General features: G+C 47.4%; 4 protein-coding genes and 2 pseudogenes across 10 annotated transcripts in view; 2 read left to right on the forward strand and 4 right to left on the reverse strand.

Annotated features, from left to right (window-relative positions):
* NPEPPS (aminopeptidase puromycin sensitive) overlaps positions 1-8,592 on the reverse strand; it is a 68,250-nt gene extending 59,658 nt beyond the window's left edge. Inside the window, exon 1 of the mRNA XM_037033185.1 lies at positions 8,177-8,592. Coding sequence (XP_036889080.1) covers positions 8,177-8,437 — 261 coding nt within the window. The 5' untranslated portion in view covers positions 8,438-8,592. The remainder of the gene's footprint in view (positions 1-8,176) is intronic.
* Positions 8,593-19,401: 10,809 nt separating this feature from the next.
* LOC118978000 (40S ribosomal protein S8-like) lies at positions 19,402-23,949 on the reverse strand (annotated as a pseudogene).
* A 15,666-nt stretch (positions 23,950-39,615) lies between these two features.
* On the forward strand, positions 39,616-53,638 carry MRPL45 (mitochondrial ribosomal protein L45). Its single transcript, XM_037033448.1, has 8 exons — positions 39,616-39,755; positions 40,652-40,829; positions 41,238-41,355; positions 42,332-42,430; positions 50,430-50,478; positions 51,547-51,696; positions 52,337-52,510; positions 52,927-53,638. Exons 1-8 carry the CDS (start codon positions 39,690-39,692, stop codon positions 53,011-53,013), a joined length of 921 nt encoding a protein of 306 aa, XP_036889343.1. The 5' UTR covers positions 39,616-39,689; the 3' UTR covers positions 53,014-53,638.
* Positions 53,639-56,428: 2,790 nt separating this feature from the next.
* Positions 56,429-72,200, reverse strand: GPR179 (G protein-coupled receptor 179). 5 transcript variants are annotated; one of them, XM_037033419.1, is made up of 11 exons: positions 71,072-72,200; positions 69,652-69,760; positions 67,905-67,992; positions 67,038-67,267; positions 66,166-66,234; positions 65,453-65,562; positions 64,909-65,147; positions 64,591-64,729; positions 63,881-63,986; positions 63,227-63,373; positions 56,429-61,979 (listed from the first exon to the last, which is right to left on the reverse strand). In XM_037033419.1, the coding sequence occupies exons 1-11, from the start codon at positions 71,863-71,865 to the stop codon at positions 56,928-56,930; spliced, it is 7,083 nt and encodes a 2,360-aa protein (XP_036889314.1). In that variant the 5' UTR covers positions 71,866-72,200; the 3' UTR covers positions 56,429-56,927. The 5 variants fall into 5 exon arrangements, with proteins under 5 accessions (XP_036889314.1, XP_036889315.1, XP_036889316.1 ...); XM_037033420.1 differs by having other exon boundaries at positions 65,453-65,541; positions 67,038-67,273; XM_037033421.1 differs by having other exon boundaries at positions 63,881-63,920; positions 67,038-67,273.
* A 4,958-nt stretch (positions 72,201-77,158) lies between these two features.
* Positions 77,159-78,533, reverse strand: LOC118978001 (40S ribosomal protein S14-like; annotated as a pseudogene).
* Positions 78,534-78,627: 94 nt separating this feature from the next.
* SOCS7 (suppressor of cytokine signaling 7) lies at positions 78,628-111,950 on the forward strand. Of its 3 annotated transcripts, XM_037033603.1 has the most exons (10): positions 78,628-79,669; positions 86,223-86,287; positions 88,592-88,696; positions 89,156-89,257; positions 90,127-90,257; positions 90,752-90,920; positions 96,134-96,262; positions 102,821-102,956; positions 103,355-103,504; positions 106,324-111,950. In XM_037033603.1, exons 1-9 carry the CDS (start codon positions 78,708-78,710, stop codon positions 103,473-103,475), a joined length of 1,920 nt encoding a protein of 639 aa, XP_036889498.1. In that variant the 5' UTR covers positions 78,628-78,707; the 3' UTR covers positions 103,476-103,504; positions 106,324-111,950. The 3 variants fall into 3 exon arrangements, with proteins under 3 accessions (XP_036889498.1, XP_036889499.1, XP_036889500.1); XM_037033604.1 differs by lacking the exon at positions 89,156-89,257; XM_037033605.1 differs by lacking the exons at positions 88,592-88,696; positions 89,156-89,257.
* The last annotated feature ends 2,303 nt before the right edge of the window (positions 111,951-114,253 follow it).

Below are 114,253 nucleotides of genomic sequence, written 5' to 3' on the forward strand. Positions count from 1 at the left end.
AATGAACCAAAACCTTTCATAGTTTGAAGCTTATGCCAACAGAATAGTAACTGGTTTAGTTATGCATCTTAATCTTTATCTAGGCAACCATATTTTCATCCATCAGCATGTAGAGTGAATTCAATGGTAGCCAAGCAATTAATCTATCAATGTCAAGATACCTATACGACACTGCATATGCCAATGATATTATGTTTATCTCACTACTATTACAACATTCTGAAGGAAAATACATTTTGGAAAGACACAGTGCACTCACATTGATGTTTCTCTCCCTCTCTTTCTCTAACCTTTTACCTCTCTCTAAAATAAATAAATAAAATCTTAAAAAAAAAAAAAGCCCAGGCTGGTGTGGCTCAATGGACTGGGCACTAGCCTTCAAACCAAAGGGTCGCAGGTTCGATTGCCAGTCAGGGCATATATATATGCCTGAGTTGCGGGCCAGGTCCCCAGTCGGGGGCATGTGAGAGGCAACCAAACATCAGTTTCTCTCCCTGTCTTTCTCCCTTCCCCTCCGTCTAAAAATAAATAAATAAATCTTTTTAAAAAAAGAACTTGCCCTGGCTAGTGTGGCTCAATGGATTGAGTGCCGGCCTGGGAACCTGAAGGTTGCCAGTTGATTCCAAGTCAGGGCACATGCCTGGGTTGCAGGCCCAGTGCCCAGTTAAGAGTTATGTGAGAGGCAACTGATCCATGTATTTCTCCCACATCAATGTTTTTCTCCTTTTCTCTCTCTCCCTCCCTTCCCTTCTCTCTAAAAATAAATAAATAAAATCTTTAAAAAATCTCCACTCAAATTTTAAAAATCAGACAGTATAGTCATCTTAGAGATGCATTTTAAACAACACGATAATCCATAGAAAGTGACTGGTGTAGCACTTAGTGCCTGATACACAGTAATCACTTAACAGACATTAAGGCACATACACAAAGACCAAGATTAAATATGCTCTAATCATAAAGATGTTACTTTGAATATCACCTAACAGTGTTCACCTAACAAGTATGTAAGTGCCTGATCAGAATGATGTAAAATTTATGAACTATGTCCTATAATAATACAAAGCACTTTGGATATCGACATATATACTGCCCAAGGAAGGTAATTTAAAATATCCGTGTAGACTTCAGCGTATGCTTGTCTGACTACTACACTGTAACACTGCTCTTTTTGATGCTTTCCCAACAATAGCACTGACCTGATGATTGTGTATGTGATTTCTCACATATTAACATCATCATGTTCATGCACATTACCTGTATGTTCCACTATCAAAAATATAGGTAATAATGCAAAGGAACTTTAGCATTAAGATCTTAAATTTCCAAGCTCCAAAGAGTGCAAAATATTAAAGCAGGCATACAGAATTGTGTTAATAACAAGTGCATTGTCAACTTTTCCATTTGATGCTATTAAAGAATGGAACACTAACCCTGGTTGGTGTGGCTCAGTGGACTGAGTGCCAGCATGCAAATCAAAGGGTTGCTGGTTTGATTCCCAGTCTGGGGCACATGCCTGGGTTGCAGGCCAGGTCCCCAGTAGGGGGCGCATGAGAGGCAACCACACTTCAAAGTTTCTCTCTCTTTCTCCCTCCCTTTCCCTCTCTAAAAATAAAAAAGAAGCCCTGGCTGGTGTAGCTCAGTGGATTGAGCACGGGCCTGTGAAGCAAGGGGTTGCCGGTTCAATTCCCAGTCAGGGCACATGCCTGGGCTGCAGGCCAGGTCCCCAGCAGGGGACACATGAGGGGCAACCACACATTGATATTTCTCTCCCATTCTCTCCTCCCCTTCCCTTCTCTCTAAAAATAAATAAATAAAATATTTTTTAAAAAGGAAAAGAAATGAATGGCACATTAGTGTATTCTTTGCTTCAAATCCAAGGTTAAGTCGTTTTGGAGTTTCACCAGGCTGCACTTCAACAGAACCAAAGCTAAGTAACAGTTCTGCTGAAGAGGCAGCTTGACCATTTTTTTGTAAGAACTTTGCAGAAGTTCGCTAAGAGCTAGGAAGGCAGAAATCTGAGCCAATTTTTTTTCCTGAATGAGTCTTTACTACAACCACTCAGAAATACATCTTACATGTATTACGGTAAGACTCAAGAGGGTTTTTTTTTCCCTGATTGCCAAAGTCCTGATATTGTAGTAAAAGGAAATCTCCAGTGTGACAATTCCAAATACCAGTCGTCCTGAAGCTTGAGTCACTTGGCCTAACAAGTATTTCCATCGTTAAAATTTTGTGATAACTGTTGTCTTTGTAGAACAGGGCAATAATTTCTAATTTGCTCCTTAAAGATAATAAGGAGGAAATAATTGGTAAACACAAGTTGAGCCAAGTTTTGTAACAAAAGAGACATTGAAAAGAGCAAGTTGCAGAAAGTCACAACTACCATTAATGTAAAAATGTTAAACATACAGAATATTGCTATTTATTGTCTGTGGTTACTTACATACACAGCAAAACTTTTAAACTATGTATAGGAATAATACTTATCTACCTAAAGAGAGCAGTTACCATGGGGGTGTGAGCGGGAAGAGATGGAAGTGAGCTTTAGTGACCTGTGACATTTCATTTCCCCCATAAAATCATGCACAGTCTGATGCAAGTGGGGCAAAATACCAGTATCTGCTAAATCCAGGTGGTAGGTTACTTTTCCGGATTTCTACAATATGTCCTAATTTAAAATGAAATTTTAAAGTGATCACAACTGGCGAAATAAACTGAGAACCACATGCTTGTATGATATTTGAGATGAAGTCTCCAAGGTCTAGAGAACTAATCTCAGTTAACAACAAAACAGCTACAAGAAGACTCAGCCCTTTGCCACTGACTCACATATAAATTAGAATAAAACTTACTTTACAATAACAGTAGGCTCATTTATGTAGCAAAGTTCAGAAAAGTTCCATAGATAATTTACTACTTAAGACTACATTTATCCAGGTTGTATTGGGCAGTATTGATTATCCAGAAGCAGGAAGTTAAAAAAAAAAGCCTGTATGAAAAGCCAGAATAGATGATACAAAGTCCATACAATTAAGCTCATACCCTTCATTCAAAAGAGAATCCACCAAACCTTCACTTAGAAATTTCTTTTTAAATTCAAACAAACTTATTTTAGCTGGTTACTTAGATAGACTCTTTAGATCAAGTTCAGTAAAACAGATGAGGGAAGAAAATTTCACAATAGGCAGCAATAAGGCACAATAAGCAGCAAAAAATAATAACTTGAGAGTAAGGAAAACAAATAAAAAACTTTAAAGAACAGATATGAAATTAATAAATCATAGTACATAGTTTTGGGTAATCTATGGCTCTAAGTATCAATGACAGATGTTAAGAATGATGTCCAGTATTTTTTTTTAAATATTTTATTTATTTATTTATCTTTAGAGGGGAAGGAGAGGGAGAGAAACATCAATGTATGGTTGCCTTTTGTGCATCCCCTGCTGGGAGTTGGCCTGCAGGGAACCAGCCTGCAACCCAGGCATGTGCCCTGACTGGGAATCGAACTGCGATCCTCTGGTTCGCAGGCCCGTGCTCAATCCACTGAGCTACACCAGCCAGGGCCTAAGAATGATGTCCAGTATTTTAAAAAAGAAAAGAAACAAACCTAGATCATGAAGAATTATAGAATGTTTTAAAATATATTTTAGGAATATTTCCATGCAAATCAGTAAATATTTTTAAAATTCTAAATGACTCAAAGAATAAACTTCATTTATCTGGAAAATTCACTGCAGAATTCACTGCCAGATGTATTAGATGAAGCTTCAAATAGAAAAGTTTCTTAGGGCCCTGGTTGGTATAGCTCAGTGGACTGAGCTCTAGCCTACAAACCAAAGAGTGAGTGGGTCAATTCTCTGTCAGAGCACATGCCTGAGTTATGGACCAGGTCTCCAGTAGGGGGTGTGAGAGAGGCAACCATCTGATGCTTCTCTCCCTCCCTTCCTCTCTCTCTGGGAATAGATAAGGGAAATCTTAAAAAAAAAAAAAGTTTTAGGTGTTTCTTCATAAATGTATTTTAAGAAACAGAATAGCAAATCTGAACAAATTCAATACGTTATCAGCGACTTTCAAATTTAATGTCTTAGACCATTTAGTGATCTAACACAATGCTGGACAAATTATTCTACCATTTTGTAAAGTACCAAAAAAAACTACCAAAATAACTATACAAAATATGCAAAATTTGGGCAGCAAATTCCATAACACAGGGTTGACAATAACATCCATTTAGATGCCAAGTTTTAGTCTGCCAAGCAAACTACTCTATCTGTAACTCTCCTGTAAGTGCCAATTTAGTCATCAGGAACACAAATATTTTGTTGGTAGAGGCCAGGGACTGTCTAGTATATTGTGACTTCTGGCCTTAAGGGATGAAGTTACTTTCTCCGGCACAGATGAAACATTTCCAGAAGGGAAAAAAAAAACAATTACCATATAAACCACTATACAATCATCACAAAAAATTGTGGCCACTCACATGAACTGGTAATCTATTTTTAAATTATCCACAAAGCAAGAATGTCAGAATTTTAAATAGCTACAAAAACCTATTGCTCTCAAATACCCTAATGTAAAGGGAGGAAATAGGAAATATCCCATTTCTCTAGGCCAGTGATTTTCGACCTTTTTCATCTCATGGCACACATAAATTACTAAAATTCTGTGGTACACCAAAGAATATTCTGCTGGTCTGACAAAAAAAACAGGTACAATTTTGATTCATTCACACTGGACGGCTATTGTTGTATTGACTGTTGTCATTTTTTAATTTGATAATCTCTAAGAAAAGAGGTCAGTGCCCCTGACTATATAGTCAAGTATTGCACGTTTTAAAAATTCATGCAACACCCCAGTGTGTCTGCCATGGCACAGCCATTAAAAATCACTGCTCTAGGCCCATGATAATACTTTCTCAAAACTTGTTGAATCAAACCACATCCACCTGTGTGAAAGACTACTATTTATTTATTTATTTTTTAAGATTTTATTTATTTTTAAAGAGAGAAGAAGGGAAAGAGAAAGAGAGGGAGAGAAGTATCAATGTGTGGTTGCCTCTCGTGTGGTCCCCATTGAGGACCTGGCCCACAACCCAGGCATGTGCCCTGACCAGGAATCGAACAACTGACCCTTTGCTTTGCAGTCTGGTGCTCAATCCACTGAGCCACACCAGCCAGGGCAACAACTACTTTTTAAATTAGTGTACACTAATTTCTTCACTTTCCCCAGAAGTCCACACCCCAGGTCAGGTTAAAAATCCACTAAGTTTCTAATACGTAACCTGTACAAATACTCTGGGCTTATCATAAAATTCTGCAACTAAAGCAACCAGGCAACTTGCATACTTTGTGTAATGTGATTCCAACTATTAGAAAACTGAGCCAGTACCAGTAATAAATCTGGGTTTCTAGCAGTGTAATTTTGTCCCCATTTTCAGATTTCCCCTATAAGATACCACCTAAAGCCACAACTTATTGTTCCAGTGCATGGATATCAAAAATGTTAACATTTGCTTTTTACTAGTAATGTTGACTTTTTACTAATGTTAATTCCTCTTTATACTTCCAAAGGTGGCAATTCAAATAATTAAAGAGTCCAACTGTCCTTTAATTATACCTGTTAGAATTCACTATAATGTCACCTTTTATTTGTGCTGCCACCTAGCCTGAAAAGGATTTCTGAAAAGAAATGCTTTGAAAAATTCATATTACTAAAAAAGATTCATTTATTTCCTTGTATCAAATCAACAAGTCCCTGCTAATACAGAACACATTACCACGTGTCCCCTCAATGCCCCAAACCAGTCTTTAAGGATTTCTCATCTCTTTGGAAAAGCAAGCAGAAAAGGGATAAGGAGAAGTACTGGGCTGGTCAAAAGGTCATTTAGTTTTTTCCGTAAAATAAGAGACACATTTTTCATTTACACCAGTAACCTTACTGATTTGGGTATTCTGAGTGTATCAGCTTTCTCCTGTATTGACTTCTAGTGGGTAGAGGCCGAGGGTGCTGCTAAATATCTTCCAAAGTGTAAGACAGCCCCACAGCAAAGAATCATTTGGCCAGAATGTCAATAGCACCAAGAAACTTCACAAACCATTTTTGCCACGTTCGATCAGTCACAGCACCTTCTCCATACACTGTACAATCTTTTTGTGGTTCAGTTGCATTTTTACCTTTCTTAAAACAATAAAGCATAGTACGCCAAAAATGTTGCATATCTTCTTCCATCTTCAATATTAAATGGCTGCACAAAAACTCACCAATTTTGATTAAGTTTTTTTTCATGTACGCTGATATGACAGCTGTCACAATACATTCTAACAAAATTGCTTAGCATAAAGTTAAAGACAACTAAGCACTACTAGAGCTATCGTATGAAAAAAACTAAACAACTTTTTGGCCAGCGCAATACATTACTGCTTGCTGTTCCATCCCAACACTTAAATAAAACTGTCACTTCCTCATAAAATAATCATTGAAAAATCTTTACTGACCATTTTTTCTGAAAATTTTCCTTAAATATATATTTCTCTCAGAATTCTGAACATATTGTGCCAAAACATGAGGTAAAGAAACAAATGATTTTTTAAAATGTTAGTCTTTTCACATAATGCGAACTCATTCACCACTAGGTCCTTCTTCCTTTGCCAAGTCACAAGACACACTACTGTTTACAATCCCTCCCATCTGCCCCCTGCCAATATATACCAAACACTCTAGTCACTTGGCTTAAACAAACACTGTCTCCCAAATAACCCTCTGAAATCCTAATTTAGACCTCAGATGCATTCATCCTGATTCATAAATTTTAGTGGAAAAATTCTAAATCACCTGACTTTCACAGGGTTACGTTTTGCCTTTTGATGAGGCCAGACCCTAGAGCCCTCATGCTTTCACACAAGTGCCCCAAATCTGACAGCATACTTTTTAATTCTGTACTTTCAGACATATTTTTAACGTGAGTGCTCGGTTTTCAAAGACAACTACCAACTTTCAATTCATTCAAACAGCAGTCTACATTTCTTTCATTTCACTGCTACATACACACCCTGTTCTTTTAGGTTGAGGCCTACTGATTTTTCCTCCTGCCTGCAGTGGAAAGAAAAATGAAACAAAATGTTTCTAGCATCATTCTTTTCCCAGATAACTGCTAAACAGTTCCCATTTTTTCATTACAAATCTCACATAATATATAATATGGTATCACAAATGTCTACTATTCAGGACCTTTGTAGGGCACCAATATTAATGGTCTCCAAAATCAAGCAGTACTTCAGATAACGGGGTGAGGGGAGGTGGGGAGAGCATGATTCACCGAAAACTGCAATGAAGAGTAATGGAATATTTTCACCAGTGGTATGCTAAAACTAATAGCTTCTTTCAGGGGAGGGTACTGCTAAGCAACCATCGCTATAGCAATAAATCCACCTGCTTCAAAGGCTGCAAAACTGGAAGGAAAAGCGGAGATGGGGTCCTCCCTGTGCTTCTCTAGGGGTTAGCAGAGAATCAAGTCACTGCTGCACTGTCACTTGAGGAGAAGGGGAGGGGGGAGGGGCGGATCATCTTGGAAACCCAGCCCCTGGGCCGGAGCAGGCGGGGAGAACTCTGCCAGGCTGCCCGGGATTAACATTCTCCTCACCCTCTCCCCCCTTCTAGAATCTGCCCTCCTCGCTAAAGCCCGGCGGCCAGAGGAGTCCCAGATGACCGCCCCTTCCAATGTGTCCTCCGTGGGGCGTAGGTTGAACCACAGAACAGAACGGAGTCAGGAGGCTGAGACAGAGCGTGGACTCCGATGACCCCTCTGGCCTCTCCCAACATGCTCCAGACTCTCCCAAAACACTACCAAGCCCGGAAGGGCCAGGGGTCAGTGGAAGTGCCCTGCACAGGTGTGCCTGCCCCGGAGGGGCGCCAGGTCCCGGCCTGCGGGCTTCCGCAGCGCTCCCCGCAGCGCGGCCCACGTCCCAGCCCAGCACAGCAGAGCACACCAGCCCCGGAGCCCCGCGGCTGCCCCAGAGGGGCGCGCCCGTCCCGGAGCCAGCCTCCCCAGTCCCAGGCCCACAGCGCCCAGGCCCTCCCGCCAGCCCGCCCTGCCCACGGGCCCCCAGCCTAGCCCGCGGGCGCGGCCTAACTGCTTGCTCCGCAGCTCGCCCCCGGCGCCCGAGGGTCGCCGTACCTGGGCGGCGGCCTCCAGCTTGCCCTCGAAGGTGAAGTCCAGCAAGTCAGGTTTGAGGCAAAGACTGTAGTTGATGGGGGAGACATCAGTAGGCAGCCTCTCGAAGGGCCTCTTCTCTGGCATCGCGGCGAGGCCCAGGCTGTGGAGGCGGCGGCGGCGGCGAGAGGAGCGGCTGAGGAGGAGAAGGAGGAGGGGAGGAGGCGGAGGGCCGAGAAAGAGCAGGCGGCGAGCGAGAGAGGGGGCGGCGGCTGCCAGCCACATCCACCGAGCGCGGGCGACTGTCTGAGGAGAGCGTCCAGGGAGTCCGGGGGGGCTGGGGAGAGACCCAGCCCGAACGCCAGGGGCCAGGAGGGAGTCAATGCGGGCGGGTTGACTGCCTACGGGGAAGGGGGCGGAGGGGAGGGCAGGGGAGGAGGGCCTGGAGGGAGGGAGCGAGGGAGGGAGGCGGTGGCAGCGGCGGCAGCGGCAGCTGCGTGCGCGGCCCCGCTGGCCGGGCGCGCCCCCGCTGGTGTGTGCGCGCGCCGGGGCAGGGGCGGAGCGGCGAAGCCGCGGCCCGCCGGCTCGACAGAAGGGCGCAGGTTCGCGGGCGCGAGCTGTGGGCTGGACGCGCTGGTTGACGCTGCACCTGTCGGCGTCGCTGGGGAGAGCGGAAAGCCTTCTAGAAGGAAGCGGCGGGGAAGGATTTGAGAGGGATTTGAGGAGCAGAAAGGTGGAAGCCCTGGAGCAGGGAAAGGTGTGAGGCCCCCCGCCCCAGCTGTCTTTGGAAATTGAAGCCAAGGTAGTTGGTCACCTCAGACAAGGTTAAATGTTAAAATATCAACTCAGAGCAAAACCATAAAATAGATTTTTACCTCCACATCAGTGGAAGGCCATAACCAGAGGCTCTTTAGCCATAATTATTCCTATTATAAGTAGCAACTTCCAAGGGATGACGTGAAAAAATTAGAAAACCTTTAGTAATCAACATTACTTAAACCAGTGCTATTAGGACCTTTGAGGGAGTGATTTCAAAAGTTAGACTTTTGTTTCTATGTTTTAATGTTAAAAATGAGATATGTTTTATATTTTTCCATTTTCGTTTTTGGTTTTTTTAAAATTCTTTACCAATTGTGGCCTCTCAAAAGGTAAACTAGCTGTGGCTCCCTTAGCTATCTTGCAGATTGAGGTATATACATATTTTTAAATAAAGATATATGTTAATTATATACAAATAAGTATATATCTTAAAATATTTTAAAGTATTAAGAGCAAGGAGATTTATCTATAATCCTAATATTCCTTTGTAGAACTTTCTCATGTAGAACCCCTTAATTTCCAAACTCAGTAACGAATGTACTGAACCAGCACTGTTCAATAGAAATATAATATGAGCCAACTAGCTTTAAATTTTATAGTAGCCACATCAAAAATCTAAAAGGAGGAAATAGGAAACAGATGACATTGATATATCTTGTTTAACCTGACATATCCAAAATACTATCATTTCAACATGCAGTCAATGTAAAGATATTAACAATTTTTTTCTGTACTAAGGCTTTGAAATCCAGTGCATTTACATTTACAACACATCTCAATTCCAACTAGCCACATTTTGGATGTTCAATAGCCCCGTGTGACTAGTGGCTATTGTATTAGCACAGTCTGGGACACAGGGCTTGCTTGCCCTCTTCATCCTCTGAATCCTACATACCTTTTTCTTTAAAAGATTTTATTTATTTATTTTTAGAGAGGGGGAGGGAGAAAGAAAGGTTTTGAAACATCCATGTGAGAGAGAAACAGTGATTGGTTGCCTCTCTTGTATAGACCAAACCCACAACCCAGTTATATGTCTTGACTGGGAATTGAATCAGCGACCTTTTGCTTTGTGGGATGATGCCCAACTAACTGAGCCATGCCAGCTAAGGTACTACGTAACTTTTTTTAAAAAGATTTTATTTATTTATCTTTAGAGGGAAAGGGAAGGAGAGAAGGAGAGAAATATCAATGTATGGTTGCCTCTTGTGAGTCCCCTGCCAGGAACTGGCCTGCAACCCAGGCATGTACCCTGACTGGGAATCGAACTGCGATCGTGTGGTTCTCAGGCCCGCGCTCAGTCCACTGAGCTATTCCAGCCAGGGCCCTGCATAACTTTTAAGACAAACTGAAAACCTACAGTCCTCGACTTCCAGTTAAGATGGAGGCTGTAGGTAGACATACTGTGCCTCCTTGAACAACCAAAATAAGGACAACAACAATTTAAAAACAAAAAAACACCCAGTGCTGACAGAAAATTGAACTGCATTGAAGTCCGACAACCATGGAGTTAAAGTAGACACATTCATCCAGACCAGTAGGAGGGGCGGAGTAGGGGAGCCAGGGCAGAGAGGGCTCACGGCAGGGGCAGGGCGGCTGGTGGACCCCAAGCACACAAAGCAGAAGTTGGCCAACCCAGTGAGGCAGCAGATTGTAGAGGGGCGAGGTGATCCGGTCCCACATTCACATGCAGATAAACCAGGGGCAACTGGGGAGTGAGATAGACCACACAACCCAGGGTCCCTGTGTGGGGAAATAAAGCCTCAAAACTCTGATTGAAAACACCTGTGGGAGTTGAGGTGCCAGGAGAGACTCCCAGTCTCACAGGAGAGTTCGTTGGAGAGACCCACAGGGTCCTAGAACAAACACAAGCCTACCCACCCAGGAACCAGCACCAGAAGGGCCCAGTTGGCTTGTGGGAAGTGGAGGAAGTGACTGAAACCCGACAGAGAGTGGAGCAAGCACCATTGTTCCCTCTCAGACCTCTGACCCACATACAGTGTCACAACCCAGTGACTGTGTTGCCCCGCCCTGGTAAACACATAAGGCTCTGCCTCTCACTACCTAACAGGCACATCAAGACAAAAAAGAATGGCTCAAATGAAAGAACAGATTAAAGCTCCAGAAAAAATACAACTAAGCAAAGAAGACATAGCTAACCTACCAGATGCACAGTTCAGAACACTGGTAACCAGGATGCCCATAGAATTGGTTGAATTTGGTTGCAAATTAGAGGGAAAAATGAAGGTTACACTAAGTGAAATAAAGGAAGATGCACAGGGAACAATAGTGATGGGAAGGAAACTGGGACTAAAATCAATAGAGTGGACCAGAAGGAAGAAAGAAACAACCAACCAGAACAGAATGAAGAAACAAGAATTCAAAAAAATGAGGAGAGGCTTAGGAACCTCCAGGATATCTTTAAATGTTCCAACCTCTGAATTATAGGGGTACCAGAAGGAGAAGAAGAAGAGCAACAGGCGGAAAAGTTATTTGAACAAATTTAAAGGAGAACTTCCCCACTCTGGCAAAGGAAATAGACTTCCAGGAAGTCCAGGAAGCTCAGAGAATCCCAAAGAACTTGGACCCAAGGAGGAACACACCAAGGCACATCATAATTACATTAGCCAAGATTAAAGATAAGGAGAGAATCTCAAAAGCAGCAAGACAAAATGAGAGAGTAACCTACAAAGGAGCTCCCATAAGACTGTCAGATGACTTCTCAAAAGAGACCTTACAGGCAAGAAGGGGCTGAAAAGAAGTATTCCAAGTCCTGAAAGGCAAGGACCTAGATCCAAGATTGCTCTATCCAGCAAAGCTTTCATTTGGAATGGAAGGACAGATAAAGTGCTTCTCAGATAAGGTCAGGTTAAAGGAGATCATCATCACCAAGCCCTTATTATATGAATTGTTAAAGGGACTTATCAAGGAAAAAGAAGATAAAAAACACACACAGTAAAATGACAGCAAACTTACAATAATTAACAACTACACCTAAAACAAAAATGACAACAAACTAAGAAACAGCTAGAACAGGAACAGAATCACAGAAATGGAGATCATATGGAGAGTTATCAACAGGGGAGTAGGAGGGGGAGAGAGGGGGAAAAGGTACAGAGAATAAGTAGCATAGATGCTAGGTAGAAAACCGACAGGGGGAGGATAAGAATAGTATGGGAAATGTAGAAGCCAAGAACTTACAAATATGACACATGGACATGAACTAAAGGTGGGGAATGTGGGTAGGAGAGAGTGTGCAGGGTGGAGGGGAGTGAAAGGGGGACATGGGACAACTGTAATAGCATAATCAATAAAATATATTTATCTAAAAGCCTGCAGTCCTTTCATACTAACATATGAGGTGGGGCCTTTTTTTAAATGGGTACATTTCTATGACTGCTTCTTGGTCATAGAAATAGTAATAGAGTAATAGTATAGTTAAAATAATTGAATAATAATGTATTGAGTGTTTGCTAAAAACTTTTCAAGTATTAAATCATTTAACCCTTTCAACAACTCTAGTGACTGGATACCATTGTTCCCATTTTACAGATGACAAAACAGGCAAACAGATTTAGTGATTTGCCCAAGGCCATAGCTAATAATTAGGATCCAGCCTTTCCCTCACCCCTCTCCTGGAAAAATTTGCAACAGTTTTTCTATTTTTCTAAGTCTCTAGTTTTGTTTTATTCTTTTTTTTAAAGATTTTATTTACTTATTTTTTATTTTTATTTTATTTTTTGATAGTAGAAACTATTTTTTCTTTTTAAAGATTTTATTTATTTATCTTTAGAGAGGAAGGGAAGAAGAGAAGGAGAGAAATATCAGTGTATGGTTGCCTCTCATGGGTCCCCCTGCTGGGAACTGGCCTGCAACCCAGGCATGTGCCCTGACTGGGAATCAAACCACGATCCCTTGGTTCGCAGGCCCACACACAATCCACTGAACTACACCAGCCAGGGCTATTTACTTATTTTTAGAGAGAGGGGAAGGGAGGGAGAAAGAGTGGGAGAGAAACATCAATGTGTGGTTGCCTCTCGTGTGTCCCCCAACCAGGAACTGGCCTGCAACCCAGGCATGTGCCCTGACTGAGAATTGAATCGCGATCATCTGGTTCACAGGCCTGCGCTCAATCCACTGAGCTACACCAGCCAGGGCTGTACCTCAGTCTCCTTTAAAAGTTTTCTTTTGAAAAAAAAAAGATTTTATTTCTTTATTTTTAGAAAGAGGGGATGGGAGAGAGAGAGAAAGAGAGAAACATCGATGTGCAGGAAATACATCAATTGGTTGCCTCTTGAACACCCCCAACTGGAGACCTGGCCTGGAACTGAGACATGTACCCTAACCAGGAGTCAAACCCACAACCTTTCAGTTTGCAGGCCAGCACTCAATCCACTGAGCCACACCAGCCAGGGTAAAAAGTTACTTTTATTATGCAAGAACCCATAAGGCTCTCTTTTGTCTGTTAAAGAAAATTCAATTTGCCCTGGCTGGAGTAGCTCAGTGGATTGAGTGCGAGCCTGCGAAGCAAAAGATCAAGGTTCGATTCCCAGTCAGGGCACATGCCTGGGTTGCAGGCCACTTCCCCACAGGGGACGCACGAGAGGCAACCACACATTGGTATTTCTCCCCCTCTCTCTTTCCCTTCCTCTCTAAAAATAAATAAGTAAATAATCTTTTAAAAAAAGAGAAAATTCAATTTATAACCACTTAAGGCTGTCCATGAACTATCCTTACCATTTTTCTCAGATTTGTTTCTTCTTGTCCTGTAGTATAGATTCTCCAGTCTTAGGAAGCTAATGTGTTTACCATTTGGCCTTTATTGCTTGTCCATTCTCTCTTTTCTACCATTGCTTCATGCATTGCTGGAAAGACCTGATCCTGTCAGCAAACCATGCCCCTCCCTTCCTTGAAAACTCAGTTTTTTCCAGGTAGTCTTCACTGACTAACTCCACCCAACCCTTCCCCATCAGCTCCCAAGTACTGGCTTTTGCTGATTCATTTGTCCTTGTTTCTTTTGTTCTGTAGTTGTATTTTTAATTTGTTCTTATGTGGCTATCTTTTCAAGATGTACCGCTAGCAAGAGATTGATTTCTAATTATTTTACAACTGTCAAGATGGAACCCTGTACAAAGTACAACTCGGTTGTTATTGACCTAACTGTCCAATTGACGAGGACAGAATGTCTTACCGGTTTGTAGCCTTTCCTGCATGTAGATGTACGCCCCACTGTGTGAACCTAAGACTAGAGGCAACCTTCTTTTATAAAATGACAGAAAGTGACTTTAAGACCAGAGCCAAAAATCCTTCAGAGCCATAGACTTCGTGGCAGCAGTACTTGCGACCGGCTGAGGAAAAAGAGAAGCTAAATTGGCCCCATCCCTAGTCTCGTGACCCAAGAGGTTCCAACGCAGCAAGTTAAGAGTAAAGTGAGCCTACTGCCCTTAGGCTGGATGTAGGGAATTTTAGTTCTCATACAGTCCCATAAGCAAAGACTAGCTAACAGTCTCCTGTATGCTCAAGGCAGGCTTCCGTGGAATAATTGAAATGAAGAACACAAGTACTCCTGGAAATTCATTTCCCTCAGAGGGGAGGGACTGTTGGGAGATGGGGTGGAAAAAGGTGAAAGGATTGCGCTGGCCCGTGTGACTAAGTTGTTTGGAATGTGTCCTGTAAACCGAAAGTGAACCGGTTGGATTCCTGGTCAAGGCGCATGCCTAGTTGCGGTTCAGTCAACTTTGATGATGTTTCTCTCCCTCTCTCCGTCCTTCCCCCTCTCCAAAATCAAAAAGCACGTCCTCCGGTGAGGATTTAAAAAAAAAAAAGGTGAAAAGACTAAGAAGTATGAACTGATCGTTACAAAATAGCCATGGGTCTGTAAAGCACAGCATATGGAATATAATCAATAATATTGTAATAACTATGTGTGGTGCCAGGTGAGTATTGAAAATATTAGGGGAATCGCTTTGTAAACTATATGATTGTCTAACTACTGTGCTGAACATCTGATACAAATATGAAATAATACTGAATGTAAATTGTAATTGAACCACCCCCTCAAAATAGCAAGGTTGAACCATGACTGGTGTGGTGCAGTGGACTGGGTGTCATCCTGCAAACCAAAAGATCACCAGTTCGATTCCCAGTCAGGGCACATAATTGAGCTATCAGCCAGGTCCCCAGCTGGGGGCTTGCAAGAGGCAACCAAATGATGTTTCTCTGGTAAGTTGATGTTTCCTTCCCTCTCTTTCTCCCTTCCTTCCCCTCTCTTTAAAAATAAATAAAATCTTTTTTAAATAAATAAATTTTAAAAAAAGAACTAGGGTTGAACTTGTTCTATACTTAGACTGTGGTGGTTGATGTACAGCTCTGTGAATATGCCCCAAACCAAACATCACATGGGAGAATTTCACGGTATGTGAATTTTGTTTCAATCAACATTTTTGAAAAATAAAATAAAATTGTGACGGATACCCAATACCATGATATGATAATATTAGGTCCAATATACAGTCTTTGACTTAAAAAAAAACATTTCATCTCCCTCCAGGGCACTTCAGAAGGAGTGGGGAAGTCAGTAGCAGATCAAAGTCATTAGCTCTGCCTCTAAGAGATGTCTAGGCTTCTCTATGCAAGCTGAGAAACCTACACAGGTTGTACACTTCAATAACAAGTTAAGAAAAAAAGTGAATCAGTCATTCTACTCTTAGGCACTTTTGTCTTTAGTTTTCCAGCGCTAGTCTGAGTCTGATCATATAGTCCCAATTTTATCACCTTGTCGTGCATGACCTAGAGCAAGTCTTACTAGTTTCTCTGCTTCACTCTCCCCATTTGTAGAACAGGTAAGGCACATAATGCACAATTTTCTTTTTTAAAAAAAGTATTATTATACCTGTCGTTTGGGGATTTCTATAAGAAGGGGGGCTATCATGTCCTGAATGTCAGAATGGCCTTTGTAGCAAGAGTGGTAGGTAAAGAGTTGCTGTAAAGGATATACAAAGCAAATTATTGAAAGAGAGATTTCAAAGCAAAGAGAATATAAAGCAGTTAGCTTAGGGAGCCACAACATTCAGGCAGGAGGGGAAGACACACTGGCTGTGAGACACTAAAAAGGGAAGGTAAAGATGTAGAGGAGTTTGGAAGACCGCTATAAAACCCACCACATTCGATGGAATAAAGCATCACTGCTACCTCTGTGACTCAGAAATTGTCTCCAGTGTCAGTTGCAAGAGTGGACATTATAACTCTACTTTCACTAATACAAATCTTACATGCAGAAGATGGCAAAAAGGTTCCAAAAGCCAGCAACGCAGAAAGTTGGAGAGCAATCCATAGGAAGCTGACGCCCCAAGATCCCAACCTCGACTCTTTTCTGTGACTTCCAACGGCTGCTGGGATGACCGTTGGAAATGTGGGGAGTAGGTGGAATGTTGCCTACCCACCCTGTGTTCTTTGTGAAAGGGAGGTAGATTGATTCCATGTGCTTTAAAATGTATTCTCTCCTGGAAAATTACTGTGATATAGCAGGTGATATATATGTGTGTGTGTGTGTGTGTATCTATGTGTATATATATGTATATAAATATATATTTTTGAAGTTGGCAATATGACACTATATGCATCCAAATATGGCCAAAGAAAGGTCCTCAGGGTTGAAGGAGTTTTATTTCTTTTGGTATCTTTCCATCAGGAAGTTGAAAAAGTCAGACATTTCCACCTGTCTTACTTCCTTTCTAGCTTTTTTGCCCCTCCCTTTTAATTTCAGTACTTTTGCTTCCTTTTTTATAACCACTGCCCCAAGATTATGTACAATAGCACAACCCCAGATGACAGGCAACAACATGACTAAACCCAGGTCCATTGCTGGTGACCTTGAAATTGAGACAAACCTGTCTGGCTATACCCTCTCATGAAGGTTTAGCCACCAGAGTCTTGCAGAACGTGAGTTAGGGAGTAAAGCCAACACCCCCTGCTACCGGCGAGAATGCGTGTGTCTGTGTCTGACGCGCGGGTCTCTGGAATACTGCTACATTCCTTCTGGAAACCCCAGTCTTTAAAGGTTTGCATTCTGAAATTGACTTAGCAATGATGTTGCCTTGACTTCAAATAAAAAAGAAAGAAAAGTGAGGGGCTGAACCAGACCAGTAGAGTAGCCAAGAGGATCAGAAATCTCAGAAGCTTGTCAACAATCAAATGGCCTCAGTCTCCCCACTCTTGGCTCTATTTCTGTTTGCTACTTAAATCCTTGACAAGAAGAATTTATACCAGAAATAGTTCTCACTGAATCAATACCTGATCCCAAGCCTCGTGATAATTTTCAACCTCTGTCCAACCCTAGGTTAAGGGTCAGGTGAAGAAAGAGACCGAAGACATCAAGCCCTGCCAACTTGGTGAAGTCACATCTTACAGGGTGTTATTTTATGAAAGCTATTTGCGTTGGAGTTCAAGCCACATATCTTAAATAACAGTGGATGAAAATTTTTCCACTGCCAACCTCCCTCATTTGCATAGGAGTTCAGATTAATAAACACTTAAAAAGCGTAGGAGAAGCTAGAAATTGGCTTGCAGCCTGCTTCTGCACAGGGCTGAACTGAAAGTCATCTCATCCCCAATAAACAAATAATGCTGGAGCTGAAGAGAGACTGTAAGGTAATCATCAAGGGCCATTCCCTTTGCAGATATTCCACATTTTCTAGGGAACGGTCTCAGTATGGAGGCTGGCCCTTGGGATCTGGTGCCCTGTTTTTAAATGAAACTTAGATGGTAACATCTCCGTTTTGCAAATTGACTCAAGAAAAAAACCACAGAGACTAAAAGCAATTCAAACTGCTTAGATTCTTTAGTCCTGGGAAGCTGTACCCTCAGACTTCTAGACATGGTCTATTTTAGTTCAAAGTGGGATCACACTGTATAAAATATACATTCACTGAGAATGAAGTACATAGCACAGACATCCTAGGGAGCAGACATCAGGAATTAGGGCATGAAAAAAAAAGGACAAAACTCTTTAGGCAAACAGGCACAATTCAAACATTCAAAGAGATACTTTTCTTCCCCCAAACTTACACGAAGTGGGTGGGAGCCACAGTTTTAGGAATTCTGTGTTACAGATCCCTGAACTCTTACTGGGCCCTATCCTAATGTGTCTTAGTGCCAAGAGATGCCAAAATAGGACAGCTTTCTTTAAAATATTTTATGTATTTATTTTTAGAGATAGAGGAAGGGAGGGAGAAAGAAAGGGAGAGAGACACTGAGGTGTGAGACAAAAATAGATCAGTTGCCTCCCACACACCCCTGACCAGGGACCTGGCCTGCGACCCAGGCGTGTGCTCTGACCAGGAATCAAACTGGCAACCTTTTGGTTTGCAGGCTGGCACTCAATCCATGGAGCCACACCAGCCAGGGCTAAGATATGACATCTTGCTTTAGCCCTATGTTATTCATTACTGTCTCATCTCAATGTAAGAGGATGTCAATATGTGGAAAGGAGGGTGACAGGTTCAAAGGAGTCGAAGAGGTGTAGTGGAGAAAAAGTCACTATTTTACAGAAAGTGTCATTGTTACTGTCTGATGGGGTCAATCAGTTTCTTTAGTTCGTGAGCCCCTTTTATTTTTTCTAAGAATGAGAACACTATAGTTCTACCCTGGTTGGGTTCAGACTTGAATTTTACAAATTGAAGTCTTCAAAGCAGACACATTTCATCCTCCTAGTCAAGGAATTAGATAGTAATTTCTTTTAAGACCTATGTTTTCCGTAATTGCCCCCCCTCCCCTTGGTAAAGGGACAGAGAAACCCAATATGCCATGTTACAAACACTAGGGTTCAAACTTAAATGTTGAGATTAGGCATAGTAAACTTAAATGAGTCCCTTTTGCTTTGTTCTTTTTGATTATTGCAACAAGGGGCTTCAAATAAAAAAGGATCAGGGACTGACACAGGGCAGAGTTAGAAGCAGTTATTTGCCCAAGGTTAACTAAAAAACAGTGTCTAGAGCCACGATGAGAAGGGTTTCTAACTCCAAGTCCTGTCTCTTCTCCAGATATCCTTGCAGTTGGAGGTAACTGTCAGAGGACAGGTGTTGAAATATTAGGGGGACTACTTGTCCTAGGTTTCACCAGACAGTCCTGGTCTCACATTACTCCCCCAGTGTTGTCATAGCTATGTACCTGTCCTGGAAATGCCAATATCCCAACTTTTGAGTGTCAAGAAAATGAAAGAAGAATTGTGTGCCCGAGAGTCAAAGCAAAGAAGGCACATGAGAGCCAGCGCCAGGGCCCAATCACAGGAAGGAGACAGAAAGATCCGATTGCTAGAACGACCAGGCGGCTCAGGTGAGGGTAATAGAATCCCACGCTGCAGAACATCAGCCGAAGCTGAAAAGAATGCGCTCTCCATGAGCGCTAGAAACAGACTCCAAGCAGTACTGCTGCTTTCAACCCGCCTCTGGAGCTTCCGTCTGACGCAGGCTTCCTTCCATCTTGGAGATCTGCCACAGCGTGGCAGGTCCTATAAAACAGAACCGTGGGGGTAAACAACGCTTTAGTGAAAGGGATGGAGAAGAACTTCATTAGAACAAAACACATTTTCGTGTATTTTGAAGTCCTCAAATGGCTTTACAAAATCAGGTCTGTTCATTCCTAAGAATAGCAAACCTAGCCAGAGAAACGAGTTCTCTAGGTTCACCAATCCATACGGTTAATCCTGGGCTCTTAGCCCGTATGCAAATAAACCTTAGAGATTGGATTGAAGTGTCCTCTTTATTTAGTACAAGCAATCCATTGTGACTCTAAAATGGAAATATGTGTAGATGTTTCCCAAGTATTTTTCAGTGTGAAAGGGAGAGTGGAAATCCATGGAGCAGAAGAAAATTTCAAGTCTTCTCCTTGTATGATGACCATTGCTAACCTTGTAATTCCATGTTGGTAACCCTAGATAAATACGCATTCTCATCAGCCAGGCAGGGCCTCTTGTTCTACAAAGCAGGCCAAGTAATTCTCCCCTAGAGTTGCCAGATAAAGTACAGAACACTTAGTTGTATTTGATTTTCAGGGAAACAGTAAATACTGTTTTAGCATAAATATGTCTCAAATATTTCATGGGACATGCTTGTACTAAAAATATGCAATATTTGGAGAGGAATCCTTATAGTAAAAATTATTTGTTGCTTATCTAAAATTCAAAATTTTTATTAGCTAAGTCTGCCCAGCCCACCAGTAGGGTGCTTTCCGGTTTTGAAGATGGCAACCAGTGAATTTTGAACTGTTTGATTATAGAAAAAAGAATTTTAAATAGCTCCGTGTGTTTGCAAAACTCTTCTTCTTGAGTGTGGGTTGGCACTCTGTCCTGCTTAGTTTTTTAGGCTATGGAAACCCCTAAAGGACCCCCTTTGTTTCTGATTTTTGTATATCCCAGGGTGTTAACTTTAGTGGAAAACAGAATAGTTTAATATCAACTGGCTCCATAAAATAATCAACTTGTCACTTCAGATAGTTCAAATGCTTTAAATACCTTTTCTGAGATGAAATACCCAGGTCCAAACCAGGGTGGAGACTGTGCCACGTGTTATAAGAGACATCGCTTTGAGAGTAATGTTGGCCATATTGTGTGGGGTAGCAGCCAAAGGCTGATCTGCCACACAGGGCAACCAATGGTGGTTTTTCTTTCTTTCTTTCTTTCACCTCTGTTACTATATTAATATAGTTTTAGCGTTTCCACTCACTGGCAACTGATGCAGTTAGGCATTACAGACCTGATTCTGCAGCTCCTGTACCTACCAAATCGTAACCATTTTATTGGGGGAGGAAAAGAAACTACTGTGAAGAATAACTATTCACAGGATTTTCATCAAGGAGTGTCTCGAGAGAATCTCACATTTTAACATAACTCAGGGGAGGATTATTTCCATAATTATTAATAATCTGGTCCTTTAGAAAAACCATCTCTTCTTACTTGTTTCTTAAACACTTATTGAGTGCTGCTAGTGTGCACTACTCATTGTGTGTATTCTTTATACAACATAATGTTTTTGATCTACACATGTTATGAATATCAGTAGTTCATTCTTTTACATCGCTGAGCAGTGTTTTTAGGACTATACGGTAGTTTTTAAAAGAACAATAAACAGCTTTATTGCATGAGCTAAGGTTAGGAGGGAGGAGAATTATTTGCCTTCCTGGACCTTTTTTTTTTCTTTTGAGAGAGAGAGATAAACATCGATTGCCTCTCACACGCCCCCAACTGGGTGCCTGGCGCACAACCCAGGCATGCACCCTGACTGGCAATCAAAACGGTGGCCACCTTTCGGTTTGCGGTACAACACTCAACCCACTGACCTACACCAGTCAGGGTGCCTTCCCGGGCCTTGATTTTTTTCAGGTAGAACCCCAGCTCCTTACCCTCTGTGTAGCCTTCTGCTTGGCCACACTGGGCTGGTCTTGGAGCCACGCAAGCAAGAACCTTGTGCTGCTGGATGCCCTCCTACAGAAGACTGCTGAGTTTTGGCACTTTTTTCTTTTATCATATATCTACTGAATGTTTAAAAAGATTTTATTTATTCACTTTTAGAGAGAGGGGAAGGAATGGAGAAAGAGAGGGAGAGAAACATCGATGTGTGAGAGATACACCAATTGGTGGCCTTTCAAACGCATCCAGCTGGGGACCTGGCCCACAACCCAGGCATGTGCCCTGACCGGGAATCAAACCGGCAACCTTTTGATTTGCAGGACGGTGCTCAATCCACTGAGCCACACCAGCCAAGTCTATTTCTTCTGAAAATTTTTTATCGTTTTTGTTTGCTTATTTGTTTGTTTCTTTGTTTGTTGAAGATCTCAGTCTCCTCGGGAATCAGCTTGGACCCCTTCCTGCGGCCCAGGGGCGGTGCCTAGTGGGTCTCACTCCACTTCGCAGCAGTACGATGTGCCGGCAATAGGATGAGGCAGTTCTTTGCTAGGGCCTTGGTGAGCACCAGCTCATTGTCGGACACGTGTAGACATCCCATCCTCGGTTTGCGTGTGTAACACTCAGAGCCACAGGAGAAGTTGCCTACGTTCAGCCTCAAGGCGCAACAGCTCTTCTCGCTGCCTCCTGGCATGAATGCTGCGTGAATGTGGTGGGGGCCAATCGTAGTGTTGGCAGCGGGGTCAACACTAAGCTCCTATTTTCCCGTCTTGTGGCAGGGTTTTCTCTTGCCCCCGTTTTTGCGGAACTTGTGCCAGTTGTCCCAAGAGATGCCCACAGCTTAGCGGCGACTGGAGAGAAGACTATACTGCAATTTATTCATTTCCTTATTGATGATCATTTATGTTATTTCCAGTTTGGGAGTATAATAACTAAGGCTATCTATGAGCATTCTTGTACAATGTTATGGATATAAAATTTCTCGTTTTCTCAGGCACAAGAAGAAATGAAAGTGTCTTTGGACATACTTAAGAATGGAATTGCTGGATCATAGGCTAAATTGACATTTGCCCTTGTTAAAAACTGCCAAACACGTCTCCAACATGGTTCTCCCACTTGACACTCCCACCAGCAACCTACGAGAGTTCCATTTTATTCCCACCTTCATCAACACATGGCGTTGTTAGCCCTTCGTAGCCATTCCAGTGGGTGTGAAATAGCATTTCCTTGTGGTTTTATTTATCTATCTCTTATCCTCACCTGAGGACATTTTTTCATTGTTTTTAGAGAGAGGGGATGGGAAAGAGGGAGAGAGAGGAACATTGACATGAGAAAGAAACATGGATGGGTTGCCTTCCATATGCACCCAGACCAGGGATGGAAACCAAAACCTAAGTATTTGCCTTGACCGGGAATTTGACCAGCAACCTTTCAGTTATGGGACTAGCTACAGTTCCTTATGGTTTCAATTTGCATTTCCCTGATGGTTACAGATGTTGAGCATTGCCACAGGTTGGGTTCCTTTGGAAGCTAACTCTGAGAAGATTAGTTGGCAGGAGGTTTTCTAGGGAGTGAGCTTTGGCTCATATACCCTTTTATACCTTATAAAAGCAGAGACCGAACCACATCGGGCAGAGGCGGAAGATAAATTGCGATACAGTCTCAAAGGTCTCAGCTGACCCTATAAAGAGCACTGAAACTGGGTGATCATTTAAAGAAAAAAGAAGTCTGCTTTGGCTGGTGTGGCTCAGTGGATTGAGCACCAGCTTGCAAACTGGAAGATCGTATGTTCGATTCCCAGTCAAAGCACATGCCTGGATTGTGAGTCAGGTCCCCAGTTGGGGGTGTGTGAGAGGCAACTGACTAATGTTTCTTTCCTTTTTTTCTCCTTCCTTTTCCATTTTGCTAAAAATAAATAAAGACTTTTTAAAATAAATTATTTTAAAAAGGAAATCTTCACTCTCTCAAGATGAAAGCAAAGGATGATTATAATAATAAGACAGCAAATCTTCTCAAAACACTCTCTTCTCCATCTTTCTCAGGGGTCAATGCTTCCCACACAGGACGATTATTTGAAGCTCCTCTCCTCACCAGCCCCTTTTCTCCTGTTTCCTCCCTTCCTTCCTTTGCCCATCATCTCTTTCTCCCTCATCCCCAAATATTCTGATAAAATTCTTCTCACTTTCCTATAAATATCTGTCTTTTTCAATGTAAATTGAATTAAAGCTGTATTTCATTTTCCCCAGGAGCCAATGCCCTCATTTTATTGATCTAGCAGCAAAACATTTTTCTTGCCTTCTGGAAGAGAGAAAGGTCATGAAAACTCATACTCACTCTATTTCCTCCCATCATATCAAGAACTAACTTTAGACAGATAGATAGATCTCCCCTCTACCCCCCACACCCCCCGCATTAGACTGTTTCCATAGGCTGAATATCTAGAAGTAAAGCTCTGGATCAAAGATGGACATTTTTAAAGGTTTTTAATACACATTGACAAACTGACCTCCAGAAATGTACCAGTTTACAAGGTACACTCCTTTCAGCGATGTAGGAAGATACCTGCCTTCACACCCTCCAACATTACTAGCTTTGTTTTCTTTTCATCTTGATTCGGTAGGTAAAAGTGGTACTTCATTGCTATTTATTTTCCATTTCTTTGATTTCTCATTAGGAAGAATTTTTTTCTCTGTGGCCGTATCTATCGCTTTGGTGAACTAGTGTACACTTTACACTAAGCATTCTTTCACTTATTCCCCCAAGAACTACATGGGATAGATATTACTTTCATTTTGGAAAACTGAGCAATGTGTGAGTTAAATGACCTGCCTGGGATCTCAGTGCCAGAACCCAGGCCAGCCTGACTCAGAACAGGCACTGTCTCCCTTCTCAACACTTGGTCTTCCCATGATCTCGTTCTGTGAACTCCAGAGCTGATATGATGTAACCCAAAGAATGGAAGAAGACAAGGAGGAATAGAGCTTGAGTTTCTGTTCAGCTCACCCCTAACAGGTGGTGCTAACATGGCCCACTAAAGAGCAGATGAGTTTCCATCGCCTGTTTCATTTAAACATTAAGAACTATTAAAAGACATTTTTTCTTGATGATCCTCAGAATTTCCTGATTTTCCAATAGTGCCGCCCAAATCCTGCATCTATCTCTAGAAACTTCAGGTGTTGGAGTAAGGTATATAAATGTCAAATTACTATGATGTACACCTGAAACTAAAGTAATATAGTATGTCTACTATGATAGAAAAATACATTTTAAAAGGGAAAATTAGATGTATTAGATAATCTTTTAAGAAATCATTTCAAATTATGTTTAGTTTATTTATTTCTCCAGAGATGGAAAGGAATGGAGAAAGAGAGGGAGGGAAACCTCAATGTGCAGTTGCCTCTTGAATGCCCCCCCCCCCACCAACACACACTCAGGGGACCTGGCCTGCAACCCAGGCATGTGCCCCGATGGCGAATTGAACTAGCAACACTTTGGTCTGCAGGCTACTGCTCAATCCACTGAACCACACCAGCCAGGGCTGTTTTCAGATTTTATGGCCATAAATACGAACTTAGAGTTCATCAGTGGATTTTTGTCCTTTTTTCTTTCTCTTCATGTTATATGTATTTCTTATTTTTTGTTTCTTTTTAAAATATTTTATTGATTATGCTATTACAGTTGTCCCATTTTACCCTCTTTATTCCCCTCCACCCTGCACACCCCCTCCCACCTGCATCTTCCACCTTTAGTTCATGTCCATGTGTCATACATATAAGTTCTTTGGCTTCTACATTTCCTATGCTATTCCTGGAAGTCTATTTTCTTTGCCAGACCAAGGAAGTTCTCCATTATGTTTTCAAATAAGTTTTCAATTTCTTCCTCTCCCTCTTCTCCTTCTTTTATGTTTTTTAAACTGGATGCTGAGAGTTGCTAAGGGGCCTCTCTCTTTTATTTTATTTTACTCTTTTTAGATAGAGAGGGAGAGAGAGAAGAAGGAGGAGGAGGAAGAGGAGGAGAAAGAAAAAGGAGAAGATGTTGATTTGGATGTTGGAATGTTTAAAGATAGATGTTCTGGAGGTTCCTAAGCCTCTCCTCATTTTTTTGAATTCTTGTTTTTTCATTCTGTTCTGGTGAGTGTTTTCTTTTTTCTTCCTGGTCCAACCCATTGATCTGAGTCTCCATTTCCTTCCTGTCACTGTTGGTTCCCTGTACATTTTCCTTTTATTTCATTTAGCGAAGCCTTCATTTTTTCCTCTAATTTGCAACCATATTCAACCAACTCTGTGAGCATCCTGATTACCAGTGTTTTGAACTGTACATCTGATAGGTTGGCTATCTCTTCATCACTTATTTGTATTTTTTCTGGAGTTCTGATCTGTTCTTTCATTTGGGCCATTCTTTTTTATCTTGACACGCCTGTTACATAGTGAGGGGCGGAGCCTTAGGTGTATGTTGGGGAGGGGTGTAAGAGGGAACAATGGTGCTTGTTCCGCTCCCTGCTGGATTTCAGCCACTTCCCTCACTACCCATAATCAAAATGGGCCCTTCTGGTGCTGGTTCCCAGGTGGGTGGGCTTGTGTACCTTTTAGGACCCTGTGAGTCTCTCCAACAAACTCTCCTGTGAGGCTGGGAGTCTCTCCCACTGCCACGACAACCCCACAGCTGTTTTCATTCAGAGGTTTTTGAGGCTTTATTTCTCTGCACTGGAGCCCTGGGTTGCGTGATCTCTCTCCCTCCCCAGATGTTCCTCCTGATTTATCTGCCCGCGAATATGGGACCTCCTGGTCTGCAATCCGCTGTCTTGCCTGTCCCACCTCTCCAGCCATGGCTTTGCCCCGAGACCTCTCTGCCCAGCTGGGTGAATGTTTCTTCTTTAACTCCTTGGTTGTTGGACTTCCATACAATTCTAGTTTCTGCCAGTTCTGGTTGTTTTTTATTTTTAAATTTGTTGTTATCCTTCTTTTGGTTGTGCAAGGAGGCAGTGTGTCTCCCTATGCCTCCATCTTGGCTGAAAGTGTGTATTTCTTACTAAGCATGCTCTTCATTAGAACTGGCCCATATCTGAATAATTTAGCTTTTTAAAATTATATCTGTCCCAATTTTTCCCCTTTTACTACCCTCCACCCAGCACCCCCCACTCCCTCAGACAATCCCCACAGCATTGTACACGTCCTCAGGTCATGGCGTATAATTTCTTTGGCTACTCCATTTCCTATACTGTACTTTACATCCCCGTGGCTATTTTGTAACTACCCATTTGTACTTCTTAATCCCCTCACCTCTTCGCCCATTCCTCTACAAAGTAAAACCAAATGTTTAAGTAGAATCTATTGAGGACCAGAAATTGTAGAACAGTTAAGTTCTATTTTGGCCCTTCTGTGTCTATCAATGTCCAGAATTTCTGTCCCCATTAAGAGGAGGAAGTTAGTGAAGAGAGGCCCTGGCCCTGACTGCCCAGCTCGGTTGGTTGCATCGTCCCACTACACCAAATTTGCAGGTTCAATCTCTGGTCAGGGCACATATAAGGATCAACTAATGAATGCATAAGTAAGTGGAACAGCAAACTGATGTTTCTCTCTTTTCTCCTTCTTCTTTTTCTTTCTCCTTCTCCTCTTCCTCCTCCTCCTTCTTCTCTCTCTCTCTCCCTCTCGATCTAAAAAAAGTACAATAAAATAAAGGAGAGAGGCCCCCTAGCAACTCTCAGCATCCAGTCTAAAAAACACATCAGCCATGGCCTTTTTACTTTTCTGGAACAGTCTGAGAAATTATCAAAGACAATAAAATATATCTCTACAAAGCACTATTTCCTGAGCCATTAAATGTATATTTCTTATGTCTTTCTTTTCTTCTTCACAATATTGAGAGACAAGAATTTATGATTCCCATAGCACAAATGAAGAAGTGGATGTACAGGTAGGCTGTGAATTTCCAAAGCTCACAGTAAGTTGGACCAGATCTGAAGCCAGAAACTGGGTCTCTCTGCTGCCGAGTCTGTTGTCCATGGCTTTTTATCCTACAAGAAGCTGCCTGGTTAATGTAGAGGATGTGGCTTGCTTACTCATTGCTCTTGGAAAATGAACCTCTATCTTCCTCTCTTCCTTCCTCCCTACCTCCTACCTCCAACACACACACACACACACACTAATAACCTCACTTTATTAAGTGAGCAAGACAAAAAAAATAAAAAACCATAACAGCCTGCCATCTGGAATGGCTCAGGTGATAGCCAGCCACCTAAAAGCAGGGAAATGGCTGTGGTCACTGGTGATTTCAGTGATTTCTTTCCCACCACCAGCTGTCATCACAATTTCCAGAAAAGCTGCCAAGAAAAAGCAGTAATTAGCATTTCACAGAACCCTCACCCCACACACTGTTATGAATCTTGGAACTTTTTCTGACTGCTTTTTGCCCGCATACCTTCCTTCCTTCACCATTTTAGATAAAGAGGCAAGGTACTTGACCTCACCTGCAGTTAAAGAACTCAGTACTCGTGGGGGAAAAAAAAGAACTCAGGACTCGTGAAGGTGCATCCCTTCTGCCAGAAATCCTTACTAAAACTGAATCATTACTCCTTTCCCTAATCTCGGTTGTTTCCTTCAAATCCTAACCCCTAGGAATAAACACCTTATTCCTACTTTCCTTCCCCCCTTTTTCCCCTTCAGCTCTCTCACTCCAAACACTACACTCAGACCTCCAGCTCCTGAGGCACTGATCACACTGTAGGTAACTGGCAATTGAAGTGCTTATCTTCACTTCTCAGGAATGCGACTTCTGTGTGTTGTATTCTAACCCAGCAGGATGCCTGGACCACTGTGGAGCCTCAGTCAACCTTTGTTGAATAGAACTTGCCTACATTAGCCTCAGGCACCTTCTAAATTTCAGTGTGCTGAATTCCAAGGAAAGCGAGATTGAATAAGCCAACTGCTCCCTTCTAGTCCAAGGAGACCCACCCAAAGACCAGAACAGGAAGGCCACAGCTCTACAGATGCCCCCCTCTGCGTAGGATCCTACCCCACACTTTCCCCTCTGCCACAGACTAAGGAAGGCAGTCCTCGAACTTGTTCCTTCCTACACTTTGGTAGAGGCACAGCTGCCAATAGAACAGGCTGTGGACTAGGCAGGGATCTAGGTAGAGGCCAGAGCCTGAACTATATTACAGAAATCACTAAGAAAGTTAGGTTAGAATTTGATAGCGACTGAGCTATTGTACTAGACTCTTCTCCCAAGGGAGGTCTCTGTCTGTTGGAGGGGGTTAAAAGTGCCATCTCCAGAGACCTGCCCTCTAGGTTCAAATAGTATTTGTACAATTTTTAAACTGTGTAACCTTGGACAAGCTACTTCATCTATACCTCAATTTCCTCACCCACGAAGTAAGGATAATAATGGGACCTGTGTCATAAGGTTGTTGGAGGGTTAACTAGACTATTACACATCAGAGCTCAGTGTTGTTATTACTAAGGAGAATGGCTCTGGATGGCAGCAAGTTTGCTATGTGGAAGATTTCATGTTGAAAGGCAAGACTGAGGCAGAATTAAGGAGTAGGGTCTGGAGGTAGCAGAATTTCTCTGCATAAACAAGTGCAAAGAATTTGGAGTTTACAATGGGGGAACAATCAGAGAAGAGAGGAAAGAAGAGAAATAGGGACAAGGGAAAACATTAAAAGTAATTTCAAATTTCCAATAGTACAACAGCAAGATATCTTCTAAGAGCAGGTATATTTCATTTGAAATTATTTATGTTGCTGAGATCTAAACCACCACAAAGGCAAACTACATTGGAGAGCAACTCGGCACTATCAAAACCAAAAGGCACATATTTTTGACCCTTCGATTCTATTTCCAGGAATTTATCCTACCTTAGTGCTTGCAAACGGACTCACGGTCTCTTGGTAAAACCAAAAGTTTGGGAACCACCTAAATGTCCATCAGCAATAGTACATCTATGCAGTGGAATACTATGTGACCATCAAAAATTGTGAGGCAAGGTTTTACATATCATAGCCAAGCTAAAGGAGAGAGTTGTGCCTTACGCCAAGGGGGAGCACCAACAGCCAATAGAAGAAGTTATGCCAAAGCCCAAGCCAGACTGTAAACACCTGGAAGATTTTAGAGACCTCGCATTTGGAGTGGCTGGTGGGGGTAAGGAGGGATGGCCATCACAAAGCCTCCCCCAGGGTTGTCTGGAGGGAAGATCAGCGCCATAGCAGGTGGGGAATTATTGAGGGAGAGAGTTTTTTGATAGTTCCTTTAAAAACAGCTGGTGTTTGTAGGTCCCATACAGAAATCTGCAGTTGCAAGGTTCCTGGGTGGGTCTGACTGGCTTACTGGCCCAGGGGCAGATTGGAGAAAGGTAGTAGTAATGGAGCAGGAATATGGGGCCAGGAAAATGAGGCCGGGGGCTGGGGGAGGATAATCATGGTTATGTAAATTTTTAACTAGCTTTTCAACTGAGCTCAAAGAATGTTGATTATCAGATTGATATCAACAGAGAGAGGGGCCTCCCTGTTTTACTAAAAAATTTTTAATCAATAACTTAGATCAGTGATTTCTAACCTCTTTTATCACATGGCACACAACTAATTACTAAAATTTTGTGGCACACTAAAAAATATTTTTTGCCAAGCTGACAAAATAGTACATACAGTTTTGATTCATTCACACCAGACAGCTATTGTTGTGTTGGCTCTTGTCATTTTTTTATTTGACAAAACTATGGGGAAAAGAGGTCAGTGCCCATGACTAAACAGGCAGGTATTGCATGTTTTAAAAATTCTATAGCACACCGGTTGAAAATTGCTGGCTTAGATGGTGACCTAGCTGGGAAAGATAATTAATAGAATGGATGATAGAAGCAAGATTTAAAATAATCTTGACAGCCCTGGCTGGTGTAGCTCAGTGGATTGAGCACAGGCTGCAAACCAAAGGGTCATGGTTCAATTCCCAGTCAGGACATATGCTGGGTTGTCTGCCCAGCCCCAGTGGGGGCCATGTGAGAGGCAACCACACATTGATGTTTCTCTCCCTCTCTTTCTCCTTCCCTTCTCCTCTCTCTAAAAATAAAAAAAGAAATAAAATATTTTAAAAAATCATTTTGACAGATTAAAACAAAGTGCCAAAGTCAACAAGAAATTTGACAAGGATAAGGTAAAGACCTACATTTAGGTTTTAAAAAAAATTAGTTGTACAGAAAAGAGCGGGACCAGCTTGACAGCATTTGAAGTGAAAAAGGTTTTGGTTTCACTAAATCCAGTGCAGCGCAGTCTCATGAGAAGACACGATGTCAGCTCAGGAGAGATAACAGCCTCCCCACGTTGTGAACCGACCAGTTCTGGCTGCCCCATATTGCAGAAGGTACTGACGAACGAGTGCACACCCAGCGAGAGATCAGGTTGGGAAAACATCCAGGTGAGGAAGAACGGGTCAAGTTTAGAGAAGTTAAATATGGGGATGAGAAGACTAAGATGGATACATAATAGCTGTCCTCAAATAGCTAATTTTGACAAATATACGGCTAACACCATGAAATTGCTGATATTCAACCATTTCGATCTCTAAAATGGCCATTTCATTTGGTTTAACCTAGTAGAAGAGGATGTGGACTCTGTAGTGCTGCAGGAGACACCAGGTGAAGGAGGGAGGCAAAGACTCCATCAGCACTGGAAGGAGTTTTTCACCATCGGGCGCTCCGGAGCACACTGAGCTGCCTTACAGAGTCCTGGGTTCCTCGTCCCTGAGAGGCCGGGGCAGAGCTGGGTGACAATTCAGGAAGATATTTAGAATTTTCTGCATTCAGTAGGAGAGTCTTTACGATCCACCCTGAGTCTCTAGCCTCTCCAGCTGAACCCCACAATACAGAGACAACACATTGGACTGCTGAGAATGCACTGGCCTTCCTGTGTTGCCTGACTCGGCTGTGTGTTTGTGCACATGAGTCCTAGAATTTCACATGTCCTTACTGTGCACCCTGCTAACTCCTAGTCACCTCTCCAAACGCAACTCAACTCAAGGGTAGGCCCATCTGGATTCCCCAAATGGCCTGCCAAACTCCCCGCTGCACCTCGTACCTTGTGCTCACTTCTGTAGCAGCACTTAATATTCTTTTGTAATTTTTTGTGGACTCATCTCTTTTACTAAATGTGAGCTGCTTGTGGGTCATAAATATGTCTTTTCCATCTTTAAAATGTATTACATATGCACTTAAATAAAATACCAGTTAATTAATTAATCAAAACAAATGACCTTACTATGTGTGATAGACCATGATATTTTCTTTTTTTTTTAAGATTTTATTTATTTATTTATCTTTAGAGGGGAAGGAGAGAGGGAGAGAAACATCAATGTGTGGTTGCCTTTTGAGCGTCCCCTGCTGGGAGTTGGCCTGCAGGGAACCAGCCTGCAACCCAGGCATGTGCCCTGACTGGGAATCGAACCGCGATCCTCTGGTTCCCAGGCCCACGCTCAATCCACTGAGCTACACCAGCCAGGGCAGACCATGATATTTTCTATTCTATTTTTTCACTTTAAAAAAATGGAAGTCATGCCCTGGCTAGATAGCTCAGTTGGTTGGAGCATCATCCCAATGCGCCACGGTTGCTAGTCTGATCCCTGGTCAGGGCACATACAAGAATCAACAGGTGCATGCATAAATTGGTGGAACAATGGACCTATGTTTCTCTCTCCTTCTCTCTCTCTCTGTGACTCTCCCTCTCTCTCACTCTCAAATCAATAAATTAAAAACATGTAATAGAAGTTATGATCTGGGTTTCAAAATTAATGTAGGTTTCCAGCCTTATTCTGGGTTGACCCCAGAATAAGTATTGGTGAACCCCAGTACTGAGCTGCATGGTGAAGAGCAGGGATTTGAATGGAACGTATAAGACCCTGATGGAAGCTGTGGGACTTCTCACCAGAAACAGGCATGTGTGCGCTAAATTGACATTCCATTTCAGAGGCTCCCTGTACCCACTGAAGTCCTTCTGTATATCATGGTTATGAGAAAGTTCCTTATGACTCCTGTTTTTCCAAGAAGCACTTTTGAAGTAGTCTAGGAAAGTCTAAGAGCCACCCATAGAGAGAGCACAAAATTGGAAGGGAAGTGAATGAAGAACATAGGGGGACAATTCTGAGGCGTGGCAGGAAAGACAGTGAAGTACTTGCGAAAGACAAAGGAATGGGGAGCCAAGCAAATCCTGGCTAAGGGTTAGAAGGAAGGAAAGGTGTAGGGCTCCTGGGCCAGGACATTAGAATTGCTTATCTGATACTCTTTTCAAATTGCGGAGCTTGGTGTTTCAGTCCTGTAGCTTTCCTCTCCCCTCCCTATGGCTCACTTTCCCTTCCTCCCCTTTAGGCAGCTTTTATGGAAACTCTGAAACTCTTTTTCTCTTTTCTTCCAGATGGGGAGCTCTGGCAGGGGAAAAAAAATGTTCTGGCCTATGTGCAATGACGCCGTTCTCTCTGCCAAGGGATAAAGTTAGAATCTGCTTTCCTGGAAATCAGCTAATGTCTTTAGGAAGCATGACCCTCATTAGGGAGAGATTGGGGCCTTCAAATAGAGGAGGGAGAGGAAAATAATTGTTGGCATCCACTGGTATAGCAACTCACAAGGACAGAATGCAAACACCAATAAATGGTTAAAAAATGCAATCTCCTGTTTCTGAAATCTAACCTCAGGATCACAGACTACTGTATGAGTCTTCCTTGAATCTTAGCTAACTCTAAAGTCTTTTCAACAACATGCCAAGTAGGCAACAAACATACACCTTACCTTTCCACAGGGTGAAAGGGACATAGGTGTAACACAATTGGTTTCCTAGTGACCCTCAGGAATTTGGGGGTTTTAAGAACTTGTGCAAAGTCCAGAAAGCCCAGAACATTATTATAGCCCATAATTAACAGGGCCCAGTGAAAGAGAATGGAATTTGGGGTGGGGTTGGAAACCTGAGTTATGTGCCTGGATAGGCCCTGACTCACTCTGTGATAATGGCCAGTCGCTTCCTGGCTCAGTGTTCCAGCCCCAGTCCCCCTCTCCCCAGCCCCTTCCTCTGCCCGAGTAAAATAATTTTTTTTTTCTTTCTTGACAAAGTTAACCTTGATTGTTTCTATAAATCACTCTGGAAAATAGCCAGTCTCTGAGTGTAGCAATGTGAAATGATTTCGTTCATTTTATAACCAGTGTCCTGGGTGGTACCTAAAACCATGAGGTCTATCTAAACTTATTTGAGATTGGAGTCTTCAGACAGGGAGGAAATACATAGGTGGTCCACTTTTCTCTTCTGTCTCTTCTTTCTGGGATGACACTGTTGAGTTACTACCAAAGGTAACACCCAGCTAGGTCAGGGAATGAGTCAGGGCTCAAGGACTCGATACCAACCTCTCCCACTCCTGCCAAAACCTCTTGGGGTGAGAGGAGATAAGAACTATCGAGGGGAGGGGCGGGCCTCATAGCTGCTGGCCCAGGGGCCTCTGGCCTGCAGTTTCACCCCTGTTTGCCCTGCAGCTGTACTGCGTCTGCTGACAAGCAAGCCCTGACACGCTCTCGCTCCCCCCCGCTGAACTTCTGCTCAGTCCCAGAAACAGATGGCGCATTCCACCCCAGAAGTGACTGCAGGAAAGATGAGAGGAAAAGGGAAGAACTGAACCAGGTGGAGAAGTGTCGCTTCAGAAAACAAAGGGCAAAATGCAGAGATGTTTTGTCTAGGAGGCGAGTGGGAAGTAGAAACTAAATTCCCTTCTGAGTAATCAGGGTAAGTAAAGAACACAAGAGCATCATGGCCAGGCTGACACGGATGACAGAACAGGGTTGAGGGCTCAGGGTGAGGGGCACCAAAGCAGTCGCCAGGAAACCTGCAAGGCAGAAGAGCAAAATGGCAAAAGTCACCTTTTTTAAAATAAATTTGGTAAAGATTTTATTTATTTATCCTTAGAAGGGAAGGGAAGGAGAGAGGGAGAGAAATATTAACGTATGGTTGCCTCTCGTGAGTTCCCCGCTGGGAACTGGCCCGTAACCCAGGCATGTGCCCTGATTCTGGGAATCAAACCGCGATTGTGTGGTTTGCAGGCCCATGCTCAATCCACTGAGCTACACCAGCCAGGGCCAAAAGTCACCTTTCTTGTTTGGAGGTCCTCGGCTCTCCCAAATCCATCTCTCTTTAGTCAACACCATTCCCAGTTTGTGGCAATTCTTAGAACTCCCTTTCAGGGGAAGACAGACAGACAAACAGTTTTAGGCACCTGAAGTCTTCCAGAAAGCCTACCAGAAACACGTTTTCATACATGATTTCGGTAGGTGTTCACAACAGCCCTGTGAGGTAAGTTTTATTATCCCCACTTCACAGAGGGGTTCACTGACACTTAGAGGATTTAAGTGATTTGTTCATAGGGTTTGGAAGTAGTGGGGTCTGTATTAATTGCCAGAGTCCCCATAGATTTCTCTATATCAAGCTGCCTTGGATTGGAAGCCAAATCAAATCAAAATGATGTCAAAATAGTAGGGATTTCTTAAGCCATCCAAGGAGCGGTAAGGAGCAGACCAAGCAAAGAGCAATCTCTAAATCTCTCAAGGCAGGTATTTAAAAATACTGGAATCGTCGGGTTTGCATAGGCCTCCCTGCAGTTGGAGATCCCAGTGCAGCCTTGGTACCCTCTAGTGGAAGTTTTCTGCATTCGCACAGATTCCCTTCCACCCCGAAAAGCTCCAGGGCGTCCCAAAAGAATGGTCAGCTGGAAGGTACGTGTTTCTACGTCAGGGTCCGCAGCGGGTAGACAAAAGAACGCAGACTAGAGTGAAGGTGTGCCCAATGCTTGATTCACAAGGGCCCCCAAAGGGCGTCCTTTTTAGTGTATTATACGTGAGCTCAGGCCTTTGTGCATTATTGATAAGAGCTCAATACACACTGCTTGGGACTGTGGGCTTTTAGGGCTCTAGAGAGTGACTTTCTTTTTCAAAAGGAAAATTAGTGATCAGAGATGTGAAGTGACTTGTCGTAAGGCAGGGTAAGTCAACATCAGCAATGGTCGTACTAGAACCCCTGTCTCCTGCCTTGAAACCCAGAGCCCTTCCCACTGTATCTTAGTTTTCTATTGGTTGGTAGATCAAATTTGGACAAAATGCACAGTGGTGTGCACATAAGGACATGTGTATAACATTATACACAGGTTGTAGTGTATAATCAGGAAATTGTTTTTGCCTTCATCTGAATCAGAATGTATACATTTTTCAATCTTTCATTCAATACATTTATAGAGTGCCTCATTCCCAAACTTTACTCTAAAAATTGGTTTTACAGGGTACCCTAGCACGAGAACAAGGCCCCAGGCGCCTGAACTATACAACCCTCCTGGCATTCCTGGAGCTTCTTCCCCATTCCCAGTGCAAAGGTGTCAGATTTCTTTGTCTCCCTCCCCCTCCAGAAGTAATCCCCTGGAACGGAAGTGGGTTAGAAACAGATTACTCTGATCTAGAGGCTTTGCTCTCTCTGTAAATGTGGTAGTTGGAGGGGGGGGAGGGGGACTGACGGGGAGTCACAAATAGCCTGAAATTCCCTTTTAGGATTATTGCTTGATTTAGCCAGCTGGGGTGAAAGTGGAGCAAGAAGAGGCGAGGGATTAATTCTAGACTTAGTTTGAACAGCGGGTGGCAGGGACTTCTCTTCTGGCTGAGCTGGAATGAGCAGTATCTCTTCCTAAACATACCTTTAGAGATAAGGAGTCTAAGGGAGGTAGAAAATGGTAAAGGAAGAGGTCTTTGTCCTCAGCAGCAGGAATGAGTGGGAGGACAGATGAGAAAGAAGGAGGAGAAAGCCATGACCCACAGAAATAAGAAATCACTTTTGGGCTTGAAAACAAACCTGCCTTTGGGTGGTGTTAGTTTTCACGGAGGTGAGAACTTCTCCCGATGGGGAAGACAGCTAACATACAGGGCTTCCTGCAGATTTCCAGTTCATATCTGGGTTAGGAGCTCTCTTGCTTTAAGGGCACTGCACTGGGGTGGACTCTGGGGCTAGAAATGTTCTCTCTGTCCAGCACAAAGAGCAGTTACCCTAACCAGGTCTCTGCTAGGCTCTGCATATCCTTTCCAGGGTCATGAGCTTGAAAGCCAGTGGCCATAGCTGACCAGAGAGGGAACACGTATCAACTCATTTAATGAGTTAATAACAATTCTTTGCGTTAGGTACTTATTTACCCCCTTCCTGTAGGTGAGGAAAAGAGGTGGTGCTAAGATATAAACAGGCACTATCGCATCCTTAACCATTACGTGAAGACTCACAGCCAACTCTCAAAGTGACGGAAAGGCTCTGCTGACATCGTTAGTTAAAAAGCTCTTGGGAACATTTCTTGGAAGTCAGAATTGTTGGTTTCTTCCATGTCACCTCATCTGGGAGAACTCACTTCATGTTCTCAAGGGAAGGAAGTACAACACAAACATACGGCAAACCTATGCCTTGCATTGTAATCAGACATTTTCCAATCCTCCAGAAGGATTTTCCTTCTTCAAATCAACTGTGCTTCTCCTGAAATGTAGGTTACTAGGCAGAACTTCCAGAATTTCTCTCTCAGATTCTGACACCTGCCATGGGGAGGAAAAATAAATGCAAGTGCTCCTCCCACTGCACATGGGATGTCCCATTCGCTTCAGCTCCGTTTAGAAATTTCAACAGGGCAGCAGGGGTTTCTAGGAATTCCCTGCGTTTGGAGAAGTAAGAAGTCAACTTTGCCCTCTGCTTCATCATATTTTATCTGGGATCCTATTCATTTATTTTTTCAAAATTTAAAGAGGATCTCATTCTTATTTATTTTTAGAGAGAGGAGAAGAGAGGGAGAAAGAGAAACATCAATGGGATGTCCCCAACTGGGGACCTGGCTTGCAACCCAGGCATGTGCACTCATGGGGAATCAAAGCAGTGACCTTTTGATTCACAGGCTGGAGCTCAGTCCACTGAGCTACATCAGCTGGGACTGGGGTTCTATCCATTTATTGAATAAATAAATAAATACTTGATTGTCTAGTATGTGCAAGACTGTCCTTTGTGAGGCTGAGGGCCTAATCACTTTATTCCTACCTCTTATTGCACAATGAGTTCCCTTCTTTTGCTGTTATCTTGCTTTTTCCGAAATGTAAATTACTAAGGTTGTAGAATTAAGAAACACTTCCCCAGCAGACAGCTCCCAATTTTCCATGGAGTTAATGAGGTAGGAAGATAATATGAATTTTCCAAAAGAGCAAGTAGTAAAAAAAAGACCCGGTTTATAACTCATCTCAGAATGAATTAAATGAGGCACTGGCTGGGTAGCTCAGTTAGCGCATCATTCTAAGGTTACAGGTTTGATACCCGGTCTGGGCACATACAAGAATCAACAATGAATGCATAAATGAGTGGAAGAACAAACTGACGTTTCTCTCTCTTTTTTCCTCCCCCTATCTAAAATAAATAAAGTCTATTTTTAAAAAAAATAATGAATTAAATGATATTGCCACCCTTTATTATTTCACCTAGGCTAATATGAAACAAAATTTCATTCCCTGAGGAACTTACCAGAAGGCAAGCAAAGGATGATCTGGGATGTATTGGCTACCATGTATGGCCAACATAAAAATCAGCAGTGGACAATCCCAAATAGACTATATCAATGTTCTGTATTAATCAATGACCAGTCAGTGGAGTGGGATTTTTCCACTTCATTGGGAAGACTAGTGAAAAAAAAAATCATGGTTTATTTTCTAGGGACAGGAGTCTGTTAAGAAGTAACTAGATAACTAATAATATATGTTCTTTTTTTAAAGATTTTATTTATTTATCTTTACAGGGAAAGGGAGGGGGAGGAGAGAAATATCAATGTACAGTTGCCTTTCGTGGGCCCCCTGCTGGGAACTAGCCTGCAACCCAGGCATGTGCCCTGACTGGGAATTGAACCTCAACCCCTTGGTTCGCAGCACCGTGCTCAATCCACTGAGCTACACAAGTCAGGGCTAGTAATATATATTCTTTAATTAACACATACAGTGGCACCTAGTTTCATGTCACTATTGTGCAATGCTACAGGTTTAATGCCTAAGACTGGTTGGGGAATTCTTACCCTTGAAGAATTTGCAGTACACTTGAGACTCCAAGAATTAAGGCAATGCATCTGATCCCCAGACCCAAAAGTAATCTTTCCTTTGATAGTCCTTAGCATTTTACCTGGCACTTTGTAGCAATTCTGTTCCAACGTGTAAGCTCTTATATGTGCATACCAAAGCTCCTAACTCATTGCAGAATACTGTAGGCGCCTGAATAATAAGTCTTCAATAAATGCTAATCATTGGAATAAGATAAGAACCTATGGGTAAGTGTGGAAAGTGTTTGCCATTCAGGAATGATTTACAGCACTGGATTTTGCGGATAATCCTAATCATGTAACTTTCAACAACTGAATATGAAGCAGTGCAGCACAGTAGTTAGTGTGCATGGCTTCTGGAATTATACTGCTGGGATAGATTCCAATGCTGCCAGGTATCAGCCATCGGACCTTAACTAAAACTTGTAATTTCTCTGCAACCCAACCCAACCCAACCCAAATGTAAAAGGAGAATATTATTCGTTTGCGGTGAGAAGCAATTTAATTAATATATGCAAATGCTTCGAAAATTGCCTGGCACCCGGTAAACATTCCTTAGTGTAAACTATTGTTTGTTAATACTAGTCTACTGTGCTTCTTACCTAATTGACAAATAAGTTTTTGTCTATCCGCGGACAAAAAACACAATGACTAATAAACGTAGTAATTATGTTTGTTAAATAAGCATAGTACTCATTAATTCCCTTTATTTGAAATTAAGAAAAAAAATTTTCACACAGTACAGGTTGGGAAAACTAGGAATCAAGTTTAAAGTTACAGAGCCTATTAGGGTCAGCTATAGACCAAGACACTATTAGTTACTGCCCTTTTTGGGATCAAAAGTAGGCATTGGAAAAACAAACAAGCCACTTGTCTCAGAAGAGCCGCACCTTTTCATTACTCTCCGAATAAGATGCAGCAACGCCCCGATCACACAGAAAAGCAGTGATTCCTGGCCGCCTGAAAGAAGTTTGCGCAGGCGCAGCTCTCACTCCAGCGTGTTCGGTCGGCGCGTGACAACCGTGCGTTCCACCCTACCCCCAACACGGTCTTAGTGCGCACGCGCAACTCTACTCCCCGCGCACGTGCGCGTTCGCGCTGCTCATACTTCGTCGGTGGGCGCGCGCCCTGGAAAATTCCGCAACCGAGCAAGCTCCACCCTATGCGCCTTCTTGCATTCTCCAGTCTTTTCACCCTTAGTCCCCGTCCCAGCAGCCTTTGAGTGAACAAAATGGCTGCTCCCATGCCACGGGGGTTGTTTTGCTTATCCAGGGCTTTAGGATGGTGGTCTCAGCAGGTGGGTAAGAACCAGGCGAGTAGGACTGTAGGGGCTGGAGAAGGACAGAGTAGAGGGAAACAGTCCCTTCGCAGTTGCTCGTGGTGATCTTTGATGATACGAATCATACCAAGGCTAGGGAAGAGTTTAAGGCAGATGGGATCCAGCTACTGAGCTAAGTGATCGAGTCGTGAAAACCTGGGTAGGGCCATGAGGGCGAGCAAGTTCTCGGAAGCTACATTTGTCCTGTTTCGTTTGGGTGTGTTTGGCAGGAAGGTTTTAAAGGGGAAAGACGTAATGGTTTGGAAGATGGGCTCGCTTCCCACTGATTGTAAATATCCTAAATGAAACAGTGGCTGGAAAGGAAGGAATCCAGTGTTGACATTGTAGCTGCGTGAGCAAACCTTGTCAGAGAGTAAAGAGACCTGGCCTTTAGAGAGCTTGTTAATCGGTTGGAAGCTAGAACGACTGAAGTTTACAGTAAGGATACCAATAGAATGAGCGGAATGTAATCTCAGTAAAAATAGAAATGCCAAGAGGCTTTTCTTAAACTTTAATAAGAGTATTCTGTTCATTTCAGCATTGGGTCGGTGTTTATGTTCCCCATTACACTGAAGGTTCTTTAGAAACCGCAAGCCTTGTTTTAATCAGTATCCCTAGGAGTTGCCCAGTACTATGGGTAGTACTAAAGGAAAACCTTTAACAAATGTTCAGTGGGGTTAGTAAATGTTGCTTACTAGCTTCTACTAAGAAACACCCGAAAGTGTTAAAGTAGTAATGCATTTTCCCCATGATATGTGGTTTTATCATTGTTCCTAATTCATTCTTTGGATGTGCTTTTTCCACGTTTGTTTAGAGTTTTTTCCAGAACTCATTTTTTCCAGGTTACCTATATCGTAATCTTTCCTACCTTCCAGCCACTTCTGGTGACTCAGTCCATAGCTGTAGTTCCAGTGAGAACTAAAAAACGGTTCACGCCTCCTACTTATGATCCCAAATACAAATCAGAAAAGGAGTTTATACAACATGCCCGGAAAGCAGGAGTGGTCATTCCTCCAGAACGTTTGGAGCGTCCCATACATTTGGCCTGTACAGGTGAAGCATGATATTTCCTAGACCTTAATTCAGTCTCCTGTCAGAGATAATCTGGAAAGCGGAATGATTGGAAAATGATTGACAGTATTTAACCACAAAAATCAGTTGAGCCTCAATAATGATTTACTTTGTACACATTGTATTTCATGAGATCATCCTTGGTCTTGTTTTTATACTTCCTAAAAGGCAAAGGTGAAATCCCTCATTTTGTACAAGATGAAACTGAGGCTCAGAGAAGACTTAAAGGATCTCATTCTACTTTTTTCTCATGTAACACGATTCCCTCTGTGTGGAAGTTTAATTCACTAACCTACTTTATCTAGGTTCTTTCCCAATTTTATATGACCTGAGGATGCCTTTTTCTCAGTCTTGCAGTGCTTTCTTAGTTTTCTCCTTCTCTCATTACAGCTGGTATCTTTGAGGCCTATGTTCCTCCAGAGGGTGATGCTCGCATGTCATCTATTTCAAAGGAAGGACTGGCACAGAAAACTGAGCGATTGAAGAAGAATGTGGCATCGCAGTTGTCGTAGGTGTCAGACAACTGGGAGTCAATATGAGGATAAACATTTCTTGTTACTATTTCGTTCCAGAAAGACCATCTTGGGTTACTTGGATCGGATATAACTCTCGTAACAACTCTGTAGTATTTTCGTTCTTTGTAAGAGAGTCTGTAGTCAATGTAGAATGATATGGGCATTCTGATGCTTAGCATCTCAACATTTATTGGTTGTTAGAGAGCTGACTGTGAAGTTTGTAGGACTTTTTGATCACCTATTTTAAAATTTAAAGTAATGATAAAAAAGGGTATGTGAGAAGCATATATTAGAATTTAAATTCCAGAGAGTAAGAAGAGTCAAAAGCAAGAATGCAGACCTGTTCTTGGAGCTCACTGGGCCTTAGTTAAGGAGCAAAAGCAAAAACCTTCTGAGGCCCTCTTTTAGTTGAAAGGACAGAAACATGGAGGATTTGTCATTCTAAGGTTCCTCAGGGTCATTTATAGGTTTCTTTGCACAAGTATATTGAATTGGTGTTAATTCTTCACGTGGCCATCATTTGTTTCTCTAAACACAGATCTTATCATGTCACCTTTCCTGCTTAAAATTCTTCTCTGTTTTCTTATTGAAGAATAAAATCCAAATTTCTTCAGTGGTATTCACGGCTTGTTATAACTTCACTGGTATCTTCTCTCCATCATTTTCTCCTTATTCCATTTTTTTCATCCTGAACTTCAGCATGTCCAAACTAATTGCTGATTTCTTGACAGTATTGTGGAATGCCTCCATGTCTTTGAATATCTTTTTTAATATTTAAAAAACATATAGATTTTTTTTAGAGAGAGGAAGGGAGAGAGACAGTGAGAAAGAAACAGTCAATCTCTGGTCCCACTTATTTATGCATTCATTGGTTGATTCTTGTATGTGCCCTGACCAGAGGTTAATGTGAGCTGTGATTATAGAATTGAATGAAGTCTTAAAAAATGATTCTTTTGCTTAACTTCACAGAATACGGAAAATAAAAGAATATGACGCTAATTTTAAAATAAAGGACTTCCCTGAAAAAGCTAAGGATATCTTCGTTGAAGCTCACCTTTGTCTAAACAAGTAAGTGCACTCCCTGTCTTAAGCCCAAGATGTTCTCCTTTTGTAGGAGAACTTCTATGCGGGAAATAATTGGGCCCTGTAGCCTTCCTTGGCGTCCCTGTAGGCATTCTCCCTGCTGCTGGGGTTTTCACTCTTTGGTCTGGTTCATCTCTACCTAAAAATGTTCGGAGACCCTGCTGAACAGCTGCTGTTATCACCCCTCCTGGTTCCTAATTCTTCCTGACCCTTTCTGTGTATTTGTCTTGTGTATGTATGTTTCCCTTTCCTTTGTTATTTGGTATAAGTTTCTTTTGAAAAATTTCAAGATTTTATATATTTTTAGAGAGAGGGGAAAGGAGGGAGAAAGAGAAGGAAACAACGACCACCTGCCTCTCCACACCCCTAACCAGAGACTTGGCCCGCAACCCAGGCACGTGTCCTGACCGGAAATTGAACCAGCGACCTTTTGGTTTTTGGGCTGGTGCGGAAGCCGCTGAGCTGCACAAGTCAGGGCTCTTTTGAAATTTTTTAATGTTTTATTCATTCAACCAAGGAAAAGTCAAGGCTGCTAGGGAGATGAAAACCACTCAGGGACCTGGAATAATTTTAAGTCCCAGTCTCTGGACTATTGCTGACAGTCTTGAGCTCAGGCTGTTAGGTCTAGGCTTCAGGTAGGACCTCATATCTGTGCTCTGAGATCCATTTATTGTTTAAATTGTTTTATAAATTACAAAATAGTTAAAACATATAAAAAAGTAGCATTTGTGTTAATAGATGTTTACATTTATATTTGCTTTGGAATCTCTAATTGGGAAAGGGGGCAGGGATAAAACATTACAGATATAGCTGAAGTCTCATATCCTTGTTCTTTTTCTTCCTCCAGGTAACCGATATCTTATGTATAATTCCCATGTATATTTTATTTTTATACGCTTCACTAAGTGTACATGTGTAAATAATGTAAACAATTAAAATTTTGCATGCATGGTATCATTGTATGTATCTTGTTGAAACCTACTATTTTTATTGTTCAACAGTGGTGTTTATATTTTTGATATTTTTCTACCACATTATTTTGTGTGTTGTATTTGCCATGATTTTTCTTTGCTTCTTTTTCTCTTTTCATTTATTAGATTGATATAATTTCCTTCTTCCTTTTTTATTCCTTCCCTTCCACTTGATTAGAAGTATTACATACTATTTATCTTCTTTTAGAAGTTATTGTTAAAATGTTTCACATGTATTCTTTTTTTTCTTTTTTTATTGATTTACAGAGAGAGAGAAACACTGATTTGTTGTTCTACTTATTTACGCATTCATTGGCTGATCCTTGTGTGTGCCCTGACCGGGGAATCCAGCCTCCAACCTTGGCCTATTGGTATAAACCTCCAGCCAACTGAGCTACCTGCTCAGGGCGTGTGTTCTTGACTTCATATTATAAGAACCTTAGAACAATTTCATTCCAATCATCACCTCATTCATCTTCTATGTTATTGTCATCTCGTTCTTTAGTTCTGCATTTCAAGAATTTCACCTTTATTTCTTTGGGGTTTGTTTGTTTTTCACTTCATTTTTAAAGGATGCTTTTTTTAGGTCAAGAGTCTCAGGTTGGTAGTTATTTCCTGTTAGCATTTTGAAGATGTCATCTTTTGGCTCCTGTTGTTGCTATTGAAAAGTTAGCTATTTTTTGTTGTTGCTTCTTTTGAAGTTTCTTTTTTCCTCTTTTAAGATTTTTTCCCTCTGCCTTTAGTATTCAGCAGTTTACTGTGATGTACCTGTGTGTGTGTTTATGTGGGTGTCTTTGTCCTGCTCTCCGTTTCTATTGCTTCTTAAATCTTTGGTGCATTTTTTGTTAGTGTTGGAAAATACTTAGAACATCTTTTCAAATGTTGCCTGTGTTCCACTTTCCCGTCTCCTTTTGTGCCTCTGAATCCATATGTGTTTGGTCTTCTCACTATGTGCCAGTGTGTGTTAGGCTTTTTTCCATATTTTCTGATCTCCATGCCACCCCCCTTCAGTCTGGATGTCTTCTGACCTTCCTGCCCCCTTTTCCATTACGTCTAACACTGTTAACCCAGCTGTTGAATTCCTTAACTTCATACTCGCTTTCTGTTTTCACTTCTAGAATTTTTTTAAAGTATATTTTACTGATGATGCTGTTACAGTTGTCCCAGTTTTTTTTCTTTTTTCCTTCCCTCCGGCAATCCAGACCCTTAGTTCAGGTCCATGGGTCATGCATAGAAGTTCTTTGTCTTCTCTATTTCCTATGCTATTCTTATCACCCCCCTGTCCACTTCACTTCTTAATCCCTGTACCTTTTCCCCCCATTCTTGCCCTTTCCCTTCCCCACTGATAACCCTCCATGTGATCTCCATTTCTATGATTCTGTTCCTGTTCTAGTTTTTTGCTTAGTTTGTTTTTGCTTTTTTAGATTCAGTAGTTGATAGTTGTGAGTTTGTTGTCATTTTACTGTTCATAGTTTTGATCTTATTTTTCTTAAAAAAGTCCCTTTAGGCCCTGGCTGGTGTAGCTCAGTGGATTGAGCGTGGGCCTGTGAACCAGAGGATCGCGGTTCGATTCCCAGTCAGGGCACATGCCTGGGTTGTAGTCCAGTTCCCTGCAGGCCAACTCCCAGCAGGGGACGCACAGGAGGCAACCATACATTGATGTTTCTCTCCCTCTCTCCTTCCCCTCTAAAGATAAATAAATAAAAAATTTAAAAAAAAAAGTCCCTTTAACATTTCATATAATACGGGCTTGGTGCTGATGAACTCTTTTAACTTTACCTTATCTAGGAAACACTTTATCTGCCCTTCCATTCTAAATGATAGCTTTGCTGGACAGAACAGTCTAGGTTGTGGGTCCTTGCTTTTCATCACCTTGAGTACTTCTTGCCCGTCCCTTCATGCCTGCAAAGTTTCTTTTGAGAAATCAGCTGATAGTCTTATTGGAAGTCCTTTGTAGATAACTCTCTTCTTTTCTCTTCCTTTTTTTTTTTTTTTTTGTAAAGATTTTGTTTGTTTATTTTTAGAGAAGGGAAGGGAGGGAGAGAGGGTGAGAAACATCAATGTGTGGCCGCCTCTCTTACGCTCCCTCCTGAGGACCTGGCCCACAACCCAGGCACGTGCCCTGACTGAGAATCAAGCCAGCAACCCTTTGGTTTGCAGGCTGACACTCAATTCACTGAGCTACACCAGCCAGGGCTTCTCTTACTTATTTTAAGATTCTCTCTATCTTTAACTTCAGGCATTTTAATCATGATGTGTCTTGGTGTGGCCCTCTTGGGGTCCAACTTCTTTGGGACTCTCTGTGCTTCCTAGTCTTGTATGTCTTTCCTTCACCAAATTAGGGAAATTTTCTTTCATTAATTTTTCAAATAAGTTTCAATTTCTTGCTCTTCCTCTCCTCCTTTTGGCTTCCCTGTGATTCGAATGTTGGCACATTTGGAGATGTCCCAAAGTCTTTTTATTCTCTCCTCATGTTTTTTGAATTTTTGTTTCTCCATTTTGTACTGGTTGGCTGTTTATTTTTTCCTCATGTTCCAAATTGATGATTTGAACCCTGACTTCCTTCCCTTCACTATTGGTTCCCTGTGGATTTTTCTTGATATCATCACTAAGTGTAGCCTTCATTTCTTCCCCTATGTGTTTGCCAAACTCAGTGAGTTCTCTGAGCGTCCTTATTACCAGTGTTTTGAACTCTGTATCTGATAGATTGGCTGTCTCTGTTTGGTTTAGTTCTTTTTCTGGAGTTTCGTTCTGTTCTTTCATTTGGGCCGTATTTCTTTGTCCCCTCAATTTGGCAGCCTCCCTGTGTTTGTTTCTGTGTATTAGGTAGAGCTGCTTTGACTCTGTCTTGGCGTACCTGTTACATTATAAGGGATGGAGCCTTAGGGATTTGCCAGGACGGGGCAACCCCCTCCACTGCTTTGTGATGCTATAGGTGGGGGAGGGGTCAGAGAGGGAACAATGCCACTTGCTGGGCTTTCCCCCGTTTCCAGTCACTTCCCCCACTTCCTAAGTGCCAGTGGTGCCCTTCTAGCTGCTGTGCTGGTGCTGAATCCCAGAGTGGGTGAGTTTATATATGTTTTAGGACCATGTAGGTCCTTTAAATGGACTCTTCTGAGAGACTAGCAGTTTCTTCTGCCACCCCAACCCCCACTGGTGTTTACAGCCAAAAGCTATGAGGCTTTGTTTTCCTGGCACTGGAACCCTGGGCTGTGAGCTATGGCCCGGGGCTGTCCCTGGGTGTCCTTCCTGGTTTTTATCTGCCACACATGACTGTGGGACCACTTGGTCTGGGGCATCACCACCACCACACTGCATCCTCTCTGCCCCGGCTCCCTGTCTCTGCCTCTCCTGACAACAAATCCTTGGTTGTCAGACTTGCATACAGTTTGATTTTCTGGCAGCTCTGGTGGTTTTTTGTTTTGAGGCTGTGATCCTTCTTATGGTTGCATGAGGAGGTGATGACGCGTGCACCGGCCTGCAGTGCCCGCAGCGTCATGGATGAGATACGAGACAAATTCACACGGACTACCGAGTCCTGTGGAGGAAAAGGGGCCACATGGCTACTCCCTCAAGGAGGGAGCACGTCAGAGCGGCTTGGCCACCCTCTTAAGGGGAGAGAGCCTCAGAGTGGCCTGGCAACTCTCTCTCAAGGGGAGAGCACGCTGACCCTTGCCTAGACAGAGTTTTATTGGGTTTAATTTGTGCAGGAATACAAGCAAAGTTCATTAAACATTGTCAGGCAGTAAGGATCAAATAATAGCATACAAAGAACTATGAGGGCCTATTCTGGTTCAGGGTCTGTTAGCTAAAGAGCTACAAAACTTTGGGAAACAAATTCATTTCCTGCTCAGACCCTTATCATTTAATTGAGAGCATTCTTAACAAAGCAGGTTTCACAGGATTTTAAGTATTCTTTCTCAGGCCTGATCACCTGGGGAACCCGCCCTTTTCAGCACAGGGCTGCACTGCTCTCTGGCATTGTTTCAGGCTTAAGTCAGGCAGAGGAGGCAGATAGTTAAGGAATTTAGGAGACTTCTCGCAGACAGACTGACGACTCAGGCTTCCTCAAAGCCGAGGGGTGAGGTCCATCACCCCCTTTCTCCATAGCCCCCCAAGTCCTTCCCTGGGGTCTCCATGTGATCATGCCTGTCTTAGGTCGTTCCCCCCTTGGGGAATTTTACCTGTCATTGGCTAACTGATTAAGCACTGGGGGCCAGTTATAACAAAAGGAGCAGAAGCGTCGCTCCTGCCAGGGAGATAAGCTTTGTATCCTTAGTGGCTTATGGTCTGAAGGTCGCTTACTCAGCTTTAACCGTGGGGGGGGTTACAGCTCCTGAAACCAGGCAGGGTGGTTCCCAAGAAGGTGAAGTGTGTTTACATATGCCTCCATCTTGGCCAGAAGTCCACTTTTAGAATTTTTATTTTTGTGTGTATGTGTGTCAGGTTCTTTACTAAATTCTCCATTCTGTCATCTGATTCCTTGGACATACCAATTATACTTATTTTAAAGTCTGTGTCTGGCTGTAGCTCAGTTGGTTGGAGCATCATCTCCATACCCCAGGGTTGCAGGTTTGAATCCCTGTCAATCAACCAATGAATGCAAAAATAAGTAGAACAGCAAAAATCAATGTCTCTCTCTGTCCCCCCTCACCCTCTCTCTAAAAATCAGTTAAAATTTTTTTTGAGTTTTTTAAAAAATTTTATTTACTTATCTTTAGAAAGAAAGGGAAGGAGAGGAGAGAAACATCAATGTATGGTTGCGTCTCATGCATCCCCTGCTGGGAACTGGCCTGCAACCCAGGCATGTGCCCTGACTGGGAATCGAACTGCGATCTTTTGGTTCTCAGGCCCGTGCTCAACCCACTGAGCTACACCAGCCAGGGCCAGTTAAAATATTTTTTAAAGTTAAAAATTTTTTATTCCAAAATTTTAGTTTATTGGAATGGTTCTCTATTCATCGTTCTTCCAGAGAAGTTTTGTGTGTGTAGCTGTCAGATACCCAGGGATATCATTGGCTACATAATCAGTTTTTATGTTAATTTCTTAGCTTAGGGATTCTCTCATCATACCGGTACCATACATTCTGTATCCACATTTGCATATAAAGTGGGCTCAGGGCTTTAATTTTTCAGTTTTCTTTTGATGTTTTTATTTTACTTTTCTCACGTAGAGCCCGAGTCAGAGAGAAGCTTTGTCTCCAGGTTGGCGGGCTGTTTTCTAGTCTCCCCTTCCTGCAGGTGCAGGGCCTTTTGTGGTCATCGCCTTATTCCTGGGTTTGAGTTCCAGCTCCCAGAGGGTTCGAGGTCTCAGGAAGAGCCCAGCTCCGGGCTCTGAGATCCTGTTTCTGGATCCCTTCGTCATCCCTTATGTTTGCTGTTGTATAGGTTGGGTTCCTTCCATCTGGTTTTAGTTTCTTCCCCCTTTCTGGCATCTAGGGATTTATCTTTCTTTCTGGTGAACTAGGATAACGTATGTAAAAGTGTGTGTGTGTGTGTGTGTGTGTGTATTACATTCTGTCCAACACTTCTAGATGTGTGTAGTGGGAGTGGTTTGACATCAGCTCTGTCCATCGCATTACCGAAAGCAGATGTCTTCTTTTGATTTTTCAGTGTAAGTTGTGTTGCAAAATAGTAAGTGGACTCATAGGAAAGGGATGTTATTTTTCCTGAAGATTTCAGGCTGGAAGCGTGAGGAGGAAGTGCATTTGGAGGTGCCAGGCCTGGTGGCCGTGGCAGCTGTCCCCACGACTCGTCTAGTCTAGGCCAGAGCTGCAGGGGAAGCAGTGCATTGGGATCTTTTCTGTTAGGGAAAGAGGAGCAGATGGGACTAACCCCTCACCTGTTCTAGGACTAGAGACAAAAGTTTGAAGGGGACAAAGGCTTCAACTGCCTAGGAATTATTAGGCTGTGGGAGAAAGTCATGAATGCGTGTGTGCTCTTAGGGTGATTTGAAACTCCTTGGGTGGGAATCTCCCTAAGATTGTGTATGTACAGGGGCCAGGGCTTGTTCATCTATTTTCTCACTCTTGCTGCCTGGAATCAGCATAACTAGCTCGCTGCGGCAGTAACAAAGATGGATGTGGGGGAGGGGAGGACGGGCCAGAAAAGACAGGTGATTATTTTGGCTGGGTTCAAAGATGACAGTGTTGCCCTGGCTGGTGTGGCTCAGTGGACTGAGTGCCAGCCTGCAAACCAAAGGGCCACTGGTTCAGTTCTCAGTTAGCACATGTGCCTGGGTTGCAGGCCAGGTCCCCAGTGAAGGACGTGTGAGACACTACCACACACTGACGTTTCTCTCTCTCTTTTTCTCCCTCCCTTCCCCGTTTTTCCTGTTGCAGCTTAGAGCAAAAACCAGTCCCCATGACTCAGTAAGGGTCTCTTGCCCATCTTCAGGATGTATAATAATTTCACAGAAATTTCTTTCTACTCCTGAGATTCAGACCTAACTTTACTCTGCTGTGAAGCTCACAATTTTCTGGTAAATCATGTTATTCATCTTTGTGTCACCAGGACTTAGCATATTACCCAGCTTATATCAATAGAAGGAGTGAAGCTCTGGCTGGTGTGGCTCAGTGGATTGAGCACTGGCCTGCAAACCAAAAGGTCTCTGGTTCGATTCCCCTTTGGGGCACATGCCCGAGTTGCAGGCTAAGTCACCTGGGTTGCGGGCCAGGTCCCTGGTTGGGAGCATGTGAAAGGCAACTGTTTCTCTCTCACACAATGATATTTCTCTCTCTCTGTCTCTTTCTCTTCCTCTCTCTCTAAAAATAAATAACATCTTTTAAATTTTAAAAAATGGTAGGAATGAAGAAAATGTTTATAAAAATGAGTTATTTTCCGTTTTCCAAATCCTTTTCAACTTTCATTCAGCGTATCTTAAAAACAAGAGTCAGGTGGGTGGGCTGGGATGGGAGTAAAAGAAAACTGTACTTGAACAATAATTAAAATGAAATTAAAAAAAACACAGGAGTCAATTATATACATATATATATATATATCTTTCTTTTTTAGCTCAGACTATGACCGACTTCATACCTTGGCAACTGAAAACTGTTTTCCGGTAGGTTCCCACCCTTAGAATTGTAGGATGCTGAATGGGCATATTGCAGACGTCTCCTTTGGTTTTCTTAAGAAGGATCAGTTTGGGAAGTGCAGGAAGTTTAAAGGAAAAGCTGAAGTTCCCCTGTTTTTGCCTGAATGGTAATGACTTGACGTGGATGCTGCAAAGGGCCATGCAGGTGAGGAAAGAGGAGGTCCCTCAGCAAGCAGTGCTGTGACCTCGGGCACGGACCCTGAGGTCCCCACTGGGCCAGCCCGCACTTGCCTGCACTGTAATAGAGGATTTAACAAGAACTCCCAAGCCTCATGTCGTATGGTAACAGGTGCTGGGGACTTTGGGAGACCCTCCGGGAGGGAGACTTTGTGATTTAAGAATAAGAACTTCAGTTTCTGGCAGTTCAGCCTTATCTCCCTAGGGACAGGGAGAGCTAACCTTGTCTTAGTAGTTTAGCCCTTTATATCCCTGTAAAATCCCAACCTTCTCTGCTAAAAGGTGGGGGAGGGGCAACATATATGCAGTCAGCAAAAATACATGTAATAATTACCAGGGTATGAAGATGTATGGGAGGGGTAAGGGTGTATTAGGTAAGTTGGCAGTTTAGAGTGTGGTTTTCGTTGGTTTGGAGAAGAGTCCTTGAGGAGGTAGGTTGGTCTTGAGTTGTGATGTAAATGAAAGAGTTGTTGTGAGGTGGGCTTGAGCAATAGCTTAATCAAAATTTGATTAAGAATGAGCCCTGGCTGGTGTAGCTCAGTGGATTGAGTACAGACCTGTGAACCAGACAACTGTAGTTCAATTCCCAGTCAGGGCACATGCCTGGGTTGCAGGCCAGTTCCCGGTGGGGGATGCATGAGAGGCAACCATACATTGATGTTTCTTTCCCTCTCTCCTTCCCTTCCCCTCCAAAGATTTAAAAAAACCTTAGAATGGTGCAGAAGTTGTCACAAGAAAGCGTTGGGTGGAAATGTTGCATTTTGGCCGTAGTACTACAAGAAGTGAGCGGGTGTGGAAGCACCAGCTTCTCTAGAGGGAGGAAGAAACTCGGTAGAACTTGTTTTCCTCTACTCTCAGGACATGGTCTGGGACATCCAATATAAGACCGTCCGCTGGAGCTTCGTAGAATCTCTAGAGCCACCCCAGGTGGTTCAGGTTCGCTGTTCAAGTATGCTGAACCAGGGCAACATGTATGGCCAGATCACCGTCCGCATGCATACCCGTCAGGTAGAGGCACCAGTCTGCTTTTCCTCTGTTCGTCACTCTCAGGGTGGGCACCTATCTCTGGGATTCTGGCCGCAGCTGCCCAGGACTGGGTTCACCGGGGTCTTCCTTGCTCTGTCACTACGCCCCTCCCACTGCTAGAAGTCAGCTCTACTAAGACCGGTACAAGCATATTCTTCCCCACCCTTCCTGGCATCGACTTCCTCCTTCCTCCCATCCCCAGTCCAAAAAAAAAACACCTCTAAGAGTATCAGTAATTGGTTAGTCTAGATTCAGAATGCAGAGATGATTTGTTTCTACCTGTTAAAATATTTTGTTATGGCCCTTGTAAAAATGTTCGTGTGCAGAGAAACAAAAACTGGCCCTGGCTCAGTTAGTTGCAGCGTCACCCTTTACAACAGCAGAAAGGTGGTGGGTTTGATCCCCGGTCAGGGCACATACCCAGGTCACAGGTTCAGTCCCCGGTTGGGGTGTGTACAGGAGGTAACCAATCGATGTTTCTCTTTCTGTCTCTCCCTCCTTCCCTCCCCCTTCTCTCTCAAATCAGTAAACATATCCTTGGGTGAGGATTAAACAAAACAAAACACACAGAAACAAAACAACTCTGAGGACTAACAGGCCAGACATGCTCTCCCCCTTGCAGACTTTGGCCATCTATGACCGGTTTGGCAGACTGATGTATGGACAGGAAGATGTGCCCAAGGATGTCCTGGAGTATGTTGTTTTTGAAAAGCACCTGACAAACCCCTATGGGAGCTGGAGAATGCATGGCAAGATCGTCCCTCCGTGGGCACCCCCTAAGCAGCCCATCCTTAAGGTGAGGGAGCTTGCCTGGTTTGGGAGCTCTGAGGCCTGCCGTGCCTGGTGTGGCTGAGTGGGTTGGGCATCCTGCAGACTAGAAGGTCCCCAGTTTGGTTCCTGGTCAGGGCACATGCGTGGGTTGCGGGCCAGGTCCCTGGTTGGGTTATGGGCCTTCAAGCAACAACCGATTGATGTTTCTCTCCCCCTCTTCCTCCCTTCCCCTCTCTCTAAAGTGTAGATAAATAAAATCCTTAAAGAAGAGAGAGGGGTGGCTCTACTAGTGGCATCTTAAGCCAGTTGTGTTGGGCGCCACCTAGTGGAGAGAGGTGGTGACTCAGCATCACGGGAGGGGAATCCTATTAGGGTTGGACATGAAGGTGAGGGTAATTTTTTCTGCATGATGAAAGATAACTCAGCTTCCTGTTCTTTCAGACGGTGATGATCCCTGGCCCCCAGCTGAAACCGTGGGAAGACTATGAAGAACTGCAAGGAGAGGCCCATAAGCCTCAGCTGGCGTGATGACAAAAGTGATTCCTGGGGTGAAGTGTGGGTGATGAGGTGGCTGGGATCTGTGAAGTCAAGCATCTCCATCATGCTGTCGAAAGAATCACCTTTGTTCTCTCCTCTCGTGCTGGGGTCTTTCCAGCAGTCTCATCCTTGATACCCACAGCTGAGGGCGAGGCCCAGGTTGGGGGGCTGCTCTGCACAGCCCTGGACCCAGTTACTCTTTTTTAAGTTTTATATCTACCTTCTGGGCCTAGATGAAAGACACTTTGTTGCAGAGAACGTCTGACACCTGTCTTTCCCATAGCAGGGCCTGTCAGGAGCAAACTGGTAGAATTTTCTTACCACAGGACAAGCATCAAAGTTTGAAATAAAACAATCTCAGTGTTTTGGATCAGTTGTGGTGGGTTCTGTCCATATTCCCTGGTTCAGGTTAGAAGTAGACCAGCCTTCAAATGGCAGAAATGGGAGACAGGCTTAGTTGTGAGTGGTGTGGCTTCCAGCAAATGGAGACTTTGGAAAAATGGTGTTTATAAGAGATGGTATAATTTAAGAGGGTCTTTTGTCGTACATTGACTCACTGAATCAGCATTTGTATTTCACAGAAGAATGTAAATACAAAGAAACCGTTTATCCCCCAGCCTTTGGATTGTGTTCTTAATTATCAGCTGCATCCCCGGGTGATCCTGGGAAGCCTGGGGGAAGGAAGGGGCCATGGAGACGTTCGTGCATTTGGGTGATCCACTGTAAGAGTTGATTCCCTGACTTCTAGCACCTTTTGGAGACGGCGACCATTCAACCCAGCACTGGAAAGACACAGATGCCACACTCTGGACCTGCGCAGAGTGAAACAGCCCGGCCCCTTTCTGTTCCTTAGTTCCAGCTAGGCTGTCAGGAGGAGCACGTGGAACTTCACAGGCCCACGTGGGCTGGGTCATCCGAAGTAATGACAAAGGAAATCACTATCCCAGCAGCAAGCTTGGCTTACAGTACTGTTGCTTTTGTCAGCCCAGTGTGGCCTCCCCTTGAGAAATAGGATCTTAATTCTCATATTTTCTACTTTTCAAGTCTAGAGTGTCATTTAAGGAGTCTGTAAGTTAGGTTAAGGATTAATCTGTTCTGACCTTGTGCTGAAAGAAGAGTCTAAAGAACCAGAATCAGGTGGAGACTAAGCTAACTTCTCAGTCTCTCGCAAGCTGCCGTCCCAGCAAAGCCGTGAGCAGACCAGGCCTCACCCGGGAGAAGGGCTGTCTGGACAACGGCTGCTGAGCGCTGACTGTGGAGACGAGAGGCACATGCCCAGGAAAGAGGCCGCGCTGGCGGGCCATCCAAAGCAGCCAATCATCATGATGCTTAGTTTCAGCCCCTTAGGCTTAAAGTGTACCTCATTTTACGGCCCAAGTGGATTGGGTCGTATCCTATCTGTGTGAGTGCTGGATTAAGGCAAAATGAGATGGCAAAAAAGTGTTTTGAGCAGGATCCATAGCCATAAAGAGGAAAGGTAGGTAATCCAGGCTGGGTAGGGAAGCAGAGCAACAAAGCACACTTGCTGGACAAGTGATATATTGATTGCTCTGAGTATGTGGAAACAGCGCGTTAAATAAGTGGTTTCACCCCACTCCCCCAGATCTGTCTCCTGGGTCTCTAGGTAATCCTAAATAGCAGCTAAGCAATAGCTGCTGCTGGGAGCCAGAGGATAAGTGCAATTTCCATTTCCCCGGGGAATCAAATCGAGCTGAGTGAAGGGCCCCGACAGAGGATTGGCTACAAGGACCAGGCAAGTGATCATCCGCAGTGCCAGCCACGGAGCTGGAGTCCGGAAGGCTGCAGTGCTGTGACCTGGGCTTTGGAGCAGGCATTGTTTTTCTTCTTGTTCATGTTTAAAAACATTGAAAAAAAGAAAATCACTATAACGAATATGCTAGAACCAACTCCCGAGAAAATGCATTATTTTTCCCCCAAGGTTTACTTCACAGCGGTGGGTATAAGGACAGCATTTTTGTTCCCAGCTAGACCAGACCCAATGGGATCATTATGAGGTGCCTGTTCGTGAAATTTGCATTGGCCCAGAAGCTGTGGGGTTAGCCAGCCAGAGCCCAGAGCAACAACACACTTCTTCCTTCTCTGAAAGGCCAGGGCAAGGGACCTGGGTAAGTGGAAGGGCCTCACTGTGGGAACAAGGGTGCCAGTCCCTGAAAAAGCGGGTCGCTCCATTGTTTTTCCTCCTCTTTGGGGCTGGAACCGCGCTACTTTCTCTGTGACTTGCTGTATCTGCCCGCAGTGTTCACATGCAGACTTGTTTCTTCGCCACTGGGCATTTGATCTGCGTGGCCTTTCCTTCTCACCAATGGCATCAGTGTCTGTCCAGTCAGCAGGCGGGTTTACTGCCATCGTGGGTGCCCCTGCCCAGGTCTGCCACATTTCGCCTGCTTGTCCACACCCCCACTCACCCCTACCAATCCTGGAACTTCCTTGACCAATGTTTTTCTCCTTCATTTCCCTCTGGTAGTATCTAATTCCAGCGCTCTGTTATCTGGGATTGCTTAGGTAGGGGTAGCCTGAACTGACTTGAGAGAACAGAGCCAAGCTGAGACCAAGGGAGAGCTCCCTGAGAAGGAGGCTTTGTGCTTAGGTGATGCCCTTTCCCGGGCCCTCAGGCCTCCGACCTGCCCTGCAGCGCCGCTCGGCTCCAGTGCTGGCTGTGAACAGGACTGCCTTTCTTTCTCGGACTTCTCCGGAAGGAGACTGATGTGGGCCTCGTTACCGAGCAGGTGATTTGGACTGGTTCTCATATCAGAACCAGAGATTCCTCCTGGCTCCAGTTGCATTGACAGTAGAGAGGGGCGCCTCTAATAACAACACTGGAATACTAGGAGGGGGAGAATGAGCCAGTGAGATGAACTCTGGAGACTGGCGAAGACGGGAGCAGGAAGAAGAGGAGGCCATCTGAAAAAGCAAGAGGCAGGCCACTTAACCTGGGAGACAGGGTGTCTGGAAGGGAGAGCTCGACCTTGGCCAGCACAGGGTGGGCCTGGAGTGACTGCCTTTCCTTCTCCGCACGTCTGATAACGGCCTTGGGTGCCAGATGATGGGGATGTAAGAGCATTTGACTGGCTCTGCTTCAGTAGCCGGGCAGGGCGGGTGAGGATCAATTAAGCAGACACTGGAGAGCCAAAGGCAAAATGACAAGATCTCTAAGGCATTTCAGGTATGACTTTTGAGCTATTTATTTAAGATTTTACTTATTTTTAGAGAAGGAGAAAGAGGAATAGAAACAGATCAGTTGCCTTACACACACCCCCAACAGGGGACCTGGTCCAAAACCCAGGCACGTGCCCTGACTGGGAACTGAACCACCGACCTTTCACTTCCCAGGCCAGCAATCTACTGAGTCACACCAGCCACACCTTTTGAGTCTTTTAGGTTTTTCCTTTTATTTATCTTTGAACTCGAATTAAGTGGTTTCATAAGCTTCCTATGGTGACTCTAACCTGTGGACCTCACTTCCTGTGTAGCCCTTACCTTGCATGATTTTATGACTGAAGAGAACAGTAGGCTCTCCCCATAAGAAAATGTGGTCGGGGCACTGCTGACCTCTTTTCCCCAACTCGGTCCAGGTGAGTGTCTAGACACGGATGGAGCACTTGTGTTGAGTGCCCCAGCTGGATGGGAGGGCTCCCTAGAAGCCGAGGGCCTAGGCTTTGCTCCCTACAGCAGGAAGAACTGGAAGTGAGAGGGTGCAACTTTCTGTCGGGGGTCGAGCTGCACCCTTCTGTGTCATTTGTCTCCAAGTGAATTGACTTCTGGCCCTCCAGGAGACCAGAAGTGGCCAGGTGTCTTTGTTTCAGCCCTAGGACTTGGAAAGGACCTTGGCTGTTGAAAGCCAGCCCCCCTGTGTTTGACCTCATCCCAGTTTAAACTGGGAACTGTTATTCCCAGTCCCAAGGATAGACAGTTGGAGGGATGAGTTCTTCATGTGGCCCTTCAGAAGCCACTTCTCCTTGGTCTTCAGTTAGGGAAGAAGAATTCTGAGCCTCAGCTTCTCGGAGACTTGGCCCTGGGGTTAAACTGGTCCTTGGCCCAAGTCCTGAAGGTCCTTGGAATTCTCTGGAATCTCCCAGAATAAAAGAACTGGTTGGCTTGCTCACCTTGGGGCACAGGCTTTTGCTTTCTGGAAGGAAGCAACCCAGAGGTCTTTGGACCGAAAGGCATGGCAGATTCTCAAGGTCACCGGGGAGACATATTTTGGTCCGGGTTGCTGTTAAAGCCAGGAGGCCAGGTTCCTCAGATGGGGCTCCAGCTCCCTCCCAAGGACAGATGTCTGCCATGGTGCCCTTTATTCTATTTCCCTCGGGATCTGTGACTTCCCACTGGCACAACTCTGCCATCCTGCTCCCCATACTACTTGCCCCATGGGCACTCACTGTGTCTTGGTCTGCATCCAGAGCATCTGGCTGGGGGAAGAGCCCCCCCAGACCCATGCCCTCTCTCCCCTGCTCCCCGCTGCCCTTTGCCGCTGCTTTTGAGAAGTGTTCTTCAGTCCCCCCAGACCCTGCCTTTTGAAGGAGCAGCTCTCCCTGCCCTTGGGGCTTTCTCGCCACCGCCTGTTCTGGGCCGCCTTCCTCCACTTTGGCTTCACTCATCTCCCCAGGGCAGGTTTCCGCTGTCTTGGCTGAGGGCCCCTCTACTGCTTCCCATGGACACACTTCTGCTACCCTGGCCTCCACGTTGCCTGTTGCATCCGAAGTGACTTTGCTTCTGTCAGAAGCTCGCGGGGCTAGCTGTGGAGACAGACCTCCGCCATCCTGACTGTCCCAGGGACACACAGCCTCCGGTTTCCCGTCTGCCCTCTCTGGCTTTTTCTGAACTGCCCCAACTAGGGGCTCCGGTTTGTCTGAGGCTTTCCCCTCGCCCCCTTTCCCGTTCTGTATCGACACTTCTTCTGCAGGGATTCTTTCAGTTACCTCCCAAGGACAGACCTCCGCTTTGGTGCTGCCATCAGGCCAATGAGCAGCTGGGGCCGGAGCGTCCCATGGGCACAGCTCAGCATGCCTGCCCCCCACGCCGACCAGTTGGCTAGGGCAGTGACTTCCGGGGTGGGAGGGAGGGATCGCAGGGGCCCTGCTCTCCCGTGGACACACAGACTGTAGCTCTTTTTCTACTTTTTCCTCATCTTCAGTAGGGCCTCCTGCTTCTGAAGATGGAGCTCTTTCTTGGGTTATGTGTTCTTGGAGGGAACCCATTTTGGGGTCTTGTATCAGGTCCCCTTTCCCTGCCACCTCGTCAATGACTTCCGAGGACCACTCCGCCACCACTTGGCTCCTCATGCTGCCAGATGAGCCTGAGATCTCGCAGGCCCGAGCACAGGGTCCCCTCGAGTCCTCCTCCCAAGGACACACAGCTTCCTGCTGCTGACTCAGTTTTGTCTCTCCTCTTGATATGCCTTCTTTCAGGGAGCTGAGTGTCCCCCTGTCTGGACTTTGCTCCCTCTGCTCTGCTGAATCATTCCCCGTCTGTTTGAGTCCCTTCCCAGGAGCTCCTTCATTCACCTCCCAGGGACAGATCTGGGCCCGTTCACTGGCAGGTGCGTCCTCCACTTCCCAGGGGCAGACCTCAGCTGGCCTGCGCCCTGCAAGGCCCAGTTCCTGGAATCCGGCCTTCGTTCTGCCAGTGTCCACAGTGCCTAAGTGCTGAGGGTTGTCCCCCAGATCCACGGTCTCCCCGGGACAGGCCACCTCCCGCTCCCGGGCCGGCCTCCCTGGCTTCTTTGGAGCAGTAACAGTTATGCACGCAGGTCCAGAGTCTGCAGAATCCTTTTCTGTGACATTGGGTGATTTCCTCACGGCCTCGCGTCCCGAAGCGCGTCCCTCCCCTGCTCCAGCAGTCGCCTCCCAGGGACATAGCTCTGCCTTCTCAGCAGACAGCCTGTCCTCCACGTCCCACGGACAGATGGCAGCAGTTTGGCTTCCCACCCCACCTGACACCTGAAGACTGGCCTCGGGTCTATCTATGTGTTGAGGCTGTGGGGGGAAGTTGCCAGGGTCCACACTCTCCCAAGAACAGGCAACTTCCTGCTTTTGGAGCTGTCCCTCAGACTTTTCCCAAGCTGCTACATCTTTGATTCCTGTTGCTTCAGGCATTTCCTCCTTGTCCTTTTGAGGTTCTTCTCCTGTGGTCACCTGTCGCGGCATCCGGTCCTCTGATCTTTCGTTTACCTCCCGGGGACTGATTTCTGCTTTGGCAGGTATGGCTGCCTTTGACTCTGGCCTGAGGTCTTCCTGTGGATGTGCCTGCGTGGCTCTGTTTCCTCCATTGCTGAGGAGCTGGCCACCAGCTCTGGGTGAGGAGTCATCCACACATGGGCTGGAGGGCCCACCGGCTGTGCCCTCCCAGGGACACACTGACCCCTCCTGTGGACGGGGTGTCTGCACTGCCTTCCCAGTTTGTTCCCCCATCTCTCCAAAGAGCCCCTTCCCAGGGGCTTGTCCCTCTCCCTGGAGAGATTCTCCCCCCATCCCCTGAGCCTGCATTTCCTTTCTCACTACCTCAGCACCCAGCTCCCAGGGACAAACCTCTGCTTTCCTGAAGGCAGGAGCCTCTTCCGCGTCCCAGGGACACACCTCCGCAGGGCTCCTTGAGCCCTCGGGGGCTCCTGGGGCCCTAGTAGAGATTGCTAAGGGACCACGGAAATCCGTGCTCTCCCATGAACAAAGAGATTCCAAGTCCCTGCCAGGTTTCTGTCCTTTCCAGAAGGTCGCTTTCTTGGGGGTTTTCTGCTTTTCCTGGGAGAGTTCCTTCACTCCCTCGTGGGACAGCTTCTCATTCTCTCCTTCACTTGCCTCCCAAGGACAGACCTCTGCCTTGGTGAAGTCGGGTGTACAAGCTTTCGGGCTTGTGACTTTCTGCGGACATCTCTCCACCTCTCTGACCTGCATACTGCCCCCTGCCTCCCACCTGCCCTTGGTTAGCTCAGAGCCCTGAGGGGCTGGCTGAGGGGACATACCCCTGGGATCGGCACTCTCCCAGGGACACACTGCCTCCTGCCCCCTGACCAGCCTCTCTGGCTTTTTCTGAGCCATGGCAGCCACACCTTTGGGCTCTGATTCTTCTGGGGCTTTCCTTCTCTCTTCTTGGGAGTCATCTTGATCTTGTCTCAGTGGCCCCCTCCCGGGGCCTCCTTCACTCACCTCCCAGGGGCAGATTTCAGCCTTGCTACTGTCAGGCAGACACGTCTCCGACGCGGCAGCTTCCCAGGGGCACACCTCTGCCACCCCGCAGCCAGCACTGCCCGCGGGCTGCAGGCCAGCCCTGAGCCGTTCCTGCCTCCCTCCCGGGGCCGCTTTTGCTTGTTCAGCATTTTTGTCCCCAACTGCGCCCTGCCTGACTTGCCTCAGTGTGGCAGGCTCTGTTTTAGCTGCTCTCTCAACACCGCCCTCCCCTTGACCCTGGGATGTCCTCCTGCCTCCGTCATCTTGCTCCTGGCTGGCCTCCTGCTGACAGATGTGGAGCATCCTGCTGGTGTAAGCATTCTGCTGGTTCTGGAGGGACTCCTCATCTTCACACGGGGCGAGGGCCGCCTGCTTGCTCATCACCTTGCGCCCGCCTAGCCTGGGGGATCTGGGGCACGCACCCACTCCCTCTCCTGTAGCTCTGCCCTTCTCCCCCTCAGCACTCCCCTCCCCGCTCTCCTTTTCCCTGTGCGAGCTCCGAGACCGGGTCAAAGCTTTGATGGCCAGACCCAGGCTGCGCACAGAGCCCTGCTGAACAGGGGTCTTGAGGCTGTGCGATTTAGAGAAGATCTTGGACCTGTCCTCCTCCACGTCATCAGTTTCCCCCTGGAGATGCCTGTCCTCTGTGTCCACCCCATTGTCCCCAGCACGCTTTTTCTCTACTGCAACGGAGAGCGCCCTCCAGAGCCTGGCCCTAGCTGGGGCAGGGGAGTGGCTGCCTTGCTCTGGCCCTGATGAGCCTTCTTGTGCCACATTTTCTTTCTTGATGGGCAGTTCCGCATTCTCCCAGGGGCAGATGAAGGTGAGAAAGCTGGGACTTTGGGGGGTTACTGGGACTTGTGCTAGGGCTGGGACTGGGGCCAGAACTGGGGCTGAAGCTGGTATCAGAGCTGGAGCCAAGGTGGGGGTGGGAGAAAGCATCCTTGGTTCCCCCAGGCAAGCCCCGGACAGGGCTTTGGTGGGTGTGGAGACCTGGTGCTGGATGGGTGGGGGAGGCGGCCTTCCCCCGGCCACCTCCGGAAGCCGCCCAGAGGTACAGGAGCTGTCCCTGCTGCTGCTCTTGGCGGGGGAAGGTGGGGCTGACAGAGGTGCTCCTCGAGCGCGCTCCAGCCTCCTGGCTGATAGCCTGTGAGCTGGGCTCGCCAAGGCCGCCTCTGCCTTTCTTCTCTCCTCTTGCTCCTTTGCCTGCCGATAGGTCTCCTCCAGGTAGGCCTGGCTGGCCATGAGCAGCGCCTTTTCACTGGAGCCAGCCATGACGCTGAGAGACTTCTGCAGGGAGGCGGGCCGGGCTCGGGGGAGCCTCTCTCCCACTGTCAGGTTGTGGGCGCTGGCTGACCTAAAGCCCAGGGCAGGCGGCCCCTCCGCTGACTCCCGGCTCTCTGCCCGGGAGGCCCTCTTGGCCAGCTTCCTCCTGGGTAGCGAGTCGAGGAGAGGGGCGTCCTGCGCCCTGCGGGGGCTGCGGTCATAGGTGCTGTGGGCCTTGCGCAGGGCTGGCGGCCCCTCGGGCTCCTGGAGGCTGGAGCTGAGGAGCCTGCGGCGGGAGGAGCCGGGCAGGCTGCGGAGGGTGGGGGAGCCCGGGTCCCGAGAGTGCTGCCGAGCCAGGGCCTCGGGGAACTCAGCCAGGCACCTCACCAAGGAGCGGCCCAGGCCCTGGCGCCAGCTCCCCGGCTTCTTGGGCAGGTGGGGGTTGTTAGCAGCCATTTCCTTGGTCTTGTGGACCTCTAGCTGGGCATAGAGTTTCTTCAACTCGTCCTGGGGGCCGGGAGGAACAAGAAGAGCTGACATTGGGATGAATGGGCTAGACGCCACCCTCTGGCTGCACCACCTCCCCTCTTGGCCCTCATTAAGGCCATTTTCTCTGTTTCCCACCAAGCAGTGCCCTTCCTTGCCTTTAACCCTCCCAGAATTCACCTGGTTCCCGGCCTGACCCACTCAACTCTGAGGACGAAGCTTGGGATTCCCTCTCTGGGGCACTGTGGCCTGCCAGGCAGTCACCAACTTGGGGGGCGGGAGACCTGAGTTTGAGGCTGCTGACCCCTCATGTGCTTCGAGGCTATTTTCTCCACCTCCCTGAGCCTCTGTTTCTATGAAAGAGCAGTGACTGGCTGCCTGGAGTTAGCTTTCTGACGGGGATTGTAGAAAATTCATGGGACTCGTGGGCATAAGTGCCACATTCAGGTGTGAATGATACAGTGGGGATTTGAAAACCTTTTAAACTTTGGATTTCTCCCCAGGGCCAACACAGAGAGAGTGGACTGGGGTGGTGTGGCAGTGGTCCGCACACTCTCGGGGTCCCTGCTGAATTGGGGTTTCGGTTCAGCCTACACCCAGGGGCAGGAGGCTGGCAGGCAGAGCTCAGAGGGTGTGGAGGGCACAGTGGGAATGAGAGGTGGGGGCTGTTGGACACGGAGGGAACTGGGAGATGTAAACAAGTCAGGTGTGGAGGCCGGCCCCAGTGGAGGCGGAGGGGAGGGACCAAATGGCTTCCCGGGGTTTCCCACACCATTGGGTTAATAAAACAACAGGCTCAGACCGCCAGGTCTCCTTATTTCCTGACCACTGAGTACTGAGCACTGAGCCCCTCATTAGGGTTCCCTTAACTGTAATGACTTCCCTAAGCAGAAAAACGAGAGTATGGACGCTCTCCTGATGTAAGACTCAGAAGGGACTTTCTTTCTTTAAGACAGCCAGGTCCAGGAAAAGGGGGTCCTGGTGTGGAAGCTGCCCAGCCCTGACCAACACTAGAGTTACCACCTGCCTCGTGTGCTGGGCACTCGGCCTTCTTTGTCTGCCCCTTGTGATACCCCTGCCGCATGGGGTGGGGGACACGGGGAATTACAGTTCCACCTTTGGGGTCTTTTCACTTGGGTTATGTGTGTGGTCTTCTTTAAACAGAGGCGGGGAAGTAGCTCCAGGCGATGATAGGGAGTGGAGGGAGGCCTGTCTCCCTGCGAAACCCTGAAAGCAGACACCAAACGGAGGCAGGGGGCGGTATGTACCCGGATGTCTCCAGGGTCCAGGCTGCGCTGGCTCCACGCGGAGGCAGTGCTGCTGTCGAAGTAGGAGCCGGAGCGCTGCAGGTCGAGCTCATCCTCGTACACCTCATCCACCATCTCCTCTCGGGGAGGCGCTCCCGTCTTCCAGAACTGGCCGGGGAAGTGGGCATGATTGGGAAAAAGACTCTTTTTGCCTCCCTGTTCACGCCTCCTCCACCCACCCAGTGGAATACATCATTCCTTCAGGAATCTTCACCCCCTCTCGGATTCAGAATTCTGGGGTCCAAAGACTTTCTCTCCCTCTCACCTTTCCTGATCTTCTTTCCCTTAGAGGCCAAGGGGTCTCAGCCTCCTGCCCCTGCAACCCCTAGCCATGTCCTCAGCTCTCCACTGCTCTCTGTAAAGGCTTCTGTGCTGATTTTCAGAGTCTGCCCATCATGAACCCGTGTAACAGGGACGCCTCCAATGCTAGCTCTTATTTCCCTTAGGGACTGGAGGCTTCCTTCCCCAACCTCCCGGAAGTGAGCCCCTTGCTTAGGACTCCTGTTGATACAGAGCCCACACACCTGCAAGGTGTCATCCTCACCCTGACCTGGAGAGGGCGCTGCTGTCGCAGCAGATCCACCATGCCCCTGACAGGGGTTGGGAAGACCTCACCTTAGGGATGAAGATCAGGGCCAGGGTGGCGGTGACTGTGCTGTGGGTGTGGAAGAAGAAGAGGAGGAGGGTCCAGTCCGGGTGCAGGGAGGGAACCAGCACAAACCTGAGAGTGTGATGGGAGGGAGATTCTTATCTGTGGGTGGGCATGGTCTCTTCCTTCCACCAGTCTCACTGGTCCCAGCCCCAGCCCTGGTCTCTGTGGAGGTGCTGGGGGGGTGGGGGGCAAGGCAGGCACTGTTCCTTCTTCTTGCTCTCTCTGGGATGTGGGTCCTACCCCAGGGCTCCCGTTCACACCTGTCTCCGAGAAGCCCTCCCAGAATACTCCAGCTGGCCTTCTCTGGCTGCCTGTAGTACAGACTCATGCCCCACAACTCTGTTATGGACCAGCCCGTGGATGGATTCTGCCTCCACCACAGGGCCAGGTCCTTATGGACACACAGCAGGCAAGCTGCTGGGACAGCTGCGGTGGGAGGAGGGAGAAGGCAGAAAGCTGAGCAAGTGTGGGAGGGTGCTTCCTCTGCCTGGGTGTCGGGTGAGACATGGGGTGCAGGAGGGGTATGTGGGGTAGGGAGAGAGTACAGGTCGGGGGCCTTCCTCACCTAGCAGTGTTGTAAGGGTGGCCCTGGTTATGGGGTACTCTCATCAGGGAGAAGCAAGGAGTAGTGTTAGGTGGGGAGGAGTCGTGGCGGGGGAGGGGGCGTCCTCACCTGGCTGCATGGAAGGCAGCAGAGAGCAGCAGCTCGTTGTGCAGGGCGATGCCCATGTAGCGTGGTTCGTGGAAAGCTGAGGGCACAGCCCGGGTGGCATAGCAGAGGAAGCTGCCCCAGCACAGGAGCAGCATCTCGGCTGTGGGGAAGCAGCGAGGGGCACTGCCTTAGCAGCCAGGCCCCCCTCTCTCTCTAGGGCTTGCTGGGGGAACCTGAGCCAGGGGCCTGGATCCCAGGTGGGAGGAGCAGGACCCGAGGACCCGTGGAGGTGCAGGATCAGGGGCCAAAGTGAGACTAGGCTCTGTGAGAGCAACTCACCCACAACCATGACATAGTCCCAGTGGTCATGGTGGCAGAGGGAGAACTGACGGCCCGTGGGGGTGTGGCCTCGGGCCACCAGGGGCGTGTGCAGGGCACCTCGCTCCAGGACCCCCACTGTCCACACAGCCAGGAAGCCCAGCACCAGCAGCAGAAGCAGCCCCAGACGCCGAAGCAGCTGCCCACTGCTTAGGAGGGGGCCCCGCTGGGCCGTTCGAGACAGAAACAGCTGAAGCACTCTGCAAGGTGTAGACGGGGGGTGGGGGGGGGGCAAGGAGATGGGCCAGGGCTCTGTCCTCTGGCCATTGCTCCCCTAACCCCCACATATACCTGTCTTCCCACCCCTTCCATGGCTTGCTGCCTCCTTACCCCCTGGGAAAGTGACATGGAGGGGAGGACTATAATGACTATGATCATGCGGGCAGGCTTTGGGGACACGGGAGTGGAACTGGTAAGAGTCTCACTGTGGAAAAACTGCATTCCATCAATGAGCTGGGGCGGCCAGGAATGAGCAGCACGAGAGCAAGTTCCGCTCCAGCCCTACCTATACAGCTTGAGTATAATGGTGCCGTAGACGATGGCAAAGCCCAGCAGCCGGACCCAGCGGAGAGCAACGCAGCGGAATACACCGGGCTTGAAGTACAGGATGAAGACCTGGTGAGAGGGGTGGGGGGAAATGGCTGCTTTCCACCGCACTCCCACTGCCTGCCAGGCCTATGCTCAGCACACTGTCGATCTCCTCGCAGCCTTGCAATAGAAGCGGCATCACCCCTTCTCTCTGTAGCTTAAGCAGCTCAAGAATCAGGGAGATTATCCCTGGCTGGTGTAGCTTGGTGGATTGAGCGCCGGCCTGCGAACCAGAGGATCGCAGTGCGATTCCCAGTCAGGGCACATTCCTGCGTTGCAGGCCAGTTCCCAGCAGGGGACGCACGAGAAGCAACCATACATTGATATTTCTCTCCCTCCCTCCTTCTCCCCTCTAAAGATAAATAAATAAAATCTTAAAAAAAAAATCAGGGAGATTAGGTATCTTGTCCTAAGCCACACAGCGGGTCATAGAGCTCTTTTAAGCTTGGACTCTGCTTCCAGAGCTCACTAGGCGAGCCTGCCACTTGTGGGTCTGAGTAGGGGCATCTGGAGATCTCTGAATCCTCCCAAGAGGACAGAGAGGAGAAAGCATTCTGGGGTTTGGAGGGTACCACACTGGGACTGTGGGGACCCTGGGAGGTGGAGGTCAGCCTCTTGCCACAAACTCACAGGGAAGTAGAGCAGCAGGGATCCAAAAAGAATGGTTTCCAGCAGGACAATTCCAGATGCCCGGATTCTCTGTGAACCCAGAAACAAGAGGCAAGTAAGCAGGGCAGTCGGTGGGAGGACAGAGGCTGGACGATGGTCTTAGGCCTGTTTTAGGGGTCACTCAGTGATCCCTGGGCTAAGACTTCACCCCATAACATTAGCTCCACCTTCCACTCACAGCCATGCCCCTGTTCCCACCACAGGCTTAGTTTCCCTGGCACAAAGCCTGGCAAAGGCCCAGGTTTCAGACCCTAGCAGCCTGGCCCCGATCCCCTGCACCCCCAGCCTGGGCCTTGCTGCAGACCTGGGCTCAGATCAGAAGCTGCAGGAGCTAGAAGGTACCTCATGCATCTCTCCAAGCTCTGGTTCAGACTGCTCCCTCATCTAGATACCCCCTTCTCTGCCTGGTAACCATCTGGTTGTCCTTCAAGTCTGGCTCAAATGTCACTTTCTCCAGAAAGTCTTCCCCATGCCAGCTCAGGCAGGACAACCCGGTCCTTTCTCTGAACTTCCAAAGAAACTGACACAACTCCATTGACTCCATCCTCGCCTCTGTCTCTCTGCGCTGTTATTTATTCACATGCCTGCTGCCTCTGTTCACCTGGGAGCTCCAGGTTTGAATCAACATCAATGCCTTCATTTTCCAGGTGAGGAAGCAGGTCTTAGTTGGCACTTGCCAAATGTCATGTAGCATGTTAGATTAATAATCAAGACCAGAACCCATTCCTCCTGAATTCTAGTCTCAGGTGGCCTCTGGTCTCCAGCTGATGCCAGGGATACAAGCTGGGTAGGATGTGTGTGCAGAGAAAGACATGGGGAGGAGCCTTCCCTACCTTGCTCCCGCGGCAGCGGTAGGAAACCAGCATGCTCAGGAAGACGGACGACATGCAGAAGGCCTGGCAGGCCAACACTGCTGTCCGCAGTGCCAAGGCCTCCTCCACCAGGCACGGCGTGGCATCCCTACAGCTGGTGCAGCTCTCGGCACATGGCTGGCACCGAAGCAGCCTCCCGGAGCTGCCTCGTGGTGACACAGATTGCTCAGTGGGCTGGGTGGCACTCTCCTCTGACCCTGTAAAGAACAAGATGGAGGCCCTGGCTGGTGTAGCTCAGTGGATTGAGCACGGGCCTGCGAACCAGAGAATCGTGGTTCAATTCCCAGTCAGGGCACATGCCTGGGTTGCAGGCCAGTTCCCTGCAGGCCAACTCCCAACAGGGGACGCACAAAAGGCAACCATACGTTGATGTTTCTCTTCCTCTCTCCTTCCCCTTTAAAGGTAAATAAATAAATAAAATCTTAAAAAAAAAAAAGAACAAGAACAAGATGGGTGCAGGGAGGGGGCATGGCTGGGGCATCCTGAGATGCTAGCCTTCTCTCCCAACAGTCAGCCCAGCCCTCTCCCTGCCATCCTTGGATGGACTCCTTTGGTCAGGAGGGGAGGGAGGAGGACATGGGTGCTCCCAAGGGAGTGCAGGGTACCGGGAAGAGGTGACGCCAAGTCAGGGCTCATTGCAAAGTCAACCTGCAGCAGACTGGCCTGTTCCGGGCTCGTCCTCAGACTACATCCTGCCTACCTCTTCGGCTTCTCTCAGCCTGGGAGGAAACCACCCGGTGTCTTGCCTGAGCCTGCCTCGCCCAGATACCCTCCTCCAACAAGCCCAGCCTATAAAATGCCTGCCTGGCCCTCACCACAGTTACATACCCCCGGAGCGGCTTGTGCCATAGAAGCCTGGTCGGCAGCGGCAGAGGTAGCGGCCGAGGACAAAGCCCTGACTGTCCAGAGGGATGCACTGTGGGAACGACAGAAAAAACCCAATGGATGTTTGTACGGGGCTTTCCCTCCCAGGGATATGGAGGGCCCGCCCTCTCCCTTTCTGTCCATCGCACCTGGGCCCATCCCAGGGAACCTCACCAGAAGTCCCCTCTGGTCCCTCCGGAAGCCTTCCCTCTATGGAAACCCCACTCCACCCGACACCCGCACTGCCTCTCTTCTCAAAGAAACGCCCAAGCAAAGAGCATGGGGCTGGATCACCCTTTTGTTCAGACCGGCAGGGACAGGAGCCTCGCAGGTCCCGTTTCCCAGTGCCCAGCTGTGGTTAGAACGAGGTGCTGTGGGAGGTGTGAGTAGGAAGAGCTCTGAGCCCAACTGCACCTGTGCACCTACATCCTGCTTCAAAGGGTCCCGCCAGCCTCCCTCTTTGGCACACAGGTGAGTTGAAAAGGCTCCCACAGAGGAGCGGCTTCCTCCGTCAGGGGCCATCTGGCTTTGGCACAGGACTGCTCTCCCCAGCCCTAATGCTAGGCTAATGCCAGGTTGGTGGAATGCCAAGGCCGGCCCTTTATTCCACCTCCGCCCATTAATGTTTACCCAGCAGGGGACAGAGCAGACCTCAGAGTCAGGTGAGGAAGATGAGGCCAGATCTGCTGTAGGGAGTGGCCGGGAATAGGCAGCATTAGGCAAAGGAAGGGGTAAACACCCAGAGATTCTATATCCAGCCCAGCTTCCACCCAGAAAGATTAAAGGGTGCTGCCTCTGGGATCGTGGCCCCGCTTCCCCTCTTGCCCGGCCCACTGGAACACGGTCTGCTCCTGCCAGAGTCTGCACAATCAGACAAAAGCCTGCCCAGAGCTGTGACTGTGGCCTGGGTTTAAAAGGAACCGGACACTGGAATTTCTTCTCTGTCCCTGGATTTACAGCTCCAAATACAAGTGCCCTGAAGAGCAGTAGGTGCCCAAACCGGCCCCATCTCCCAGCAGGCTGCAGGGCTGGCCTTGGCCTCGGTTCAGCTCAGGAGCGAGCATGCAGCCAGTGTAACTGTGGAGCAAATTCGTGCACGGGCCTCCCAGTTCCCCAGTACTGGGCTTGCAGGATTACCAGCCATTGCTTCCACTATCCAGATTCTTCTGCATCCTTGGCTTGGATTCCACTGGCATCTGGCCTGGGTTCCATCCTCTATACCAGTCCCAGAGCTCTCCAAGCTCCAGCTTAGGTTAGATTCCTCCCACACCCCAACCAGCAATTCCGCTTATTTCAGCAAACACCAACTGAGCATCTTTTGTGGGCCAGAAGGAGCCTGGAGCTCTGTTGACATGATATGACAATGTGGTCCAGGAGAAGGGAAGGGGATGATTAATAGAGATTCAGGAGATGGTCTTGGAAAGGGACTTTGGAGCCCCCAGTACCAGAAGGAAAAGCAGACGGGGAGGCTCACGGTTTCAAAGACACGAAAGCGGTTGTCTCGGGTGAAGGGCGGCGGGGGGTCTGTAAGCATCCTCACTTTTTAAAAGCCTGGAAGCTCATTTTTGTCTCATCACTAGAAACTTCCTGAAGCCCTGAGAGGCTGGTGTGCCTTTGTCAGCCACTTCTGGGAGCTGGGTGGTGGCAGTGGCGGGAAAGGAGGAGGGAGGGAGGACCCTGCGCACCGTCCCCACCCTCCCCTTGCCCTTACCTGGGTGCTGTTGAGATCGCACAGGTGTGTGTTAGCGTACCAGCCTGGGCCGCTGGCACACTGATTGATGTCCACACTCTGAATGTCTACGTCCATCCGCACCTGCCCCCTAGGACAGTGAATCAGCAGTTAGGGACACAGTGGAGGATGTCAAGGTGGACATGTGTCCTTGGGCCCCAGACTACGGGCAATGCAAGCGCTGCGGACGTTAGCACAGCGGCTGCAGTGTGTAGAGAGGCGGCACACAGGCCTTCCATTTCTCCAGTGCGATTAACCCCCACTGTCTGCAGGCAACAATCCCTCTCCCCATGGGCTGTCCCCCCTCCTCCCAGCGCTCAGCTTTTCAGTGTCCTAGCATTTCCTGCCTTCTGTAAATTGGTAGAGGAAGGGGACGTGTCAAGACATGTGGGAGCTGGGACTTTGATGATCTGTTTGAAGGGGATTTTCACACTTCCCACTGCACACTCACACTCACACATACACACATGGAGCTCAACTATTAACTGCCCCTCACTCTGCCCAAACCAGGTCTGAGTTTATTATAGTGAAGCAGCTATGGAAGGGAGGAGCCCAGAGCTAGAGCTGCCTGGCCCAAGGGCTCCCAGCCTCTGGTCTCCCCAAGTGGGGAGAGCTGGCAGGGAGCCAGACTTCCTGCTGGCAGCAGGGGACCCTGCTGGGGACAGCCAAGGGGGACACAGAGCTGGTAAAACAATGTTGATTGCTGAATGACTTGAAGTACTGTGCCCGGTGGCTCCCTCCTTCCTACCAGGGCTCCCAATCACCTCTTCACTCTGACTGAGGGGGGTCAGTTATTTGAGAGGTATCACAGCCTCCTGGGTCAGGACGGGCAAGACAGTGGAATCTACCTGATGTAAGTATATAGCCATTGGGAGTGACCCTGGGGACCTGGCCAACTCCTGGACAGAAGGGGCTTCAACCCCTCCCCCCTAAGAACTTCCCTTCTCTTGGAAAGGCCTCCATTTGCAGCTCTGAGTTGCCAGAAAGCAGCAGGTTTGGCTCCTGCAGTGCCCACTGGGCTCCTCTAAGATGCCTGCTGTGTGGATTGTCATTTTCATCCACAGGAACAAGCCCTCTCTCATGCCTCTTAGACCCACTACTCAGGCCTAGGGGCCAAGACCTACCCCTGGCTATACCCACACATCGGTGCACACACATGTGCATAACTATGTGTGAATACATTGATTCATATACCGTCTGTATGCTCACACCTGTGTGTGTCAACACGTAGTCACAAATTCCCAGAGGTGACTGCAAATACACTTTGCTGAAGGCAAATACATGATCTGGGTCCCCCAAACACACCTGTGCATGCCAAACGACCTATGCACAGCTGGGTGGACATGAGCTCCCCACCCCAACAAACCTGCAAATATACCGTATCCTGCACAAATCCACTTACCTGATCTCCGGGCTGAGGTCCGGCTTGAGTCCATAGAAGGTGGCCGAAAGTGTGCTAAGCCAGCCAGGACGAAGCTGGCCTTCCTGGCATTCCAGGAAGGGAGGAGACAGCCTCACATGCTGTGTGTCCCCCAGATATCCATCTCCCCGTGGCCACTTGGGGCTTCCGAGGGTCCCTAGGTCATTGGTCAGCACCCGTTTCTGCAGGGCAGGAGTGTCCAGGGTCCCAGTTAGGATCTCTTCCAGCACCCTGTTCCCAGACAAGTCCTGAAGGATGGTCTCCTCCCCCATTCGGGTGGCCTGCAGGGCCAGCTGCAGGTGGCTGGCCCCTGGTGGAGGGTTAAAAGTCAGCAAAGCCCGGTATGCCCTTGGGTCCCCCTCGGCCACGCTGCGGACTAGCGCCTGGTACCACTCCACATCCTCCTCCACACTTGACTCACGGATGTCATTGGCTTGTAGCAGCATGTTGAGGAAATTGGCAGCCTGGGAAATGGTGCCTGCTGCCCTCCCTAGGATCGGGGGGACCCCTGGACCGGCTTTTGCCCCCTGAGCTTCATAGCGCCCACTGCAATTAATCCCCAACAGCTGCTGGGCATCTCCAGAGTAGAGAAAAGCCAGGGCTGCTTCAGCACCCTCTGGGGGCACCCACACAGGTACATATTCTGGCTTGACTCCGGAGGACAGCGAGGGCAGAGGGTGGGAGGGTCGCAGAGTCCCCAGAGCCCAGCCACAGAGGAGATAGCAGCCCAGCAGCCCCCACATTGGAGGGGACACAACCACTTTCCTGGTGTCCATCACTGGGGCAGTTCTCAGGGACCCTGGGGTCCAGGATGCCTGGGGATTTGGTGGCTCAAGAGAGCTCAGGCAGAGGCTGGCTGCAGTCTGGGACTGCCGGCCTGCCCGACTCCTTTCCCCGTGTTCTCTCTTCCTCTCTCCCTCCCTCTCTCTCTGCTTTTGCTGTGTCGCCTGTTTTTTCTTCTTTCTAAAATCATCAGCTGGCTTCTGGATGTAGGCATGAGGGCTCTCCCTCCTCTTCTCTCAGTGTGGCCCCCATCAAAAACCCTCTAATCCCAGCACACCACTCTTTCCTCCCCCTATTATCCAGTCTCTAGTCTCCCTCCTCCCATTCTCCACCCTACATCTGTTCCAGAGAAAGAGATACATGGGAGGGGAGAGGAAGGGCCCAGTCGTTCTCTCTCCCCCTCTCTTTCTGCCTCCCTCTGCCCTTTGCTCCGTTGGAGAGATGGGCAAATCCAGGATGGGGCGTCATAGCAACCGCAGATGAGCCCCTGCTCCTCTCTCCACCCCTCCGCTCCACTCAGCCGCCTGGCAGCAATTGCGACGGGCATGAGAAAGGGCCAAGCCGCATCTCCTGGCAATCTGCTCTGGCTGCCTAGAGCCCCGACACTATGCTGCGGAACTGGGATTGAGATTAGGGATGGTGACGGTGGGAAAGAGAGCTTCAGGTAACCACAATCAGTCATGGTACAGACTGTGGCGGTTTATAAAGTGTTTTTCATGTACATTATCTCAATGCATCTTGCCCACAACCGCATATGGTGAGTACCATCCCCATTTCACGAAAGCAGAGAGGGTCAGAGACTCACCCAAGGTCACCTGGGGCTCACTTTGAGCTGAGACACAAACTCGGAGCTCTGACTCCCCTACAGTGCTCCATCAACCCACAACGACAGCCTGGTTATTCATCCTCAGGGACCTGAATCAAGCCCCATTACAGAGGAGTAGGTCAGACTCAGAGAGGCAAAGGGACTTCCCTAGGACCACACTGTGGCTTGCGACAGTGCAGGAGCCTCTACCAGGTCTCCACCTCCCCACCCAGGGGTCCCCCCCTCCGGCATCACAGAGTTGACAACCGCAGCCAGTGGGGTGGTTGTAAGCGGGGGCAGGGACAGGAGAGTGCACAAAGCTTTGCTTCCGCTTCTTCTACCTTCATTTTGTCATTCTAAGTCCTGCTTTCCTCTTTTCTTCTTGACAACTGTGCCTAGCCTTTCTTGGTCTTCCTGGTTTTCTTATCGCTCACGCCATTCCCTCTGTCAGACTCGATAACTAAAGAGCTTAGAGTTCGTCTGAGACAGCTTCCCTGGATCAGAAGGATGTGGGTTCTTGCAGGTAGCCACAGAACAAAGTCCCTGCCTTCCTCCCTCTCCTTCTCCATTGCCTTTCCACTGCTGACGCACTCCGCACTCGGTGATCTGGCCCCAAATGCACATGCCGTGTCTTTTGGCTCCTTCCCTTCTCTCTCTGTTCCCCTCAACCTCTGACATCCCAGGTCACTGAGTGTATGTAGGAAGGGACAGGTGGAGGTTGCTAAAAACGCCCCTTACTTTACAGGTGGCCTCTGCAAACCATTATGCTGTAGGACCCTAAGTGGCAGTTGAGGGGTGGGAGAGAGAGACGAGGCTAAAGGACAAGCCTCCAGAAGAGCCCTAAGGTGTCGGAACCAGAAGTGCCTGCAGCCCAGACCTTTCTCTAATAGAGAAGGAAACTGAAACTGAATGTCAGCAAAGCGACCTTCTCAAGGCTGTGAAGCCAGTGAGTGGTTCCTGGGGTCGGACCTGCGTCACAGCTCCATAGCCCTGGCCTTGGCCACTCTGATTCTGCGTGCTGACTAACCGAGAGAGGGACAGAGGGAGCAAGTGACCCGGTCCTGGTTCCTGTTGTTGTTGTTCCTGTAGCATTAGTGAAGGCCAACAAAATACACTGGGTGAAGACACAACAGCAAGTTGTTTGTTTTCCCCTCAAGAAGCTTTTCACATTAATACCAACTAACAGTTGTATAATGTTTTAGCATTTATATGTAATCCCCACAATAGCCCCGTCAAGAGGGATTATTATTGACCTACTTTTTTTTTTTTTTTTACAAATGAAACACTGGTTCAAAGATGTTTAACTGTTTGTCCTTGGTCATACCTCCAGGAATTGGCCTGATTAGGACTCAAACGAGAGAGCGAGCCCCAGTGGGACGGGGACTCAGCCTGTCGCACTCACTGCTGCACCCCCGAAGCCCAGCCCACTGCCGAGCGACTTCGGTGACTGCAGGACTAGTTTAGATGATCTTCATTGTTCTTCACAAAGTTTAAAAACTAGGATCCTACCACTGCAGGGAGAACTTCTATATTCTTCAGTGAGAAGGGTACGGGTAGACACAAAACCCGCTCAACACACTCCAATCCAACTCATACAAAGTTACATTTCCTTTGCTTGGATCTTAATTTTCAATGTTTCTCCCAGGGCCTGAGCTACAGGCATGGACATTTAAGGATGTGGAGAAAGGCGGCATTCCTTGCCCTGCCTTGGAAAGAGTCCGTGTGCATCCCCTTGTGCCTTTGTGTGTGTACTCTGGGCAGGTGGAGATACCCCAGTCGGCAGACATAGCTTCTCTCTCTGGGGCTAAGAAAATAAATGGACAGCAGAGGGCGCTGCAGAACTACAGACCTTGCATTACCCCTCCCGTAATCTGTTCTGGAGCCAGTTTTTCTTTTCTTTTCTTTTTTTTTTTTTTTAAGATTTTATTTATTTATTTATTTATCTTTAGAAGGGAAGGAGAGGGAGAGAAACATCAATGTATGGTTGCCTTTCATGCATCTCCTGCTGGGAGTTGGCCTGCAGGGAACCAGCCTACAACCCAGGCATGTGCCCTGACTGGGAATCAAACCACGATCCTCTGGTTCGCAGGCCTGCGCTCAATCCACTGAGCTACACCAGCCAGGGCTGGAGCCAGTTTTTCTGACACAGCTAGAGATCTTAGGTAGTCTCCATAGGCCTCAGGGGTTCTGTGGTCCCACAGAAATTTCTCCTTTTCTCCAGAAACCTCAGTGATGCCTGAGAGGTAGTTGAGAGAGAGAGGCTAAAGAATAAAATGTTTGACATCAGATAGAGCTGGTTTTGAAGACCACTGCAACTTTTTGAACCCTGTGATCTTAGGTGAATGAGCTTAATTAAGTTTCTTCATGGGCAAGGGAAGATATTAATTCTGTTGTGCTGCATGAGATGAATTTGCATCAGGAGATTCTTAAAAGGTGTGAGGTTGTTATCAGGAGCCTACTCTGTGCCTAGAAACAGTCCTGGGCCCCGGAGAGTCCACAATGGGCAGATGTGGCCCTTCCTGGCGCCGACAGCTTAGCAATGAAGACAGACTTGAATCGAGTAACCTCACAGATAGTTGACAAATAATATCTGTGCAATTAAGTGAAGCAAAGGAGTGGTCCTGGACCTTAGTGAGGAGGAGGCGCCCTGCCAGGGAGATTTGTTTCCCTGAGGTAGTGAGGAACTCAATCTGAAGAATGAGTAGGACTTTACTAAGCAAAAAAGAAGGGGGGGCGGGGGGTGATGGCAAGCATGGAGAAGCCTTTGAGAAAAGGGAATAGCTTCTGCTATGGCCATGTATGTGCAGGCTCGACACAGGGCTAGTGGAACTGCAGGGGAGAGAGAACAAGGGGGACCATGGTGGGAGATGAGGCCAGAGAAAGGCGGGGTAAGATCACAAAGGACCCCAAAAGCCTCCTTAAGGGGTTTTGCCTTTATCCTAAGAACAATGGGAAAAACAGTGGGAAACAAGAAGCATTGTAATCACTGGCCATGGACACATTTCCATTGTAAAAAGGTCTCTCTCTGGCTGCAGGACTCACAGCTGACCCTCAACCCTCTTACCCTCAATGAAAACTTGGGCACTAAAGTTGCTAAGCTCTGCTGACTGCTCCTTCCTCTCTGTCTCTTGCATCCCTCATCGCCTCACATGGGACCATTGCAAGGGTTTCCTAATTGGCCTCCCTGGCTCCAGACAAACCTCCTCTACACAGCAAACTTGATCTTGTTTGATCTTCACAACATGCCTGCAAGTAAGCGAGGCAGCAATCCTTACCTCTGTGTTGCTGATGAGAAAACTGTGGTGCTGTGGAGCTGGCTCATACGGGCTTACTTGCAGGCATGTAAGTAAGCTCATTTAATAATGAGCCAATTCTGCAAGCCAGTTGTTAAATCACAGCCAGTTAAAATTAAATTATACAAATTTATAATGAATAAATGATATTAAAAACAAAGGTAATGTTAAATAAATTCTCAAAACTCATCACTTCCTAATAGTTTCATTATTACTTGTTGTCTATGTTCTTGGGATTATTTATATATGAACAGCTACATAATGTATGCTACTATTCATCTCTTTTTACCTCTGTGTTCAGTTTCTTTTTTATTTCTTTTTTATTATTATTTTTTAAATTTTATTTATTTATCTTTAGAGGGGAAGGGAAGGAGAGAAGGAGAGAAGTATCAGTGTATGGTTGCCTCTCGTGAGTCCACTACTGGGAACCGGCCGGCAACCCAGGCATGTGCCCTGACTGAGAATCGAACCGCGATCGTGTTGTTTGCAGGCCGACGCTCAATCCACTGAGCTACGCCAGCCAGGGCTCTTTTTTCTTTTTTAAAAGATTTTATTTATTTATTCTTACAGAGAGGGGAAGGGAGGGAGAAAGAGAGGGAAAGAAACATCAGTGTGTGGTTGTCTCTTGCATGCCCCTATCTGGGGACCAGGCCCACAACCCAGACATGTGCCCTGACCGGGAATTGAACTGGTGACTTTTTTGGTTCACAGGCTGTCACTCAATCCACTGAGCCACACCAGCCAGGGCCCTCTGTGTTCAGTTTCAAAGCCAGGTTGGTAGAGTGAAATCAGCCACGATGGCAATATTTACACCATGGAAAATGGCAAACCATATAAATTTAGTGTTAGTGTTTTATTGATTACTTAGACTTAAGAAAATGATGGAGAAAATGTTAATCACTCAGATTTAAATTTTTTTAGCTGACACAAAGGTAATTTATTAACAGAAAATAATAATTTGTCTGGCTGGCGTAGCTCAGTGGATTGAGCGTCGGCCTGTGAACCACACGATTTTGGTTCGATTCCCAGTCAGGGCACATGCCTGGGTTGCAGGCCAGTTCCTGGCAGGGGACACACCAGAGGCAACCATACATTGATATTTCTCTCTCTCTCTCTCTCCTTCCTTTCCCCTCTAAAGATAAATAAATAAAATCTAAAATAAATTAAAAAAAGAAGAAAATAATAATTTGAAGACTCCTGTTCACAGAGGGTGATCACATAAACCCTCTTCCTGTGGGTGCTGTCAGGGGGGATGGGAGTGACATCATCAATCCATCTGATCTTCATTCCCAAGCAGGCAAGGGCTCTGAGAGCTGACTGGGCTCCTGGTCCAGGGATCTTGGTCCTATCTCCTTGTATGGCCTGGAGTTTGATGTAGAAAGTGGTGGTGCCCAGCCCCTTGCTCCTCTGGGCCATATCCTGGGCAGCCAACATGGCAGTGTATAGAAAGGACTCATCTCAGTCAGCCCTGACCTTCATCCCACCTGTCACACAGCGGATGGTTTCTTAACAGAAAAACCAGCGACATGGGTATAAGTGTCATTGGAGAATGCAAAGATGTGGTGGACACCAAATCCATTGTCTCCTTCAGCCGCCGGAGGTCTGAGGCCGATGACCTGTTCTTCCTTCTTTTTCTCCCCCTGACTAGGTGCCATTTCTGCACATTTCTCCAGACTCCGCTACCAGAAAGCTCGGTTTAAATTTAATGTGGTATGTCTGTAGCCATTAGATTGTGAATATAACAAAAACTGTGGACATTTTCACTGTTTGCAAAGTGTTTTCCGATTCGGCAAAGAAGTCACTCCCATAAATGACAGTTAAGACTCCTTTTTTTTTTTTTTTTTTACTTTCCTCTTACACTGACATAGAGGAAAATATTAACCAATATCCATGTGACAATTACACTCCTTGGTCAACTGAAACCACAGGGCTACCCATTCAAGAGCGTGACAAAAAACAATGAAAGCGTTCTGCGAGAATCAATTGGTTGCACGGAATTTGCAATAGTATATATTATCATTATTCTTGGCAAATGTGTGCTACACATCTTTTACACTAGTAAAATTTAGTATATACTTATGCATCTGTGTATACATACGTACCCCCCCAGAGCGACAGTTGTTCAACATTTATCAGCACACCTCTGAGTCTTAGAACATAGTCGCGTGTCATTACATAAATATTCACTGACGTTAGGGGTGAATCAGATTGTCAATGAAGAAATGACTTCGCCTCGGTAACACATCTCAAGCGGCACAGGCGGAACGAGAACCAGTTTCTCGCAAGGCTAGCGGTTCTCTCCCAGGAGCGACCTGGAATCCCAGGGCTGCTTCACCTCACCGGGAGGGGTGGCTTAGGCCTGAGCGCCCGGGAAGTGAAAACCCAGGGTCGAGGCGTGGGACCAACGGCCGGGCGAGAAGCAGCTCAGGGCCAATAGCGGATCAGGCCGGAGCAACGTCACGCTCCTCGGAGGCCGTCTCCAGCACGCCCTGGGAGAGGGGCGTGGCACAGCCTGCCGGAAGTGATGCCATCCGGGGGGCGGTCCTCCGCGGCGGCGGCGCGCGGCCTGCGCTCGCGCTGGGCTCCGCGCGCCCCCCGCCCCCTCTATGAGGCAGAGGCAGCCGCGGCCGTTAGCGCTGTCGCTCCGGGGCCCGCGGCGGGCGGGGCTCCGGCGGGGCCCGGCTTAGTCCCCACCCCAGCCCGGCTCCCTGCCGCCCGCCCTCCCTCCCTCTCCCCGATGCAGGGGGCCGAGCTCCGGGATGGTGAGGCGGCGGCAGCGGCCGCTTCGTACCGCGTCTTGAGCCGCCTGCTCGGCTATGGAGAGGCGGCCCCCGAGCCAGGCCCGCCGCCACCGCCCCCGGGCCATGGCCCCCCGCCGCCACCCTTCCTTGCACGCCCCGGTACGCGGGGCGCCCGGCCGCCGCAGCTGATGGTGTTCCGCAACGTGGGTCGGCCGCCGGAGGAAGAGGACGCGGAGGCGGCCCCGGATCCGGGACCCTCGGAACTGCTATGTCCCCGGCACCGCTGTGCCCTGGACCCCAAGGCCCTGCCCCCGGGGTTGGCGCTCGAGCGGACCTGGGGCCCGGCTGCTGGACTAGAGGCGCAGTTGGCAGCTCTGGGGCTCGGGCAGCCGGCGGGGCCGGGAGTCAAGACGGTTGGTGGGGGTTGCTGCCCGTGCCCCCCGCAGGCGCCCCCTCCGCAGCCCCAGCCGCCTGCTGCCGCCCCGCAGGCCGGGGAGGACCCCACGGAAACGAGCGACGCGCTGCTGGTCTTGGAGGGCTTGGAGTCGGAGGCCGAGAGCCTGGAGACTAACAGCTGCTCAGAAGAGGAGCTCAGCAGTCCGGGCCGCGGAGGAGGCGGCGGCCGGCTTCTGTCGCAGCCCCCAGGCCCTGAATTACCCCCGGTGCCCTTCCCGCTACACGACCTGGTCCCTTCAGGGCGCTTGAGTAGAGGGGAGCAGCAGCAGCCGCCGCCACCGCCGCCCCCGCCCCCTCCTGGGCCCCTCCGGCCACTCGCGGGCCCTTCTCTGAAGGGCTCTCTCAAAATCCGCCTCAGTCGTCTCTTTCGCACGAAGAGCTCCAACGGTGGTTCTGGTGGCGGGTATGGGGCCGGCAAGAGGCCTTCTGGAGAGCTGGCTGCTTCAGCTTCGAGCCTGACCGCCGTGGGAGGCTCTGCCGGCCGGGAGCTGGACGCAGGGAGGTGAGACCCGCTGGGGGGCCGACTGACGAACTTCCCTTTTTTTTGCTTCATTTCCCTTTTATTCTAACAAGATCCCGACAATTCTGATGACATGGCCTTCATAAGGAGGCAAAGAATTGGGGCTAAAAGTGGTGACATCGTTCATTAGGCCAGAGCTAATTATGGGAAACGGCTTTCACTTTGAGTTCATTCCCCTTGACACTTCTCGGCTGGTTAGCATCTCTCTAGTGCCGAGATGATTTGAAACCGGGCCCCCACCCGTAGCCTGGCCCAGCTTATAAGTTTTCCCAGGGTGTCTGTATACTGTTACCTCCCGTTTGGGCTTTGGACCGAACGTTGGTGTTGCATTTTGACCACCTTGCTTATTACTCTTTCCGTGTGCCAGCACCCCACCCCCTTTCACACTCATGCATACGAATGATGTGAGGAGTTGTAGGCCCACAGTCAGTTGGGCATCTCTGTTGCAAGTCTTCATGTTTCCCTGGTTGGTCTCCTAGATGTACTTGGTATCTCAAGCCTGTGGGCTGACCACCATCAGTGAGAATAGAAAATAGCTTTGCTCTCAAGCCCATGTGAGATTTCTAAGTATGAGGTGTAGGCATTGGTGCCTGAGTTCTAGGCCAACTGATGAAACTTCCCAACTTAGACATTGAATTTTTCCCCTGAACTTCTGAAGGGTGGGCTGCTGTCTAACATCTGGTGTGAGATCTGTAAATTGCTTTAGAAAGTTGTCAACTTTGGTGTCCATAAAATGAGACTTACCTTGTGGTAACCAAGTGCCATCAGGGTTTGTGCTGTTGAAGGGGCTAGGCGAATAAATTGAGAACTTGGTGCACCAGAATCTGGGGGAGCTTTGGGCAAAAGTCAGTATGTCTCAGGGCCCAAGAATTTGAATTCTTACAAAGCTCCCCAGTTGGTCCTGAGGTATCACCTGGACTGGGAAGCACTCATCTATCTGTATGTAGGAACTTGGGTACTGCGAAGGAGAGTGGGGGTCAGTTTGACTTTGCTGCCCTTTCAGAACAGCTGTGCCAGGGTCTCATCTTGGGGATCAGACCAAACCTGAACTCCCTAAGGAGTTGGTGCAGGTTACCCCCTTCCGCTAGACCTATGTTGCTGCATTTGCCTCCCAGAGAACTCATGCGCAGGTCTTGAAAAGTGTGTGGCTGCTGAGACAGCTTTTCTGTTGTAGGCTCTGCATTTGATGCTCCACTTAACCAGTATAGATGAGATTTTCCTCATGCGGGGGGGATGGCGGGACTGGAGCTGTGGGTAATGACATGGGATAGATTGCTGGTTTTCTTGTGGTTTGTCTTGCCTTTGTTCCATATTGACCAGGACCAGGGCTAAGATTTCAGACACACCAGATATGAGGTGTGGCGTGAAATTAGCTGCTCCGTCTAATAGATTAGGAAGTGGAAAAGGCATATAACATTATACGGTTTTTTGCCTTTGGAAGCAGAATTTAATGGTCATTGGCTGCTCTGTCACCAACCTTCACACTAAGCACAATACAGATTTCTGCTGTGGAGCAAATTGGGCTGTAGCTCTGAAAAGCTTAGTTCAGAGCACTGGAGAATTACATTTTTTGGTCCAAGGGCTTTCTCTGATGGATTGGGGAAGAGCTAGGTATTTGTGTAGAACGTTCGGTTGACTGCTGTTAGGAGGCAGCATTTGGGACAGACTGCGAACATCTAATTCCATTTAGAACCCTAGCATCGGCTGTGGGACGCCAGCCAGCTCTGTCTTCTTCACGCTTCTCCCTTTTTATTCATCAGGAAAATGGGAGCGATTCCTGTCTTTTTCCTGTCCTTGTAGGAACAGAGTGAAGACAAGAGAAACAGAGATGGAATATTTTGTGCTTTTGGAGAAGTAATAAGATCGAACTGGTGATTTTTTTTTATACTCAGGATTTGGTGCTGTTAGATTTGCTTGTTAGCTTTTACACAGCTTACTGTGTGCCAGTCTTGCTGGCAGCCTTGCAGCTGTGAGAAACTCGGTTAAGTCTGGCCGGGGCGATTGCGATTTCTGTGGATCTGCCCCTCCTAAGTCAGTCCGCCCTGTTGGAAACAAGGATGGGTTTAGAATTTTAGCTCATTTTCGTGTTTTAATTGGTAGGACCTGGAAGCTGTGAGAAACCTTAATCTCTTGCCAGAAGGTGTATATTGCCTTTCTCTTCATTGTTGGTTGGAGTCTCTGTACTCTTTGCTATATAATTTGGAGTTTTTATAGCAACCTCTGGTCATGACTCTCTTTGCTCTTCTTAGTATCTTTCCTGCAGCTATTGCTAGAAAGTACTTCCTGCAATCAATTTATAAGACTTAACTATTTTGCCTATTTTAACATTAAACAAAACTTTAGTTCCTTTCAGATGCTTTAGAGTGTGGTAAATGGACCTACCTGGATATTCGGGGTCTTAATTCTAGAATGAGTTGGCTTAGAGAACTCTTTTGAAGCGAAGGAAGAAATGGGCCCACAGCTAATCAGGTTTCTGCTGTGAAGAACTGGGCTAGGCCTTTAACACATATGTTGGAATTCACAGAGCTGGGCTCGATGCCTGTGGGCTTCAGTGTAATGTAGAATTGCTATTTCAGGAAAACCAGTGAAGTTCCCCTTTCTGTTTCACATATGTTGAGCTGATTGTCTTCCTTTATATTTGGTGAGAAATGGCATTTGATCTGACTTTTTTGAATCATCACATAATACACACTTGGTTGGAAATGGGCACCTTGTTCGTTTTAAGTTTTTATTTTTTCTGAGTTGATGGTTAAGGCTGTTATCTTGGATCTTCATAGTTGTGATGTGGAAAAATGGAGGATGATTCTGTGGTGGTTTCCTATCTATTTGTTTGGGGGGGGGGGCGGAGATACAGTTCTAGAAAGAGGCAGCTCTGCCTTGGCATCAGTTTGAGACCCTGCTGTCATGGACAGACTTGGCAGAAATGAGAACCCTCTTCTCTTTTCCTTGGGTCTTCAGGTCCGAATGGGGTATTTTTAAGAAATAGCATGGCATGCTGAGACCAAAATGCTTTACGGTGCGGGAAGGAAGTCCTGGCTCTGCATTTGGGTGTTAGGTTCCACGCTCCATGGATCTTTGCAACTACCTTTCATGGAATGGTTGTGGTCGGCAGCTCTCATTGGGAGAGCTGGTTTCAGAAACCTCTATCCATTTGAGCCTTGTGTCTTTGCTCCTGAATATTTTCCCTGTTAACATCATTCCCAGTGATTTAGTCCTTGGACTATACTGCTTGGCTTTTCCCTGGAAGTTCCCTTCATAGGTTCTTTAGTTGGTCTATGCTGGAGTTTTGGATTTGACCTTGCTGCACAGATGTCTGTGTGTTGGAACTGAAATGAACACATGGTTTTTGTGCCTGTAGCACATGAGCAGACACTAGCTTATGATGTGTTGAAAATGGCACAGGCTGGCTGACTTGGCACTGTGTGCTCTGCAGGGGCAGAGGTAAAGTGTGGCTGTAGAGTCTGATAATTGGACATTCTCGTTTGGGAGTCACTTTTGAAAAGAGCACGTGTAAGTCTTCGGACATTAGTAGAAGAGATTAATGGACCAGAAGGGAGGGCCTTAGTGTTTCATTGTTTGTAATTAAGGTTTCAAGGAATTTGCAAAGTGGCTGGTGATTTTATGAGTGTGTCATCAGCCTCTCTAGTCTAATGCTTTTAACTTTTATCCCACAGATCTGTTGCCATACAATTAGCAATTTGCAGAGTGGAAATGGACAGAGGCATGTCTCTTTGTTACAGGAAGCACAAGCAATGCACAGCTGACACAAAGGACTGCTTAGCCTCCGTGAAGACCTTTGCCTAAGGTCTTCTGACACTCCTGTCCTGTTCTGTCACCCGAGGCATAGCCTACCAAATCCTACTCCACCCTCCCCTCCAAGCCTTTCTGCTTCTTGGCTTTTACACAGCTTCCTAGGATGCACATGGCTTGACTTTGCACTCTAATGCTCATCAAGGGGACCTAGGGAGGAATAAAATAAATGGGAGTGTGGTATAGAAAGGTTAGTTAAAAATGTTATCCATATTTTTTGTGATGCTCTCCAAAAAACAGCACTTCCAGCTGAGAACAGGCTTCTATCATTTTCAGTGTTTCATATATACAAAAGGATGTGTATATAGTGTATGCAACATAATAATCAAATGCGTACCCAGGTACACATCTCGGAGCTTAGCAGATAGAATGTTATGAGTTACCTTTGAAGACCCTGGTGTGTTGCTTCCTGATTACATCTCCACAGCTACCATAACCGCCACCTCAGTGTTATGTTAATCATTCCCTTGCTTTGTTTTTTACAGTCGTCTAGATTGGTCTTTTCGAGTGACTGCCATTAGAATGCTCTCAGGATCCTTGAGACAGAAACTGCTTTGGATTTTCAGTTAGCATCTCCCCAAAGAGAGAAGGAAGCACTCGTTTATTATTAGCCTTTCAGCCTCTTAGACCTTCTCCCTCTCCAAGCTTCCTGCTCTGAGGCTCCCTTATTTGCCAGGAAAAAAAATCCCAGGGCTCTTAAATGGCTCTGCCTGGATTTAGATTCATATGTATTTCTTTTTCCAGATCCTAGAAACTATGGTTTTTCTTCTTCAAAATGCTGGGGCAGGGGAGAAGACGAAGTGGAGTGAGAAGGCCTCTGCAAGCTGTGTGCATTTGGGTACTGCCGTTCTTCAGTGCCTGGCACTGAAGAGATCCGTCCCCAGCATGGGCAGATGGCAGAGTAATGCAGCTTCCTTTGAAAAGAGGCAGACGGCCAAGTGGCTGAGGTGTGAACCCTCTGAAAGGCCAGTGCTTTAGGTTTCTACTTGCTGAGTTTAATGTTGTACCCACAGTTATCAAATAAAAATTGGTTTGGAAGTTCTTCAGTCTTAAAGTTCATGTCCAGGGGAACTAACTTTCCGTTTCAGCCCTCTGGAGTGTTGGAACTAAGCTGCAGGCTGCCATGAGCAACTTTCACAAACAGGGACCGTGTGCGCGTGTGTGTGTCTTGTTTCGATGCAGTGCCTCTCCCGTGGCTGCGTCATTAGACTTGTTAAGCCTCAGCATGTGGGAGGTGGCAGAGGGAGGGTGAGACCGGCCAGGAGAGCAAATCCGGCACCTTGACTATGTTTAAGATCTTTACATAATGGTTTTGAAATTTTGTTTGGAGTGAGTTCTGAGAATCTCAGATATATGTGTTAAAACATAAATGCATAAAGATCTTCTAAAATCAAATAATTCTAGATAGGATTTTCTTTTTTTAAATATTTATTTATTTATTTATCTTTTAGAAGGGACGGGAAGGAGAGAGGGAGAGAAATATCAATGTATGGTTGTCTCTCATGTGTCCCCTGCCGGAAACTGGCCTGCAACCCAGGCGTGTGCCCTGACTGGGAATTGAACCGCAATACTCTGGTTCGCAGGCCTGCGCTCAATCCACTGAGCTACACCAGCCAGGGCTTAGATAGGATTTTCTTTGCTTCCTCTTCCCCCTCCTCTGGCGCAGTTGAAGTTTCACTTAGTCCTTTGGGTGAGAGTGATTTGGGAAGGTGAGCCAGCTATGAGGCCCAGAGTCAGGCACTGACATCGGTGGTGGGAGTTTTTTAAAAGAATGGTTTATTGAGGAATGGTTTATATACCACCTAAAACTCCCCTGTTTAAGGTGTCTAGGTCTATAAATTTTGATAAATATATATAATCATCATGAGCGCTACCACAGTCAAGATTCAGCACATTTCTGCCTCCTCTACAAGTCTTTCCTTCCTCCCCTTATAGTCAATTCAGTCATCCTGAGATGGAATTTTTGAGCTTAGCACATTTTTAGCCTGAAAGTCTTTGTCACAGTCTTTAGATTTCTTCCATTTTTCTCTGAAAAGACATTTGAAATTGGTACAAAGTAAAGTTACCTTTTGTGTACCTTTTCACAGGAGACCTGGGTTTTCTGGCTGGTTCCCTGGAGCAACATCAGGCAGAAGTTGGGGGGGGGAGCGCCGTGTGCCGAGCCATGTGGCTGGCAGTTCAGAGAGGGCTGTCTTGATCTGTGCCTGGTGGAGCCCCTGACCTGAGCGGGCACCTTGGTAGCTGATGGTTTTAACCCACGGCTTGGGGACATTTGTGCAGAAATCAGAGGTCTTGAGTGGTTGAAGACTACAGGTGCATCCTGTAGTGCTGGTCTCGAGTCCAAATATGCCCCTTGGTTCCCTTTGGGACCTCCTGGTCCGAGGGGCAGGCCCAGAGGGAAAGCTGTGGCTCTGACACATGAAAATCCACTGTGTGGCTGACTTCCTTCCTCTAGAAATGGACTTGCTGGTTGCCACTCAGGGTGTTTTACTCTTTTAACATGCTGGGTGTGGAGCAATGCAAAGGGGTTTCTCATTGCTTTGCAGACTGGTGAATTCTGTAGCCAGACTTGTCTAAGGAATTGCCTTAATTATTTTACTCTCCCCCTTTAAATTTTAGATTTTATTACAAAAATGTTGCTGACAATGACTACGGTTTGCTTTGTTTCAGTGCATCTGGAATTAAGTCTTGTAGTGATTTCAATGCGTGCTTTCTCACCCCCTAGGAAACCCAGGTTGACAAGAACTCAAAGTGCCTTTTCTCCGGTCTCCTTCAGCCCCCTGTTCACAGGTAAGGGTGATCTCTTTCTTCTGACGTGTAAAAGCTGCGGTGTTCTGAGACCTGTCAGGAAACACTTACAGATGCACCTCAGAGGCAGCTTCAGGCATGTCGGCGGTTATTTTCTTCATTCCATGCCTGCTGGGTTTGGAGTGAGGCTATTTTTATGGTGCGGAGTGTGCTCTTGACTTTGGATGCTTTATAGTTTTGAGTAGTGGCGGCTTGCTGTTAATTAGGTGGCCCTGGCAGTTGTGCAGTGCTTAGTTCAGGGTCATCACATATAAATTAAAAGGAGGAATTACAAATTTATAGGTTCACAGTGCACAGAGGACGTTCAGTTCCTGTCCCTGCTTCCGTGGGAGGTCCAGCATTGCCTAATAAACATGACCATGGTTATCCGGTCTATTTTTAAAGACTTTGGGCAAAGGGGATTACATGAACTCTTATCTTACCCATTTTAGGGGCTCGCAGTTCCTGCAGCTGTTTGACTTCTTCATTACGTCTAATTTAAGTCTTTCTTGCCGCAAGGAGGAGCACAAGTTACTAAAGTAGGAAAGTGGTCGAATGTCGTTTGGGCAGCTGCCTCCTCTTCAACAAGGAGCTCCTCCAGAGAGGGAGACCTCTTGTTATGTCAGTAGGACGGGACGCTCCCTTGTGAATGAGCTGTAGGAAAGAGGTCTTTAGCCCACTGCCCAAGTCTCAAAGCTGAGTACTCATTGGTTATGGCTGAAAAGCCTCTAAAAAAAAATCCCAATTTCAAACTCTTTTGGTATTATGTCCTTCAAAAAGATGGTTGCAAGAATATTGACTAGGGAATAGACATTTTCAGAAGATGTGAAGCGGGCTGGTGGGCCCCCCCGGAACTGCAGAGGCGGCCCCGGGCCATCAGAACAAGTGGGGCCTGTGATGGGCACGGGTGAGGAAGGGGGTCCCTGTCTTGGCCCAGGCCCAGAATGAAAGAATCTTATCCTCTAGCAGTATGTCTTTCTGGTTAGTCATTGTTTCCTTCTACAGGAAGGAATGCCCCCATTTGTAGTGCTGGGCTTGGTGTTACTGTTTCAGACAGCCTTGGCCCTTTAGAATCACCGCTTTTCACGGAGGCGCCGCACCTACAGTCCAGGCCTCGCTAGCCGTTCAGGAGCCACACTTGTCTAGGCTCATGGTGTCGGCGTGCACCGCTGGGCTCCGCTACAGAACTGTGTGACGAGCAAGTCCAGCTTCCCAGAACATCCACTGATGACTTTGAGAAGAGCCTTTCTGCTTATCGTAATGAGTGTTCAAGAACTTTGTACAAAAAATGTGTATTAGATTCTGAAAGCCCAGCTCCAGACCTTTAAGAGACATTGGTTTCTATTTATAACAATAAAATCTAGCTGAGGGGCTAATTCAAATTAGCCTCTGGAATAAAAGGCGTTGGAAATAACACCCTCCAATTAGAGAAATCCTGAGTTTTCACCTGTGGATCAGACCTTCCAAAACAAATCTATTTTAGGCTGTCAGCTTTAATTAATAAAATGCTCTTCATCCTCAGATGACTCAGTGGAGAGGGGGTAGATGGGGCTGGGTGGCAAGAAGGAACGGGTGTGGCAGAGAACTGACCTGTACAACAGGCTGGGAACTAAAGGGACACCATGTGCCATCAAGTTCCTACTGAGGAGCTTCCTCTAAGCTGACCTGGCTTGGCTGACTCTGGAAGTAGCTCATTGTTAGGGTTGTGAGTGCACTTTTCCATCTCTGTAGCCTTAGCTATTAGGAACTAGTTGATACCTGAAATTGGTTTTCTTGTGACTGAATATTCTGAAAACTCTAGACGTTTAGAAAGAAGTTGGGGCTAACACGGGGACCTTTATTTACATTTGGTGCACACTGCAGTTCTTACATTTTTTTGGTACTTCTTGTCTTCCCCATGTCCATTTGGGCTTGTAACAAGCTGCTTTGCCTTGCCCCCGAAGGCAGAAACTGGTATACAAGCCTGAAAAAATAAATGGTGTGGTTCCCATTTGAATGAATAAGACCTCGTGGTTAAGGTTATATTGTCAGTGGCAAAACCACAGTTAGTACAATTAGTTGACTTTTCCACTGTCAAGCCATGTTTTCGTCCTAAAGAATCCTTGATCATTAACCGGGCAAGGAAATGGTATAGGTGAAAATGACTTCCTAGGTGTTAGAGGGGATTCCAGCCCTAGGAGCATTAGGTTTTGAGTGTTCTGAGAGCCGGGACCTCTAACTAACTTTGCTTGCCCTTTGCCTCTCTTTGATCTGGCCTCAGCTTTGGGCAAGGTGCTCTCTAACATGCTTGCTCTGTGAATCCTTCAGGTGAAACAGTCTCGCTTGTGGATGTGGACATCTCTCAGCGGGGCCTGACCTCTCCACACCCTCCAACTCCCCCTCCTCCTCCAAGAAGAAGCCTCAGCCTCCTAGGTATAGTCCCCTCCACTCTGTCTTCTTGCCCTAGTTGGGGGGTGAGCTCTGTGGACCTGTTGTTCTTTGCTAGGAGCCAAACACACTCCTGGGTTTCTAACAATGAACCTGTTATTTCCTTCCCTTTCTCAGCACCCCTGTCACCACCCTAAGTGGTAGAATAGGTCTCCCGCTTGCATGCTGTTACAGCCTTTACTGTCCATGTGTTCACTAGATCTGGGTTTATCGTGCCCATAATCTACAGCTAGTGGGCCGCCTTAGGCGTATCCTCACTTTCCTGCTTTCAAGCAGAGGAGAGCAGGCTAAGATGATTGTTGCCCTCCGTGCAAAAAGACAGGGTGAAGGTCGGGCCATCCTGCCCCAGAGGGCAGCCTGATGACCCTTCTCCCTCTCCTCTGCTCCACCTTGCTCGTTCTGTGCTCATATTTCTGAACCTCTTGCTTTTGTTCTCTCTTCTAGATGATATCAGTGGGACGCTGCCTACATCTGTCCTTGTGGCTCCGATGGGGTCTTCCCTGCAGTCTTTCCCCCTACCTCCGCCTCCTCCACCCCATGCCCCAGGTTAGCTTAGATTAGAGGCAAGACCTACAAGAGTTGGGAGCACAAAGTAATACACTTTTGAAGGATGGGAGAAATCTATGTATGGAAATAACAGAACTTAGGGAAAGCTGAAATTTTGACCCCTTGGCTAGACCAGAACTCCTTGGAAATGACGCCAAGAACTGATTTTTCTAACCCATTTTATTTATGGAGTTGAATCTGATTTTTGTTAGAAGTAAAAGACTATTGAATTTTTTCGTGTTTTTGCTGCTGAGACTTTTTAAATCCTTGAGTAGACATCACTGAGGAAACTGCCTTAATTTCAGGATAGTGAGGAGGTTTAATGTGTTGCTGGTTTTCGAAGTTCTGTGGTTTTTCTGAACTTTTAGTACTGACTGCAGCCTTGTAAATAAGTACCAAGCATTTAGTGGCCCACACCCACTTTGCCGGCCTCCGGTACCCAAGGAATAAAACAAGTGAAATCGGCATTCTTTTCTACTTGCTTGGCAAAATCGTTCCACTTCCTGGGCAAGTAAGCGAGTCACTATTTCCAAGGCTGCTTTACCGGCACTTCACCTCGAGGTGGGAGAAGTTGGAATCGCTCTAGGCTGGTGAAGGCCCTGAAGTAGTCACCTTAGTCAGGTCAGTGAGCAGCTGCCCCCGCTCCTGGGGTTCAGTGCCCCCACCCATCCTTCACAGCTTACACAAGCCCACACAGCTTTTTGTTCCAGCCCATCCAGCTTTTCCCCACTGCTTTGGCTTCACCCTTTCCAGCTTAGCTTCTAATGCCTTGCCCCTCTTCAGTTAGCATCCTCGTTTTGGGTGGAGGGTGTACTTATGGTTGGGAGCATTGAGGGTAAGCAAGTGACCACCACTCTCTTGCTCTGCAGATGCATTTCCCCGGATCGCTCCCGCCCGAGCGGCTGAATCCCCACACAGCCAGCCCCCCCAGCACCTCCAGTGTCCCCTCTACCGGCCCGACTCGAGCAGCTTTGCAGCCAGCCTTCGAGAGTTGGAGAAGGTAGGTGGCGCCCGAGCACGGGAGGCTCACCTTCTCTCCCACCCCCTAATTCTGTACCTGGCTCCCCTTTTATTACTTTTAGAGGAAGAATTGTTTCCTTGTCTCTATATTTATAGTGACAAGACAATATGCTACTGTAATCAGTTCCATAAATGATATTACAAAATTGAATCTTGGGTGGGAGGGGGCGGAACTGAATGTGATAAGGAAGGGCTGTAGGGAAATGTTTGCATAGTCTAAGCTGACTGTGGCAGATGAACTGACCTAGGTCCCTCTTCTCTTCTTTGGGCCTTGGTAATGGAATTGTAGACTTAATCTTCTGTAACTTTGGAGGGCTAAAAATACATTTATTACTGGTGGTTAAGACACTGATAGCTTTTCCCCACTGAAATGCTTTGGAAGGGAGGGGTTCTCCTGTGGTAAGGTGGATTGTGTTGAACACTCTGATATTTCTCTGCTCTGTTCACTACTTGACCACTTTTTGTCTTCGATAGTGTGGTTGGTACTGGGGACCAATGAATTGGGAAGATGCAGAGATGAAGCTGAAAGGGAAGCCAGACGGTTCTTTCCTGGTACGAGACAGCTCCGATCCTCGTTATATCCTGAGCCTCAGTTTTCGATCACAGGGAATCACCCACCACACTAGAATGGAGCACTACAGAGGTAAGAGGCGCTGGTGTTGGAAGGAAGCCTTGCTCTACCTTTGCTGTTTGACTTTCTCGTAGGAAGAATTCATAGAAATGGAAGTGTGGATAGGGGAAAGAATCTCATAGACTGAATTGAATGCTAATATGAGCACTGCTTTTAGCCACTAGAAGAAAAGTTGGCAGGGGTAGGGAAGAGAGTAAAGGTTCCTTTCAAAATTTATTCTCAGCATCTTATTTCCCAAACAGAAGGGCCTGAACAAGACTGCTGAAGAGCAGAACAAAGCCAATGAAACTCTATAGAAGGAAGAAATAACCCAGACCAGTTCTCTCAAGCTTTATTCTTAATTAGCATCTAGAGATACTTTCTATTAAATCATATGCATGAAGAAGAGAGTTTAGTGTTGATGCTGGACTGTTCTGTTCTGAGTTTTTTGGATTTTTTAAAAAATATATTTTATTGATTATGCCATTACAGTTGTCCCATTTCCCCCCCTTCATTCCCCTCCACCCTACACACCTCTCCCCCCACATTCCCCCGTTTAGTTCATGTCCATGTGTCATAAGTTCTTTAGCTTCTACATTTCCCACACTACTCTTGCCCCACCCTATTTTCACCCCACCGTCTATTGCTACTTGTTCTCTGTACCTTCTCCCCTCATCTCCTCCTCCCACTCCCCTGTTGCTAACGCTCCTTGTGTTCTTCATGTCTATGGTTCCACTCCTGTTCTAGCTGTCCTCTTGGTTTGCTTTTGTTTTAGGTGTGGTTAATAACTGTGACTTTGATGTCCTTTCACTGTTCATATTTTTTATCTTCTTCTTCTTAGCTAAGTCCCTTTAACATTTCATATAATAAGGGCTTGGTGATGATAACTCCTTGAACTTGACCTTATCTGAGAAGCACTGTATCTGCCCTTCCATTCTGAATGAAAGCTTTGCTGGATAGAGCAATCTTGGATGTAGGTCTTTGGATTTCATGACTTGGAATACTTCTTTCCAGCCCCTTCTTGCCTGCAAGGTCTGTTTTGAAAAATCTGCTGACAGTCTGGTGGGAACTCCTTTGTAGGTGACTGTCTCTCTACCTCTTGCTGCTTCTAGGATTCTCTCCTTCATTTTAATCTTGGCTAATGTAATGATGATGTGCCTTGGTGTGTTCCTTCTTGGGTCCACCTTCTTTGGGACTCTCTGAGCTTCCTGGACTTCCTGGAAGTCTATTTCCTTTGCCAGATTGGGGAAGTTCTCCCTCATTATTTGTTCAAATAAGTTTCAATTTTTTGCTCTTCCTCTTCTCCTTTTGTTACCCCTTTGATTGAGGTGTGGGAATATTTAAAGATAGATGTCCTAGAGGTTCCTAAGCCTCTCCTCATTTTTTTGAATTCTTGTGTCTTTCTTCTTTTTGGTCCAAACCATTGATTTGGGTCCCAGTTTCCTTCCTGTCACTGTTGGTTCCCTGTACATTTTCCTTTTGCTTCACTTAGCGTAGCTTTCATTTTTTCCTCTAATTTGGACCATATTCAACCAGTTCTGTGAGCATCCTGATTACCAGTGCTTTGAACTGTGCATCTGATAGGTTGCCTATCTCTTAGTCGCTTAGTTGTATTTGTTCTGGGGTTTCGACCTGTTCTTCCATTTGCCCCCCCCCCCTTTTTTGGTCAGGTTGTGCATGTCAGGTAGTGAGGGACGGAGCCTTAGATGTTCACAAGGGCGGGGCAACCCATGTGGCTGGGGTGTGATACTGTATGTGGGCGTGGGGTCCAAGAGGGAACAATGGCGCTTGCTCCGCTCTCTATTGAATTTCAGTTCCTTCCACTGCTTCCCCCAAGCAAACTGGGCCCTTCTGGTGCTGGTTCCCGTATGGGTGGGCTTGTGTACATTCTAGGACCCTTTGGGTCTCTCCAATGAACTCTCCTGTGAGGCTGGGAGTCTCTCCCTGCGCCTCAATTCCCACAGGTGTTTTCAGTCGGTGTTTTGAGGCTTCGTTTCCCTGCGCTGAGACCCTGGGTTGTGAGGTCTGTCTTGCTCCCATTTTGCCTGGTTTATCTGTGTGTGAATGTGGGACCACCTGGCCTTGTGCGCCATGCCCCACTTCACAATCACTGGGTCTGCCCGCTGCCACCCGGCGCCCGGGGTTGGCTAGCTGCTGCCTGCACACCCAGGGTCTGCCCACTGCTGTCTTGTGTGCCCGGTGCTACTGCATTTTTGGTGCGACCCCTCTCTGCCTGACTCCGTCCCTCCTACCAGTCTAGATGAATGTGTCTATTTTAACTACTTGGTTGTCAGACTTCCATACAGTTCACTTTTCTGTCATTTCTGGTGGTTATTTTGTTTCTAAGTTGTTGTTGTCCTTATTTTGGTTGTGGGAGGAGGCACAGTATGTCTACCTATGTCTCCATTCTGAGTTTCTTTGCCTGACAGTCGCATTAGCTTTTCTGCCAGTCCTCACGACGATGATAATTCCTCTCTCGGTCAGCTTTGTCATCTCTTAGGAGATAGTCATCAGAATTCAGAGAGTCTGTGGAATCGACATGCTTTAGAACTGCCTGCGGCCTCACGAGTGGTGCCCCCTCCTCTACAGTCACAACGTGCTCCGTGCTGCCCGCGTATCTAGGACACGGCTTGTTAAACACACACTTAACAACAGGGCATCCTCTATGTGGTGTGGGCCAGACCCTTGTAACGGTCCTTGGCAGTGGGGCTGGGTAATGTATCATTCGTTGAAATACCTGCACATACTGTAAATTTTAAAAGTGTAGAGAATTTTGAGGATTTGGGGGAGTTGCCTCTCCCATCCTTTACACTCTTCTCACATATGATCACCTTAAATGCGCTGTATTGGCCATTCATCTCAAATGATTGTCCCTTGCACACTCTCCTGAGGCAGCACCATGTCCTTCTTGCTCTCACCCGTGCTCTGCTGAATTTATTTGGTTTGCTTCTCTCTCGAGGCAGGAAGTAGCTGTTGAGGTCAGTATAGCTTTGTCCATGGTTTCCTCTGCCCCCACTTCCGCCTCAGAGATGCATGAAGAGAAAGGAACTTCAGTCCAAAGACCTGAGAGTTAGTTAGATGACCGTAGGGGAAACAGCTGCCTATTTTCCTGCTGTTCCTAAAAGCAAAAATCAAACAACCAAACAAAAAAATGGAAAGCAAAGCATTTCAGAGTGAAGTATTTTTATAAACCTATTAAAATGATAAATGGCTAGGCGATGGTAATGATGGATAAATGTTTGACCTCTAGGTTGCTGATAGGTGACATGCCAAGAGTGAGAGAGAGCTTTCAAATGGTTCTCCAGTTACTTTTTGTTCAAAGAGACTTTTCTTCCTTGAATAAGTGGAATTTTTAATAGGAGCCTTGTGGGCCTTTTGGTTGCCGGTTTGCAATGGAGCGTTTGTCTTCGTCTTTTTAAGTGATACTGTCGGGGCAGCTAGAGAGACGTAGACCTGCAGTTCTCCTGAGTGATTCAGCACTGCTTTGCAGGTGATTCTTTGGATTAAGAGCTTTAGTCTGGGGAGTTTTTCAAGCCATGGGAGTTCAGATTCCCTTTCACCTTTGGGATTCTGAAGTTTGGGGTGTGATCTTTGAAACATGTTGGGGTGTGGAATTTTAGAAGTGAAAGAAAAGACTTAGAATTTTTTTGTGCCCAACATGTACATGAATGGGTAATACCCACAAAACTCCTCTTCTTGACTTTCTTCGACTGCCCCATGAAGACTTGAAGACTTAGATCTTCTTGAGGGGGTGCCATTTACACTCGCTTTGCTATGGTAGCCTTTTAAAAATATTTTCTCAGTTACAGTTGACATTCAGTATTAGTTTCAGGTGGACTGCGTAGTGATCATACATTCACATAACTTACGAAGTGATTCCCTGTGGGAAGTCTAGTACCCACCCGACACCATATATAGCATCACAGTATTTTTTACTGTATTCTCTGGACTGGACTGTACATCCCCATGACTGTTTTGTTAACTGCCAATCTGTACTTTACTTACTCCCTTTACCTTTTCACCCAGCCTCCCAACTCCCCTCTGGCAACCGTCAGTCTGTTCTCTATATCTGTGAGTCTGTTTCTGTTCTGTTCTTTAGATTCCACATATAAGTAAAATCATATGGTACTTGTCTTTGAGTTGTATTATTTGGCTTAAGACCCTCTTTGTCCCTGTATGCTGTCGCAGATGGTACTGTTTCCTTCCTTTTCACAGCTGAGTAACATAACATCATGTACGTGCACCACAGCATTTTCTTCCGCTCGTCTACTGATGGGCATTTGGGCTGTTTCTGTGCCTTGGTTGTTGTAAATAACATTGCAATGTACATAAGGGTGCATATATTCTTTCAAAATAGTGTTTTTGGTTTTGGGGGGTATATATCCAGAAGTGAACTCGCGGGGTCATAGGAAGTTCTATTCTTAATTTTTTTGAAGAACCTCCATACCGTTTTCCATGGTGTCCGCACCAATCCGTATCCCACCAACAGTGCGTGAGGGTTCCCTTTTCTGCACATCCTCACCCACACTTGTTGTTCGTTGATTTGTTGACGATGGCCATTCTCACAGGTGTGAGGTGGTATCTCCGCGTGGTTTCAATTTGCATTTCTCTGATAATTAGTTATGTTGAGCATCTTTTCTGCCATCTGTATTTCCTCTTTGGAGAAGGGTCTATTCCAGTCCCCTGCCCCCTTTCAATTGGGTTGTTTGCTTTTTTGGTGTCGAGGTATTTGAGTTCTTTATCAATTTTGGATATTAATCCTTTATCAGAGATATCATTGGTGGATAGCTTCTCCTGCTCAGTAGGTTGTCTTTTCATTTCGTTGATGGTTTCCTTTGCTGTGCCAAACTTTTTAGTTTGAGGTAGTGCCATTTGTTTGTTTTTCCTTCTGTTTTCCTTACCCAAGGAGATATATCAAAAAAATATATTTTTTAAAAAAAGAAATTCAATGAAGTATTTTTATATCTTTTTTCTGACTTGAATTTATTTTTTACTTTAACAAAAGCCTTGTAAGACCTAATGTATGTCTTATCAAAGGCAGTACCTTTCTTTTCACTAATTATAGGACAAGCAGTAACAGTGAACCAGGTGGCTTCAGGGACCTTTGTCTGACTCAGCTGGGGCTAAAGATTTCCCCATGAAACCTTGCCCTGCCAAAAGTGAGAATCATAAAAATGTGCAAACCAGCCTCCCAGGTCTTTTAAAAGTGCTTTACCTTCTCACCTCTTCCTGATCTTCCATGGCAGGAACGTTCAGCCTGTGGTGTCATCCCAAGTTTGAGGATCGCTGTCAGTCAGTGGTGGAGTTCATTAAGAGAGCCATCATGCATTCGAAGAATGGGAAATTTCTCTATTTCTTGAGATCCAGGGTTCCAGGTAAGGCTGTAGTTATCATAAAATTATTTAACTAACTTGGGTACAGCCCAGTGGAGTATCAAAATGCACCCCGCCCCCTGCCCCCAAAATCCACACTTAAAGCCTTTTATCCAGGCTTTTATAGCAGTTACTCTTTCCAGAGCCCAGTGGGTAATCCCCTACCCTTGTACGTTAATCCCTTAACCAATCCTTTAACGTATAGAGAAGGAATCTCTGCCCCTTTGACCACATGAATGAGAAAACTGACCTTCCACTGACGTCCAGGCATTGTGTGAGTATTTTCACCCAGAGTCTCCTTGTCCCTGATCCAGGCATCTTACACTCACATGTGAGACAGAGGTGAGAGCAATTGTGTCATTTCCACAGAACCAGGGAAGGTGAAGAGAGTGAGTGTTCACTAGAAAGGCACCGGTGAGGGTCAGGGACGCGAGTTCATGGGCAGTCTGCCCTAGCTTTTGTCCGTGTCTCACTGAACCTCTCGTTAAAGAGTGGCCTGTATCCCTACCGGTGTTGAATACAAAAACGTTTCTCCCTTTGGGGGTGCTGGGCAGTTCCCGTCCTGGCTGGTGTGGTTGTGCATCTTGCTGCCCACTAAGTAGGGAGGGATCTGTATAGTAGCTGCTGAAGGGGGGTAGGGGTGATTTGGCGGAATCTGCTTTAAAGTATTGGGAAGAGTAAAATGAAAAGCATATAAATTGAGGCATTTGTTAAATACAAATAGAACTTAAATGAGAACGTCATGCTTTCCCATTGAATCAAATTAACATTTTTAAACAAACAGGGTGCCAAGAAATTGCTCTAAAAAGAAGTTGCAGGGAGCCTCAGGCAGAACATCAGGATTGAGCCAGGTTACAGGAATGTGTTTTATTATCTCTGTGATTTAAATAAGACTTGACGGGGTGCGAACTGTATTAATTCTCACCTCATTTAGTATTTGCCGCAGTGCTGTCAACACAGTCGGGTCTAATGCAGTTGACTTGGTTAGAGGGAAAAGTTAGAATCCCTTTCTTATAGGAATTGACCCTGCTTAGCAGTTTTTAAAGTGTGTAGCTTTGGGGGGGTACTTATTTAACAAACATTACTTTGTATCTCAGTACTGAAAGTGAGCCACATTTCTGCCTTCGGAAAGCTCATAGCCTCAAAGGGGAGACAGGTGGGAAGATAAAGGCAGTGGCACGGGCGAAGTCAATAGGAGGCATGGCAGTGACCAACAGGGGCAGGCCAATGTCCCGTGGGCGAGCCAGGGAAATCCTCTCAAAGGGTCTTGAGGTCTGGGGCATGTATCTCCTTATAGAGTATTGATTCGTGGAGTCTTGGACCCCTCAAGTATGGCTCATTTCATTCCACAAATGTGCCCTGTCTGCAGGAGTTTTAACTAAGATTCTGAAGATTGTGAATGGCTAGAGACTGTAATAATCACTGCTATTTATTGAGTGTCCTCCATATGCCAGCTGCTCTGTCAGGTTCTTCATTGACATCTCTCTAGGTTCTTTAGCTGACAGGTTGGTCTGTTATTTATGGATAAGACTATTTCCATATTGCCAGTGAGTAAACTGAGGCTGATGCTCAAAAGTGAACTTACTCTAACGGTCACTTAGCTGATCAGTGCTGAAGCCGGGGTTCAGACCCAGCCCCAGCTGACCACGGACCCTGTGCTTCGTTTACCACCAGTCTGTTGTGGGAGGAAGTAGCAGTAAGCGAATGGGAGCGCTAGGATTTGCAGAGACCACATAAAGAAGACAGAATCGTGTTTGTTAGTGGAAGGTGTCTTTCTGTGGTGAAGGCTGCAAGGAGGACATCCCTTTGCACTTAGAAGTGTAATCAAGTTGAGAAGGCGGGACAGTGAGTGTTTGCCTCTGGACCCTAAGTGACCTCTCTTGGAAGGGATGGAACAGAGAAAGAAGGCAAAGCCTGGGTTCTCCTTCACTTGCTGGCTGCCCTCCTTTGCTGGTCATAACGGTCTAGGCATTCCATGAGGTCGGCTTATCAGAGGCAGGAACTGGTGTGGGGAGAGGTGGTCATAGCATTTAGGTTGAGCTCTGCCATCCTGCACAAGGGATTTTAACTCAGTCGATTCGAAAAGGAGACTCTGTTCACATTGGGATGGTGATGACTGAGTGCCCACAAGGGGCCAGGTATTATTTCACCTAACCCACACAGAATCCTTTGAAAGCATATCACAGTCTCGCTCTCTCTTTTAACAAATTGGAAAACTGAGGTGCAGTTTGTTGCAGAGCTGGGAGTCAAAGTCAGGTTTTCTCTGGCTCAAATCTAGAGTGGGATGCACCAGCAGGGCGTCCAGACTTGTGATAAAGGGACACCAGGGAGACTAGGAATCGTAGAGCCAGGCCTGTTGGGAAAGCTCTGGATGGGGAAAAATAAGGAGCACAAGGAGTTAATTAGAACAAATGGAATAATTAGCATCTGCGGGGGGGGGGGGGGGGGGGGGNGGGGGGCGGGCCTTGGTAAAAGTGATGGCGCCCGGAGCTGGTTTCCCTTTACCTCTTGTCATCGTAGCATTGGAATATGGTCGTAACAAATTTGAGGTCACTGATTACACTTCATTCTGGGGTCCGTTTCACAGTCACAAACCAAGTCCCTAACACCAGGCAGCAGTCTCAAAAAGAGAATGTGATCCGCTTGGCACGTTAGTGAGCATGTCCTTAGTTGGGAGAATCTTTACCGTCTGTGTAGTGCATGAAGATAAAATACTTTGTTTTTTAATCACACTTTGAATTAACTAGGAGCAAACCAGTCACCTCCTTTTTTGTCATCATTATTGAGGTTCTACTTGTTTGCTCAGTGATGCGCCTTCCCTGTGCCCCAGGGTTTCTCAGTTGAGCACCATTGACATTTTGGGCTGGATACTCCTGGTCTTCAGGGAACACTTGGTGTGGCAGAAAGACCTGCATGTTCCTGTTTTAGACCTAGAAGAGATTCGTCACCTCTACCCGGGTCCATGTTGGGGGAAGGGAAAATAATGAAGTAGCTGGTAACTGGATTTGTGCCCAGCACCCCTGGCGTGAGGGCTAGAGGAAAGTTCCCGATGACCCCTGTTCACCTTGTCCTTTCCCTTTTAGGTGCGCTGGTGTCTAACCTTGGCTTGATTTCCATTTTCACCCCTTCTGTTATTTAGCAGGCTGTGGATGGGGAGCTCCAGTCATTTGCTGTGTTGGGGGAGCAAACAGTGAATGGTCAGGCTGACACCAGGGAACATCAGAGAATTAACAGGTTTCAAATTGCTATTTGTGTACCTAAGGCTGAAAGTAATACAGTAACAGAGGCAAGAATGTATAGTCATTAAAATTCAGGTAGGCAAACAATCAGATAATTGTATGCTGCTTATTCTGATCTCTTTAGGCACAAGTCCTATAGTACTGAATCTTTGAGAATAAATAATTAGATTCATAAATTACTTTCATCTCTGAAGCATCATGTTGAATTTAGCAACATTACAACCAATCCCCAAAAGCTTTCTGTTGTCCATAGGTTAACTCATAAAGAATATTTTTAGAACATATTAGAGAAAGGGGAAATTCAAAGGGGCACTTGAACCCAAAATAATTTTTAAAGCCACTTGAGTTTAAAAATATATATATATATTTTGAAGTATATGATGAAGTATATAATTTGAAGTATATAATTTATTTTCAGAGAGAGGGGAAAGGAAGGAGAAAGAGAGGGAGAGAAACATCAATGTGTGGTTGCCTCTTGCACACCCCCTACTGGGGACCTGGCCCGTAACCCAGGCATTGAACCATGCCCTGGGAATTGAACCGGTGACCCTTTGGTGTGGCAGACTGTATCCTAAAGAGTCTCCGTGGTCTGCGACTGAAGACGAGAACAAATGCACACAGACTACGGCAGTCCTGTGGAGAAAAAGGGATGGTACAGGTACTCTCTCCTGATGAGAGTCCTGCCGCTGCTTCTCTCAAGAGGAGGGTGCCCCGACCCTTGCCTGGACAGGCTTTTATTGTGTCTCTCGGGTCTTACATCAAAGAAGGATTTATTATCTATTACACAGAATGTTGTTGTCTACATTTTAGGCACAAGCAAGGAAACGAAAATAACCAACGCAGAAGGGAAAGGTGGCGAGCTGATTAGCTCCGTCCTTGGGAAAGTTTACACAGCTTTGGAAATGACCTTGAAGACAGATGACAAANAGACGAGAACAAATACACACAGACTACGGCAGTCCTGTGGAGAAAAAGGGATGGTACAGGTACTCTCTCCTGATGAGAGTCCTGCCGCTGCTTCTCTCAAGGGGAGGGTGCCCCGACCCTTGCCTGGACAGGCTTTTATTGTGTCTCTTGGGTCTTACATCAAAGAAGGATTTATTATCTATTACACAGAATGTTGTTGTCTACATTTTAGGCACAAGCAAGGAAACGAAAATAACCAACGCAGAAGGGAAAGGTGGCGAGCTGATTAGCTCCGTCCTTGGGGAAGTTTACACAGCTTTGGAAATGACCTTGAAGACAGATGACAAACATCAACTGTTTCCGACCAGGGCGAGGAGTTGTAGCAAGAGCAAGCCAGACAGTCTGGATGCGTTTCCTGGGCCAGTTCCCACGGGGAAACCGATCCGAGGGTCTGGCTCCCGCCCGCCACTTCGCTCCTGTCGGGTTTCAGATGCAGGGCTGAGCCACATATGCCATTGCCAGACAGACCCGTTCCCTACGCTACACTTTGGTTCATAGGCCCACACTCAGTCCACTGAGATACACCAGCCAGGGCAGTTTAAATATATTTAAAAGAGAAATCCATATTTGAATTCTTGTTTTTCAAATGATGTGTGAGGGCTGATCACGTGGGTGGAGTGGGGCTGCAGCACTGCAAATACAAGCCTTTGGCTGGGAAGGGCAGGAATGAGCAAGAGAGGACTAGAGGGCAGGAGAGCGGCCAGGGGTCGAGGCGCCCCTGGACCCGAGGGGCGATCCCCGGGCCAGACTCTCCCCAGACAGCAGATGTTGGAGGCCGGGCAGCCTCGCTGGGTCTGTGCCGGGTCTGTGCCGTGAGCGTGTTCTCTGAGCCAAGTGGGCCTCAGTTTCTGCCTCTGTGAAATGGAGGGTGATAGTGATATTTGTCTCGAAAGTATAGATTTTGAGACTAAATGAATTAAATGTTGTCAAGGTAAGCCTGTTTGCTTAGTAACAGTATGATATGTATTTTGATTTTTTTTCCCAGATAGTCAGTTGTCAACCATCATGTAAAGGCTCTGGGAGGCACTCTGCAAGCTCTAATTTGCGTCTTCTCATGCCTTGAAACAAAAATTTAAAACTTTGACAATAAACTTACAAAATAATAGGTATTTTATTTTCCAACAAATTGTGTCTACAGGATTTCTTTTGCTAGGACAATGGCTGAGGAAAAATTTTTTCAAAGACGTTGCAGCTCAGATTTTTTCCGAGAGCAGTTTGCTTATTTACTTCCCAGAGCCCCTTTGTGTGTTGAAACTAGGGCGCCCTTTGTCCCTTTGAACCTGTGTCAGGGTCCCAGGCATTCTGCAGGGGTTGGAATTTCCCAGCCCAGAGCCTGCTGCTGACATCGATGAAGCATCGGGGCGTGGGGCTCCCATGGGCCCGCCCACATCTGTCCGCAGGCTCTTGTGCACCGAGCAGCACTCACTCCGGCTTGCCCAAGCTGCTGTAGCTGCTTTGCTTTCAGTAGCATCACCCTCTTCTCTGTTCCTGCGCCCCATCTAAAATTTCAGAAGCAAGAAGAGTGGTTGGGCTGAGAAATAAGAAGTGGCTCAACCTGCTTGCCCGGCTTGAAGTAAATGGCAGAGTGAAAGGCCTGGGAACTTTGATCCCAGCTGTTACCTTCCCTTATCAGGCTCTCACTTGGAAGGTGGTGGGAACCCCTCCGAACAGCCTGTCTGAGTCCTCCTCTCCAGGATCTTTCTACGTGTGCTGAACAAGTGCTCGCATTCCCAGCAGGGATGCCTTCTGTTCTTACCCTTCCCTGAGAGCCTCAGGCCTGGGATTGGCGACTTGGCTCCCAGCAAAGTCTCTGGCTTGGCATTTCTCTTCGAACTGTTCTGAATAGCAAGGTTCTCAGCTGTTAAGAGTGATGGTAGGCCCTGACTGGTGCGTCTCAGTGGGTTGGGCGTCCTTCTGCAAACCTGACAATGTTGCCAGTTCGATCCCCAGTCAGGGTGCGTGCCTGGGTTGCAGGCCAGGTCCCCAGTCCGGTGGGGGTGTGCAGGAAGCAGCTGACTGATGTTTCTCTCACATATCGATGTTTCTCTCCCTGTCTTTCTCCTTTTCCCTCTTTCCAAAAATAAATAAATAAATAAAATCTAAACAAAAAACAAAACAAAAACTTGATGCCAGCGTGGGCCTGGGCCAGGAAGAAGAGATTCTCGTGAGTGGAATGTGGCCGTGCTGCACCCGTGGGTGGAAGTCAGCAGTCCTTTGGGGAAGAAAGCGTTTGCACAGAACACGCGGATGAACTGTAAAGAAGCCCATTTCCTTTGCCTGGACTCTCTTCCTAAGGGAAACTCTAATTAGCTACATTGTTCCCTCTAAATGTTTCTCTCGGTTTCCATTCTCAAAGGACTGCCACCAACTCCAGTCCAGCTGCTCTATCCAGTGTCCCGATTCAGCAATGTCAAATCTCTCCAGCACCTTTGCAGATTCCGAATCCGACAGCTCGTCCGGATAGATCACATCCCGGACCTCCCACTGCCTAAGTACGGTGCGGTCTTTAAGGTGGGGGCGGCAGGAGGGTTGGTTGCGGATATCAGTGAGGCTCGCAAGCCAGTTGCACAGGCAGAGCCTGGCAGTGTTCACAGGCATCCTCCTTTCCCTTCTCCTGTGTCTTGGCACCTAACTCTACAACTGTCACGTTGCAGCCAGAAGGAAAGAAGGTGTGCGTGTGTCAGCCTCCCTTCTGCAGACTCTGTGAAGGGTGGAGGGGAGGAGACAGACGAAATAACAAGTGAGAAAGTGGGAATTTCGTTCGGGTAGCAGAGTCTTTGGTGTAGTCTCAATCACATAGGGGTTGAGAAGAAGGAAGAAGACTGAACAAAGGTCTTTTATAGTCTTTGTAAATGACACTGCGTGTGTATCCCTCTTGTGTTTTTTACAGACCTCTGATCTCTTATATTCGGAAGTTCTACTACTATGATCCTCAGGAAGAGGTGTACCTGTCCCTAAAGGAAGCGCAGCTCATTTCCAAACAGAAGCAAGAGGTGGAACCGTCCACGTAGCGAGGGGCCCCTGCTGGTCACCACCAAGGGTATGCACTTTCTGCCTCTCTGTTCAGCTACACCTCTTCCTGGGCAGTTGTCATCGTGCATGGGCCTTGTCCCCCCCACCCCCGCCACCCCATGTGTATGCCCCTGACCCAAGCATCTGTCCATAGTTACCACATCTGATAATGGAGTCCCCAAAGGGCACCCCAGTTGGAGAAGAGCTGAGAGACAAGGGAGGCTTAAAGAGTATTTGTCAAGCAATGTGCAGGCTAACCACTCAACATGAGAAGGAGGATGACACACACATACAGTAGCTAAGTGTGCGGCCTGCTCTCATACTTTGGCTGATCCTCCTGATATTGCCCAAGTGACACGCAAAGCTAGAAACCAAAGTGGAAGGAAACTTCATCAAAAGAAGCACCTTAACTGCAGTAGGCAGGCACTTCAGTGAAAGCTCCACTGTGCCCCATGACTTGGAATGGGGGTGTGGAACACAGCTCACCCTTCCCTCAGTGTCCCATTTGGGCCACTCTGGAGTCAGTTGTTCAGCAGAATAAGTGAATTAACTAAGAAGTTCACTTATCTAGGAGGCTGTCCTCCCGTTGCCACACTGAGTCTGTTTGTTTATTTGCCCGTAAACTCTTGTGGAATACTTTGTGCAGATGGGTTTTAATTAGTCTTTTAAATTTCATTAATGTGAACACTGAAAAGTAGAGGCGAGGAAGGAACAAAATTGCCACAGAGCAGTGACTTTGGGAGTGTGGGTTGGTGTGCAGATCTCACATTCCAGTGCGTGGGTGCAGTGGCGCCTGCCCCCATCTTCCCTCAGTGTGGAGTTTCCTGGTTAAGCCCTGAATACTTCTCTTCTAACCTCTGTTCCCTAGTCTCAATCCCCATAAAAAACAAAGGGGAAAAAAACCGCAAGTGCAACCACCTTAGAGAGGCTCCAGTAACTGCACCCTCTCTGCTCTCTCTGCAATGACAGTGACGGTTGGTGTCTCTGTCCTAGGGGTGTCCCTGAGCCACGGCTAAGTGAGCCCACTGTGTGTCTCCCCCGACTCTGGAAGCCTTCGGCCCTGCGTTGGGAGAAGGTGCAGGAGGGAGTGCACTAGTAAGGGTTAACCAAGGGAGAAGGAATGGAAAGGAGAGATCAGCAAATGGTAACTCCAGAAGGCCGTGGAGTTTTGACTTAAAGGGCCTGGGTTGAATATACTATATCTAAGATGTTCAATTATATGCAAATTGTATGTCCTCAGAAATGTCTCCTAAAACATCTAAAAGCCTGGATGTTTAGTAGCATTTCTCTGCTTGGTGGTTTTGTGGCTGAGATGAGGGTGGAAAGGAAGAAGAGCATGCAGGAGGCCCACCTGCCTGACCGCACGCTTGAGGAGTAATCAGGGCCCTTTGGTTCGATTGCTGTGCCCTGGAGGGCTGGGGGGCACGCATGGTCAGGGGCACGTTCACAGAGAGGCCCCCGGGGATGGTGGAGGGTTCCAGACTTCTTCATGTGGGAATAAATGATGGACGTGAGCAGGGAAGTCTGAGGGTGGGAGAGGCTCGATGGCTCGGAGACAGAGGTGATGGGTTTTCTAAGGAAGAGCGTGAACACATTCTGTGTGGGCCAGGGGTGGGGCAGGGCCCACAGTGGGTATAAATTGTAAGGATTTAGATTTTAGTTCAGTTTAGCGGAACCTTTCTAACGGAGGTCCGAAAGCGGAATGGGCTTTCCACAGGAATTGGTGAGTTTGCCATTTGTGAGTTCATTCAGCAGATAGTGTCTTTGTGTAGAGCATCGGTGTAAACTGGGAATAGAGGGCTGAGTCGCCGTTCTCCCGGGGAGGGACGGGGAGGGACGGCGGCGGACACGTGAATAGGGCGTAGGTTAGTTTCGGTTGCCTGTACGTGTCCTGAGGAAAGTAAAACTAAGGGAAGTTTAGTGATCAGTGGTGGGTGCCACTCAAGTTTAGGTGACCAGGGAAGGCCCCTGTGAGGAGGTGGTGACAGTGCAGCCGACTGAATCGAGGAGTCTACCACAAAAGGACCTGGGAGCAGAGCATTCTGGGTAAAGGGGCTCTGAGTGTAGAGGCCCCGGGGTGGGAAAGAGCATGATGCGGTCAGGGGTAGGCTGGGCTTAGCCACGTGTTGGCAGAGGACCGAACGGAACTCCCAGGGTCTCCTCTTACTGTGGCGCTGGCCGTGCGGCCTGTGTCAAAGGAGGAGCATCCTGCTCTGCTCACCTCGCTCCTGGCGTGGGCCCCAGGGCCTGCTGGGAAAGGGAGGCAACGCTTCACAAGGGAAAGGTCGTAAAGGGTAAAGTGTGGTCCTTCGGACTTCTCGTTGGTCAGGCTGATTTTAATTTGGGAGTTCTGAGTGGACCACTTGGTTTGTTACCCAGGGAATTTCACGCCAGGGTGTTTGGGGCGTAACAGCTCCATCAGAAGGTAGAAGCTGCACAGGCCTTTGTGATTCCCTATCAGCCCTCTTCAATAGCCAGCAGCTGCAGAGGCCTACAGTTCCTTCCAGCCGGGTTCTCAAGGCGTCACTCCAGAGCTCAGCTCCTTTTTTAATCCCTGGAGCAGGTGGGCCTCGGGGAGAAGTGAGGCAGGGAGAATGGGTAGAAAGTTAAGGGGCAAGGGGAACCGAAAGAGGAGTTAGGCAGTGTGGCAGGGTATAGTTATTTTAGAACCTTTTTTGGCATCCAGGTCAGAGCCTGCTCTGGACTCTGACAGAGGCTGCTGCCACAGCGTTTGTGGAAGTGATTGGCCAACGGACTCCAGTTCTCTGGAGCTACGCCCTAGAGGCGAGACTGTTCTTTCGCTCTATGGTTCCACTCTGCTGAGCCTCTCTAATTTCTGTCCCCTAGGCATTTGGTTGCCAAGCTTCGATTTCAAAGAACCAGATGAAGGTACCATGAAAAGAGGAGTGAGAAAAAACAAGAGGAAATGGGAAGGGTTGGGACCCTCTGCGCAGACATGGGTTCCCCTGGCCACCCTGGGCTGGGAAGAAGCACACGACCGTCCTCTCCGAGCAGGGGCCCCACCTTTCCCACTGGGCACCCCTGGTGTCCGGGAACTGGGCAAGCTCCTGGAAAACTGGAAGAAGTCTCAACACTGTTCCCTTTTCACAAGTTTTGTTTCGGATATTTATGTTTATCTGTGTGGAAAACTCACAAAGGCAGCTGGGGTTTATGCCCGCTAGATTGGAATGGTACGAAGGGTGAGCAGGTCCAAAGGAGGTGACGGGCCGGGGAGTGGGGGCGCGGGTGGGGCACCACCAGTCCTGCACCGGTCCGGCAGCTGGTGCCAAAGGCAGGGTGGGTGCAGGTTTCACCGTTGACCTTGAAGAAGGGAAGGGAAGGAGTCAGAAGTGCAAATCAAGTGAGACGTGTCTGAGGGATGAGAATCTGCTTCTCTCTATGCACAGGTAGCTTCAGAAGGAGCAGGAGGGAGAGGAGGTGGGTGGTCGAAGATTACTGGACAAAAACTGGCAGTGGCCTCTGCTGGGGGAAGCAGCGCCCCCTCGCATCCTTTCCTCTTAAGACTTAGGAATCTGATTTCAGAATCACCTCTCATAGAAGCTGGACTTAGTTTGTTTTATTTAATTTTTAAGCTCTGTGACCTCAAGTTAGTCCCATTCTTTCCCCACCCTCAACCCGTTACCCAGGATAACTGTCCGTTTTGCTTTGGTTGTGGTAGCGTTGTTCCTGTTGCTTCCGCCAACTGTCAGGGCGGCAGTTTTTCTCGTCACCTGAGCAGTGGCACTCCCGTTGTGGGCTTGGTGAAGTCAGTGGAGCGTGCCCCCAGATTCTAACAGCACAGTGTACCCGTGACTCAGGAGTCAGTGCTACTTACCTCCAGTGTCTGTGAGCTGGGGAGAGGGGGTGGGTGGAAGGTGTGAGACGAAGCTGTGTGGTTGTGCCCCTCCGAGAGAGCTGTCTGGCGTCCCCGCCTTTGTGGGGTGTCCTTAGATCAGAGTGGAGGAGGGCATCACTTCTCCTTTTGTGTGTGCCGCTGGCAGCAAGGACGTTTTCCTGTGTCAGGTGCTGGTTTCCGAGTTGCCTGCCTTGCAGGTGGAAGTGAGGAGGAGGAGGAAAAGCTGCACTGCTTTTCAGTGCTCTTTAATGTTTTCTGAAGCAGGCCATCGTCGAATCGTATAAGGTTATGAGTTTGCTTTTCTGTAAATTACTCTGGGGAAAGGTTTGCTATTAAGATGTGAAAATTGAGCTGTTTGGTCTTTATTACTCTTTGCAGTAAGTGTCCCACTAGACTGCCTCTTCCCCTGTGTCTCTGTCTGCCTCGTCTCGTAAGAGAAGTGATGCTGTCAGGCTTGCGGTCTCCCGATGGTCTGGGGCAGGCCTCGGTGTCGTGTAAGTTTACAGGATGGCCTCATCAGGAGGCCTTGGCCTTCTGCCTCACGGCCTGCGTGGAGCGCCCAGTCTTCCTCCTTGTAGCTGAACTGGAGGAACTGGCATTGTCACTTGCCTCTGAACAGGTGGTCCACAAAGTGAGCTGTAAGCCATAAACACGGCCCGCCTCTGATTTGTCAGGAGGTACCTCTTCTGTCTTTGGCTTCCATGGAATGACAACTGTTTAGGATTTTGATCCCAGAGATTGGCTTAACCTGTGAGTCTTGCCTCTTGAGGGTGCAGATTAGCTCACCACCTTGCAGAAAGCTCCGCCCCCACCCCACCCTGTCATGGTAGAGCCCGAAGCCTGGAATCCATTGGGATCCTTGAGTGGCTGATGTGCGGCTACCTGGCATTTTTATTCTTTAACCATTTTTGCCACCCATAATTTAAAAAATAGTTTTAGTGTGTGTTTGCCTGCCTCTGGGGTAGGTACTGTGGGAGACACTAGAAGCAGAGGACACGGCGTCTGGCCTTCAGAAGCTTTGAGGTGACTGCCACACGTGAAGCAATGGGAGAGCGACTCGGTGTGGCAGAGAGCCGGGCCGTCTGTGCAGAAATGCAGAGCGGGCGCGATTCGGGGTGGACCAGACGGGGCAAGGAAGCTCTGAGGCCATGAGGCTTTGGGTTGTAGGTGGGGGCAGGGCCATGAGTTGAGAAACACATGAACCAGAACCTCGGAAGCAGGAGTCTGCGCAGTGTACACTTAAAATGCACACCCCGAGGTAGGGCAGGAGCACTTAGGAGTCCGTTTTCAGTGCGGTGGCCTGGACTGAAAATTCTTAGTCACTGGGCACATCTGAATGCTGAGGTCTTATGGTGAAGTGGTCTGAAGCCCAAAGTCAGCCTGGTTCTGCCCATGGCCGAGGACCTCACTGCTCTCAGTGCAGCCTGGGTGAGTGAGGCAGAGCTCCTGGGCCCCCGTGGTACCAGGTTTCCTTGGGAAAAATCCTACACTCAGGTATTAATCCAAACCCACTGAGGTGGCCCAACCACAGCCCTCTCCTTGCGTTTCCTGGGAGTGGCGGTCGCTACCCATGTCCGTGACCTCTGTGCTTCAGTCCTAGCCCAGGCTGCATCCTAGTTTTCCTCAGCAGCATGGGCTTCAGCACAGAGTTGTGCAAGGGGAGGCAGGCCCCTCAGGAGGTGTGGGGGAAGGGGCAGGCGGAGGTGCCAGCCTGGTGGCAGAAGGAATGGAGCAAGAGCAGCTGGCCTGCAGTCAGCACTGCCCTTCGTCTCTCCTGGCTGGGCCCACCCTCTCTGTGGCCAGTTCTGCGCTGTGCTCGTTGGATGCAGTCTACATAGGGCACTTACTCCTTCTGGGTTGTTTTAAAGTCACACACTGGAAGGGGTCCTCACCCCTCACTGATTTCTGAGCTGTGGGCAAATGAAGTCAATGCCCTCCGTCCTTGCCTGTGGGGCCCTCGCTTGGTGGTGGTCGATCTGCTGTGACTTTCCTCAGGACGGTGTGAACCACTGTGAACTGGTGACAACTACTGTTACAACTTGCCATTACTTGAAACTTGTGTAGGAGCACAGGAGTAGGGAGGGGAGGAGCTTTGGGGTAGGGACTGGGTAAATGGGTGACAGCTGGGAGTTCAGGACTGTTGGCGATGACCTTGGCCCTGTGGACAGCCTGTGCCTCCTTGTAGGGAACGCACACTCACTGGAATGTGAGCCCGAGGCCTGTAGCCATCAGCCTCCCGTGAAGACTGGCGTGCCTGGGAGCTCTCTGCCCAGTTGATACGCCACCACCTCCTTTCCTCCTTTTCACTTAGCTGGTTAGGTAGGCCCCTTATTAAAGTTGGAAACGACGTTGAGAGAGCTGTAAGCCCCCTACAGTGCACACCCAAGAACTGGGGAACAGGGAGGGTGGTTAGTGGTCCCAGATGTGGGTGTGAGAGACCGGAGTGCAGCTGATTGCCCTTGGGGCCAGCCCATTCAGGCCTCACCCCAGAGCCCCAAAAGCAAGGCCTGCTAGGAGCCCTCGGGGCCCAGCAGGGCATGGGGGTGGGAAGGACTTTCACCGTAGGTTCCACGTGTCCAGCCCTGCTGCTTCTCTTGTGGCCACGAGCCGAGGTAGGTCGGAGGCCTGGCCACTGGGATAGAGTGCCGCGGCTGCCAGAGGGCGGGTGGGCGGGCGTTGTGTGCGCCTCTGTGCGCGTCTTCATTTGCAGAAGTCTTACTGCTGGTTGGGGTGTTGAGAGCATCTCCGCTGGGGCGTACTTGCCATTTGTTTTCCGCTTTTAGAAGAATGACACGCCCCCATCCCTACCAGAGGAGCTGTTGAGTTAGACGTTTTCCCTATGGGAATCCTCTCGGTTGTATCTGTGGGAAAGGGGGGACGGTAAATGATTTTTATCTCTTAATTGTCAACACGGCTGTTCTCACACTGAATTTGTGCTATTGCATACATGTAGCCATCTTTCTTTTCACTGCAGCAGTGTTTATCAGTAGTTCAAAATGATTTATTTACTCCTGGGGAGTAAAACCTTTTTTTATTAAAAAAGAAAAAGAAAAAAAATAAAAGTGTGACCCCCCCTTTCCCCCATGATCGCGATGGGATTATTGGGCCACAAAGCTCAAGAAGGCAAAGTCAAGTCCGCTGTCTCCATGTCTGTCCTGTTTTGGCATTGAAGCCTTCCTGCTTAGCACAGGAGGACGGGAGGCCTGGAGGCGGTGCAGAGCAAAGCCTGGAGGAGTGCGGCAGGCTGGGCCTCCGATGCAGAGACACCGGGACTCACTCAGGTGCTGCAGTTAGAAAGGGAAGTAGAATAATTCATTGTATTTCAAATATTGGCTCTGATCTGCCAGGGAAAGGTCTTTCTTTACATGCAGATTCACGTTGTCTTTGCCCTTTTCACCCCTTCCCGACCTTCCTGGTAGGTGCTATCCGGTTTCTTCCTGTTTCCCTTCCTGTCCTTGCTGCCCCTTCTCCCATCCCTTCGCAGTCCCATCTACCTCCCAGAAAGCCAGTCCTGCATGCTGAGTCTGTGACATGCCTTCACACCCATCTCATCTCACTTAGAGGGCACCTGGAACTGCTCCCCCCACTATGCCAAGAGGCATCAAGGGGCAGTCGACCAGCAGCCGGCCATGGTGGGAAGACACGAGTGTCTGGTTGCAGCTGGACTGCGATCATAGTTCTCCTGGTGACAGAGTGCAAGGCGAGCTCAGGACACTCTCGATTGGAACCCAGGATGATCACAGCCCGCACAGCCCTGCTCCGAACTGCATCCCAAGCCCCCTGTGCAGCTCAGGGGGTGTGGGGAGGCTGGTCCGACTGTCCCTGGTGCTCCCTTGACCGGGACCTGCCCCTCGCAGTTAGGCCTAGAACCTCTTCCAAGGGCCGAGCATAACCCAGGCGCCACTGTAGGCAGGCCAGGCACTGGAGCGCCCCCGCCGGTGCTGCCCGTGGCATAGCCGCTGCTGTACATTTCTTGGTTGTTTTTAAGAAACATAAGAGGGGTGTCATTCTGGGCTTGAGTGGTTGCCCAGAGGGGAGCCACATCCCTGGCAACCACTTCTGTCCTCAGGCCCCCCCCGCCCCACCCCCTCCAAGCCAAAGCGTGGCCTGGCTTTTATCTTCCCATTTAGTTTTCCTCCTTTCCCCTCCCTTTTTGTGCTTAATTTATTAAAATAGTTACTGTATAATTTATTTTCATAAACTATAAGAAATTACTAAATGGTTAAAATAGACTTGCAGGCCAATCTTAAAGGGGGCGGGAGGGCCTGAGGGCGGGTGGGGAAAGATGTTTTGATATAAACAAAACAAATGCACTTTGGGTGTGTTTTGGTATTTTTCTGGGGCTAGCGGGGTGGGTGTTGGGATGTCCCTGTAGATTAGCTCCAGAGCGGGATGTCTGTACATATTGTATTAATAGGCATGTTTGACTCGTACAAAGGGGCACTCGTAGCTGCCGCAGGTCCTGTGCGGAACCCACGTGCCGTTCCCCGTTTTTGTAAGTGTCCGTGCGGGAGACTTTGGCCCTTGTGTTTGTACCTCCTTTTTATGATCACTGTACTGACTCACGTCTTTTTGGGGAGGGGTGAAAAGAGATTTGAAATAAAAATGTTTAGAATTACTTAATGTTATCTCATGTGTGTTTTCTGGTCCCTTCCCCCCATTTCGAATGACTCCTCACACCACACCCCCTAGGGTCAGGTGACCCACTCCTGGGCACTGGGGAACCCCTGTGTCCAGTGTCGTCAGCCAACCAGAGCACAGCCAGAGGTGTGGAAAAACTCCCGAGTCTGCTGGCCATTGCCCAAAGCTGCCTTCTTCCTTAACAGGTACGGGAGGACCCCGGAGAACTTTCTGGGACCAAACGCCTGAGCCTGTTTGCCTTGGTGAGCGGTGGTGTGGGGCCCTGCTTAGGGAGGGCTTACTTATCTTAGAACACAGTCATCGCTAGTATTTGCCGAAGCTGGCGTCCAGGCTTTCGCGAGTTCAGCCTGCATCCCTCTGCCTTTCTAGCCCATTCTTTCTTGAGCTGTGCTCTTGGGGAGAAAAGGGCCGAGGGTGTTTCTCTGACAACTCACGTTCCCCCTTTTCACCTTGCCACCCGGTCCTTTACTTCCAGGTTCCCTGCTAAGAGGGCCAGTACACCAGGTTGGCACTTTCTGTTTTGTTTTCCCACATTCTCTGCATCCTCAGTGCGGGGAGCATGCCAGGCAAAGTAAAACCAGAGTCCCCAGGAGTTGCATTTCCCAGGGACCCACCAGCTGTGCTCACAGAGGGAGCCTGGGAGTTCGAAGTCCCCAGTCAGCTCCTTCAGGAGTCCCGGGCCTGTGATAGGGTGAAACGATTGTTTATCAGTGTGAGACAGCACTAGCTCCTGATTGAAGTTTTCTTCCCTTTTGCAAGAAAAGGTGCTCCAAGCTATAAATTGTGAACACCATTACAAGGGAAAATGCTTAACTCAGAATCTGGGATTGAAACACACTCATGACCACCAAGTGGACACAGTCTGTCAACCATGGGGGCACTTTGCTCAGGTTGTCAGTCACGAGTGTCAGTGTGCATCTCTTTGAAATTAGAGACCGAGGTTTTCATAACTTCAAATTGGCATCATGTTACTGAGGGTTGGTGTGTTTGGAAAGTTAGGTACTAGTCCCCTCTGACTTGGGTCATAACACCATGGAAAGAGAGGCATTCTTTTGGAGACAGTGAGCCCCAAATTAAACTGCCACCTCCCCGCTCTTTACTCCCAAAACCTGAAACCACCTCTGTCATCTGTGTTCTTCCAACCCCCACTTTAATGCTCCCAGAGGCTGCTCCATCTCAGTGCTCTCATTATGCACACACCTCACTTTCTTGAATTCTATTATAAACACATGGCAGACGTCTCTGGCCAGGTAGCTCAGTTGGTTAGAGCATTGTTCCCATACACCAACATTGTGGGTTCAAATCCCCGGTCAGGGTACATACAAGAATCAACCGATAAACACATAAATAGGTAGAATAACAAATTGATATTTTTTCCTCTCTCTAAAAAAATAACATTTTAAAAAGCATTTGGCAGATAGTAATAATGCAGGGGATTCCCTTCCCCATTCCTTTGTGTGTCCCCCTGATGGGGGAGGAGTTGAGATGGGGCAAGCGAGTTTTGTCTCTCTTGGTTCCCTGCAGCCCCTCCTGGTGTGAGTGTCTCGTGCATAAGGATGTCTCAGTACTATTTGTGCTGCGTGGGTGCTGAAGGCCAGCCACTTCCCCCCGTGCTCCGTCAGAGGCACAGGAGTTGAGTCTAGCTCTGAAGAGGCACTAGCTGGGTGGTTCTTTATTGAGGACCTTTCAAAAGGGATTTGGACCGCCGCATTATCCCACACACTGATCCCCCCCCACTGAAGCTGCGGTTTTACCGCGCACCTCTCCCCGATGGCCATGTCCTGGTTCAGGCAATCTCCTTTCTTCATCTGGACAGTTTCCCAGCTGGTCTTCCTGTTTCCTCTCCAGTCCTTCCCGAGCAAAGATGTGCTCAGGTCACTTCCTTAGCTTAGTATCTCCAGTGCCTTTCAACCCAGAACAGAAAATCTTGACTCCTCAACTTGGCATTCAAGGCTGTTTCTGCCCCCCAGCCATACAAGCTGCACTCTGGTCACAATGCCTGACCCCGAGTACTCAGATCGCAATACCCACTTCTCCTGCCACTCCACCGTCTGTTGACGCCAGCCCCTCTGCATGTCCCCCTCTTTACCTGTGAACCTCCTGCCCATTCTTCAAGGTTCTGCTCCCATGTCCCCTCTGGAATGTTCACCCATCACTCCCAGCCCAACAAATGCTCTTTCCTCTGTCCAGGCAGATACGTGTTCATGTGTCTGCCTGCCGGCTCGACTGCGAGGGACTGTGCCCATGTCCTGGTCAGCTCTCTCCTGGCCCCAGGCCTGG

The sequence above is a fragment of the Sturnira hondurensis genome, unplaced genomic scaffold (assembly GCF_014824575.4).
Source record: "Sturnira hondurensis isolate 20B ecotype Veracruz unplaced genomic scaffold, ASM1482457v3 Scaffold0021632, whole genome shotgun sequence".
NCBI lineage: Eukaryota > Metazoa > Chordata > Mammalia > Chiroptera > Phyllostomidae > Sturnira > Sturnira hondurensis.

Coding starts and splice junctions, on each gene's coding strand:
- MRPL45 (XM_037033448.1), top strand. CDS start 39,690: ATGGCTGCTCCCATGCCACGGGGGTTGTTTTGCTTATCCAGGGCTTTA. Junction 40,830..41,237: donor CATACATTTGGCCTGTACAG/GTGAAGCATGAT, acceptor CTCTCATTACAG/CTGGTATCTTTGAGGCCTAT. Junction 50,479..51,546: donor CAACTGAAAACTGTTTTCCG/GTAGGTTCCCAC, acceptor CTCTACTCTCAG/GACATGGTCTGGGACATCCA.
- GPR179 (XM_037033418.1), bottom strand. CDS start 71,865: ATGGACACCAGGAAAGTGGTTGTGTCCCCTCCAATGTGGGGGCTGCTG. Junction 67,274..67,904: donor TGGCACAAGCCGCTCCGGGG/GTATGTAACTGT, acceptor TGTTCTTTACAG/GGTCAGAGGAGAGTGCCACC. Junction 61,980..63,226: donor TGGACCCTGGAGACATCCGG/GTACATACCGCC, acceptor CCCGGCCCCCAG/GACGAGTTGAAGAAACTCTA.
- SOCS7 (XM_037033603.1), top strand. CDS start 78,708: ATGCAGGGGGCCGAGCTCCGGGATGGTGAGGCGGCGGCAGCGGCCGCT. Junction 79,670..86,222: donor CGGGAGCTGGACGCAGGGAG/GTGAGACCCGCT, acceptor CTCACCCCCTAG/GAAACCCAGGTTGACAAGAA. Junction 88,697..89,155: donor AAGAAGCCTCAGCCTCCTAG/GTATAGTCCCCT, acceptor TCTCTCTTCTAG/ATGATATCAGTGGGACGCTG.